At 42.5% G+C, this 126,943-nt stretch overlaps 5 protein-coding genes across 6 annotated transcripts; 2 read left to right on the top strand and 3 right to left on the bottom strand.

The window, feature by feature from the left end:
* Window positions 1–923: 923 nt before the first annotated feature.
* Window positions 924–12,969, bottom strand: atp8b5b (ATPase phospholipid transporting 8B5b). Its single transcript, XM_084035371.1, has 28 exons — window positions 12,837–12,969; window positions 11,858–11,941; window positions 11,682–11,740; window positions 11,490–11,603; window positions 11,117–11,215; window positions 10,945–11,006; window positions 10,775–10,847; window positions 10,536–10,606; window positions 10,302–10,381; window positions 9,542–9,700; window positions 9,033–9,121; window positions 8,755–8,948; window positions 8,424–8,632; window positions 8,299–8,342; window positions 8,037–8,202; window positions 7,616–7,804; window positions 6,546–6,661; window positions 6,281–6,445; window positions 6,051–6,162; window positions 5,853–5,958; window positions 5,610–5,760; window positions 4,917–5,100; window positions 4,611–4,834; window positions 4,243–4,326; window positions 3,908–4,153; window positions 3,680–3,818; window positions 3,326–3,456; window positions 924–2,258 (listed from the first exon to the last, which is right to left on the bottom strand). Exons 2-28 carry the CDS (start codon window positions 11,910–11,912, stop codon window positions 1,992–1,994), a joined length of 3,588 nt encoding a protein of 1,195 aa, XP_083891497.1. The 5' UTR covers window positions 11,913–11,941; window positions 12,837–12,969; the 3' UTR covers window positions 924–1,991.
* Window positions 12,970–14,819: 1,850 nt separating this feature from the next.
* Window positions 14,820–82,527, bottom strand: LOC311029740 (protein unc-13 homolog B-like). Of its 2 annotated transcripts, XM_084035032.1 has the most exons (41): window positions 82,294–82,527; window positions 75,220–75,249; window positions 68,139–68,238; window positions 65,804–65,921; window positions 65,509–65,632; window positions 62,234–62,307; window positions 61,935–61,992; window positions 61,522–61,551; window positions 59,724–59,937; window positions 46,865–47,158; window positions 46,677–46,767; window positions 37,818–37,864; window positions 37,543–37,621; window positions 36,624–36,698; window positions 35,831–36,050; window positions 35,500–35,727; window positions 35,203–35,344; window positions 34,824–34,993; window positions 33,057–33,172; window positions 32,038–32,201; window positions 31,382–31,532; window positions 31,145–31,213; window positions 30,698–30,787; window positions 30,459–30,596; window positions 29,740–29,870; window positions 29,041–29,126; window positions 27,602–27,728; window positions 27,354–27,450; window positions 26,538–26,681; window positions 25,926–26,003; window positions 25,559–25,636; window positions 21,118–21,206; window positions 20,879–21,025; window positions 19,545–19,668; window positions 19,391–19,444; window positions 19,210–19,287; window positions 18,299–18,446; window positions 18,038–18,094; window positions 17,770–17,862; window positions 17,505–17,664; window positions 14,820–17,052 (listed from the first exon to the last, which is right to left on the bottom strand). In XM_084035032.1, the coding sequence occupies exons 1-41, from the start codon at window positions 82,313–82,315 to the stop codon at window positions 16,767–16,769; spliced, it is 4,821 nt and encodes a 1,606-aa protein (XP_083891158.1). In that variant the 5' UTR covers window positions 82,316–82,527; the 3' UTR covers window positions 14,820–16,766. The 2 variants fall into 2 exon arrangements, with proteins under 2 accessions (XP_083891158.1, XP_083891159.1); XM_084035033.1 differs by lacking the exon at window positions 61,522–61,551 and having other exon boundaries at window positions 82,294–82,526.
* LOC311029752 (uncharacterized protein) lies at window positions 38,597–41,298 on the bottom strand (the record flags this gene model as incomplete). Its single annotated transcript, XM_084035073.1, has 2 exons — window positions 38,597–38,726; window positions 39,075–41,298. The coding sequence occupies 2 exons, from the start codon at window positions 41,296–41,298 to the stop codon at window positions 38,686–38,688; spliced, it is 2,265 nt and encodes a 754-aa protein (XP_083891199.1). The 3' UTR covers window positions 38,597–38,685.
* Window positions 82,528–84,198: 1,671 nt separating the features above from the next.
* stoml2 (stomatin (EPB72)-like 2) lies at window positions 84,199–88,311 on the top strand. The gene is made up of 10 exons (XM_084035409.1): window positions 84,199–84,351; window positions 85,160–85,312; window positions 85,413–85,512; window positions 85,612–85,670; window positions 85,772–85,873; window positions 85,966–86,100; window positions 86,590–86,734; window positions 86,848–86,927; window positions 87,006–87,134; window positions 87,264–88,311. Exons 1-10 carry the CDS (start codon window positions 84,307–84,309, stop codon window positions 87,360–87,362), a joined length of 1,047 nt encoding a protein of 348 aa, XP_083891535.1. The 5' UTR covers window positions 84,199–84,306; the 3' UTR covers window positions 87,363–88,311.
* Window positions 88,312–89,489: 1,178 nt separating this feature from the next.
* pigo (phosphatidylinositol glycan anchor biosynthesis, class O) lies at window positions 89,490–99,427 on the top strand. Its single transcript, XM_084035722.1, has 11 exons — window positions 89,490–89,651; window positions 89,925–90,403; window positions 91,874–92,017; window positions 92,098–92,221; window positions 92,304–92,463; window positions 94,637–94,819; window positions 94,913–96,509; window positions 96,603–96,806; window positions 97,109–97,290; window positions 97,403–97,473; window positions 97,841–99,427. Exons 2-11 carry the CDS (start codon window positions 89,926–89,928, stop codon window positions 97,968–97,970), a joined length of 3,273 nt encoding a protein of 1,090 aa, XP_083891848.1. The 5' UTR covers window positions 89,490–89,651; window position 89,925; the 3' UTR covers window positions 97,971–99,427.
* Window positions 99,428–126,943: the final 27,516 nt, after the last annotated feature.

Raw genomic sequence — 126,943 nt, forward strand, 5'->3', positions numbered from 1 at the left:
TATTTCATCTCTTTGGACACTGGCTTTTTTGTCCAAAGCTGATATGAAGGAAAACATTGTATGTGCATATTTCTGCACAGAACCATGAGCTGTGATTTACCTGGGACCCGTTTCTTTCTCTGGTGGAGGTTTTTTGGAATCGTGCCATGTTGGGACAGCCCTCCACCAGTGATGTCATCGCTGGCAGTCCCTGAGGACACTGCAGTTGTGGGTTGGATGCAGTTTGTGTGTGTGTGTGTGCGTGTGTGTGTGTTGTGTGTGTGCACATGTAACAGTAGAGGATGGATGGATGGGAAAGAAAGAGAGCACGAGGCAGAGAGAGAGAGAGTAAGATTGCACACAGCTGCATACATAATGCAAACACATCTGATGCTTCCTGAAAGAGTTCAGGTTCTAAAATATTTACAATAATCAGACATTTCTGACCTTCACACTGATGTCAGCGTGCACACAGCGTGCACGTGTACAGGCTGTGTCCTCTACATGTTTCTATCATTTCATCTCCAGCATCCACATCGTTTTAACCACCTAGTTTTTCCAGAAAGCGATCACTAATAAAATTGTGGGGAAATAAATCAAATGGAGCTGTAACTTCCGGAATCTTTTACAAATTGCCTTCCTTGTGCTCATGATATGTATTTCCGTTTCTTTGCTTCCTGTATGGCAGTATTGTGTCTGTAGTGGTTTCTGTGTGTTGCCATGGAAACCACAAACAATTATGCTCTAATTGATGTCATTATAGGATCTGAGAGGTGGGGTTATTCACCCCGATGAAGGTCTCGTGCTGGTGGCCAATCAAGTTACTTGTTTTCTTCACATGTGATCTCCCGTAGAAACCATGAGGAGGTTTACACAATCCAATAAAAGAAGAGTACAGGCAACATGTGTGGTTGAAAAAAAGGGATCATCATCAATAATGTGTTCATACAGAGACAACACTGTACTTTAAAAACACTCATTGAACAAGTTACACATCTCTTAATATTAAATGAACAAACAGATTATTAACACAAAAATAAAAAAAATCTTCATGTAAATAATTATGTAAACAACAGAGTGGAAAAAGGTTCATCGTAGATTTTGACTGAAATCTTCTCCCAGAGCGAATAATGAAATAAAGACGACAAAACGTTGGAGGCAGTACGCTAATCCAGCTTTTCCAGATCAGACAGTGGCAACAAAATGTATGTATTTTGTAAGTTAACTTAAAAATCACAACGATTCGGTGTGCATGACACAAAGTTAATCTCATCGCAGGTTCTGGTTTTGCATATTTTAGCCCTTTAAGATCACCATAGATGTCACTACAGTATTAAATCATGCTTCAGATACGGAATGTCCACTTTTACTTTAGTGTGAAATCGACTCTACAAATCTCCTCTGGCCGTTTTTAGTAAAAACTCTCTTTCTCCATGTTGACAGTCAGCTGTTGTACTGAAGGCTTAATGTAAAACAACCAACTCTTAAAATCATCCTTCACCATCCTGGAACTGTACTCTGCTGTTTGCAAGAGTAATGGCAATAGAGTCGTAAGGAAATGATTAGAAAAGCATGCAATCTTTGACTAATGACGTTGGAACACCAGAACGTGAGTTAAATCTCTCCATTTTGCAATTTAAAAGTGCTTTTCAGCATCTGAGAGATCACATGTATCACATGACAGTGACAAAACCTAAAGCAATGAAGTGTTCAATAGGATTTGAAGACCTTGGTAATGCAATTCTAATGACATAACCAACATCAATCTAGAAGTAAGGACCTCCATGTAAATCCTCCTGGTCTGTGTTGGGAAACGGTGAGCAGTAAAGTGGAGCGCAGTATGTGAGTGCTGCTAAAACATGTAAAACCACCAGCGTGGTCCTTTAAGGTTTAAGTGCTGCCGAGGTCATCGTTTTCACAGTGATATCAACATTCATCCAACAAGAAAAAACGAACACACTTGAAGTCAGACTCAGTGTAAAAGTTGGACCCGGTTACCCCTTTGCTCCGGTCTAAGGGCTCGGGGAGTCCTCCGGCTCCTCGGTGATGGTGCGGTAGTTTTGGGGCTGATTCTCTGCCAGAGGAGAGTCTGTCTGAGTGAACAGCGCCGGCCGACTCCTCAGGGGGAGTTTCAGCAGGAACCTGCGAGACGTCACCAGGTCGCCGTAGCCCTGGGCGTGGGAGAAGGCGTAGCCGGACCGACGGGTGCTGATACGCCTGGTGGGTATGCGGCGAATTGCAGGTGCTGGCAGCGCCTCCTTCCGCACCTTGTTTCTCACCTGGAGGGAGAGGGACACGTCTTTAATGTCCACTTCTAACCATTTGTATCATATTTAATACCCGGGTTTCTGAGACCTCTATCTTGATTGCCTTGATTCCCTTAAAAACCGGTTGTATACGACCTGATACATGTATCTGCCCTCTAGTGGATTATCGTTCAACTGCAGGTAGTGGAAAGGCTTTTTGTGACCTCTTCAAAATGGCCGCTGTCATTACATCATCCACACACTTTTGGCAGGAACATTTAACAATACAATAATAATAATTTATATTGTTACTAATTTGTTAAATAAATATTTTCTGTATTGAAAGAATGCATAATTACTAATAATAATTCATCCTTTATATTACAGTTAAATCATGTTAAAATGTGTGTATCAAATTTGAAACTGCAGTATATATGGTGCTTTATCATCCAACGGTCGGTTGTTTTAATAATAAACATGTCAGTTCCAAACATTTTAAATTTCTGGGCTATTTTTTGATGTGTCAGGCTTTACAGGGACATCTGCCCATTTGAGACGGTTTCATTAATATTTTAATAATGAGAGCTTTTCACACAACACACATCATCCTGGCTTGTGCATCCCTGCACAACTGCACACTTTAAAAACACATACATTTACATCTTACATATTTCTACATATTGTTGATTATTTATTTTTCATATTCATTAATAAGGTCTTATACTATTGTACTGTGCTTATTGTTATGCACCAATCATCACGTCAAATTCCTTTAAAGTGCAAAAATACAAACCCTTTCCTTAAAACCTTACAATTCCATGGTTACAACACTTCAAACATATTGTAGTTGTTTGATCTACATTAAAATAAGCAAATTTAACCATAACAGACATCTGTGGGTAAAAACTGCAGGTTGATCAATCCATTCTTTAGCTGCCTTCATCAAATCCCTCTAATGTACTTAACATAAGCCCTAATTGTAACATGGAAGTGTGGGAAAGAGTTTAAATGCTGTATAATTGCCATATAAGATTTTATTTCTATAAAAAGTAAAAACGGGGTAGATAAATCCTTTTCCCAGTCTGTGTGTGTGATCTCACCTTGTCGTTGATGGTGGGCCGAAGCTGAATGAGGATGAAGCGGAAAGCCACCACAGGCAGAATACAGAGCAGAGAAGTCAAGAATATGGTGAGCCACACGTTGGGCTGGCTCAGAGAGTTCCTGGCAGTGCCTGGATTTGCAAAAGCATCAGACTAGCAGTCAGAATCACATATTTACTAGCATACAATAATATGAGTAAGTGACATTTATTTAAAGGTTCAATGCACGAAAAGGCTTTTGTAAATGGAGATCCGGAGTGTAGCAGGATGATTTCTAAGTGTTTCATTGTTGTTAGCCGGTTTATAAATGCATTAAAATACAAATTGACCGCCTCTATAAAGGAGCTGACTCACCGATGAAGGGGAAGGAGGAGGTGAAGATGAGGAACATGCCGTTGCTGTACATAGTTAATGTGATGGCAAAGTAGGCGGCCAGGCTGCCCCAAACGAAGAACTGGTTCACTGCCGTCCAGTAATACGTGTCCAGACACAGCTGAGATGCACATAAATCAGAATAACAGTCGCCATCCCTCACAGTGCGTGTCATATATGGCAATTTGCAGCGTTGCCGTTCCCCCTCACCTGTATGTTCATCACAATCAGCAGACAGGTCTGAGCCAGCAAGGCGAAGGACTGGTAGTCGGCGATGTCTTTGCCGTCGTCCCGGACCGTGTCGTGCATGGCGGCCCACGGGATGAAGAAGAGGATGAGGGAGCTGTAGCAGCTGTGCATCATGCAGCGCACGAAGGCTTTCTTGCTGAAGTAGAGGTTGAGCTGACCTGGAGAGTAGAGCTGAGGGTGCTGGAAGCTCCAGCGGTCGTTCACATCCTGCAGAGGAGAGTTATATGAGATTACACAAAAGAACAATGTGGAATTTTGAGTTTGAATTGAACAATCCTTTGGCGGGCGGCGCATACCTGGTCAAAGAGGCTCATGCCGAGGACGGGCAGAGCCGTGTAGACCAGGTTGTACAAGGTGATGAACCACTCGTCGTACACAGTCTATGAGCAAAGACAACATTCAGGATCCTGAAGGCGCTCCATATAAATACCATATGCACATATTGCATTGTTTTATGTGTCATAACCAACATTTAGCACAGATATCGTGATGCATATCGTAGATGATTTCTTGCAATACATGTCGTGCATCGCAGAATCGCAGTAACGTGATATCACCGTTATTGTGGGCAAAATATTGGGATATTATCATATTGCGAGTTACTCTATGATTCCCACCCCTACTATCCATGTAGCCCATTCAGTCATGTGACATCATCCCTCACCTGTGCCGAGAAGCCGCAGAAGAAGGCGTACCAGAAATGCACAAAGGTAAAGGTGAAGTTTTTGTAAAAGAAGTATCGTAGGAACTTGCACATGCGCAGGTAGGACCAGCGGCCGTGCACCAGCAGGAGGCGCTGCAGGTAACGGAACTGGGCGAAGGAGAAGTCGCTGGAGAGGACCGCCTGCATGCCCTCCTGGCCGCTGATGCCGACGCCGATGTGAGCCGCTGGAGGGCAGAAAAGTTAGAGACAGAGGTCACATTCGGCCCGCTTCTTCTGCCAAACGCGTCTCTGGTTGAATGAGCTCACCCTTGATCATGCTGACGTCGTTGGCCCCGTCCCCGATGGCCAGAGTGACGGCCTGCTTGTACTTCTTGACCAGCTGGACCACCTGGGCCTTCTGCAGAGGGGTGACCCTGCAGCAGATCACCGTCTGACACATACACGCTGTCCGGAGCAGCTCCAGCTGCAGGTTCTTCTCCAGGGCGAAGGCCTGAAGACCAAAGGGAAGAAGGGACTGAAGCAGCTCCTCTCAAACCACTGATGGGCCTTATGGCACCATCTAGTGGGCCACTGAGGTACTGTCAAATTCATTCAAACAGCAGACTTTCAATGATCATCACAACCCTAATAACTCTACTGTTAAGCTTGGTTGTGGTAAATAACGTAACAGCTCCAAGGACACTGATGGGTAAGCACAAGCAGCATATTCATTTCAATAACTACAGTATGACATAAAGCATAAGACACCTATTTTTTTCTCAATTTTGGTGATGTTGCAGGGGTTTTCTCAGCTATTTGATAAGGCGGTCGTCGTAAGCCTTTTTTATCAATCAAAAGTGTAATAATTAATAAATTAATAACTTTTTCATTCACTACCCCTCCAGGCGACCTTATAAATAATAATAATTATTAGGACGTGTTGTTTTCTATGTGGAGATGCAAAGGGTTTGAGATTCAGCAGAATTTCCGATAGAAACACTCCTGTAAAAGCCTTCTTACCAGACTGTGTCCATTAATAACGAGGCCATATTCTCCATCCACCTTCTCGTCCTCCACTCGCTCATTCTTCTGAAGCCAGAACAGACCTGCACGGCTCTGGATCACAGACGGCTCCTCTGCTGCTTCTGGACACATTGTCCTTCTTGCACGCCTGCAAACAGGCGAGCATGGGGACGGTTGGGCGATAAAGTTCATACAAAGTGTCGTAAACATAAGAAAGCTAATTGTGTGTGACTGACTCACTGGAGCTCCTCCTTCACTCCTTCGGCCGTGTTGGCCGCCACAATGAAAATCTCCTTCATCTCCTCTCTCAGCATGTTGCAGGAATAGCCGATATTCTCCGCCGTCTCTGTTTGAAAACCAGAGATATTTACAATTATTCATGCAGTTCATTTCACTGATGACAACATCATTCCAGGACACACAACATGTGACACTTACCCTGTTTATCCCCAGTCAACACCCAGATTTTGATGTCGGCTTTGGCCAGTTGCTCGATGGTCTGTGGCACGCCGTCCTGCAGCTTGTCCTCCACAGCTGTCGCTCCCAGCAGCTAGAAAACACAAGTTTGAAGCAATGCTCATGTTCTTTTCTCTGGCAGAATAAAGAAAGAAATTAAATAAAAATAAATAAATCAGGAGTCGATCAAACTACCTCACAGGTGGACTAACCTGCAGGTCTTTCTCGATCTCCTCATAGAGCTGATCAAGTCTCTCCTCTCGGTCGTCCATGGCGATGCTGGCCTCGTGGTGGCGCTGTTTCCAATCAGCCATGTAGCCCTCATCCAAGTCCTTGTAGGCCAGGGCCAGCGTCCGCAGGCCCTCTCCTGCATACTCCTGTTTTAGTTGGACAAGTCAGAGCAGCTCAAATCAAACTTTCTCGGTTCTATATATCAGCACACAGTCACATAAAACCCAAATGTGTGTCGTCACTCACGTTGAGGTGTCTGGTGGTGACCTCCTTCAGCTTGTTACAGGCCGGGTGCAGTCTTTCAAAGATGATGGTGTCTGCTCCTTTGCAGTACAGAGTCAACTTGCCTTCGGGGCTACGCACTAGAAATCATGGTGGGAGTCACTTAGCGATGATGCTTTCATGACGGATTGAATGAATTTAAATAAACATCTTGGAATGAGTAACGTGATTGTGATCATTTCCTGGATTTACAAGGTTGTTAGGAAGCAGTCGACACATGAGTCTCAGTTGTCAGAGCGTCCTTGAATGCATCAACAGGGGTCATTTCAAGTGCTATGTGATTGTAGCTAAGGATGCACCGATCTGATGCCAATACCTGATCCAGTATCAGTGTTTCAGTAATAAGCTATGCCTCTTGCATGTTGCATTACAGACATACTATTTACGTTGAGTTGTTACTATGTATAAAAAGGAAAACAATGTAATATAGAATTAAGTTTAGTCAATAATTTGACCAACTATTACTACTTATTTGTAGATAAGGTGAACATATTTGATTTATTTTCAATATGTTTATGTCTTTATTTTCATAGTTTCATATTTAATACAATAGTATCCAAGGTAACGATACAGCTATGAAAGCTCATTACTGGGGGAACAAGTCAGATTATGTACTTTTACAGTCGATCTAACAGAGAAATTATTATATTGACATTCAAAGTGATTTTCTCTGTTTAATGATCCACCATCAATAATAGCTATAAAATTAATGATAGAAATCTTAGATCCGGGTTGAAGTTTGACTGTTTCCTGTAAATTGTTTAAAAACTGTTGTTTGGCTCCAGAAATCATTGATTAGAATTGTACGTTTTCTTTGATTATATTATCATTATGTACTGAATAGTTTTACCGAAAGCAGTCTTGAATCCAGATTTAATTTTTAGCAGATCGGTGCATCCAAACTTCTAACTAGGATCACCATGTAGGCAACACATGGTGAAATACAATGGATCAAACATTCTCAAATATGATCTCTCATAAAAATCTATAGCCAACACACAAAAACGCAGAAAAACAAATCTTTCTTGTCTCACCTATGACCGACATTCTCTTGCGTACGTTATTGAAGTCGAGGACGGCCAGGAGTTCATAGACGACTTGTCGTCCCATCTCCATGGCCGTGATGGTCTCCGGCGTTCGTGAGCGGAACACAAACCCAAAGTTTCTCGCCGCCGTCACCAGAGCGCCCTCATCGGGAGACTGAGCCTGGTAGTGCAGCTCTCCTGCCAGGACAGGAAGATGACAAGAGATGAAGTGCATGCACTGTGGAGGAGAGTCATACCCCCTCATGGACATGGACTTTAGGCTTTGAGACTCTGGAGGCCTTTTACATGCACATAAACTATAAAACACACTAAAGGAAAGGCAAATAAAGCAGGTCTTCAGAACAATTTCTTTGGTTTTAAACCTTTGCAGCCAAACAGCAGCAGAGCCGTTCCACTCGAGGACGCTCACCCTCTTTCTTTTCCTCCGGCATGACGGTGTGGCACAGAGCCAGCAGGCGGAAGAAGGCCTGAGCCTCCGGGTTTCCCTCTCTCACCGTCTCCACCAGGCTGTGGTCGTGAAAGACGAACTTTGGGTCCGCCAGCCGGTTCCAGGTGAAGTCCACTCTCTCCGTCTTCTGCAGGGTAAGAAGAAGCAGACAGGAGGAAGAGGAAAGAGTTGGCACCAAAAACTCACAAAAATATCCAACTGAATATCAGTCATCTCCTCTCACCTCTGTTATCTCCACCCTCTGTCCAGAAAAGTCAAACAGCTCCCCTGAAGAACAAAGAAACTCCCAATAAATCCCAATGAATCCAATCAACTACAACTCCAACGTCCACAAGCAGAGCAGCTCACCGTACGCTTTCCCGTTGATGGAGCTCTTGTTGAACGTCATGACGTTCTGCGTCAGGGTGCCCGTCTTGTCGCTGAAGATGTATTTGATCTGGCCCAGCTCCTCGTTGAGCGTGGTGGTCCGGGCCTGGGCTGGGGTGTCGTTCTTGGGGTAGTACATCTTCCTGTCCCAGTCTATGTAGAAGCTGTTCCCCAGACGGATGATCTCCACGCTGACGTCCACACACACACACACACACCCCATGTCTAATTTCATATGGATTGACTAGATTGTAAGCGTTTTTCCTTATTGGATGGAGGAACATTTGTGATTTGGGGCTATAAATAAACATACCTGACGTAGAGGGAAATAGGCACCACCGTGTTGAGGATGATGACGTAGGACCAGAAGGAGAGGAAGGAGGAGAGTGCAGCAGTGGCGCCTTGTTCCCGGGGGAGGAAGACAGTGAACACCGAGCCCTCCCTCACCTCCCAGATTCCATTGCCGATGGCCAGAACGGTGCACATAGACGCCAGGAAGCCAAAGATCTGACAGATGCAACACATCACATATAACTTTAAAAAAAATCAGTTCATGAAGGTATGGCATGAGAAAACAGGAATATAACTCACACACAACACCAGGACGTTCATCAGGTGATCGATGCTGGTCCGTTTGAATGTTGTCTTTCCACTGTTCTGCATCAGCTTGGTGTCGGGACCTGCAAAGATTCAAACTCGTTTAGATACATAAACTCATAATCATGCAGGACATAAGGACACTTTTTAACAAAAAATGCTACATGAAAGCAGGTTGGTCATTTAGCAAAGTGATACATGGTACAGCGGCAGAAGAAAGCAGCTTGGCGCTAAAGTAGAAAGAATGAATCTTAACATTACCGCAACCTTCTCTCAGAAAACGTACTGTATTATTATTCACTTCTATATTTCACTGTAATGTTATTTATTGTTTTGTTTTTGTTTAAAATAGAATAGATAATTTTTCCCAAATGGAACGGACCAATTGTGTGTAGCATTAGCGCCCTCTGCTGGACCCCTGCAGAATCGAGTAGCGCACCCCCCGAACTTCAGCTGGTCCTAAAACATTTCTGGGACCTTTGTGTTTCAGAAAAGCTATTTACCTGCGAAGATGACCAGACCGAAGCACCACTCGGTGTTCCTCAGGGTGCATCCTCTGAGCAGCACCTTGTCGTTGTCCAGAGAGTAGCCTTGTCCGTCCAGGGTGAGTGTGCCTTTGAACTTGTCCAGACGGTTGTTGGGAGGCTCACATCGCAATTCACCTGAGGGGAGATGGAGGTCAGCGTCAGCAACACAAGTTCACAGGTCGCATATGAACCAGGCTGTTTGGTTTCACACTTAAAGGTTGAGTCGGTGATTTTATTCAGAATCACTTTTTGTTATATTACCTGAAATCCTAGTAACATACTGACAAATAAAAAAATGTCATCTGCCACCATGGCCGGAGGTAAAAACCCCTTCCAATTAAAACATTTTGCCCTGAGAATATGATTGGAGGGCCTGCCTGTCTGTCAATGCTTACTTCCTGATTGCACTCTGCCGATCTCAAGTACTTGTTTGGCGTTCTGGGGGCGGGGCTTTGAATAGCAGTCTGGACGGGGGTTTTTCGATTCGGTGATGCATTCAAAGTCAAATTCTCTGTGGTTTTTCCAAATGACCTACTCTGCCTTTAATACGTTTTAACACATAACAAATACCAATCTGCAAATTTTGCAATTTGAATGTAAATAAGAAATATAACAAATCCTGAAATCTTGAACAGTGTAAATACTGATTTTTCCCAGAACGGTAGTTGACTTAGTAAAGAAGCCAGATAGCTAGATTGAAACCACGTGTTTGGTGTTGTTTCTAACAGCTTCTCACCCTTGAAGCCGGCCAGCGCCTCGGTGCTGCCCATCTCTCCGGTTACACTCAGGGCCTGTTTCACCTTCAGATTGGTTTCCCTGGGGGAGACCGAAAGGACATGAGAAGGATGCGACTGGAGGGAAATCCAAGACAGTGTGAGACATCGGCCGTCAGCCACACACACACACACACACACACACACACACACACACACACACACACACACACACACACACACACACACACACGTACCCATCTAATTCAGCTGTTTCTACGTAGACCAGGTAGAGAGGCTCACTACTGGAGAGCAACAAGAGGTCTGCCTGAAAATAAAAGCATTGAAATACAGACGAGATAAACTTTACTGTCACTTGTTTGTCTTGTTGTCTATCTGTTGTTATCTCTATATCGCTAAATGCTATATGATGCCCTAATTCACAGTGCTCACACAATTAAAATCTTTATTATTATGACATATTCTCCAGACTCACTGTGACAAACTGGTTATTCTCCAGTTTGACTATGTCTCCGACCTGGATATTCATCCATTTTTCATTTCTCAGTCTGCCAGAAGACACAAAACATACAATGAAATACAAATACTGCACAAAAGCTACATTTGTATTTAATCGTGTATGGTTTAGGATGTTAGGCGACTCACTCTCCGTCGATGAGGACGCTCACTTTGCGGTTATTCACTTGTTGGTCACTTTTGTGTCTGTTCTACTCAGAAGACACAGGACGAAGATGGAAATAAAACTTTCTGGTTATTTTCGGTCTCAGTATTGAGCAGAATCCCGTTTAGTTAGTTAAGTTTGTTACAAACAACTTACTATGTCGTCACTGGCGTCTTTGACCGCCGTTATCGTCAGCACCAGGATCAGAGGGACGGCCGTGGTAAACCAGGAGAGGGAGGAGATTTGTGGGATGACCTGTCAACACACACACACACACACACACACACACACACACACACACACACACACACACACACACACACACACACACACACACACACAATTAAAACGCTGTAATACCTTCCATCTGCATGAAACGATGAAACGACTCAATTCATCTGGAAGTGAAATACTGTAAGGTCAAAGGTCAAACTCCTTCTCTGAATATGTTGGTCCTCTCTGCCTCTATCAGCTATCTGAAAACAGTGAGAGGTGTAAACGTGAGGTGAGGAGGTAAACAAAGACGGACCTGGAGGACCATGAGAAACAGGAAGTAGGCGTTGGCGAGCCTCCGGAACTGCTCGAAGAGGTTGAGCGGCAGGAAGGTGAAAAGGTTGTATTTGGAGGTCTTGATGGCATTGTTCTGAAGCAGAGGACAGAATGACGTTCATGAAGATCGACTGTTTATTCACCTTAAAGACGTTTTAACGTCTATACTCACGGCATAGTGGTAAGACAGGTTGAACGGCCGGTCGTTAGCTCGGAAGAGTCTCTCCTCCTCTGTTGAAATAAAAGATGCCGAGGAAGCGTGAACAGAAAATGAAGACAAGTCACTTTGATTGTCACGTATTCGTGCCGTGAGTCCGTCAAACATGATGTTGTATGATCAGATCTCACCTCTCGTTTCATTTTGCCCAAACAACCGGCCAAAGAATGACGCTATCGACCCCATCTTCAGCTCAGTCTCTCCATATCTCACACCTAAAGAAGGAGCAGGTGAAAACTTATCACAGAGCAACCAACAGTGAAGCAGAGAGATGACTGAGATGGCAAAAGGGGAAACTGTGGCAGAAGTGAGTGGGGAACCAGTTGATTTATGGACGGTCATGTTTGTGCATCAGAAGTCGGTTTGCTCTTACAGGCGAAAATGGTCAAATGTAGCGTTTATGTCTGTAAACGTCTGAAGGTAACATGACTTTGAGGTGAGAAAACAACACGCCCACGCAAGTTACTTTATCTGTGCTGCAGAGCTGTAAAGACATCGAGGCACTCCCTTCTCAACCCTTTGTACCAGAGTGAAATCCATGTCAGATAATCCATAAACCCAGAGATTAAGATAGCGATATGACCGTGAACATTCCACTTCAGGCGAGAATCACAACAGAAAAAATAGTTTTTGCTTCCTTTTTGGGCTTTTCCTGCATCTTGGAAGAGATGGTTTCCAAAATGGAAGTGGAAAAATATAAAATGTCCACAGAGAGAGAGAGAGAGAAAAAAAAAACTGAAATCAATAAAAGCAATGGCAATGAAACACTCATTTCCCTAAATTCCTTTTTTCGAAATGAATCAGAAAAAGTGTATTAAAAAAAGATAATAAATTCAGGTTAATGAGACGTATTCTCTCACCACTACACTGTGCTGCTTCGCAATATCCTGATTTCTAAAACTAAGTCCAGCTCCAAACCAAACGGTTGTTTCACTAAATGGTAGTTATTGTGAGTCTGAGTCGTGATTGAGCCGTCGGGCTTGGACTTTGATTACCATGCTTCTCTCATTTCAAATCCTGAGCCACTCTTCTGATCTTCTTCCGCAAAAGTGCTGTCCGTCCACCATTTCTCCCCCAATGTCTGCAAACGAATGAAAACCAGCCACATACCTCAAATAAAAAAGTGATTTCCTGTGCAGGTCCTGCACACATAGACACAGGAACACGGGGCCCAAACAGACCAGGAGGGGAAACTCCAAATATCAATCCTCTTTTTGCCTCTGCCGCGGATGAAGTCTGTCCAGTTGGCCTGTGCTCTGTTAGGACGTCCGGGGAACCAGCAGAGCAGAGGGTTCGACCGGGGGCCCCCCGCAGGATGACAGACAGGCTGGAGGAGCGACAGGTGAAGTGGTGAGAGAGGCACCTACAGTGGAGGGTTTCAGGTTCACGCAGGAAGAGCTGGGATCCCCCCGCGCCTAACAGCTCAGGGCTTGAGCAAACAGTGCAGCGATCTTTGGACCTGGATGGTGAGACGGGGCGGCGGTGGAGGGGCCGTAAAACAACAGTACAGGTGAACGTCCCCCGGCCAATCAGGGCCGGCGTCACGGTCAGGTAGGCTTCGTAGCACACCCTGTGATGGGTGCGCATGCTCACACTGATCTGTGTCACATTTTCAACACCAGGTCATGATTGACCTCTCTCTCTTAGATACAACAAGACGTCTGCTGCATTCTGGAGGTTAAACATGATTTGATTTCTTCCTAAAACCACAGCGACAAATTATGACTTCCTGGCTGATAACATCCAGGTGCTTTCAGAAATGGAATTTAATACCTGGACGGGAACACAAAGGTACACTGTGTCGTCCAGGGGACCTCAACATGAACCACTTGCTAAATTAGTTATTGTCTGTGTGTGTGTGTGTGTGTGTGTGTGTGCTACAGCACTACAGATGAACGTCTACCAGATGTGCATGCACATTATGTCCCAAAGTTGTAAAAGCAGACCTTGTGATCATTCTAATGAAGACTTAATCGTGTCACATGGATCAATTTACAGATGTTCAAAGAGATAAAAGAACAATTCAAGAGCTTTGGGATGTAAAAAAAAGAACATATTGTATTTTTTAAGGGCAAAGTTATGAGATGAAGTTCCCCTGGAGAAACAGGAGGAAGAGAAGATATATTTTTGATACTTCAGTCTTCAGCTCCTCTTTCTTTTGGCTTTCCACCTTTAAAGTCAGTGTTTGTAATGTATCCTTAGTTCTAATTGGAAACGGCTGCCTGCAACAAAAAGCTAAACACTGCATACACTCCTACTAAAGTCACTCATAAGATCCTTTCATTCAATTTTAAAGGGTCAGTTCACCTACATTACAGAAAAAACCCTGGAGAACTTAGCTTTTTTCCCATCCAGACTCAGAGATTCTGAGATTTCTGCTCTCAGCCAACTACAACGGAAGTGAAACATCACAGAGGAATTCAACTTGGACTTGGTTTCCTGATACCAGAATGATTTTGTGAAGGAGTGAGTCCTAGAGGTGCTCCTCATGTAAAAAGAGTTTCTTATTGAGGTACGGCACAACCTTGTTCGTTGTTGGTTAAAGTGACGTAAGAGTTTAGGAACATGATTAAAACGAGAATTACCGCCTTAACCAATCACGTAGCATTTGAAATCCACGTCTGTCCAAAATGTCACGTCTCCATCATTTTACCCTATGTTGATGTTCTGTCAAATGTTCATTTGTGTGTATTACATCTTATGGTCAAAAACATGTTTTGTACAGGCAGACAACAACGGGTGTGGATGACACATTTACCCTAAAAAAGTTGATTTAAAAAAATGACAAAAGCATATTGAACAAATGCATTGAGCCCTGAATAAACCTCTGTAATTTGTAATTTGATGGATTTATACAGTTGGTGAAGCTGAGACGATTATAAGATGTTATTAAAATAATAATATACATCCATGGCCACCTGCTGACTATTCACTGAATTTGAAAAAAATCTCTCTTGGATTAGAATCACTGTACCTTTAAGTAGAACATAAATATAGATAAAAAATATCGATATTGACGTGAGGGAAAGAAATCCCTCAAATCTGCAGCAAATGTATCACACTGTAGGAAAAAGCAGGTTGACACGTTATAGATACTTCTCAAATACTTTATACAAAATGCATTAATCAGAATGTTTACATGACAACAACATTGCAGAGTACTGACACACATAATACAAAGAAAACACCACACGAGTGCAGTTACAGTGACGGATATACTGTACGTGTGAACTATTGCGGTGATTTAGTTACAGTGCAAGGGTTAACACGTTTAGAAAATACAGAAGAAAAAAAAAAAAGATCCAAAGTGAACACTTGTAACTTGGCACGAGGAAGATATATATTAAAGAATGGCTATGAGACAACGATAATGTTGCGTAACAAAGAGGAATGTGGTCTAGTGGGGTGAGAAACGTGCACAAATGGAGGATCTCACATTATACAGCAATATCCTCCCTTCATTAAAAGTAACAGTTCAACATCCTTCCATCAGTTAGGAACTAATTCACCGGCACACATCTGATTGACATCGTTCCAAACTATCGGAAAAGAGGATTTAAAAAGGAAGCATTTACAAAACATCAGGAAACAGGAAACACAAAAATACGACAGACTGCAAAGAAAACCCAGCCTAGATATCGTTACCACGTTTGCAATATCAAAGATAAAAAATAGAAAACGATAAGGAACATCACTTGGAATTCTGGGTAAAGAATGGCTGATCCTCGCGGCTGAGAGCCGGAGGAAACACCGGGATTCAAACATCGTTTGTCGTAAGGCCACTCATACACAGAGCAGGAAGATACATGTAAACCAAGTTATTCTACTCTCCTTATCATCGAGGTGAAATGTTCAGATATCCAGTTTTTTGGAAGAAAAAGTTGTTACCTGAAAGTTCAACATGACACATATGAGATAGTTTATCACTGTTGTCAGTCGAGGACGCGAGTCGCCATCTTTGTTATTTGAACACTTTATTCTGAGGACGAGTCTCTTCGTCTCGTTGGAACTATACGGTTTGCTTTTCACGGCGCTGCTCCGTTCTGGCAAACACGTCCGTCCCCGGCGGTAAACAACCTGGCTTTGAAAGCACGGACACAAATAAATATGTATATAAAAAACAAAAACAAATAAAATGGCTGCACCGTCACGGTTTCACTAGAGTTATTAATGGAGCTTAAACTTGAAATAAATATGGCCATACGGGGTCCATACTGTCATGAGGTTTGGCTTCAAATCATATCGTTGTTGATTTTACCCCAAAGATAACAGGGAAACAGGGAAGGGAACTTAATATGGCAAGGCACACATTTAACTGATCATTTAAACTAAGGGGTACAGTTTAGGGTTTGAGTATCTTCTCTTGTACCAGATTCACCAGTATTTCATCAGCTTCACTTCCTGTCTGCTCAATACCTGAGCTGTCTCCTAGCTACCGGACGGCGTTTTCACATTGACTTAAACCATCACAGTGGAGCTACAGAACAGGGCGTTCAAACTACGTTTTTATCTTTTTGTTAACTTTGCACATTCACAGTTTGCAGAGTGTAAGGCATCGAACACGTGTCCACGGTTTGAGGGGTTCGGGTGGGGTCTATTGCACGACAACACTGAGGAGGTGTGGGAACTGGGCCCGGGCATCCTCTGCTCCCTCGAGGCTTGTGGCGTTCGCACTGGGCCACTCCAGCTGACGAGGAAAGGGGGTCAAACGAGGTGACGTGACAGAGCGAGTGGAACATCTGGTGTGTGAGAAGGGTGTTAGCGAGTCTGTGTGCTGTACAGTCGTTCGGTAAATGACCCGTGTAGTGTTTGAGGAACACGCAAAGTGAGTGTTTGTCCAAAAATACCCCGAGTGTGTCGGTGAGCTTGGCAAGGCGCCACCAAACAGTCAACAGCAGCTAAGACACGTCGACGGTCTAAGAGTCCACATGGGCATCTATAGAACATAACTCCCTGCTTGTTGGCGAGACGGCACGGGAGATTCTTCTCTTATTGTGAAAGGAGGAGACCTCCCATCCTTCCTGTCCTCATCTCTCCCCCTCATCTGCCCTCCTCGGCCGAGCGAGTCTCTGATTTCAGCCTCACGAACTCCTTGGCCACGTCGTCGTTGGAGCGCTGGGAGAGGATCCGCATGGCGGTGAGGCCCGTGTCGTCCATGTGGATGCGTTGTCCCAGCGGGAGCCAGCAGGCGCAGTTGCCCCTCCCTGTGATGTCTCTTAATTGTATCACGGCCAGGCCGACCACTCTGTCAGCGCGGCCGAAGCAGTAGTCTTTGACGCAGACTTGCAGCTCGTAGCACTCGAAGCCATCCAGGTTACCCAGAGCGCTGTGGGGGGAGGGAGGGAGGGAGGGAGGGAGGGAGGGAGAAAGCACACAGGTTGAAGCTGCGCTAGGCAAAAAATCAATCACCTGGCTCATCCTGTTAATGGTGGGATTTTGTTTGAAAAAAGACTCAAAATAGCTACAGATCAATATTATGTCCACTGTGTTATTGATGAACCCTCTATTTGCTGCAGCTCAAGATTTAAGTATGAAATCCAAACTCTGAACCAGCAGCAAAACATGAGCGAGGCTGGCAAACATTAGCATTGCTGATGTCACATGACATCATCCTGAGTACTGAAGGTCAAATTCTTCTAACAAGGTACACAAGGCTGGACATGTGGACATCCTCCACATGCAGACGGTAAATCCACGTGATGTGAAGATGTAAACAGTGACTGTATGAACATCTGTCAATGTTTTGTTCCTTCGTGAGCAATTCTAATGTATACTTACAAATGGAAGGTCTCGTTGAACTTGGGAGACCAGCAGTTATTCTTGGATTTGGTCTGGAATTTGCGTTTCTTGTCGCTGAGGTGAGGCCCGATCATGGTGACCTCCACGAAGGGTCGGAACATGCCCGACGTCTGCCATTTTAAATCGCTGGCTCCCATAACTACATACGAAAATAAAAAAAACACGTTAAAACGCAGGCATGCTCGGAGGATGATGAAATCGTATGTGAAAAATGCCACATCATGTGATGAAAGCTCAAACAGACCTTTGAGGGTAACTTTCCGCTCCCCATTCCCAGGTTGGGTGTGCAGCTCTGTCTGGACGGACACCTCACCTATCGGCTTGTCCACGCCCGACCCTAGTTCAAACCCACACACACCAATGAGCTTCCATTTGGCCCGAAACAAGCTGAGAATCAACTTTGATGTATAATGAGAGGTTGGGATAGGGCTGAACTCGCCTGCCTTAGTGGCATGGAGTGACAACAAACAAAGATGTACAAAGGGAGGGCGGGTGGGGAAGGAGAAACCTACCCCTGCTGGGCTGTACTTTTTCATTGAGAGTTAACCTAATACCCTTTCCATTGTGCACTGGCACAGAGGCAGCACAGGAGATAAAGAAAAGACAGCAGCAACATGTCAACAGATTCCAGCATCAAAAACACTTTAAATACAGGCACCAAAAAGAGTTTCAGTTTTAATCACACACAGATGCTGCCCTCTTCTGGTTGACCATGGGTAAGGCATTCTCCCTGTGCTCTTTTAGATGCATCATGAGGTCGTTGTGTGAACTACCTTGTGCATGCTGGGTGGTCACAAAGGTCTTGATGAGCGTGTCTGTCGTCTGGGTGTAGAGGGACAGGGCGTGGCGTAGCGACGATAGCTCGGGACTCTTCTCCAGGAACGCCTTCTTCAGTCCGCTGCCTCCTGCGTGGAAGTATTGCTGCGAAGGAAACAAAGGGTTGATCGACATCTAAACATCTGGAAGAACGACTGGAGGTTTACTAGAAAAAATGTTGAGTTTTTTTTTTCAAATGTAAAGATATAGTCGCTCTCCGTCTGTGTGTTTTGTAATTAGATCCTCTTCATGCTTCGTTGACGTAGCCGGCTCGGCCGTGTGTGCTCATACAACAGTTCCAGCTGATAACGCCGCCCCGTCCCGCCATCGTCACAGAAGTGTAGCACCCACCCTCCGGCTCCCCTTCAGGTAAACACTGTTATCCCTGTCAGCACTTCTACCCTTGTTTGCACTGTCAGTGCCGTTAGCTGCGAGCTGCCGGCTCAGCCGTGGCAAGAACCATAGAGAGGCAATAGAAATGCTCCAATCTCATATTTAGCAACTTTAAAAATGGAAACAAGTAAATTCAAGTCAATAAAGTGATTTTTTTTTTTGCTCCGGACAAAAATGTATGCAATCGTGGGAAAAAGGTCAAGATAAATAGCCAGGATTAACCTTTAATAATGAAAACAATCACTGCATTTCCTTAAGGATATGTTTAACAACAACAGAATCCATTTGGCATTTTCTCCAAAAGTCCTTGTTTCATACACTTTATTCCCTGGTTTGTTAAATCTGATGACTTCTGGTCACAAGCTGCTTACACAACCTTTCAGAGAACGTGATTAATGGATGAATAGTTGATGAAGCAAATTCGACCCGTCTAGCCTGCATCTGAATGAAAGAGAAACCGGCGGTATAAACTGACCTTGATCGTGTCCAGTGCCACGTCCATGACAGCACACTGCCTGGGAGACAGGCTTTTGGCCTCCCCCGCCATGTGATCCTGCACACCCAAGTGTTGAGCCACAAACACAGATTAATGAGGGATTTTGGTGTCTCTGGGGAGGAATTGAACATTTGTGATAAACGTGAAGACACTGTCACACCTTGAGTTTGGAGAGTTGGCCCAGTTCTTTAGCAGCGGAGAGAATCTGTGCTCCCTGTAAGGAAAAAAGGGGGAATTGACTTGCTGCTCTTCAGCTGTTGGATTTCTTTTCTGCACTTAAAAGTCAAATAAAACTGGAACGCTGTTAATCTTACAAATGTGTCGTTGCCCTGTGGCAGGACGATGGTCTTCTCCAGGCTGCTCATCACGATCCTCCACAGCTCCTTCAGCACACGCTTCAGTACGGTCTTCTCACACACGGTGGCGAACAGCGTGAGCCTGCAAGTTGTCGAGTGGACGGGGATTAATTCATTTTCTGTCCTGGGAGCAGACGCACCGGGAAATTAATGTGTGTTTAAAGTCGCGCTGAAATGAAAAATGCCCTTTTCACCCTTTTCCATCACATCCCCTTACGTCATGTTGTTCATTTATTTAACATTATGCCAAAAGATTATTCTATTTCAAAATCCAACAAGTTTTTCTTCCTGGAAAACAAAGTCAGATGCATGCATTACCATCAGCTAGTACGAACCCATTTCAACCTAAATGATATCCATCCATCAATCAATCTGCAACTCCGGCTCTACGCAGTAAGAGAAGGTCGTTAGCTAATCGTTTAAATGATCAAATCAACTTCCTCCCAATGTTAAGTCCCGCCTCCTATTCTGTTTCACTCAGATATAAATCATCACACCGACGCTAGATAGTTTATGATGAAAAAACTTGACAGAAAGAAACTCGACTTTTTAGTTTTGTTTTAATGAAGTTATGCTGCTGTTCCTCGTCTCTCAACCTTCTCAAAGCTCTGCTCTCTGCTATGTTCACATTTTTAGAGAAAGTTTTCCTCATTAATGATGTATCATTTCATCCATCCGCAACCTATTGTTTTAATCAGAATGTTTATTTTTAGAACACCACCCTCCTGATCCGCAGATATGTAACTGTAATCTGCTTATATCTATTGCAAAAGTCAAAGGAGTTGTCAGGATGGCATTTCACTGGAGTTGTACCTGGTATGATTTCATGTGACAAATAAACAAACTGATTGATAATAAGCGTGACCTTCGCTATAGCTGTGAGGTCATAAAATGACCAGTGATTTGTCCTCCCAGCTACAATGCACTCATGTCATTACATGGAGTAACAGCCATGTAGTAGTAAAGCATTTACATATTTCTCTAGTGACATCAGTGAGTCAGCCTTTTGGTTTGCCACTAGAATGTAACTAGTTTTCTTCTACTTCTCTCTTTATTATAGTTCCTGTTTCCTGGGGTGTGGTAACCCTGATTGGTGCTAGTAAATTGTTCAAACTTAGAAACACTTAATAATAGAGATTTATCACACAGAAGAAGAAAAACAAAAAAAATTGGAGCTACCGTTGAGAGGAAGGTACCAGCCAAAGTGTCTCTAGAAACGTGAAATGTCAAAATCTTGAAACATTTCACAACGTTGGGAAGAGAGCACCAGTCTCAAATCCTAATCCGCTCACCTTCCATCCAAGAAGTCCATGAGAGGCCGGAGCATGTTGTCAGAGTCGCCGTCCACCTGGTTCTTGCTGTTGTCGTTGAGCGGCCCTTTGATCTGGTACAGCAGGGACGCCATCTGTCGCATACACTCATTGATGCGGTTCTGGAAACTAGAAGGGAAGAACATGGATAAATGTAAGCGTAAATGTAGACAGAGTGTGTGTGTGTGTGTGTGTGAGTGTTTGGAGTCGGGTTAATCTACCTGTTCCCAAACGTACTGCTGAGCTCATCCAGCACGTTGTTGAGCTTCACCTGCAGGTCGTTGAGCAGGTCGCTGGCCTCAGTGTCCATCTGCACACAGACAGGATCCAACCAATGGATGCATTGCATTTCAAAACGTTCCAAATCTAAGTCCAAAAACTTGAAGATGCAGAGAAAATAATGATAAGCATGTTTCCATCTCTCGGAGGACATGGGCACTCAACAGCAATTCGTAAAATACTTGAATTTCATATTTGCTGCTTTTAGGCCAACTTTAAAGCTGCACTTCACCGCAAAAAGCAGCAAGATTTCAAGATGTGAAAAAAATAATCTCAATAACCATCATGTTATTCTGAAAAATACACACAAACACTGCCAGTTCGTCATCCAATGGTATGAGAGATTGACTCTGATCTCCTGTTTGTAGCAGGGACATGTTGATCACAGACACCATGATTGTAGTTCGTTAAGAGTAGGGGACAAATAAATGAAAATCAACACACACACACACCCGCGCAGACCCACCTTTTTACCAGCAGTCTCCAACTTTTAAAGGGAGCACACACACAAAAGAAAAAAAAGTTTAATACTGCAAGAGATCTTACACATCTCACAAGCACAGGGTGAGAGAAGAGGCGGGGAAGTGATTTAGATCCACCTAAGTCAGGTATACTGTGGCATCATCTAAATAAGCACTGCCTGCAGGAGAGCTAAGCCATATGGATGAAGACATGGTGCGGCTCATTAAGTCAATGATCCAACGGCCTTTTGATTCATGGCCTGTCAGGGTCGCACGGCACCATTAGTGAGGGGAGTCAGAGACGTGTTGTGCTGCGGAGCACAAAGGGAAGGCTTCGGGGGAGAGAAGGCAGCTCGAAATGGATCGGCTTCTGTTTGAAATGTGCTGCTTTGCCTGGGAGTATTTTGGTGCACATGGGGGTATTAATATTCATGACTCCGTACGCCTACACTCACCTTCTCGTCTCCAAACGCACTTTGGGTCTATGACAGGGTAACACAGGACAACCTCAGTTAACCATCTTTTCCCATTTGGACATTAACTTTAATTTATATGAGGATGGAACTACAGAGGATCGATGGTCATTATACAAAGTGCTGTGGAGGGCAGCAGATACTGGTGTGCATGGAACCTACCTTCTCCACCGATTCATCCATCTTTGCGTGTTTAAAAAAAAAAACACAATGAGAATTAAAAATGAAAAACTACCGTTTCTTGTAACCATTAACTCCCTAAGCCCACAAATACCGCAGGGTTTTCACATTGGAAAGCACATGCTGTATTTGTAACACCCACCTTCTCCTTGTCGGGCTATTGCAAACAAAAAAAAAGTCACAAAGAAAACACAAATTAATAAAGGGAACACCAAAAAGTTCAGGAACAACCTTTGTTTCAGGGGGAATGAGTGAGCAGTTTTGAGGAAGGGCCGAGGGAAAATACCACAGGAAGAGGGTGAAAACTCCAGGTGGAAACCAGCACAGAGGACGTGTTAGAAAGTAAACAGTGAACTCCATGAAAACCACAGGGACGTCTCGTTTCAGTAGGAGTGAGCATCACGGAGATGCTGCTGTTAGTAGGAAAAACAGGGCACACTTGGACTCCTGGGAATGAAGAGGTTAAAAACCACTTCAGACTGCAACAAACCTCAACCTCATTTTCCTCCCCCTCTTCCCCTACTTCTTCTTTCTCCTCCTCCTCCTCCTCCTCCTCCTCCTCCTCATCATCACTCTCCTCAAACTAGGAGCGGCAGTGAAAAGACAACACAACATCATTTAATGTGACTGCTGCAAATACCAAAACCATATTCATCAGTTTGTTCTTTATAGATGAACATTTCAGTATATGCAGACATGCATCACAGAACATGTTTGCATATACTGTGAACTTGCCTGCCATGCTAGCATTCTAGTGTTGCACTAGAAAAGAGAGGGAAACACATGATTGTGACTTCATTCTCCCCAAAAAAAACAGCTTTTGACTCATTTCATATGATTTGCTTCTTTTAAATTACATACTTTAATGTATTCAATGGTTGGTTACTTAATATATTGATTTCATTGTAAATATTCATAATACTTGGATGGACAGAGACCCAGAAATACAAGCATTCGTATAAGCTATGGATTGTAAATAGAGGAAATAAAGTTTATTTTCTGAGCTACAAAGTAGTTAAAACCTATGGAAGCCCATTTCTGCATGTTAAAGAAAATATTGTGATATTTCTAGGTTTTATTGCGATACATGATATATATCACGATGCATCTCCTCTAAAGCACTTCAGAAATGCACAATTTAACCCTTTGATGCATACAATACCACCAGAATGATGAGCCTAGTAGTTGTTTGTAAAAAAAAAAAAAAAAAATAGAAATACTACAGCGCCATCCAGTGGTAAGAAGTGAGAATCCGATGCAAAAATCCATTCCATTGATACGGCTCCATTATATGGATGCAGCCCTTTACTCCATGATCCCTGACCGGGTTTTACGGGATAGTGAAAACCTCCATGTGGACCTGAACGACCGCCTTGCCTCCTCAACAGTCCCTATGCATCAAACCACGACACACTTTTATAACACTTGTGGGAGGCTGAGCTGTTGTTTGCTAGGCAGCACTTTCAGTCAGGAGTTATAGTAGCAGTGGGTGAACGCACACTTGTTAGCTCGCTACCAAGAAGCCTCAAAACACCAACATGAACGGTGAGGCGAAGATGTTGTTGCACCATTTTAGTCAACCGAAGTCGTCTGAAAAATAAATGTTTGTGCTCTCCCAGAGAAGAGGTCAGACAATGTAACGTTATGTCTAATTTAAAACTGGAAAATTGGTATGCACATTTATGTCCCCCTTAGGATGAATTGTTATTATTTATTGATCATCTGACTGTTAATTCCAGCACCTCCACCAGGATAAAACTCTTATTTATCCAATACTTGGTTTTGACCAAACACCTGCACAACTAACGATATCCCCTTCAACATCAGCAACGTTAAGAGACTAGAACTACTGTAAATGCTAACGAGGAGTTGGCTATGAGACTGTGGATCTTCTAGTCGACTACCAATGGATCTAATCTGCTAGCATCCACAGCACCTACCAGAGCCTTTGCTTCCTCATCCTTGGTTACGAGCTGCTGTCCAAGTCAGAGCAGAGGGAAATAATCAATTCAGTGGTGCACCGTGCACCGTTAACCCCATTAAACAACCAAAAGATTTACTTTAATATGAACAAATCTCCGCTCTGCTCGGACCATGATAGGAACCTACCTCCTCCTCCTCCTCTCCTGACTCCTCTTCTTCCTCCTCCTCCTTTTCATTTTGCTTTAATCGTAAAGTAAAGCACTTGTTGAAACTTTAGCTACAGTGTCAAACAGCTACTCTTCTACGATAATAAAGACGACGGCTACAATGAATAGGATAAAGCACTACATGCAAAAGCATAGAAGGGATTTAAAGCAGAGGGAGGTCACAGCTAACGGAGAAGTTATTCATTGTCCTCACTGTAGTTACACGAAGGACACAAACAGAGAATGTGATTTCATTAAGTATATGCCTCAATTAGTGTCCAGCCTATGAGACAGCACAGGGTCTGATCTCTTGTCAGTATTGATCTATGCTCATGCTTTCATTGACAGCATCACATCAGACACCGTGATGGCGTCTGATGTGATGACCTTTTCAACAACTTCCACTACGGACTTGTAAAAACTCTGCGGGGAGGAATCACACAGAGACGAGTCGCTAGAAACGCACCACCCATCAAAGCATTGTTTTCCTACTGGATCATGCTTTTATCACAGTTTTAGACGCGCATAAAAGTTTAAAAATATTCTCTTTTGCATAGAGAACAGTCAACAAGATTATCAGGAGTGTGTGTGTGTGTGGTTGTGTGGGCGAGCAAAGACAAATAACAATGATTTTAGTCCTGCTCGACAACTTGCAGCCGATCAAATCGAGCAAGAGGCGGGCTTTACTACTTAACCAATGCCTTCCTGTTTTGATGCCGGTAGATGAAAAGTTGATATTAGTGTTTTTTAATTATGATGTACTATGTATTTTTTCAGTATGTCGTGAACACAAACCCATTGCTTTTTCCCGTCCTCCTCATCTAACAGCAGAGCAACAGCAAGAGCTCCACGTCTGCTTGAATGCACATTTGACCTCCCTCGCCCCACAGGCCGATAAGCTGTTTTACCTGACAGCTTTGTTTTTGAAGCAGCTGTGCCTGTTGCAATCTGTGCTACCAGGTATCTACTTCACATGGTCTCAACTACCACTACTGTACATACCAGCGCTTCTTCTGTCGCAAACTGTTTCATGAGAGACACAAATACAACTGTTGTACCAGCAACCACTCCTAAGAAATCTTCTTTTCATGACCACGTCATGTCATAGCTCGTCACCCATCCAAGCCTTTTTTGCCTTACCTGTTTGGCACCCATCGACTCAAACATCTTCTCCAGCTGGATTCTTAACTGCTGCACATTATTCATCAGGACACATGGCTACCAGAGAGACAGAGAATACACAGCAGGATTACACACATGTAGGAGGAAGACTCCAATATCTACTAGTGATTACATTCACTGCCATGTAACAATATTACGTTTCATTCATGGAATTAAAAAAAGAAGTTTGACAATGTAACGATGGAGCCACTGGAGGGTCTGTAGAGTGTTAATAACAATCACCAACATGTGTTTGATTTGAATGAAGTAAACCACAGCAGTGACTTTGAAATGGCTCATTGTAGTATGTAAAGCACAAATGATGATGAAGGTGTTGAAAACTTACAATCTTCTCCTTGTCAATATAGGTAGGAAAACTCTTGGTCAGAATGGCACTGTATTGCAGAAGAACTTTGGCAATAGTCTGTAGATACAGAGGAAGGAGAAGAAGAGATACATTCAATCTGTATGGAACAAACTGTTGTTTGAAACTAAAAATCAAATGACTTATTCATCATGAAAGCTTTCCCAGTGGGGACTATGTTACACTTTCAGGGAGAATGTGGGAAAGATCTCTCTCAGCTACTACATTAGAAACATTGCCAGATGTCCTGTGATGTATTCTCTGCTATCAAGGAAAGCAAATCCCAAAACACAAACGTGCGCTGTTCCTCCATCCTCTCAAATATCACATTCCCTTTAGACAGTGAATGTCCCTCTGGAGTCCAGACAACTTAGAGCTAAAATGATTTGTTTCTAATAAAAGAGAAGAGCCACAGTCAGATGTGGTGTTATGATCGCTGACAGTCAATTCATGATCAATTATTCAACCCACAACGCGTTTCATGTAACTCCTGCAACTATGAGTTTAAGACAAGAATGTTTTTTCCAAGTCAAATCCTCTTCCAGTGTGATGGGCTTGAGAGTGGGTTCTAAGTGCCCAGTGAAGTGTGTTTACCTTGGAGAAGCGGCGGCTGTACTGAGCCATGACGTTGGGGTCGGGACATTCCAGCTTCTTGATGATCTCAAAGCTCTGGTTGAGCTGGGTGAAGATGTCGACCACGGAGCAGGAGAACAGAGCGTGCTCAGACGTCTGCTGGAACTGTAAAAAAACACACAAATATAGAAACGATACTTACACTGCTAGAAATAAAGGTGCTCACTAGAACCACAGAGGGTTCTTTGGCTCGTCTTCAAAGGAGGAACCCTTTTTGGATCCTGGTAGAACCTTTTTCTAAAAGTAACACCTGGAACCCTTTCAGAATGTTCTACCTACAACCAAACATAGAGGGGTGTAGCTAGAAACATCTGTGAAAGGTTCCACCCAGAACCCCTCTGAGAGGTTCCACAGAGAACCCATCTTTACTCTCTGGAGGGGTGTCAACAAGAACCCACACAGGAAGCTCTACTAAGAAGCCCTTTCTATTCCAGGGGTTTTATTTAGTACCCTAAAGCTGTTGTGGTGCAGCAACAACAATCATGGTTCACAATCAGTTTTTGGGTTCTCCCTTTGAACAATTCTTGAAGTACTCTTTTATTCAAAAAGGATAATTTGGATGAAAAGAGTTCTTAATGGAACCCTCCGTCTCACAAAGAACCCTTGAAAAACCCTTTCTTCAGAAGCAAATGGTTCCAGGTAGAACTAGAGTTAAAAATATATTCTCAAACAACTTTGATACTGTGTGAGATTTCAATGATTTTACTATTTTTATGAAAACATAACTTCTTCAGCAAAGGTCACAACATATTGAGGGTCAATTTTTAATGTTCTTACTCCATCTTTTTTGTCTCTCTCGAGGGCTCCATGCATGAACTCCATAGACACATCCTCATTTTCCTCCAACCACTGTAGCACAAATTGTAGGAACCATCTGCAAGGACAAATAAAGACAACATGAGTTATTTTTTTTAAATGTATTTCTATTTTATTATGTAACAAACCAATGCTGGGGCTAGGGATCGAAGAAATTAGAAATGTAACATTTCCCTATTCCTGTGAGGGAATAAGTCAAAAGCACTTACGATGGGTAGTCGGGAACAACGCCCTTAAAACTTGGCAGCTCCTTGACGTATTCATTGTTGAGCCACTTGACCTTGAAGTGCAGGTTCATGTAGTCGGTGCTCTTACACAGTCTGTGCTTCTCGTGCTCTGCATATACAAAAGACGTGGAGATCCTGTTAGCACTCTGAAATGTTTCGCCAGAGTGTGGGAGAGATTAAGTTGCATTATGGGAACTCATCAGGGGGATTTGAACCATAACTGTGGAATAAAAGTCAGGATATGTCAGCCTCAGGATTTTAATTTTGACACAATTTAATGGACATGTAAAGCTAAATTACAAGAGTGCACTTTAATCTTAATCTCACCCACACCATAATTTCATTCAATAAAAAAATAAAGTAACATTTATTTTAAGGGCTGAAAGGTCTGTAGTACTCGAGTCCGGTCTCGTAAACAATTAATAGTAACTGGATGTAACTCCAGTTCTATGAGTTTGAGGAATGAAAGGAGAGGAAGATTGAGTGAGATGGAGCCTGGACAAGAGATGAGACCAGATTATCATAGTTAATAAAAGTGCACCATTATAATGCACCAGCCATACTGTTTATAACACGGACCTGCAAACTGCATGGGAACATAGAGTCATCTGTCACTGTTTATCAATGTTATCAGAGACTTCAGTCTGCGTTTACACATTTTTCTATAATGTCTACCGTTTTCTGCCTGAATCGAAGACCTGATAAAATGTAAGGTTTAGATAGATTAGTTGTGTTCATCCTGACTGCTTCATCATTATGCCTATTATGGTTTTGAAGACTTTATGTGCTCTGGGCTTGTTCCTGACTTGGTCTTTGTCTTGACTCAGAATCTACTAGACCTGGTTTTGGACTCGACTTGGGAACCCTATGCTGTAGTTATGATTATCTGAAATCTAAACAGGCACTTGAGTGTCTCTTTAGTGACCATCGAAAAGCTACTACTGCTCTAAAACATCCAGTTCCATTGAGTAGTGCTTCTGGAGCCAAATCTCTCTGGACTCATTCCATCTCTGAACAAATTTCCCATCCATTTTTAAAATGAATGCAGATTGAAAATGAAGAGTCCACCACTTCTGTACTGGAAGAGATATTTCACAGTGATGGTCTCTTTAGGGGATTGCTCTGAGATAAAAGCTGACTGGGGACCGGTGGTGCTCTACAGAACAGTGTGTTACAGTAGAGACATAAGCAGCTTTCAAACCCTGCAGAGATTATTTCACTCTTTCACTTCTTCCATTCCCTCGGATGGTTTCTACCCCAGAACTTCTCTTCTTGTCATTTACAGTTCCATCAGAGCTTCTCTTCTATAATACTTGTTGTTACTCAATTCAACACAGCAGAATAACACTAAAAGTGTGTCATTGACATGACACAGCAAGTGACCGTGAATGGGACGATGGCTTTCAGACACTGTGACTTACCTTCCATAGCATACTTCATGTCTTGAGCGAACAACGTCCACATGACCTCCGCTGACACCTTCCCCACGCTCAGTTCTTGAGGGAATCTGAGAGAGAGAGACATGGAAATTTAACTCAACTAGCCGGGTTTTCATTCAACCCTCAAGCGACAGTGAGATTTTTTAAGTGTGATTTAGGCGCATTTCCATCAACTGGTGTTTTTCAGTTTGGTCAAAAGATGGCGCTGTAGACTACCACCAGAAACCAAACAAGTTAGTTTAGTCATCTCACCAATCTGCGATAGAAAAATAGAGAGAGGACTATTGGCTATGTTTTATGATTTCCGGAGAAGATGTTCTCATCTCACATGTTACGGGAATATCCAGGAAGACTCCGACAGCAGAAACAGCTGATCTGAAATGTGAGTTAAATATTTGCTGCGCCAGAATGTATTCCATAATCCATTCAGCGTATCAACTCTTTTCCGAAAAAGGTAAAAGCGTTTTTTTTTAAATCTGCTATTTTCATGCATTTTTTTGATCCTTCAAAATATGTGTAAAATATGTGAATACAAACACGGCTTATGATAAAGTGGATCTAAGTATTGAAGAAATCTCCCACTCACATGTAGCAAGAAGCAAAAACAAGAAAACTGCTCAAGATTAATTTCCTTCCATTTAAAAAGGCAGTAAAGATAAAAGTGTGTGTGAGGTTACTGACTGGTTGAGCACAGGTGTGTAGGAGTTCCGGTCCTCCTCGATGATGGAGACGATGAGCATGATGAGTTTGGGCCAGAAGTCTAAGTTCTTGATGCTCGGACCCTGCTCCTCCAAGGGGAGCTCCTCTTTGTTCTGGATGAGAACACAACACGGTTAGCCACCAAAGAGACAGTAACACAACCAGCACAATGTGGAAACATGGATATATTTAATGTATGCGCATGGAAGCGACTGATTTCCGAGCGCTGCTTCGCTCGCTGTATGTGTGTGAGTAAATCAGGCTTTATTTTCCCCTTCTCTCCCATGATAGCGAGCTAGACACATTTTTAAAGTCATATCGTGATATTAACGATTATCCCGCTAAATTGAAATTACCCACGATCGCTAATTGTGAGCGTTTTTTTTGTCCGGAAACGCAATAAAATCCTATCCCGATCCCTAGTGTGTACGTGTGCCCTTGTATCGTGTCGCAAGTATCTGCACGGAGCTGAGAAACTATGACCGGGCATTCAATTTAGCCTATTATTATTATAAAAAAATGAATACTTTAATGGGAAAAAGAGCTAGATATCGTCTTGATTTTGGTAAAAGCATCAGCTACCAGCGATCACTCTGACATAGTCGACCCCTGACATCATCGTCTATCAACACAATCCTAGTTCCCAACTGTCTGATTAAACAAGCAAGCTTTTTCCTCACGATGACCAGCATGTAACTTACTGTGTCAACAGGTTGGTACTGTCTGCTGTACAGCTCGTGGCAGTTATTGAAGATGTAATCGTATGTAGAGTTGAGGCAGGCCTTGACACAGTCCCTCACCACCTGGCTGGCTCGGGGCGGAGACTGTAACTCCTGGACCTGAACACCAGATGGAGATGCAACACGAGCAGTGAGTGAATGCAAATAACCACTAACAACTACAACAACAAAGAAAAGACACATGACACATTGGGAGTTACCTTCATCCTGAAAAAGGTGATGCTGGTTAGAAGGTCAACGGTGGATTTCAAATCCTGCAGGCGATCCTTGCTGCTGGCGGGAAAGTGGTTCTGCAGAGGAAAACATTTTAATAGAATGGATTTAGAGACCTTCACTCCTGTGTAAGACTCTAAATCACATTGCTGTTACAGTTCATACCTGCAAACAGACATTAGGTGATAAAGAAACATAACAAATCCACACGTGCATCACAATGTAATGCATTAAACTTGCAAACACAATAAGCAAAGGTAGAATAATCCATTCTGTTGTGAAATGGGTTCGTTGATGAGGTATTTTGCATATCAGGTTAAAATAAACACAATATTATCAACACTCCTTCAGAAACATTTGAATGTCAGAGCAACAATGCAACTTCTGAGAAGAATATCAGTGTGATATTTATTTAGTACAATCAACAATCTTACCCTGTAGGTTGAGAGGTCAATTCGCAGGGAGTTGTGTAGCTGGTCTAAAAGCTTGACAAAGCGTTCTTTCTGTATGGTGAATACAAGAAAAAATAATAATAATAAGAATGAGAGATTGTACACACAGACACATATGTACATTGAAATGCGGAGGCTGCATGTGTTCATGTATTACTAGTAGAGAAGTAAGAGAGAGACATATTTCTGGCCTGTGTGTGTGTTACAACTAATACAAACCCCAAAATTGGAAGCAGCAAAGCGGTCGGAGGCGGACACATTGGTGGAGGCGGTTGTGTGGGCGTAGAAGGCATTGATATTGGCTAGCAGGGTGCTCATCACCGCGGGAACCCCGGGACACATGTACTTAGATGACAGACAGGCGAAATGCCTGGAAAGCACAAGCACAAAAAAAACCTTGATGAAGACGTGGGCAGCGAGGCCTCGCCTGCCTCTCATTCCATCACACTTTACAAAGACAAGTTAAAGCATTGTGGGAGCACACGGTGAAGATCTGGGCATTTATTAGGTCAGTCTGTGTCCTCTCAGGGGTCTTGTTTTCACCTAATGATCCCTATTAGGAACGGGCATTTCATCTGCCCACCAGACAGCCGGCTGAAGGATGGCCCCATTGGAGTGTGCTTTGTGTGAATGATGGGCCCAGCTAACAGGCATCTGTATGGAGCATGACATTTCATGGAGACAAATCCATCCTCAGCCCATTTATAATTGATTTTCTTTCATACGGAGGCCGACGGAACAGCAGCGGCATTGAGAGGCACTTTGATATGAGAGGAAAAAAGGCGGCAAGGGAGGGAGAGGAACCGGAGGGGGGGGGATCAAGAGGTGACACGTGGACAGGTAGGAAGAGAGCCACTGTGGGATCTTGGACTCACGTCATGGCCTGGTAGATCGACTCGATTCCGTAGCGCATGGCAAACTCGTCCACGATTTCCTGGGCCACGTCGTCATAGTAGATTTTCCAGGCATCGTCTCCACGAGCTTCTGGGATTTTCACAACACCCTGGCCGAGCATGTCGGTGGAGTGGTGGAACAGGTTCTATGGACAGAAACATTAAAGCTGAGCTGAACCGGCGTTTTAAGAGTTTCTCGTTTCTGTATGGTGAAGTAGTTCTCAGCGGGTAGGCAGGCGGGACAAAACGTCAGAAGGGATTTGATTTGATTGTTGATTACCTCTCGACCTTCTCCAGCTCTGTGCAGAGCCAAAGTCAGACTGATTGATGGATGGATGTCATGATATTATTGGTTAGAATATATGGTTACTAGCTGATGTAAGCATGCATCATATTTTATTTTCCGGGAAGAATAAGATGTTGGATTTTGATATGAAAATACTAAGAAATTGTTTCTTTGTCAATTTTCAGCACATATTGTTATTTATGTGAACAATATGACTGTGTTGTAAAGGGTTAAAAAGGCTTTTTCTTTTTTAATACTTTAAATATTTGGATTACTTTTGTACATCTGGAATGAGTATAATAAGTCCATGGAGGTTTATGCTCAGGGATAATTATATATGCACAGTGAAGATATTGAGGGTTTAAAAGCTTTTGGCATGTCCTATTATGGGATTGTGAGCTGTAAAAGCACACACTATATACTGTAAAGCCGTGTTCACTACTGGCGCTAACCCTAAACTGCGTGAACACAGCATACGACCTATTTGGAATTTCAGGGTAGATTATGTAATTGTTACAAGAGTATCTTCCCATCTACATCACTGATAGTAAATGCCAGACCTCTCATCACATCCAATTTGATCATTCACATGTCATTCCAGATGTCCTGTGGTGGTTGTGATTTTAACAGGCCCGACTACTTCAGGCTTCTTTGGCATCCTGTGTGTTTAGGTTATTTGCATAAGCACAACCCGTGGCAGGTGAGAAGGAAATACCTCATGCAAACAGGTGTACTGCACATGATAAGGAGCCACTTTCTCCTCTCCTTTGATCTCCACGTTGATTTGGAGGCGAATGGCACCTGACACGGCCGACTTGTCCGTCCTCTTCTCTGTAATTAAACACAAAGACATGCAGTCATGCAGATACACAGCCACGCCAAGACACACACACACACACACACACACACACACACGCTTTCTCGATTCATAAGTCCAGGAGAGATCTGTGACACGGAGGCACACAGAACCCGGTGTATTAACACTGCACTAATTATAGACTATTAATGTGGCAGTGCTATTGTGGGGGGTTCTGTTTCTACACTTTGATGGCAGTGTGGAGTCGCCAACGCTAAATGAAGTCCTCTCGCTGATGGCGAGGGAGACGATGGCAGTGGGCTGCGTGGATCTGCGCCTGATCACCGAAGACACTTGAGCCTGAGAGCTTGTCTGCAGGCGGAGCTCGTGGCGGCTCACCCCTGCTATTTGCCCTGACAGGCGCATCATTAGGGGTAATTTGTACATGTCGGAGGAGAGGTCGATTTCCGACTGGAGTGCTGCTTCTTGATAATCACACATCAGGAGGAGAAAGGGGGAGAGGATGGAGGGCCGCTCCGGAGCACAAGAAGATAGAGGGTCGAAAAGAGAATACGTTGTTTGAATTGCATAAAGCTTACTCGACTGATAATTTATGTTGCTTTAAATTCTAATACCTAATGACGCCTAACCAAAGGAATATTTTGTTCATGTGATTATCATATGGATACTAAATTGAACACTTCCTGTCTCCCAGTTTACAAGAAACAACAGCAGATTTATTGGCACATTCATATTCAGTACCACGGCGTCCCAGTGGAAGATTTATGAATGCTATTTGCAGCACTTTTAATCAAGTAAAACAAGACAGTGAATGTCATCCCTATTACATACAACATGGTTGGAGAGTTTTTAAAGGATAGCGATCAAAGCAAGATGACATGATGCCTGGGCGGAGTAAATCAGTTACCTAATGGCGGATGTTTATGTTGACGCCTGCTTAAAGCTGATAGATTTTAAAAAGGACACAGACAAATAGAGACAGGAGCAGATTTTATCCAAGAGGCATCCAAGCTACCTGTATTTGTGAAACCAGTGCTTGTACAAAATAGCGCAAAGGACTGATAATCAGCTCCTGTGCATCTTTAATTGACCACATTCAGGTCTCATCCTAATGAAAATAGTACTGAATGATGACACAAGCGCAAAGGGACTTCATGGAATAGGTTTGGCTGGGAAAGCCATTATTTTCCAATATAGGCCTCGGGGCTACTCCTTGGCCATGTAAAAAAAAAAAAAAAAAAGTAGCCGCGGGCAAAGTTGACGTGGCTTATGAGGTTCAAACAAACCAATGTTTCTGGAAAGAGAACTCTGAGCACACAGATGTGGGCAGAATGCCTTTATGGAAGTAGATTGATTCTACATTGAGAGAAAATCAAAAGAATCAAGACAGACATGGTAAATGAGCAACAACTTACAGTCAGGAGTGAAAGTAGGCCGGTACGGTCCGGTACTCCATACCACTAAAAGATTCAGTACGCAGCACTGACACGATCGTTAGTTACCTCCTCCAAGGCGGTTATGTTTTCAACTCAGTTTATCTGTTCGTACATGTATTATGTGCCACTTTCATTCACACTGCGAGGGAGGGGATTCATATAATCACCTTGTTGTAGTAAGTGTGAGCTGTTTTGTGTAATAACAGTATTCTTCTTATTGTACACTGACCCAGGTTGTACCAGACATCCATTTCTCCGCTCAGCGTTCGGACTTCAATTATACTCTGGCCCAGGAAGTCGTCGGATTCTCGCTTCAGACGCTGCTTCACCCTCGACTTGATGTCATCATCCTCGTCCCACACTCTCACTTTAATTCGGTCTGAGGAATTGTGGCACTCACTGGCAAAAGAGGAAAAAAATATACATATATAAACTCAAGAATAGTTTAATACAAGGTACAAATCAATCAAAAATTAAAATGTCAGACTTTGACCAATGAATCCTTCTTAACTCAAGGCTCGTGTCTTTTTTATACAGTATATGGGCACTCACACTTGAAAGAAAACTTTTACATTTGCCCACATATTTTATAATTAAAAAACACTTACAAGTGGAACTTCTCCTCCCAGACCGGATTGAGGTTGCCATAAATGGTCTTGGTTCTCTTCTTGGTCTTGCCCACCTGAACGGTGACATATGGATCACTGGATCCTGTCTTGTCCTTTGCCTGAAGTCCTTGGGCGCAAACAACTATCCCGATGATGGCGAAAAAAAGACAAAAAAAAACAACAAAAAAACAACCGTTAGCATTAACAAGAATCTCATGTAATTCAGCTGAGAATTTAACTTTGAAGTTGTCCTTGAATTCATCAATATTTTTTGTCAATTTTGATCCGTGGAGTCACCTGTGATGGTGATCTTGGCTGACCACTTGGAGGTGCCGTCCAGTACGCTCTGCTTGATGGTCTTCATCTGCTGGGCATGGATGGCTTTGCTGATAATAAACACTTCCCTGATGAGTTCAAAGATTTCAGGTTTGTTCCGTTCCCTGATCTTCATCCTGTCCTTCATGGCCATGATAATATTCTGAGTCCGGTCTTCAGCTCCATGCTTGGAGCTCTTCTCCGCCGCACCTACATATTTCACAGAAATAAACAAGGATTAAAAACCATGCGGAAAACATTATGTACTCGTAGTAGTGCATTGATGTGTAATCGTTTTGGGGGCAGTACTCACGCTGTAGACAGTCAGCGTTCAGCAGCTCTTGGCACTTCTCGTGGCACTTGACCCCGCATTCAGAGCAACGCATGCCCTGGCGGGCTATCCCCCACAGCAGCCCCTCGCACTCATAGCAGTAAGTAGGCGTAGTGGCGGTCCACACCTCGAAGTTATGTGGTGTAGTGCAGGATATGGGGTAGATGAGAGCCTGAAGGGTCTTCTTGTACACATGGTTTTTCTATAGAAAAGAGACAATTATGAAGAATGCTTTCATATCCAAGCCTTTAAATTGGGTTCAAACTAATTCAGGTAGTTAGCATGGTTAGTTTGGGCTGTGTGAAAGCTGTCAATTGAACTCTGTTACAGGTCTCAACCAAACCAAGCCTAATATCATAACTTTTGGGGGAAAAATTAACTGGGCTTGTATCCGACTCCATATACTTTGTTTGTGAATTCCATGATTAAAAGGTGTGTGACAGTGATCCAACAGTTATACGCCTCATGCACGTGTCTGTGTACTCTGACGTTTGCAGTTTGCATCCACCGGTCATCTGGGAGCGTGCAGGTCACATTCAGGTGGTTTAATAATCATGAATATACAAATCAAAATACTAGAATTGGTTCTGATGATGCAGGATGACAGTCGGCAAAACTTTCCAATTAATGAGTTACCTGTGAGTCTGTATAACTCTAACTTTTTCTCCTCTTTGTTTGTTTGTTTGTAAAAAGTCAGTGTGAACAGATGCAAAGATGCAAAGTGCATTTCTTTGATCCACACCAAATGAAGGAAGGTTTACGGTGTTGTACTCACCAGCTCCTCATCTTTGATTGAGGACCGAGCAGCCATGGCAGATGCGATCCCCGCCTTCCTGGCTTGGACGAGAGACTGAACGACATGAGACACAGTGGATTTTAGCTGAGTTAGCATTTATCAAACGCATATACAACCCACAACCAAGCACAGCTCAAATACTATAAAACAGGTCAGTACTGTTTAAAAAAAAAAAAGGAAGGGGGGGGGATGAGTAGGGTTATTATTTTTCACCAATGATGGAATTTTTACCACGTGATCAGAAAACCCATGTGAGTATAATTTGTTTAATTGTTTTAATTTAATTAGTTAGTTAGTTATACCAGTATCAACACTATCAAACAAAACGATTAGCAACATATTGTCATGGAGTGTTAGGAGGTTATTCTACTCTAATGTCTTTGTTATTGGCTCAACGGGTGAAGAACAATACAAACCAAAAAGTGGGGGAATGATATTTTGATGACATATTCTAATGATAATATCAAGTAGAAAGAAAAGCTACCCATGCCCAAGAGGATGCATGCACATGTTTATTTGTATGAATTTGTCCTAAACAAGAGGTATGCAATCTAAGAGATCAACATGCCATAGACATACATGTTCAAGGCAACTACTGGTTCATTTGTCCTACTTGATATTTTGGACTTCAGGAGAAAAGGGAGTGGCAACTGGGTTCTATTAACTTACCATAGCCTGACCAAGTAGAGTGAATGCATTCAAGAGAGTTGTGCAGAATAGTTTTGGGTTTAAGAGAGGAGGGAGAGAGAAATTAGCAGGACGATTTCATATTTGTCTCCAACAGAAGCACTGTGAAGTCTGCGGTGGGTACTCAGAAAGAAAGAACACAGTACAATACAAACAGGATGACATATGACATACAGAATACACAGTGAAGAAATTACAAGTTCATACTGACCACATCGCTGACCAAGGGGATGGGCTTCTTTTTACGCAAGTCTGGCATGCTGTCAATCCCATACAGACCAGATCCGCCACTATGCACAGCAACAGAATAAAAGTGAATACAAACTTTCATGCAGCAAAATACTGTGGCGCACGGCAGGACATTTTCACTGTAATCACAATGGCCAAATGATCAAAGTCACAATCGTTTTAAAATGCTAATTTAGTTCTACTTATTATTATTAATTGAAATGACCAAAACATCGTCTACATATATTTGTGACTTACCCTGGTTTGACCCAGGCTTGTCTAGCATTGGGCTCTTCATCTCGAACCTGAAAGATTGTAAATGTGACAATTTAGGCTGATGCCTTACAAAGGATAACAAATTATATCTGACACAGTATAGCATGAGATAAGTAAAGATGGATTTATGAATAAAGTTACATTTGGTTGCGTTTCACCTCTGATGTTACAGGACCAAAGATATCAAAATATCAAAATAAATGTTGTTACTCTTTAATTATAAAATATGTGTGAAATGCAATGGTGGACCAACATTACACAGATATACAACCACAAAGTAAGTTCTATTTCACATGTCAAAATGCAAGTTCACTCTGTTTGCACACAAACTGCTTTAAGAGACCCTCCAGATGATTAAGAAGCAGCAGATACAATATTTGCAAGGACTTCACAAAACCACCAACATTGTGACTGGCTGCTACAAATATACACAAGTCATTTTACTTTATCCTCAGAGGTAAAATCTTTCATGTGTGTCTGTTTATATGTCTCTCAGATGACAGAGGCTGAAAGTGGAGATCCATTTGGTGTTCACTCTCACAGTTTGATATTGTTTGAAAAACTCCTGGGGAAGCAGCTGCACTAGAACAGGGGATAAATACTCTAAAGCCACAACACGAATAAAAGCAATAATAAACTATTCATTATACAGAATAACTGAAGTGATGGGACAAATGTATTTTTCAGAAAAGAAGTTTTAAATAAATATTACATCTCAACCCGATGATAAACAGAATCATTTGCATATGGTGAAAACAAGCATAACTTTTGACAAAGACAAGTAATGGAGACAAAAAAATAACAAAATAATCAAAGTCAACAAAGAAACAACTATGGCTTTAATATGGAGTTATATTATACAAGTAACCTGATTATCTTCTCTCCCACACTCTGCAAAAAAAAAAAAAAAAAAAACACAGAAGAATTAGAAAGTTTTGTTTCTAACTGATACATGTATAATGCTACATACTTAGAGTTGAGCTTAAATTTTTGTCTTATTGTGCAATAAAAATGCATAAAAAAGTTAAATGTACTCATTAACAAAATATAATGTGTGCTTATATCAGCTAGTGAAAACTAATTCATCAAATAATCTGCAAATTGTAGCGCCACAGAACTATAGAAGGAGGCATCAGTGCTATACATCATTAGCTCATTATATGGTTTAAGTAATGTAGTTTTTGTACAATCATTACCGCGCTAGCCAGCAATTAATGTAAAAAAAATCCTTAAATATACCTGGGATGAACTCATCTTGACTTTGGTATCCCTGAGACCCTTGGGAGCCATGGGAGCCATGGGAGCCATGGGACCCTTGGGACCCTTGGGACCCCTGAGCAGATTTGTATTGTCTATAATGGGTTTGCCTCTTTTCCCTTAGAATGCGCTGGAAATTAGCTATACGCTCTCTGTGACTTGCATCCGTAGGCTTTTTGAGATTTTCTTCATCAAGAGTGTGGTTTTCCCTAATTGGACTTAACCGCACCTCCTCTGTACTGACCACTTGGCCCAGTGGACTCTCGTCCTGCCTTGCTGTACAACAGTCTGGTGTTAACTCAAGTGTGGACAGTTCCCCATCAGTAGGACATTCTTCTCTGTCCTGTGAAATCTCTATGGAGTGATATTCAGTTGGGGTGCAGGTAGAGTTGCTTGCTTCATGGGGCGATGCTTGTAGGGAGCATGACTTGTCCTCATGTGTCTCACCACAATCCACATAGACTGAAGCCTCACTCTCCTCCCTTGGAGTGCCAAACTCGGTATGATTCTCAGTCAGACTAACCTCTCCCTCTGTATAGTCTGTACTGCTCTGCTCCTCCGTGGGTTCGCCGGCTCCTCTTACAAGGGATGGCGATGTTTCAGACCCACCAACAACTTCAACTCCTTCAAGGGTGGATCCTTCCAACTTTTTCAAAGCACCTTTCAAAGCTGACCTGAAAGTGAGTACAGCCTTGCTAAAAGTAGTTATGTCAAGACCAACATTGGGCGTCTCAGCTGCGCTATCAAGATCAATTTCAGAAGACTCTTGTGATTCTCCTGCTTCTTCCCTGGAGATACTGTGATCTGTCCACTCCTTGTTCAAACTGTCAGCAGACCCCATATCGAGAGTGTCACCAGAAGACGGACAGTCATCGCACAGTGAATGTAGCTCCAGGCAGCCATCGTCACAGTCCGTCAAAAGCACAGTGGAGCAACTCAGACTCCTGGAGGGCTCACTAACCACTTCATTTGCACAAGCATCCATGGTGTGGTAACCAGAACTACGCGAGTACGGGCAGTTTGCCGAACAGTCGCACTCCAAGTTTTCTTCCTCAGTTTGCAGCCTGGGGGGCCTCCAGTCCACCGCGCTGGAGGAACTCGAGGGAGAGTTGTAATGGTGTCCAAACAGCAATGAGAGATGCTCAGAGCTATTGTGTGAAGAATTATCCAGTGTGCTGCTTTGTGTCTCCTCTGTGGCGCACCTGTCCCAAACACCAAGACAATTCTCCAACTCTTGTCCACCATCTGCACAAGAGCATATGTCCTCCTCACTCCATCCTCCTTCTTCACTTACACTGTGCTGCATATGAACAGAAGGCCACCTGTCATATTCTGTGTCACCAGAGAGCAAGCTTGCTTCTGGACAATTGGAGCTGTGACATGATGACAAAGAGCTAGTGCTTTGGTAGTCGAGGTAGCTGGGATCAGGTTTTGTCGGGCCAAGTTTGCGCATGTTTGGACTGTGCTTTGAGGTCTCTGGGTCTGTTTGTTGGTCTGATTGGAGAGTGACTCTATCATCATGCCATTGTTTAGGTGATCTGTGAGATGGTATACATCCTGAACCTTTTCCATAATCTCTGCGCTCTAAGAGTGGACTAATTTCTCTCTCTTGAAGAGATGTGATGGCGTTCTGTCTACCCAGGCTTCCTCGTCTGATGCAAGGTTTTTGAGAAACAGGACTGGGCTGAGGTGCAGCTGAAGTACCGGAGTACAGCTCACCAATTTCACTGAGTACTGCATCAACACAACAAGAGACTTCATCCACAGAGCCTCGCACAGATGTTAGATACTGCCTCAAGTCAGATATTTCTTCCTGGATCTTGTTGATTCCTTTCAGCTCTTTAAGGATATGTTCCACTATGTTACTAGAGTCTTGCTCTGCCTCCTCTCCCTCCCATTTCTCTTCCTCATTTCTGATCTTTTCAATAATCCTGGGTAGAGTATCCTCCACGAGCCCAATACTATCCCGACAAATAGAACTGCTGTGGTCAGCTTTAGTGCAGGTAGTCTCCACTGATGACAACAGCTTATGAAGGGAGTTGTCATCTGATCCCTGTAGGCACTTCTGCAGCTTTCTGCACAGGCTGCGCCCCACTTTGGGGCTCTGGGAACTTTTTTCCCGCAGGTCTTGCCTCTTCGGCGAGCATGGCAGTAGTTCTGATTTGTAGGATTCATCCTGTCCACTGAAGTGACCTCTGGGGTACATCCCTGACACTCTTAATCAGCTGTCCCCACACATCGACAAATCCCTTCCTCAATTATTCCTCCTCAGGGTGGGGTAATCGTAAGCCAACATCTTTAACTTCAAATTGACTGAATGCCTGTACAATGAAAAAAAAAAGTTTTATTTTGTTGACAAAACAGTGGAAACGTCAAGCACTGATCTGATTAATCTCACTGGGTTGGAAGTTCTACTATGCCATTTGTCTATCATAAAATAGCTACCAGTGTTTCATTTCAATTACACTCACGAAAGTGGAATGCAAACTCAAATAAATAGTACCATCCCATTTCTTTCGAATTTACCGGAATTGTATTATTATGACCAACAGACCAGAGTTATGAGAGAAAAAAACTTGGTAACGTGGTAACTGAGAACCCATGTTTCAACAGTAGATTAATTATGGCTACTAATTACTACTATTGCAGCTATTTGAAGTCACAGTGTCCACAGTCTAGAAGTAGGATAGACATTTTCTATAACTGACCTCCTCTCAATCAAAGTTGCAACTTGCAGAATGAGCAACATGCAGCTGGTTACATCTCTGTAATTAGGATGCTGAGGAAATGAGCTTGTTAATTAGATGATAGGTCAATTCTTTCCTCTAAAGCCACATCATTCTTTCACACCCATAGCAGCTGCTGGGCTTGATAGGATAGCTCTGAGCCATTGCCTACAGTGTATACACTAAAGGGATTATTGAATACCCCAAAAATTAAACGTAAATCTATCTGATGGCATTACATAATCAAGGAATGTACTAAATGTCAAAATTAATTTCTGCATGAAACACAAGTATTGCAATTACACTATGTCTTTGCTCCTTCCATTCATCATAGTATATATAAGACAAAGATCAGTGATAACATCTTTGTCCACTGAGCATCAACATTTTGATAATCAGATCAGAATTTTAGAAAATCTTATAATTGTACTGTTGCCATAGCCAATTCCTTCTGACCGCTCCTAAAATAGACAGATATTGGTATGAATACTGCTGCTTAAAACTGGTAGTTTCTTGATACTTATACTTGCTGTTCACAAGCAAACTTTAAAGACTGGGTAAAGCAAAAACAAGTATTTTCTTCTCAGTTTGTCATACCATAGACAATGTGTTGTTAAGCACACAGCCAAATTTGACTAATTCAAACAAACTGGCAAGTATATCAAACTAGGTTTAAAAATCATGAAAAAAATAAGCTGCCTCTGCACTGAAACTATTGGGAATCTCTGCTGACGTCTCTGAAAAACGACTCAATCATGGGTGAGGGTTGATTTGCATGTTCATTTCCAGTATATACGACATGTTGGCCATCTCACTGGAACATGCATGGAGCACACATTTTAATGTACACCCTGAAAGGACCGGATGAAGGGTAAAAAATGTGTAGATTATTTGATGGCCCAGCATGCCAGTACTCTACTGCGAGCTATCAAAATGTAAGCTGTGGTGAGTAACTGTTGTAACTCCCATTTGACCAGCAGAACCAGTGATGCTGTGTGCTCTAGTTTTTATGAAGTGTTGGGGAGGGGTTATGATCAGGCTCCAGTGCTTCATCAAGCAGCAATGCCTACCTGAAAAAAATCCTACATGGTTATTAATGGTAATTATTTTCTAACATGTATGTTATGTATTTTATTGTAAGCTTTCTTCTTCTTTTTTTTTTAATTACTGTTTTTATGTTCATTCTGTGTCTTTTTAGTTTAAAGCACTTGGTGCATGTCATTTCCTTGTTGTAAAGCACCTTGGGCTGCATTTCATGTATGAAAGGTGCTATACAAATAAAGTTCATTATTATTATTATTATGATGTGTAGACACAGACATTTATAACACAAAGTGCTTATCTTATCTCGGTAACTAAAAACAAGGCTACAGTTGTCCACAATGTTCTGACATAAAGGCTTTAATTACAGCCTTAAACAAAATATATGCACTATGTCAACTGTCTCACACTATGGATTATGAAAGATGCATGCTTATATCTAGATTTTTCTCCACTGTTACATTAGCAAAGTGACAACAATTATTTTGCACATTTATTCCATAACATAATATGATATACAATAATAGTTTTCATTTTGCTAGGTGGATCCCCTATACCATTAAGATACCTGCTAACTACGTAACCCCTCCTTTGTACTGGAGTTCTGCAATAAGCACTTGAGCTTCGAACTGAGAAATTAAGATGATGAGCATATCTGATGATCAGATTGAAATATCATGGATACATATTGTCATTACCTGTCAAATTCTGAATAAATAAAAACATGTAGCTTCACTTGTGAGGGCCGCTGGCTCTTTTTACAGACAGCCATGACCTACTATGGGTGCTCTTTAACAGTGATGTATTAGTTGGCTGTCTGGGTCAGGCCCATTTTTAAGTACAGTCATAGTAATACTAATCTCTTTTCTCTCTAAATGGTCTGTGGCCTGAATAATAAAAGACATCACATAACTACCGAACAAAGCTGAAATTCTGTTATTTCTGTAAAAGCGCTAATAAACTTTTCTTTGTACATTAGCCAAACAGAAGTTTCATGCAAACATGCAATACTGTGTATTATTTAATCAAAGTCTACACAAACTTGATAACAAGAGCTTAAAAGGACAATAATAATAATAATAATATATATAAATAATTGTAAGCCTTACCTTATCGGAAAAAATGATAATTAAGAACAACCTGTAGATATCATCTTGCAAGATCCATTCAATCTGAATGGGAATGTCGCTCAGCAAATCAGTGATGGTAACTTTGCTGTATTTCATCAAACTGTATCCCCAGGTGTGTATTTCAAAGTGGTGCCTCAATCAAACCAGCAAATCTTCTGATGGAGAAGCGGAAGTGCCGAATCCCTTACTTCTACCACTGGAACGGCAAGTGCGACAAACCACGATCACACAGCAGTTCACTCTCGGTTAAGTAGCCATCGCTACTCCCCTCCCAGCTCCCACCCTCTCGCATGCTTTCTCCACTCTCTCTCTCCTCCTGTCCTCTGGCGATACATTCCAGCACAAAGCTAATCTGAGGCTGTGAGACTGCCAGCTCTCAGTCACATTTACTCTTTTTCTGCGTTTTCACATCTGCCCGCTGCTGATATTCATGATTATTCTCTTTCTATTCATAAAAAAGGATAAACATATCAGTGCCATTGGTTCACTGCACACTGGGATTTCCTTGCATACTTTTAGCTTGTTAATGCACATTTTTTAAAGAGGAAGGAATTTCTATTCAAAGATATCAGCTCCTTCATATCAAATATGTGTATTGAAACAGATAGAGGGAATGGATCTTGCAGCCAGGCTCACTTCCTGCTCAACATTTTTTGGGTAAAATGTAAATATGCCAGACATCTCATTCTGTTCTCTGAATGTGAACATGCATGCGAGGATGTCTTCCACTCTTATTATTCTGGTCACTGTTATGCTGGTGGACAGATTAACAACCAATTCTAATTCATAATAATGTTTTCAGCATTTAGACGTGTGGCCTAAGTGTTTCCCTTGTCCAGTAATAATGGTACATATTTCACCTTGCTAGTTCTTCAATCAGCCACCATTTACAGTATACATTAGTCTCAACCACTCCATGCAAACCAATCATTATAATGGAGCCGATCGAGGTTCTATATGAGCTACTCCTTTACTGCAGTGCCATAAAAAGCTTAATCAAAGGGATGAACTCCAGTCAGGGCTGAGCGACTCTGGTGTTTTCATTGTGACCAGCCTCTAAAGATCCCGATTAACATATGGTAACATGCGCTGGATACAAATTCTCCAGAGTGGTATTGGTTCAACTTGAGGCTGCATGGCATCTGACACCAAATTCCAATTGTTAATTTGTGAAAGTGAATTTTTCCGAAAAACGAGGGGCTCCCAGTGGTACAAAGTATTATCTGTTACTCAATACAGTATAAACAAAAGGGAAATAATTAAGGTAAAAACACCGTTGACAATGGAATTGTCACATCCCCTCATATCTAGCAGTACAACCTTCCCTGTTGTACAAATTAGTGGTAGACCGATATGGGTATGATGCCGATATCATGTTTTTGTTGTTATCATGTTTTACGTTGCATCTCTGTGCATGTGATAAATAAAGAACCTTGTTTGTTTTTTTGCATCTGATAAAATACAACAATTTAATGAATAATAACAAATCAGACACAGAATGGCTATAGAGGGTGGGACAAACTGATGTTACAGACCTAATTCCGATCAGTGGTGGGACACACACAAATTCGGGGTGTGAGCGGAACTGGACCGGTCCTTTTTATAACAAAAATGGCATCCGCTCCACTCGCCCCATACAGACAGCCTACTTCTCTGGAGAACACAACTTGCATCTTATTTTATAACCCAAACAACATAACAGGATTATTCGCTGTTTGGGGTCTATGTTAGTAATGTACCTATTAAAGCAGAAAGAAATAAGAACTGTATAGCCAATATGCACACTTCAATATTTGTTTATCGCAAGTCATAAAAACACTGTAGTCATCCTTCACAGTGGAACATCTGGAGGTCTGCCATTATAAATGCAAACGATATGTCCCTGAAGCAATGAGTGATGGACCAAAGTCAAAACAGTATACGTAAGCAACACAATCATAGCACCATGTAAAGAGATACAATAACCAATGGAGACTGAGAAGGAGAGAAGGCAGACACACAAATGTGTTATTACTTAAAATCTGGGCAGTATCACTGGGCTGGGCCGAATTATTCAACTATTTGGTGATGCATTTGTTGTTTAGGCACCAAGCTACATGTGTTGCAAAGTTATGCCGTCCATCTCCAAGTCTGCTGCAATTAAAATACCATGTTGGCAGAAAATAAGGTGGGTGTACTAAATATACTCACTATTATTTGTGGGATGCCTTTGATGAGGTGCTGAATCCCAAGTAGTTCCACTGTTGCTACCCAGAGGCTATCAAAGGTATTGGTGTACTCCAGAGTTCCCAAGAATGTGTGTAACCATGGATTTTGAATAGTGACTGATAATAAATATTTGGAAAAGCAACTGATACATATCTTAAGTTTGATGGGGTGGTAGAATGAGTGTTTAATTCATATCTTTCGATGTTGCCAACATGTTAGTTTTGCAATGAACTATAATACCTCTTGTCATTCCCAATGACAGACTGTCAACATTATGAACTGTTATATAAAGAGCACAGAATGTTTACATAAAGAAACTATTTTATACATAGTAGAGACATTTGCTGTAGTCATATGAATTAGGCTGTTTTCTTCCACACAAAGTATTGAAAAAAGTATCAAATTCAAGGTATCGGTATCAGAATCAATATTGAAACTTTCAAACCCAGCCTTAGGAACTGCAGAAAAACACTGCTTACCTCCCGGAGCTGAACCCTGACTTTATTGATGGCCTTCAACCAACGAACTCTGGATGGGGAAAACGGTAATGGCGGTCCATCATCATGAAACCTAGGTTACAGTAAAGAATGGGAGAAAGAGATAGACACGATCTGAGTTCCCATGCATCTTCATTATAATAGAGTTAAATTCTGAGCAAAAAACATACCTTCGAAGTTTAGTGGAACCCCGCTCGGCTGGAGTATCCTTTCTCAGGCCCTGTCCTACTTCAGGGGACACCCTATTTATCTGCTGCTCACCGATAGCAGAATGTCCATTGGTGGGAGGATGGCCATTGGTGCGTGGTTGCCCGTTGTTGGAGGGATGAAAGCTGGTACTGTGGTAGGAGTGGAAGGACTCTTCCAATTCTGACCCTCCAGTGCTCTCCTGGCCAGTCTCACTAAGCTGAGAGCTGGTCTGGCTCAGATTTCCTGATGACCCAAAGCGACTACTTTCCACTGGACTATAATGGTGAGAGAAGAGTAAGGAAAATATTCAATTGTCAGAACACTTTTTTTTGAGATCACAACTGGGTAAAAGACTATTTCTGAATTAGATTGTGGTGCATATGGCTTCTTTAGCTGAAATAGGGTATTGTTATATAAAAAACAATCAACACAATTAATCACTTTTAGGCTGTAATTATCTACACACACCCCATTATGCCCTAAAAAGATACCAAACCTTGCAGGGAGACAGTTGTATGTTTAAAAATAATTTAAAAAAAATGTGCATTTTCAAATTCAAATGACATGCATATTCAAATGACATGCATAAGAGTATGCTCCCTTTTGCAGTGTGAGGTATAAAATCCCTACTTCCTGCTAGTTCTTACTAAGACTATATTTCTGCGCACACCTACATCTGCATATTTTATTGAAAGAAGTGTTTCTTTCAACTGTCCACAAGACTGAACATGTGTATGTTGTATGATGGTGAGTACATTTATGGAGATGAGGGGCTGATTCAACCTTTTATAAAGTGTCATTTCATAACCTTTTTCATTTTTAGTGGCAGAATGTGAGTTTCATCTCTTAAAAGATAACTGTAAAGCTATTTTCACCATATAAAAAAACATCAGAATTCCACACTCACAATACATTTACATTATTATAATGTAGCAGGCAATCGTGGTTATATTTGAGTGGATATGTCTCTTCATAAACTATAGGAAAAGGTAATTGTCGCCGAGGATATTAGTAACTGATCTGTGGAGTGCAGAACTATGAGAACCGCAATCCAATGAATATCATTTGAGACAAAGTATTAAGTCTCAAAGGAGTAGCACAACAAATAGTGTCTTTAATGAATGAATGAATTATTACTATAAAATGATCTTGTGAATTGCCCATACATTTATAAATATGTAAATTTTGTTTTGGAATTCTGTTTTTAAATAATAAGTATGGTACACACAAATTACACATCAAAGAATACACACACAATACACACACTGTTCTGGACACACATATATATATATATATATATATATATATATATATATATATATATATATATATTTTTTATATATATATATGCTCAAGCTAAATATGAAATTAAACTAGTGAGGATGGATTGCAGAGCTGAACAGGGAATACATTTTTTTTTTTTTCAAAATATCAATGCATCATAAATGGTGAGTGGGGATGCCATTTATTATGCTTTTACTAGCCTTTTTGAATTCAATAGATCCTTCTTGGACTGGTTGTCCAGCTGCACTCCAGAGGTAGGACCTGCAGAGGGGTATGTTTCTACAAGCCCTTCCTTCTCCTTTGGGGTCAGGGGTGCTGAAGGATCTACTTCAGGATTGGAGATGCAAATCTGGGGGGTTGCTATGTCATCTGTGGAACCTACCGATTCAGTTTTTTGGGCATCTGATGTTGCAACCTTTTGTACAGTATGCGTTTCACCACTTGTTGGCTTGTTGTTAGTTTTGGTTGTAGGTGTTACAACTGGGACAGCTTGTGGCTTGGGTGGCTCAGCCTGCCAAGGAAAACCTATTGTTGTCCCAAATAATGAAGTGGTTGTTGGCCCCTGTTTTCCAGTTTTTTCCTCTTGAAATAACCCTCCAGACAGAGTTTTTAATCCTGAAAATAGACCGCTCACTCCTTCTGTTTGAGGTGTCGATGGAGCACCTGATGACACTGTTGGTGAAAACAGTGAACCAAGAGATTTTCCTGCATCACTCTGTGTCGATATGAATCCAAACAGAGATTTAGCTTGAGGTGGCTCTGAATTGTTGGGCAACTGATTAACTGGAGGCACTATATTTGTATCTGGTTCCTTAGTCTCAGGTGGGATTGATTTGTCGCTTTCTCTAATCTCAGGGTCCCCTTTAATGACCATGGGCTTCTCATTTATAATCTCTCCCTCAACAGCTGGTGTCTCTATTTTAGTGTTTCCTACATGATGGCTGAGATCCGATGTTGAAGCATTTGTGACATCAGAGTTTTCTGGACAAGGTGCCTCAGATGTCATAGCACTACACCTTGTTAGGCTGACGAAGTTTACTTGATCATTATCAGGTAGGGTTGAGTCCTCTTTTTTATTTGTGCTGCTCTCAGTTTCAGAAAGAGACACCTTTGATGGCACACGTGTATTCTTAATCTGTGACTGTGGAGCAGTGCCAGGCATTGGCTTGGGCTCAGATGGCATTTGTTCAGATGGTTTAGGTGGTTGGCCCATACCCCCAAATAAAGATCCACCTAGGCCCCCAAGTATTGAGGCTCCAGTCTGTGATCCTCCAGTCTGAGCAGTGACTCCTCCAAACATTCCTCCAAGTAAAGAACTGCCAGGCTGTGCTGTTGCTGCAGATCCTCCAAACATCCCACCCAGTAATGATCCACCAGTCTGTGGACCTGCAGATTTGGCAGGGGATCCTCCTCCAAACATCCCACCTAATATTGACCCTCCAGTGTTGGGGGCAGTGGTTTGAGGGCCAGACATGGGAGCAGACCCCTTGAATAGACCTCCCAGTAATGATCCCCCAGTCTGGGGAGCTGCTGTCTCAGTACTGGAGCCACCAAAAATACCTCCTAAAAGTGATGCTCCACTCTGACCAGTAGCAGCTTGGGCTGCCGGGGTAACTGTTGGTTTGAAAAGGGATGACATAAAGCCTGTAACTGTATCTGCTGCTGAGTCACCAATAGATTTCTCAGGCTCTGGAGGCTTTTGCTGTCCCTGGACTACAGTACTTGCTGACTGAGTGGCTGCTGTTCCCTCTTCTACTCTAGGTGGTATTGTAACTTGAGTTGAAGTGCCACTCACAAGTTCTGGAGTTGCAAGTTGAGCTTGTGCAGATATTTCAGATTCTTTAGACTGAATATCATTTGCTAAAGTAGGTGGCATTATAGCATCTGGGCAATGAACTTCTTCTATGACATTGTCATCAGTTTTGGGCAAGCTTGCCTCAAGACACTGGACTGTACTGTCAGGTTGCTGTTGTGTTTCTGCCTGCTCTTTACCTTTGGTTCCAGAATCAATTACATACAATTCAGGACCAGCCATAGCAGTTTTATTATCATCACTGGGTTTTGGCACCGAAATCATGTCGGTAAGAGCTGTAGTTGTTTTTTTGTCATCATCAGATTTTGATGTAGTTGTTGTAGTGTTTGTTGTGGGGGAAACAGATCCTCCAAGCATAGAAAGTACACTTTTATCAGGTACCTTATTAGGAGCTGGGGCTTCAGATAAAGTGCCATCCAGAGGGATTGTACCAGTCTGTGCAGTAGCTGTTTGAGAAGATGATCCTCCCAAAATAGCTCCAAATATAGAGCTACTATTTAGGGGTGCTTGTGTTTTGTTATCAGCCCCACCAAAGAACCCACCAAAGGACCCACTTGTCTGAGGTGCAGTTGTTGAAGCTACTGATCCTCCAAAAATCCCACCCAAAATAGACCCTGGAGTCTGAGATCCAGCCGCCTGGGGAGCAGATCCACCAAATAAGCTTCCAAGTAAGGATGCTCCTGACTGTGGGCCTGCTGTTGAAGGAGGAGACACTCCAGTCTTTGTGGGACCAACTTCAGGAGCAGCCTGAGGAGGAGACCCAAATAAACCACCAAGTAATGACCCCCCAGTTGGAGACGCCGTCGATTGGGGTGAAGAGCCTCCAAACACTGCCCCTAATAGAGAACTTCCAGGCTGAGAAGAAGGCTGAGGGGTAGAACCTCCAAATAGAGAGAACAAACCTTTGACTGGTGTGTCCTTGGGGACTGATGATTCAGGTGCAGACCCTGTAGGTGGAGGACCTGTCTGGCTAGGTTCAGGGCTGGGGCTAGAAAATAATGACGGCAAACCTTTTCCTAGACTTTCTGAAATGAATCCTCCATATGAGGATGAAGCTTGTGGTCCTGGTCCACTGATCATAGACAGAAGGCCCGAAGCTGGTGGTTCTTTAGAGGGAGCAGGGTCTTGGGGTGCACCTTCTGTTCTTGTTTTTGTTTGCACTGTGACAAATTCTGAATTTGGCTCCACAGATGGAATATCAGTGCCTTTAATTGTGGCATCTTGTGTAGTATCTACAGTAGGACAAGTGGATGGGCTAACATGCACGTCACTTGATATTTCAGTGGTAGCTGATGCTTGTGGGACATGGCTACTGGAAACAGATGGAATTTGGGAAGAACCTTGTGCTGTTGATGGCATTTTAGCATCAATAACAATAGCAGATGATGAACTAGGAGTTTGTTGTGGAGGTGACACAACATCATTAAAAACAGAAAGTATACTCTTTGTAGGTTCTTTGGGTGCTGTAGTTGCTGGGGGAGTAGACACATGTGCACTTCCACCAGTTCCTGGTGTCTGAGGAGTACTGGGGCCACTAAACATGGAGAACAAAGCTTGTCTTGGACTTTCACTCGAGGTAGACAAGCCACTGAATAGTCCCCCAAGAACAGAGGTAGCTGGCTGCCCTTGTGCTTGTGGCTGTGCTTGTGGCTTAGACTGTGTCTGAGGTCCCTCTTGTAGTTGAGTTTGTGACTGGTCTACTCTTTGTTGATTTGATGATGTTGTTGGCTGAGGTTGTGGAGGACTGGGATCGCTAAACATTGAAAACAGTCCCTTCATTGGGCTTTCAGTTGAACTTGTTGACCCAGGCAGAATTCCCCCAAGAAGAGATCCTGTTTGGGCTTGTTGATTACTGGGCCCACCAAACATCGAAAGGAACCCTGTACTTGGGGTTTCTTTAGGAGGGGCAGTTCCCTGTCGTGGTACCTCAGCAGCAGGCTTGGATTGAGGGGGAGGCTGAGGAGGACTTGATCCTCCAAACATCGATAATAAACTTTTACCAAGTGATTCCTGTTGAGGGGGTTGTGGGGCTGCACTTGGTGGATGTGCTTGAGTCAAGGGCCCTGTTTTAGGTGCAGCCTGCTGAGGCTCTGGTCCACTAAATAATGATAATATACTTTTACCGAGTGATGCTTCTTGTGGAGCTGTAGCTGATGTAGACGATTGAGGTGTGGGCCCAGAAGGGGCAGCTGCTGTTGTTCCTGCCAGCATTTCTCCAATTGAAAATCCAAACAGTCCACCAGATGGTTTAGATCCTTCTTCTTGTTTTGTCTGTCCTGTAGGTGGCATAGTTTCTGATCGGGTTGTAGCAGTGCCTGTGGAGGAACTGGGAGAAAATGTTTGGGATATACTTTTGTTTGGGGGTTGGCTCCGCATAGGCTGTGAGGTACCACTTTGGTCCATTGTTCGTTGTCTCTGTATACCCTTAGGTCTAGGTGCTGATGTCAGCGAAGCCTCTGTAACACTAGGTTTCCTTTGTTGCTTCTGTTGTGGAGCGGGCTCAGTGGTAAACAGGCTGCTAATTGATCCAAAGAGATTTGAGACTCCTGAAGCCTCTGAATTTGTAGATGCAGTGTCTGGTAACGAAGCAGTGCTGCCAGTTTTGCTCTGCTCCTTGGGAGAAGTTTGAGATGATTTTTGGGGGTCTGGCATCGGTTCCTCTATTCCCACAGCAGATTTCAGAAAGTTCATTAACCCTGCCTGTTGTTGTTCAGATGGTTTCTCCACTGGTACATTCACTGGTTTACCAGCTGGAAGTTGTTCAGGTTTAATAAGAGATTCATTTGAACCTAAAGGCACTGTGACATTGGGCTGTGTTTGTGGGGTTGCTTGTTGTACCATGGTGGTCTGACGTGAAAGTCTAGGTTTCTGTGAAGCGGTTTGTGATTGAATTGAGGGTTGAGTCACTTGAGTTGTTTGTACTGTGGGCAAAATTCTTCTCTGTGAGATAGGTGGCCTCTCTATTTGTTGTTTAACAACTAAATCTGGCTGAGTCACAGCAGCAGTTGATTCCTCTTTGATGATCTTTGACTTCAGACTTTGGAAACCTGATGTAATAATGTTCTTTGAATGTGAATCAGTAAGTTTATCACAGGAGGATATGTTAGATTTGTTTAACTCCACCGCTGATGTTTTGCCAACAAAAGATGATATGAGGGAAGAAAACTTTTTGACTTGACGATTAGGTTGTTCTTCTCCTGGAGACACTCTGTCCCTCCATTCCTTCTCTGAGACATCATCCACATGCTTCACTGTAACCCCAGTGGATGAACGCCGCCGTTGGCAAGGCTGGTAACAGTTGTGAAGCAGCTGCTGATTGCCATTTGCAGTTGGAGTAGAGTTCAGTGAAACGGCTACCTTTTGAGCAAGAAATGTCTTCATTTCCTGGTTGTTCCAATAAGGGCTGTTGTGGTCTTTATTTCGACAGGAAAGGTCAATTATATCTTTGCATTGTTCTTCATGGATGTAATTATGTGGGCTTGGATCCATCCTGACTTTGTTTAATCTGTAAGATGTAAAATCTACACTTTGATGCCCTTGTGACAGAAATGAATTTTCAAACATTTGAGAGAACTGCTCTAGGTTTAAATTCATAATTTGATTTCCCTTTCTATAGGCAGCAGACAAATCTAAAGGGGCATTAAGAAGTTGAGAATCACCGTTGTCTTGACCAGGTAGCCAAAGAAGCTCATCCTCATTGTAAAGTGGAATTTTAAAGCCACAAACGCAAACCATTTCACTGTGTAGCCAAGCACTGGGAAAACCATCTAATTTCTGTGCATTTGCCCAAGACTCACCTTCAGGGGTACAGGCATACACATATTCACCTGCTGCATCTGTAAGCAAGGCATAAATATACTCATGATCGGTGTAAACAAAGTAGCCACAGTCACCATCTTCTGCTGGCCACCACATTCCTTGCTCCAAAAGTGCAAGCCATTGCTGATACCACTCAGTGTCTTCGAGGTAGAGGGAGTCTTCCCTCTCAGTTTTGACACTTGGGAAAAAGTTTGAATCCATTGGTCTATTCAAATTAAACTGATTCTTATGGAACATGCCATCAGTATGAACATTTTGAAGTACTGCATTATCCATTCCATATTGCCAGTTTGCTGAAAAAGATAAGCTTGGTACTGTCTCCTCATAATAACCTTCATGATATGAAACCCCATTCAAGCTGTAAGTGCTGCCATCACTAAACGAGTGCCATTTCCCAAACTGTGCATCACTTTGCTTATTAGATAAGTTCAAAGCGCCTTCCTCATGAGATGAATATTCTATATTTCCCAAGTCTTCGTGGCTGTTCCATAATTTCCTCTTGGGATATGGTTTATCATTCATATGTCCCTCAGGCAGATATGCTTGAATTTGCTCTTGACAAACAACACCTTGCCATGGCGTGGAGGAGTTAAATTGCTGATATGTGTTTGAGGAGCTGTATGGAAGAGCGGATGCCTGTAATGACACGTCTTCACAGCTCTTTCCATACACTTGGTCCTCTCCCTGGAATTGATAATTCAGTGACTCATTCTGAAACTGCTGCCAGAGCGCACTTTCACGAATCCACTGGTTTTCATCATAAGAGGGACTTGTTCCATAAGGGGACAACTGACCTTGGTAAAGATTCTGCCCTGTTGCTTCATGCAAAGAGGAAGTACTTCTGGCAAAATACGGCTGCATGTTCATTACTGAGGAAGGTGTATGGCTTTGCCAAAGAGAATGAATATTTCCTGTACTATAAGCCATAGGGTGAACTGACTGAAGTGAGCCAGAATAATATAACTGAGATATATTACCTGCGCTAATTGAGGAGTATGTTGCCTGACTCTGAAGAGATCTTGCAAAAGTCGCAGATGTTCTTAAGTCTAAACTTTCAGTATCAATTGAGGCAGGTGCATTGATTAAAGCGTGTCTGCTTTGTCCTGGATTGGGAGAATCTTGAAAAACTCTTTGGCAGCTGTCTCTTCCCAAGTCTGAGTAAGCACTTTTTAATACACCTGAATGTAGCTCTGAACACGTATTTGAGGGTATCTGTTGTTCGGTAATCTGACTGGGCATTTCTACTTGTTTAGGAGTACAAGGGTCCTCAGTTACATTTTTGCTAAACAGTCCAGATAAAAACCCTTGTTGGGCAGGTCGTGGAATCCTCTTCTCTTTCTCTGCATGTTCTTGTGATAGTTGTTGTGTTAGATTAGAGTGTAAATGTGTTTGCATTGGGGGCTTTATTGTGACTGTAGAATAAATGGCTTTCTGATTCAGTGATTGTCCTGTTGATGTCTGGCAGGTTGTGTCAATGTTTTCAGATGATTTTGTTAACTTGTTAAACAACCCTGAGAGCACTCCAGATTGACTTGCTGTCTCCCCCTTTGTTTCCCCAGTCTGGCTGCTTGGCACTTGTTGTTGTGTCTCATGGATAATCTTGGGCTGCGGCTGTTGAGTTATATTTTCTGAGGAGGATTTGAATAGCCCAGAAAGCAGACCGCTTGCTTGAGTGTTTTTTTGTGTTGAGCTATTTTGTGATTGATTTTGGTTGGAAATTGGTATATTCCTTGCCCTTGTTTGCTCATGGCTGGATTTACTTTGCACAATTCCATGCTGTTGAGCTGATGGCTGCGGCTGTGCCTTTATATTGTCTGCTGAAGCAAATTTAAAAAGACCTGAAAAAATACCACTTTGCTGGGATGGTGGTCGCTGGAGTGGAACCGTTTGTTGTCGAATAAAGCCTGGTTTACTTGTTTCCTGCGGGACAACTTGCTGAGTTGATGTTCTATTCCTGAGATTAGGCCCTTGGTTTGGACCGTGAGTATTCTGTTGGTTGAAACCCTGTTGATTATGTTGCGCATTGCTTTGTTGGTGCTGAACTGTTTGGCTGCTTGAAACATTCTCAGAGGATGCAAATTTAAGCAAGCCAGACAACAGTCCCCTTTGTTGAGACTGAGTTTCATCTGGAGTCTGTTGCTGACAGGAGTCATTTCCAGGAATGTTCGCTTGCTTTTCCGCTTCAGAAGGCAGTACATTTTGTGTTACATTTTCTGTTGATGCAAACTTCAATAGCCCTGAGACAAGGCCCCCAATTCGTGGTAATGCAGAACTGTGTTGTGGGGGAGGCTGATTATGAAACTGTGGGGGATTACTGCTCCTGGGTGGTTGATTGTTGTGGGAAGCCTGCTGTGGCAAATTGCTAGATAGGTCACTGGTAGAGCCAAATTTAAGAAGTCCAGATAGCAGTCCTCCTTGTTTGGGTTGATTAGAGCTCGTATGAGAGGTGTTCTCAGTTGAGGCATGACCTGTCATAAAATGCTGTGATTCAGGTGGACTGGGAGCTTGATGCTGCATTCCATGAGGAGCTGCGGTTGGTTTCTGATTTGATATGTGTTGTCCATGTGAGCCAGATGGCACACTGTTGTTCTGACATTGCTGATTACTAGTAAAAGTCTGGCTTGAACCAGAGGGTGCAGAGGTAGGATTAAATATGCTGGAAAACCATCCTTTCTCAGTGTTTTCCTGGGGCACACTAGAATTCTGTGTAAGGTCGGTGGAGGTTGTCGAAGTTGAAACAGCATATGACTGCACAGGATTCTGTGTGTTCATGGAGGTATGAACATCTTCACTGGAGGCAAATTTTAAAAAACCAGTCAAAATGCCTCCTTCTGATTTGGGACATTCCTGGGTAGAGACGTTTTCAGAGGAGAGGAAAGGCAGTTTAATTTTACTGCTCCATGATGGGTCCTCCATTGGTTTCTGTAGTCGGGGATCCTCTGTGGATCTAAACACTGGATAAACTGCCACAGGTGGAGCTCCATGAGGTGGACTGGGGAAAGCAGGTATGATCAATGAACCCAACGACTTCTTGAATGGGCTAAAAAATCCAGTGTTTCTTGATTGTGTTTGGTCAGTCGGCTTTGTTGGAATAGGCACATTTTCTTGTTTGTAATTAATCGGATTTTGTCTGGCATGTATATTTTCATCCTGTTTCTGTTCCAAATGTTTCTCTTGCGAGGAAATTCTTAATTTTTCTGATTTCCTATCTCCCTCGGCTATCATTGATTGTTTAACTTGACCAGCGCCTTTCTCATCCCATTGTGTATGGCCTTGCAAATATGTTGACTCTGGTGCCTGTTCAGCTGAGGTTCCATCATCCCCTGCTGAAAAAAGCTTTAAGGGATTCAATTTCCCCAAGACTGAATTTCCTGGAGCACTTTGAGGTCTGGTTACAAACTTGGGTATATGTTCAATTGTACTTTTTTGAGTCTGATTCCTTGTGGGAGCTTTTGTTTCTTGATTATGGATTTGTGTCTTGGCATCATGTGGTGGCTGAGAAGGCAAACAATTTAATGATTTTTCATGGCAACTTTCTACTGGAGATACAATAGCCACGGGAGCTGAGCTATTTGATTTAGGAATAAAGGACAGCAGTTTTGTTAGTCCAGATTGGTTGGAGGGTTGTGTAGATGGTGCTTGTGGAGACGGGACAGGCTGTTTGGGGCCTCCTCCAACTCTGTCGGTTAGAGAACTAAACAATGAGCTCATGGCACTTTTCACTCCTGACACGCCCTGATCAGAAGGGGTGCGTGATTGGGTTTCTTCTCTAGGATCCTTGGATGAACTATTTTGGTCTTCGCTAAAAGAATCGGTTCTATAGCTACCCAGAGATGATAATCTGGATTTGCTTGATTTAGGAAGGGAACCATACTTGCTTATTTCCTCCTCTTTTTCGGCAAGGTATTCAGAAACTGTTTCAACTAGACACTGGAGCTCATCCATGGGATCTACATATTCATCACTTGGTTCCTCTACAGGAGAGAGCATTGCCTCTGGAGCCCATCCTCCAAGTTTAGCTTTTCCACACTTCTTTTCTTGGGGACCCTGAGCGTTTTCTATGTGATAGGAAAAGGAATATCTGTCTTTGTAATGTCTTGTGTCATCTTGGTGAAAATCTTCTGCTACAAAGTCAGTGTCATCAACATCTTCCTCTGCTCCTATGGAGTACTGCATATCCTCAGAGTTCTCTAAATCAAAGTCGAACCGTGCCCTCATTCTAGCATCTTGTTCTTTTTTGTATGCCACATAATTCTCCAAAGTGTTGTCCAGCTCATTTTTTGCCCACATCCTTGTCTTGTAAAGAAGCCCATTCTGGTATGGCCTAAGGCATGGTGTCATACGGTCCTCCTCTCTCTGCATCTCAACTACCTGCCGCATAAACAGCTCCCCTCTCTTCTCACGGAGCAGTGCAAGGTCAGAAGGAAAAGCCTCTTCTGTCATTTTGTCTGCCTGTTTACTGAGCAACCCTCCTGTGTCCCTTATCTTTTTCTTTCGCCGCCGATCAATAGTGTCATAGCCATCAGGGTAGGTGGGAGGGAGAAAACCACTGTGTTGAGAATTTAGACGGATAGAGGTGTGTGATGGCTTTCCCATACGAAGGATAACGCTGTCTTCCTGATCATCCAAGAAGTCACTCAGCTTAGGCTTGCCATGCCCTTTGTATTTGTTTTCCCAATCCTCAACCCCCATGCCAGAATCTACAGGTATAATTTTGACCCTTCCTTTCTGGTTTAATGATCTAATTTCGTTTAAATAAAGGATTTTAAAAAGGTGTGGGAAAGGATACAGGGACAGAAAAGGAAGAAGCAAATAAACAAAGAAGAAAAAATAATTCAAACACATGTTAAGCATAATGATAAATGAAGCAGAAGGATAAATTAAATCTAAAACGAGAACATCATGCAAATGTGAAGAGACAATTCAGCTTTGTTATCAATGTTGCAACATTCAGCTACACTGAAAAAAGAGCAAAAACTGCCTGAAAAAAACTTTTCACATGGGCAAAATAATAAATTAAACCGTATGTGTATGTAAGTGTGTGAGTGTTTATGTTTCCTCATGTTTGCATGTGCCTCTTTGGATGTAGATCTTTGTAAATCCCTACAGCAACTGTCAAGCTTATCAGCAGTTCAACACTCAGCCTGCTGCAGTGTCCACGAGAAATGCATGCTACAGTAAATCACCACCATATGGCGTATACTGAACATGTTTTTAATCTCCAGACAAATGTGCGTGTGTATCACTGACCCACTCCCTCCATATGTGACAGAGGGATTTCCTTAGTGACATGGCTAAACCAAGTTTGGAGCCTTTCAAACTATCAGTAACTTCAACCAGCACAACAGACCCTCAAGATAAAAAGAAACACAAACAATGAGCTTTCTCTGGTTGTAATCCCAATTTGTTTCTCTGATGTAGAATTATCCGGATCAACTTCCTATCAGTCCACACAGGCAGATTTGCAGCAGTCTCCCTGCTACACATGTATTCTATGACAATGCACGATGCACAAAAGTAGATTCCATGGACTGAGACTATTCTCCTATTGACCATAATTGACCTGAAAACAGCAGTGTATTCTAACAACAACAATGTTTTATTATTTATATAGGAATAATATCACGGAAATTATTTTCCTGTAGTTTCCTCTTTATTTATATTGAAAATATTTTACATTAATATAATATAAATTATATTTTGTGTAACAGTCAGGGCATGTTAAACAAATGGTATAATATGCCTTGTGATTTGCAACACAGTGGACAAGATATGCTTGAAATCCAACCATGTGATTATTAATCGTGTCACTGGTTGCAATCCTGCATTGGTTGTCTCCTTTTGGCGTGTCAATATTGCCCACGTCTGTGTGACTGTGAGAAAGTGTGAGTTTAATCTTGTGTGATTGAGAGTTATGTGTCTACCTGGTTCCTCTTTGGTCCCTGTAGTCCAGGTCAAAACTGTGGACAGAGTCTGTACAGGAGTCTGGGTGCTGCTGCTGCCGAGGCCCCATGGGATACTGGTGCATGGAGGAGTTGGGCTGAGCCGTCGTGTGGTAACGCGGAGGCAGACTGTTACTGGTCTCACTGCGGTAGTCGCTGTCCCGGTCGTCTACAGCACTGTCCTGGTCATCCAGAGCTGCAACAGTTCGACAGGGGTGCACTGAATAAATTAGTCTTCCCTGAAACATTAGTAACAATGTTTCATGTGACAACAAGCATTTAAATAATCGTTGCTAATCTTTAACCCATGTTAAAGCTGATGATGCATCCTAGTTGAAATGTTGGCGATATAACTAAATTGATAGGAGCTGAAGATGTAAACAAACTGCAGTCAGGTTTTGCCAAGTTAATGGGGAGGTTGAAAAGGCAAAGGTGGCTCACTTTTACAGCCCCTTATACCTGGAAGCTTTCCTGCTTAATGGAAGCCAGTCAAGGTGAGCTGACAAAACGTTTCAGGTTTCTAGCTTCGGTATGGTGATGTATGTCCGGGTGAAACAGGACTGGCAGGCGGGACATAACGTTGGGAGGAATTTGAAACTGATTGGTACTACCTGATGTAAACGCGCATCATACTTAGTTTGAAAATAAGAAAAAACAATATTGGATTTTGATTTTGGGAAGAAATACTTTTTTTTTTTGTGGTGTACAATATGACCAGGGATGTGATCTAAAATGGTTTCAGCTCAACTTTGATCTGTGTTATTCTGCAAGATGCAGTATTCACAGAGAAAACATTAAATTATGTGTAAATTAGTCATTTGTGTTTTTCAACAAGAAAGAAAGGGACACAATGTGTAGAGAATAAATACATGCAGTTGCTACCTTCTTGCACAAACATAAGAATAACTTTATATCATCTTTATATGGCAAAAATAATTGTGATTAGCATTCAGTTACTGTCTTGGGGAGAAGAGTGTATATAAACTGCTAAACAATACTTTTAGAAAAACGGGTAATTTTGATGGTGATTAAATTGTACAACACTTATACTACACTTGTGTTTATGAGAAGAGCACCTACACAAACCAGCGTTTGAAAGTGACCCTGCAAAGACTCACAAACTTCTATCAGGAGCCAGTTTGCGGTGTGCTGGAGGGGACAGCTGAGCTATCTTCTCAAAGCGATAAAGTGGGAGAGTGAAGGACAAACTGATTCTGTTGATAGGACAATGAAATGTCAAGGTGATATATAGTTTGCCGTCCATCAGTTTGAGTGACGCAAACGGAGCTTACACCCTTTAAGATTTGACAAGGGCTCCCGTTGTGAAGCAGACTTTCAGAAATATTCCTACTGGTATCGCTAAGCATAAATATGTATAACCGCCGTATTCTCACTGAATTCAAACAAAGCCTTTCTAAAAAAAACATGCATGGAGCACAATTTCAGGGAAACAGGGAAAACAAACATCACTGTTTTGATGAGTTGTCCTTTTTTTCTAGGATGTGTGTTAAAGCAATAATAAAGGATAACGTATACATGGGTAATGAGAATTATAAGACATCAGCTCACAGCATAAAGAGGAAAACAGCAGAAGCAGGACAGAAAATAAAAGGGCCAAAGGGGATCAAGGAAGTCATTGAGGGAAAGTATTAGAATGACATTATGAAAATAAAATGCTTGGAAACCTTATAGATTACATGTTATCGGGGAATATGGGGACATGCAGAGGGCACTGAGGATTGGCCAGGGGGAGAATTTCATCAAAGTGTGTTTTACATACTCAGTGGGTCAGCCCATCCGAAATAGTTGCCTGGTGAAAGTGCAGACGTTACAAAGTGAGAGGTACAGTCAGAGGAGGTAGGGGTTTGTGAAAACAAAAGAAATGTTCCCTGAAGTGCAACAGTGGGAGGATGAGGGAACTCCATCAGTGGTTCCCAGGAGTGGAAAACATACTGTCACAACAGTGATAATACTTAACATGTGTCTGGGCTCTCGGTTATCTGAGAAATATGAGTGAATTTGAAATGTGTAGTCTTCATTTTCAACTCTGATTAAGAGTATTCGACTGTGACAACATTAGGCAGCACCAAGGGTCGAGGAAGTGAGAGGAAATTATATCAAAGCCTGAGAGCTAGAAGGGTGGAGGTTTGGCTCCATCTAGAGGCCAAGATGAGTATGGGCAGGCACACTCACAGCACTGGGAGGCCGCGAATGGCAGTGGGTGACTCTGAACTTCATCCTGAAGAGGGTACTACAGAGGAGACAGGGAGAAAAATAGCAGGCATCAAGTGTGTTTTTCATGTCCTCATATTGCTATTATTACCAGAGTAAGTCACGAGCAACGCTCAATCAACATAACAGAAATAATAAATGTAGCAGCTCTGCGTCAGAGGCAGCCAATAGGAACAAGCACGTCCTTTAACAAAAGATACGCCGGTGCACTGTCACGCCTTCAGACAAATACAAGTAGGAAAGCATGAAGTGCACTTCACCTCATCATGAATCCCCATGGTATTGATGCGGTCCAGCTTGCCTGTCCAGTACTGTGCCTCATCATCTGGGATGTCTAGGAGAGAAATGTGCATTCAACAAACAAACAAACATGTGAACCTGTGTTCGTCCCGCTCCCTCTGATGTCATGCATCATATTCCAGGATGCCTTCATAATAGATTGATGCCCGTTTACATTTACCTTGAGCCTCTTAGGAATGAGGGAATTAAAATAGCAAGTTTCTGTAACAATGGCCACAAACTGTCAAGGGAGAAGGACTGACAACATTAGATGAGTCTTGAAGGTAGTAAACCAAACAAATGTAAACAGGTATTACAAGTTACAGTGTTTAACAAATAACAAAGAAGAAGAAAAGAAAATCTAAAATGCCAGAATGTCAGATTTGGAGGCCCTTCTGATATTCCTTCAGGGCTCCCATGTGGTAGTTTGTTTCTGATACATTTCAAAACATGGCCTGTCACTGTAACAGTATCGCTACGAACAATAAGATTGTTTTTTTTTTATTATTATTTTTTCTTGCTGTCGGTGTTTTTAATCTCCTCGCGATCATCTCTCGACATAGAATGTACAGAACCAAGTGGTGGAGGAATTGGCTGAGATTGTGTGCAGCCTGTAAACTATATATATATATATATATATATATATATATATATATATATATATATATATATGTTGTACACTTTTTGACTGAAAATGAATGAAAAAAGGAAGTGCGTATTGGCTCACAGCTGACATATCTACGTGCAGCACGGGAGTGTTTTTTTCCTAACGTGTTCCAACTTAACTCAACATTTCCAACCAAATCTGAGTCGATTACTGTTACTTTCTTTGCCTCAGCCTCCATATAAAAGCCAACAGATCCACTCGATGAACAAACGCTCAAAAAACTCTAAAGGCGGGTCCACACCGCACCGACTGCCCGACTCGCGTCGGTAAATGAAGTCGTGCTACTTAATATGGCCGACTCGAATGGCGGATTACACATTTGAATCGGCTGAAATGAACGCCGACGTGGGCCGATTCGAGCGACCACACCAAGGAGACTCATGTCACGGACGCCGCCTCTCTCAAAGACGCCGATTTTCGGTCCGGTGTGGACCCGCCTTAAACCCAATAAACTCAATCCTTGTCCCCACTGTGGTATCATTCAGAGATAGCATCGATTCAGTTTTCAAAAAGACACGGGCCTGTGTCTCATCGTCTAAAGTCAAATGGAATCACACCTCCTCCTTGAAGCCATCTTTTGTTAAATCCATGGACATTGCTTCAATACAACAAGAGCTTTACCAGATTGTATTGCTCTATTGAGATGCACCAAAAAGTGCCTTTTCTGTGAGAGCAGCAACGCTCTGGAAATAAGGAACGGCACATCATATAGCATTTTCAAAATGACACTTCATCTACTCACATACACTCATAAATGATCAGTCCTGTTAATAGTCCTGTCCAGTTTGTAATAATGTAAATATATAAATAATAAGCCTTAAATACTTTTATCAGTGGCTCAATCACCATTTAACAGTCATTTATATAAATTAAAATAGAGATTAAACTGGTTTCTCCAAGACATGTTTAAAGAACGATACAGTCAGACATCAAACACACCCACGCAGTTTCTTATCGCTCTTATTTTCAACATTAACATGTAGAAAATCTGGTGTACATTTTTTTACGTGTGAAAATTAGCTGTTGAAGTGCTTTCACATTTTTTCCAACATTTTTTACAAGAAGTATCAGCCAGTTGCTCTCAGCATTCCCACTTTAAGGGGGATTTGCGCTGCTCTGTAGACAGATGCACATTAAAGGACACACACACACACACACACACACACACACACACACACACACACACACACACACACACACACACACACAAAGGCCAGGGCTTCAAAGACACACCGACCCACCGCTTTAATGAACGGCTCTGGTGGCACAGAGCGTCACGATGGCCTCCTGCAACCTTCAAAGACCTCCTCTTAAAACGGAAAAAAGACAACTCAGTGGACAGACACCCTGCTTTAACTTTGATGCTGTAGGTTGGTTTGTGAGAGCAGGAGGTGCACAGGGAATATTTCACCCTCTGATCTTGCACTGAATTGTCCCCTGGGAAACATTAAATCAAATTAAATTCATTTGCATGGGTTAATTTTGTTTTAGCATGTTAAATGAGGCATTTGAAGGGACCAGCATAGCCTGAACTGAAAGTGTGTCCCTTGTCAAAGTGTGGCCGCCCGCCAAATTCCAGTTTGTCCCACCACAGTTTCATAATGAACATTTTCTTATACAGTTCGGGTGGGTTGGCTCGTTGCATGACATTTTCGAATCGTCCCATGCCTAGTATCTATACGTATGTGAGTTGTTTTGACTTGATAAATGCCACGCTAGAGTATCGATCCTTCACGTTGCAGCGAGCTCCTCAAACGGACCAATCAGAATATGCATGGCTACATCTAAATGAGAATGTTAGTGGAATATTAATTTTACATTAGCCATTTTAACAGCTTAGTAGGAATATTTTCTGTGTTGGAATAAGGGCAAAAAAAGTTTGGTGCATGTAAATGTAGTCAGTGGCATTACCCCCCTCTTGTTAATGGCCACAATGGAGCAACCTGGCAAAGACCAAATTATATTACTGAACCTAAGTTAATAAAGGAAGATCTGCCATTGATGAATCAGTGGCCTCAATTTGAACAGGACAGAAACTCTTAATTCCCAGTGGACCCAGATAGAGGAACTTAAATACTGAGAGGAATATCGAGCTTCTAGCCATGAGTTGTTCAACACGTCTTCTTGTTATGATTTAATTTGATTCAGGAAAAACGTGACCTCATACTGGTGCACGTTGTTGGTATGGCTCTCATGTTTTCTGCTCGAGTTGAGATGATGGCAGGTATGCTTGCGTAAGACTACAGGACACCGGCTAACAACATGTCATCAATTTGCCAGACAACGCCCCGGGCTGGACGGCTTTCCCTGTGTAGCCTCATACAGCTGCTGCTGACATTTCAGCAGGAAACACATGTGGCCTTTGTGCAACACAGTGGATCAGGGTTTGATTTGCCCTCAAGAAACCAGAATCACTAATCTACTCTCTACATCATGCCCCCGCTGACATCAGGGCAGGTACCAGAGGTGACGGTGAAGGGGACATTTCTAACATAAGCACCTGAACTTTTCAAAAGTGAGGCCTCATTCTGGACGTTTAAAACGCAGCTTAAATACAAAACAGTTGAAAGAAGGTACCTGGCAACTCACCAAAAGGCAGCTCGAAGCGAGTGTCCAGCAGGACTCGATGAGGTGTTGGGTTCTTGGTGCCGTATATCTCATCCGCCTTCATCAGGACTTCTGCATCCAGAACGATCCAGTCACCCGAGCCCTCCTGCAATTAAGATGCATATGTTATGATACCTTGTAACAAATGGCAAATGGAGTCAGAGAAGTTTCCCTACTGAGAAGTCAGTAGGGAAATGGAAAAAACACCCTTTTCAGTGTGTAATGAAATCAATCCTACTGCATGTTTTGTGAATGGTGTATAGGTGCAGAATCTAACCTCCTCTGATTGTTGGATACTCTTCAGAGGAATCCAAGCGGTCCCCACCATGGTGTCCCAGATGAGGCCTTTGTTCCACACCTCAACAATGAGGCCGAGGTCCAGCCGGTTGATCTCACTGAAGAAAAAGGCGATATTCAGGTATCAAGTAATGCCAAGCTTCCACTAAAAAAGATAAACGCTGTGGGAAATGTCAGCGGGACAATAACTGTGTAGTTTGAGGCTTTGTTATCAGAATTTTAAAAGGCGAGAAAACTTCCAATATGTCACACACAAGAAGCAGAAATGTCTCCATAATTACTGCCAGGCTCTACCACAGGCTGATAACAAAGGCGGCCTCTTTTTTTGTTCTGTAATAGCTGTCATAATCCATTCAAGCCGTGTTTTGTCATTCAACGCGCCATTCAAAAGGGTTCAAAAACAGCTTGATGACAGCAATGAAATAGCATATCAATTTTGAAAGGAGCCGCGTAACAAGGTCATTTGCATATTCTCATCCGTGGCAGTTCACAACTATCGAAGAGCCCAACAAAAGGAAGATGAGAGAAAAGATAATCAAAGAGAGCAGCCAATTGAGAGAAGTGCAAGGGTGGGGGGTATCCAGGATGTCCAGGTGCAGAGACAGTCGGCTCTCCAAATCATGTGCTTATTCAAAATGCCTCAGAATAAACTACAAACGTGTACATAGCAGGGTGCAGATCTCAGCCAGGTGTGTCTGCAACCACCATTGTGTGACTGTATGAACACAACCTACAATCAACGCCTCTCTAAGCCCTGATGGGCTGTAAGGGGCCCCTGGCCGGTTCAGCTGCAGGAGATAACAAATAGGCTTCTTAGTACAACGATTCATATTTAAGTGTTAAGTCTATAGTCTAAAAGTTCAGATTATTTTCTAATCAAACAAATCCATAACTCTTAGACTCTGCAATAGTGTTTAATACATGTCTATCATCTTGTTATTTCACATAACTAACAAAGTGTTTCCAGGGGACACTGGCATTAGAAGGAAACACCATCCAACATTTGAGCATAAGCTTCCACCAAGACCTATATGTAAAGGATATGTTATCCAAAAGAAATAACAAGTCAGTTTTTGACATTTTACAAATAAAAAAGTTGTAATGACTGATGGTTAAACTGCAAACTGTTAACTGCATGGTGTATCTTTCCAATAGGAGATAAACAGAACAACAATAGAATAGTACTCTGTTCATTTTATTAATGTAAATTACATCTTCTGGCAATTTGAGTAACATCTTTCAAGCAGAAGAATGCTGCATTCACATGGAATCAGATGGCAGACAACTTATGATGATATCAACGCATGATGATATGTTCCTAGGGTGATGGAATAAAATATATTAAGTAACAACTCCTCGTCTAGTAATGCATGTAGCTATGAATGCAGCATTCTCTATATATTCTACTGCTAACTTAAAATGTGAGCTAGGTAATATCATGTTGTAAATTCTGACAATATAAGTGACAATATTTGACTTAATTTCACCGTCACGTCTCGTTGACTAAAATGATATCTGGTTTTCCGTCTACCTAATTTCATGTGAATGCAGCATTAGCAAGTTAGCTCCTTGAGGTTCGCCATTTGGAAATGTGGAATTCCTTTGATAATATTTGAGGTTTAATACGTGTATTCTGTCGTAACAGGTGGTGCTGAGCCTGATCTTGTGGAAACGCCGATGAACGATTAGGTTTCATGTTGAAAAACACCTCGCTGACACATCATTAATGGACAGTAGAAGGATGAAGGTCTGGAAAAACAAACACTGTTGCAATGAGGGAGTTCACAAAAGACAAACAATGACACACATGCAACAACGTGCTGGCTCCCTCGTCACCATAGATACCTTTGACAGGGAAAGTAAAATGAGGAAATTAAACCAATGAATTACAAGGAGGAAATGAACAGCAGCTGTTTTACATGATATTTGCACAGCGTGGAAAAACAAGACACCTTTTACCGTAGCTCGAAGAACTAGAACAATAAATGAGCAAACATGTGGTTCATATTGGGTGGAAGAGCTCCTGGACAATATCCTTTTTTTTTTAGATTTGTTTGGTAATTTAACTTTATTTAAAAAGAGATTTGCTATAACTCGGTGTGGATATACTGTCGGCACAGAAGGATGCATGTACATAGGTAGATAAAGCTTCAATGGGCACTACATCTAAAACTCTCAGAGCAGAGAGATGCCTCATGGGAAAGAATGAAGATACAAAGATCTAGCATTTCTGTTTACAATGAACATTGATCATAGTTGGTAATCAAAGAGATAAATATTGAAAGAGTTGAATTCATCTTGAAGTGTGAACTTACAACATGAAATCCTGTTCCCAGCAGGGCTGCTCCCCCCGCACCGTGATGGTCGTGCTTTTGACATTCTGCACCTTCAGCGTCACGTAGGTGTTGAACTTGTCTGAAACGGAGGGGAAGGGAGATTCTAGTTTAAATCACAGTGAGCTGATAACAATATACAGTTGACATATGGAGGGGCTGCTTTATGACTATTAGAAAATAAATAAGAGTGGATGAGCAGAAGATACAGATTATTAGTACGGTGTTAACATATCTGCAGCAATGCTGGCTTTGTGTGGTAGGAAAAAAACATCAGGAGTTCTAGGGAGAGTGAAAGCAGATAAGTCAACCCCCCACTATGCCAAGCGAGGCCAGGCCAGGCCGGACCAGACCAGGACAGAGGCCAACTGACCCCGTTAATCTCCAAAGAGAGCCAACCCCATGCAGCGGATATAACTACATGAGCCTGTTCGATCTCCAGCACTGTGAATTACAGCTTCTCTTTATACTGCTCTTAATAATTGCCCTCTAAATCTACAGTTTGTAAGGTCTGCTGATGATAACATGGAGACGAAGTCACTCCTGACCTGTAACTGCTGCAGAAAAGGTCTCTGTCAGCCATGATACCATCAAGAGTAAAAGTGAAATTCAATTAGGTCAAAGGCGAAGGCAGCCTTTAGGAATAAAGTAGTAAATGATCGCTGCTTCAAACTGACTCTGTCAGACAACTTCCACACCCAGTGATCTCCATCAGCGTGGCCTTGGCCAGCAGTGCTGGTCAGCAGAGCCACCACAATCATCTGTGCCAGCTGTCAACGCTGGGCGGGGTGAGGGCTGAGGGGGATTAGACGGCCGCTGACCTAACCACCACTTTTCATCCCAGCAGTAGGACGAGAGAGGGCCAACACGTGCAGGCTGATGTGCTCAGTTTCACTCCAGCCCTGCATGACTGGTGGTCCTCCCTGCAACCCCCCCATCCTAGCAGCATAAATCACACCTCCTACCTGGGCTCCAGAGCAGCTGATAATACATACTGGAATCTCTTCACATTTTGTTAAAAAAAAAAAACATTTGTATTGCATCACAGATAAGACACATTTTTATACGAACATAATTTGTAGTGAAAAGCAATAAAAATAATCTGAAATAAGATGATCAGAAATTACAAGATCTCCCTGCATAAATAGACAATTTCTGAAAGATGTATTTTTGCAAACTGTAATTGGCTCTATTTTCACTTGTATACAATGATCGCGGGCTAGCTTTTTGAAGTCAATGGTGACGATATTTACGATAATATACGAAATTCACCACTATGAAGTTATTGTGACTATTGTAACTTATCAATTGTACATCGTTTGTAAAGTTCAATTGTGCAACTGTATATGGATGAAATAAACAAATGAGGATGTCTGTTTTTGGCTGTCAAATCCAGATACTTCATCACAGCACAGCACTACTCACTGATTTGTAACATTCCTCACAATGGCCTCATCGTGCTGCCACCTAAATAAAGTAGCCTCTATTAGAAATTAGCTAGAATTTCAATCAAACTTAAACAGAATCACAAGAACATCAAACAAAAGAAAGCTGCAGCCTCTCAAATTATCCAAAATGACCAGAAAGTTGAATATATGTCTAAAACATTACATAATTTAACAATAATTAATAGACTTAATGATGGCATTTATTAAAAGGTTATATATTGGAAATAAACTGCTAATTAAGGGCCTGTGGTGGCTCGGGGCGGGGGTTGAGTGAGACACTGAGCCCCAAATTACTCCCCAGATGCATGACAACAGCCCACTGGTCTGATTACATTTATATGACAATTTCATTATTATGAATGTTTTTTTTATCGTTTTCAATGACAGTATTGCAGAGATGTTTACGTCCAAAATATCACAGTACATAAAATCACTTGGCCTGCAGCAAATTATTACTTCTATTAGCAATTAAGATGACAATTATTTTCTCTGCCAATCGTTGGCTTTGAAACGTCAAGAGAAAAGTGAAAGATTCCCCTAAATCAGACCAGCAATCCAAAACCCACACATATTAATTTGACTATCACAAAGAAAAGCAGCATATCACAAAATAAAGCTGGAACTAAAGGTTTTTGCTTTGCCATCAAAACAGTTGATGAGAAATTTTCTATAGACTAATAACACACACACACACACACACACACACACACACACACACACACACACACACACACACACACACACACACACACACACACACACACACACACACACACACACACACACACACACACACACACACACACACACTGTTGCTGTTGGTCTGTGGGAAATAAAAGCCAGGCATCAGCTGTTCCTCGACTGATCACCTGACCACACTGAACAAAGACTTTCCTGGTTACCGCAGCAACATATTGAAACATTTACTCTGCACATAGCCTTTAACACAGCAGACAGATAAGTAAAGGCAACTCGACACAATGAGACAATGAACAGTTGACACAGGTGGGTTCTTACGACACTCCACTGACACACAATTTATACACACAACAAAGCCCCCAGTGACCCCTCTGACGTGGCGCCGCCCGAAAGCATTGTCCGATGTCCATTCTACAAGCAGCGTGAGTGAAAGGAGACAGGCCTAATTAGTGTCTCGGGAGGACATTCGGACAAAACACAGGCTTTATTACAAAGGAGCCCGGGGGATGCTCAAGCCATTCCCTAATTAGATAGTCCATGCCTTGTGCCACATTTGGGCCGGCTCCCATGATTAGAAGAGATGAGATAAGGGAAGAGGATGTATGGATTAGATAAGAGCCACTTAGTGGCTGTTGGGCCCTTTACAGCAGGTGCTTCTACAATGTGGCTGATACAATCTGCACTGCTGAGAAGAAAGCAGCAATAACTGCCTGGAAAAACACTAAGTCTATGACTGAACATACTGGATTAGTCAGGCATAACCAAGTCTTTTTGGGGGGAAATAATCCCTCAAATATCCCTTTATACATATGTGACAGAAATTGTGTTCCTTTAAAATAATATTCATACTGGTGCTGACTGATGAGTCGGGCTGTCATCTCCTAGTCTGACACGTGATGAGTAAGAAGGAATAATTTTATTTGGGGCCCTTTTTCTTGTTGTACAGCACTTTGATGGAAAGCGCTTCATAAATCAATGTATTATTATTATTATTATTATTATTATTAAACACGTCCCTGATGCTCCAAATACAAACACACAGCCAAGTCATCCAAAAGCAGATCAGGGAGGCGGCGGTGGAAGGTTACTCCAGGTGCCGACTGCTATGCTTATACTGTAAGTAAGTGCAATTCAAAAAATTGCAAGTATAAAACCAAGAATTGTCAATCCAGGCATTCAACAAGCATAAACATAATGTTAACATGCAGAGAAGCGGTATTTGAATCAGCTCTGTCTGCCATCTCTCCTCCTGCAACCTACAACCTACAATTGGCTAAACCCCCATCTCGGCACTAGAAACATGTTTTAAATCAAACTAAAGTCATTGTATAAGACATTTCATACAATATTGCCAAAAACAAAATTAAATCAACAAGATGTCTGCTTGCAGTGGCTGGGTGGCAGTGATCTACTCTGCAGTGTGTACCGTTAACTGTCAGTCGAACACCGTTCAAAACACTAAAAGTGGTGCACCAATCGGACTTGTTCAGTCCTGATACAGATACCTGGGCTTTGGAATTAATAAGCTGAATGCCTCACTGTGTGGAAGTGACTGGGATAATTCTTTAATGACTAAGGCAACAACAGACTAGACTTAAACATGGCTTTCCTAACTATGTAAAACTACATATAGCGAATAAATACATAGATATAATTGTTATTAAGTCAAATATATACCATATCATTGTAGAGTCACTGATACCCCATGATCAGGCTGATTTATGTTATCGACATCGGTATGACTGAATCTCCCTCTGGGTGCAGACTTGCAACCGAGGGACAGCGATGACCTCAGGTGTGCTATCACTAGTGAGTAAGCAGTCAGTCAATAACGGCATAAAACAGGTAGTGTCACCCCGACCACAAGAGGTCCTTGAGCATGCAGCCATAACTAGCCACCCAAAATATTATGCAGTTTGCTGGAGCAGAATGCGAGATCAGCCATGGACAGACACACACACTCACTCACACACACGCAAACGGTGGCATGAGCCTCCTGGGAGAGATAATAATGACTGATCCTGACTGAGGTCTGTGCTCTTCAGTCTTTCTAAACTTCACTCAGGAATAGGATTTATTTCATCGACATTTTAAATTTGTTTCCTGTGAGATATTAATAATTTGATATCGTACCTTTGCTGTCGTGAAACACTGCTGCTGCCATATCACAACATTTAGCCTAGTTGTATTTAAAATATTAAATTCTAATATGCTTCTAAATTTAAAGACCAGGCTGACATTGTAAATGTAAAGCTAATTTGCACAAGCAAGTCATATCGTCATCATAATGTTGATCAATGTTATCGTGCAGGCCTAATTCACACATACTGATACATCCATGATAATGCGATGGAGACTGATAATATCGGCCCTGCCAATATCCTGGTCAGGGTGCACTGCACACACACAATACACTCACAGGCTGTAGCAAAGCTATCTGAGGCTCACAAACAAACACAGTGACATAGTGAAAGCACACCAGTCAGTGAGGCCACATTGAGAGATGATGTGGGCTACCACCCACTCACCCCTGAGCCCTCAAGTCAAGCGTCTTCATCCATCATTGATCGACGAGGAGTTTTTTTCAATAAATTAGTCAAAGAAACGCAGGCAGTCGGAAGGCTGACATTTCAAATTCAGACCACTCATCTATATTGCATGTAACAGGAGACATAAACCTATTAGAGGACTTTCTGCCATCAGTGGGACCTCCTCATGAGAAGTTTGTCCATCTCCAGTACAGACGAGTTTTACTGGACATAATGTGAACAGCACGGTTCCACACTCTTTATCAATCCCCAGTTTCCTGTGGTAAGCAGTGGAAAGTCAGGCAGCTAGCCAGCGGCCCATCCAAGGGCAACTTCAGTTCTACATTTCACAGTATTCAGAAACAACATATAGTGAAGTAAAGCCTGAAAGTGATCCAGCTGAAGATGTGTTGAAAGCACGTAAACGTAAACTCTCTCAACTCTAAAGGGCTCTCCCAACAAATCACACGTCTCCATATATCATTTTCGGTAATATTCCTTGGACCTGAATAAACAGACACAGGGCCAGTCTTGAACCCAGGCTATTCCGTGTTCTGCAGATTAAATGCAGATCCATGCAGCAGAGTATGCAGCTTCTAACAAGACTGTGTAATCTGTCTCCTCCAGACTTGATGTGGCCGCACCATCAAGACAAACATGCTTTGTGCAATGATGGAACAGAAATCAGGTGATTACTTTTACATTATCATGATATAATCACATTCAGACTTAATTTCAGTATAATCATCAAACCTTTTCACTGTGCCAGACATTGCCTTTATAAATTCTCTACAGAGGTATGTTTAAGCTGCTGTTGCCTTGGTGACATTGGGCTGTTAATACAAATATTTATGGTAAAAGTTTGCAGATAAAATAATCAAATTGATGTTGTGAACTGAGTTACACCCCCAAAAAATGTATTTTGTCAGTATTTAATAACAATTTGTTTGGAATTATTAATTTGGAAAACAGACGTTAGGGAAAATAATGAATAGCATACACAAGTTTTTTTTTTTAACTTAAGCATACACACTGTATCTAAATTAGGGGTGGGAATCGAGAACCGGTTCCTACTCGGAACCGGCTCCAACTAACCAATTCCATTTGAATCCTACGCCTCCAACGTTATCGATGCTTCTTAACTTTTTTAATAAAAAAATGTAAAAATTCAAGGTGCGTCTTTTATTTATTATTAATTTATGGGCTAAAATCCCCTATTATAGTGTATATAAGTATTTATTGAACTACTCAGGAATCGGTAAGAGAATTGATAAGGAATTGGATCGATAGGCAGCATCGACAATGGCATTGATATTGATGAAAACGTATCAATTCCCACCCCTAATCTAAATAAGCTTGTTCTGTCGTGATAAATTCTGCAAACACCTACAATACTTGCGGACTCTAATTTCATCATAAGCTGGCAACACCAGTACATTATGTAAGCTTACAGTGCTCATGTCACTCCATTGTAGGATAATGTAGCAGATGTATTTGCATTGATTTACAGTATGAACAGAACTTTTGTTGTTCTAAATATCCCACCAGACTGTTTGACAAATCCTTCTTTGCCCTGACTGACTGATGTTTACATTTCAACCGAGAGAGATGACGGGCTTAACTGACTTTCCCTGATGTTTGCTCTGGGACAGGTGTCACATGTGGTGTGGCCCAGAGGAGGGAGGGGCGGGCAGAGACAGGCAGAGAAGACAGTGAAGGCCCACATAGGCTGACAATGTTAAACCAAGCTGCTCGTGACACAATGACGGCACCGCTAAACAAATCATTAGGAAGGAGGAGGGATTAAGAAAAATAGCTAAGTAACTATCCTGAAGGAACATGGGGTCAGTCCGGGCCCGAGAGGGAAATAAAATGTCAAAGACAGAGCTGAGGCCGCGGCGACTTTCTGTTCATACCACTCCCGGCTCTCGCAAGAAAGGTCACAGGGCTTAAAGGAAGGTGTGAGGCTGAACACTAGAGGGATTTGCTTAGGTGGAGAGCGTGAGGATTTGGATTTAACAGCCAACGATCTAAGCTCACCTGTGCTCGGCCTGTCGTAGAAGGAGAGTGGATTACATAATGCAAAATCAACCCTAGCTCTGGGCGACTCATGAACCTATGAGAAAACGAGTGCATGTGACATATTGACCCCCCAACCCCAAGGTGAACTGTGCGTATACCTTGGAACTAAAGAAGTGTTTCGCTGGGTAAACTCTACATAGTTGTAGATTATGTTGCTGAGAAAATGTCTTAAAACAAACTTAAAACTCCCACAAGATCATCAGAAAATATTCCCATCAGTTAATATTTAAAATGTGAAACACATGGATGATGACAGACAAATCCAGTAAATGTTCATAAAAGGTTTTTTGAATAGGAAGTACTTACCCGGAGATCCATGGAGCTTGGCTTTTTTCACTGTAACACAAAACAAAAGCAATGATTAGGAAAACAGGGTTTGAGTGGAATCCACTGCAACGTGATGTCATCCTTCCACGTGCACATGACGGTGAGCACAATGGTGAACCAGTGGGGGGAAAACAAGCCCGAAACGTAAAAGTATCCGGGCATGACTCACGAAAAGTGGACAGGATCTCATGTTATTGAAGCCTGACAAATTCATTCATATGCGGACCAACGGCGAGTCTGAATCCCACCAACGCAGAGACCTGCCTCCCGATACCGTCGTCTGCGTAAGCAGGAACACTCGTCACCTGCAGCTTGATCAAAAATGGATGAGCCATTTGTTTTGGTGTGGCAGCTTTGCGTCAATATGTTATTAAAAAACAAAAAGGTCCAGTGTTTTGTATCGCCTTGACCTGATTGTGTGGCTTTATGATCGTCACTCATGATACGAACATGTAAATTGCCTCATTGCCATTTCCCCACTGCATTATTTTAACCTTTAAAAGTCCGTATTAACTTTCACCGAGGAAGTAATATTAACTTATTCTCCTGATACACAATCTTTTCATATACAGACGCAACCTTTCCTGAAATAAAATACTAAAGATTGACATCCACATTTTATCAGAGCTGACAAATATGTTTTATTTGATTGCAACCTTAATATAATCAAGAAGCATAAGCCTAGACAGCTGTATCACAGAACACAACAGCTGGTAAACAAACACACAAAAAACAATGGCAAAAGTGGGTCAGGGCAGATGGGTATTAGGATAACAAAAATGTTTAAAAAGTTCAATGTCTGGCACTAGCATCCATTTTCTAAAACCTGGAAAATATTTAAGGGGGGGGCAGCATGTGGTGCATTTTGATTTATTTTTAGATCATCTTTAGCCTCTTGACGTATACAATAACTTTTATGGGATTGTGAAGCGCTTTGGAGGGGATTAATTGTGATTGCTGCAGCAGGGTTATGTGTTCAGGCATACGAACTACTAAAGCTTTGGAGCTCGCGATGGCAGATGTGCAGGACGGGATGACGGAGGCACAAATGAAGCTTTCATATTTTCATACAACATCCCCCGTCTTCACATTAAACCGACCATACGGGACAGGATCTAGTCGTTTTCCTGAAAACATCACTCTTGTTATGCAATAAACCACAATACACAGGAGTGATTCCCCAACACTTTCAGCCACAAACATCCACAAAAGTCTGTCTTTTCCTCTCCCAGCGTTTTAGGATAACAGTCGGGGGGAAAGTGAACGTTATCACGTTTCCTGTCTTGTGCACACACCGTGAAGCGGAAAGGGAGCAGTGGAGATGTGGAGAGAAACCTGCAGTGTGAGGTTTTTTTTGGCTTTCCACTCAGGCTTTTCAGCCAACTCTTTGTCACTGGGTCAAATGAGCTGGCACAGTGGCCTTATGTCCTAAATTGCATGATGTTATTCAGGGCTGTGCTGCACAGAGCAGAGGGCAATAAACCAGGGGGCCATTATGGTGGAAACTGATGCTTATCGCTTTCTGTCCTGGGCCCACCGTGGCTTTAGACGCCATTCAGCTCACCATTTGGCAGGGTGAATGCTCAACCGCTGTATCATACCTACTGCTTTTCCTTTCCTCCGTTCTTTTCCCATGACGCTAACTTGACTCCCTGACGAAAAACCCCTCACTTCGTGTTTAGGTCTGCCATGACTATGGTATTACAGTAGAAAACAGAGAGTCCCTTGTAGTATGGGCACACTTCCAGGAAAAGCAGAGCCAGATATAACCAAAGGTGTATGCAAACTGTCATGGACACGTATCATATTGTGGTAACACAACAAATAGGAGTGCCCATCTTGCCAGTCATAATCCGGACTCGTTTAGCTTAATAATCACATGATACAAATGTGCTACACAATGTGCAATAAAAAAGGTTTGTATTCAATACTAGGGTTGTCAAATTACTCACATAATAATTGATACTCAAATTTAGTATCTGATTAGATACTAATTTGCAAAAGTATCAATACCAACAGTGCCGTCTTCGCATCCTATTATTTAAAAAATATTTAAAATATTTTTCATATATATATACACACACACAGTATACCCTAGAGTCATGTTTCTTTGCTTTGTTTTCTGCACGTCAGATAACTTGTGAAAGTGTTGTTGTTTGTTGTTTGCATTCTTCTAATCTTTATCTTAAAAATTCTGCCTCATATTTTGCAATATAAAATATCATATAGAGTATCAAGTATTTTCCTGGGTATTGGTATAGAGTCTGAAATTTGAGTATTATTAAAACCCTACTCAATACCACAAAAGACCAAATTTATTTTATGTGTTTCAAATAGTCATCATACATGATTGTGAATGTTCCAAATAAAGGACATTGACGGTGGAAGTTCAGGCAGCAAGCAGGACAAGTAGGAACAGGAAGTGGCACCAGGATCTACTCCTGTCGCAGGCAGCGGCATGCTTTGTGGGGCCAGTGTAGGAGGGAGGGAGAGGGAGGGAGGGAGAGAGAGGGAGGGAGAGAGAGGGAGGGAGAGAGAGGGAGGGAGAGAGAGAGAGAGAGAGAGAGAGAGAGAGAGAGAGAGAGAGAGAGAGAGAGCAACAGATGGCCAGGGGATTACTCCCACAATCTCTAAGCGCTCTCTCTGCCTCGTTCTCCCATAATTCCACGACTCTGCGTCTCGCTACACTCTCATACTCTGTGCTTCTGTCATTTCTAGTCCTCTTCTAGTTCGGCCTCTGTTTCTCATCCTTTATTAAATACATGTTCCCGTTATATCTCCTAAACTACTCAGTCAATAGCAGAGCATAAGTAAGCAGGCTCGGAGTAAACTGTGTCACTGCTTTGAGATCACTTGATTGGTCCTAATCCGCGGCTTGACTGACTTGACTGACTGGAGTCTGTGCCAGGAACCAAGAACTGCTACATCACTGCTCTCAGTTGAAGAGCAAAACTAATTTGACCGTATGTCAACAGAAGAATCAGCAGACAAAAGGTGTAATGATGCATGAAACAAGCTCAACATCCTGTGTGTGGACTCTGTTCAGTCAGCAGTAAAACACCAGGAATAAATTAGGAAGCAAGGAGCTGGTTTACCAGCACCAAGTGAGACCAGATTCAAGACTTTGTTTGGCAAACATTAATGTAATGTAACTAGAAATCTGCTGCTACCATTTCTTCCTTCCCGATACCGATGTCTGAACTTGCGTATTGGCTGATACAAAGAATCTGTATTCATTCAAGTTTCTCGCCAAAAATAACATTTTAAAGATAACATTTGATGTATGATTAAGTTATAATTTTTCTCCCCCAATAATCCGTTAAAGTTGGTTGATAGCTCCGTTATAGCAAAGCAGGATTGTGCTTGCTAACAGCTGACCCTAACTAGTTGTTAAAAAAGTAGCATTATCAGGCATCCTAACACTTGAATGGGTTAAAAGCAGAGGTTCAATTCCACTGTGCGCTGTCCTGTACAATGTGTGACAGAAAAGTTGATTAACATACTACATACTTCTGATACTGGTATAGGGACAACTATAAATGTAACCCGAATGTATGTACAATATAGAAAATCTCATGCTTAAAATCCCCACTTTCTAACAACTTCCAGCACAGTTTGGTCATTTCCTCATATTCCCAAAACAACCTCCAGACCAATTATAGCAGACGGCCATCTTCTGTTAGCTAGCTTAATGCATGCACGACACGTTGCATGATGGACAACAGGGGAAACATTGTCATCTATTCAATCCAAAACCACTTCTCTCAAAAGAATATTGAGTCTTTAAGTCTCAAAGTTGCCATCCAAAAGCTGTATACAACCTTTTATCCTGTAACAATACCAGCTAGTGTCAAATATTCTCTCTTAAGTGGTCACGTGTGCCAATCCTGTCCAGCTCCAGTACTGCAGCATCATGAGGTCCATGTGAGCCATGCGTCCAGTCAGCCCTGCTCTGATCCACAGCAGGAGTCTCCCCCACATGTCTACTTGTAAGGGCTACCATTTATCTGTTGTGTAAAGTCATCGCCATGGAGATGAGGCATCTCAACTCCCAATAAATAAGCAACATTGTCAAGCTGTGCCATCAGGGGATGAGTCACAACGTCGGCTAATCGCACTACCCCTGTCCAAGCAGCCTTTTCTCTGTTATCTATGGGCTGCATAGCTCCTACCAGCCCACGCTTGCCATAACAGTAATCAATGCATGGACAGTGTGCAAGCTTGAGGACCCATGAAGTGCAATATCTCTTTATTATCAGAGCCAAGGGGCTGAACTTTCTGAAGTCACTGGGACCAAGCTAACTTCCCTCTCCGTGACCTTTTCCCTGTGAGGAGCCTCTCTCTTTCCCAGCTTGGTGTATTGATGCCAGAATCTCTTCTAAAGGCTCATTGTTTTCAGGTCGCACAGAAAAATACTTAGATGTTTCTTTTTTTAGGAGTCCCCACACGGACAAACGTTGTTTCATAATGTCAGTCTTAATGTAACTTTAAAAAGGTTCATATAAATACACGTCCTGCAGCCTTTTATAGTTTTATGTTTTAGTTTTTATGAAATATAATATTAGCTGTACTGATGTTGTTATGGTGTTGAAGTTGTTGTGTTACAGAGGAACCTATCAAATGAGCATGTTAACCAGCTAGCCCTGGCCCGTTTTGTCGTGTAATGGCCGAAGCTCTTGGCATGCATCCATCCCAACCAAACGCAAGAAACCGCCTCCCGTGGCAAAGAAAATAATCAATTTTAAAAGAAGTAAAACAAGAGTAAACATTGGAGTTTGTGTTCTTGCTACGCTGGTCTCGCTATAGCTGAGCTCAGCAAGCTATAATGGAAACTGTAGGCCGACGCCACTCGTGAAGATTATAAGTTGCAGTGAAAACACTGCCCAGGCATTAAAGAAATTGAAAATAATGACAGGTTGTTTGCTTTATGGTAAACATGCATTAGTGGTGATATTTGAGGGACATTTGAAGATAATTAGGTGAGAGTCATGATTGATTTTTAAAATAAATCGCATGCATGCCAAGCACAGAAAGCATAACTACTTATAGCCACAATTTGGGGCTTTCAACCACTAAATGACATCAATTAGACATAATAGGATGAGACAGGAGATTTACTGTAAAGCCTCAGTCTGCCAAAAAAAAGACGATTTTCAGTAATGTTCGGGATATCTTTGGGAGTGTGCCATCTATTCCTGACACAATACTGACTAGTGTCCGTCTGGTGGCTATCACCTGCAGGGAGAAATCATACCAGCAAGAATGATAATAAAAAAGCATGAGAACAGTCAGACGACAGGATGTTAAAGGCATTATTATTTCAATGTTCTGCTATGTCTTATGTCATTTCTAAAAAAATTAATGCCATCAATCTGACAGGAAGCCAGCAGGGAAACAGATGTCATCAAATGTTGTTTTGTCCACATAAGACATATTCTGTTTATTGTCACAGAGGATCAGAAAAAACAGAAAATATTCACATTTAAGAAGCTGGAATCAGACAATGTTGACTTTTTGACAACTAATTGGTTATTGGTTAACCATTGCAGCCCTAAATATCACTTCCTCAAAAGAAAATCTCTATTTGATTAGCATCTTGGGAACAGTGACGTTAAAACTCCCAAGATGATTTTTAACACTCTGCAAGATAGTGTAATTAAAAAAAAAAACATTTTAAGATAAATAAAGATAACATTATCCTTACTTACAGAAAAGGAAAAAACTGAAAAAAGATGAAGAAAAAAGTTCTCACTTTATTAAAGCCCTCTTTTTAAACAATGAAAATAAAACTTTATCTGAAAAAGCTGATATTCTATGTAGTTTGACAGTGGCTCCATCATTACAGATGTGCATAAACGCGTTGTTAAGACGCCTGCGGCTGTTTTCAGCATGCGATATGATATTCAGTCTTTTTTTCCCCCTTTTTTTAATTCTCTCATCCAGACAGCACTGGACCAAGCTGCTGGGCATTGATCTTGTTGGCGCAGAACAGGATATTGCATAATGTGCTTTGCTGCAGTAAAGGATGCTGGGGCAGGCAAGGATTGTCCGAAATATTTTTTGGTGTTAACCCACCCTAGTTTGATTTGCTTTAGCCTTGTTTTTATCTAGAAATGTGTCCGCGTAAGGAAGACTTCAACCTCGTATTGCAAGCAGCTTCACACAAAAAGGCAATTGTTGTAATAATCATTTAGATGCGTTAAACAAGCCCTTTCTTTCTAATGGGATAGCAGAATGGTACGTCATTCAGTCATCTACTGAACTCAACTGAGTGGACCTGGTATGGGTACTGGTATCAGTTTGATTAGGATTTAACATTGCTGAGCATGTGATTTAAAGGGACAGTTACACTATTAATGGTGGTTGAAAGAAAATAGTTCCAACACAAAACTGCTCACAATCAAAGTAACCGTGTCTGGACTATTGGAAAGATTGTGTTTTCAAATATATTTTTTAGGCACTTTCAGCACCACAGTGCCATAGTCCCATTATATTGTGCAGAAGTTAGACACCTCTAAGGCTGATAGCTCCAAAACAAGGCAACTCACACTAAAACAAGCACTGCAGGTAAGAGGGGTGACCTGTCCCTTTAAGTGTAGGCTAATGAAGTCAAAATCAAATAGCCCTTCATATTCACTCTCTATATATCAGTTTGTTTGACTCGGGATCTATAACTTCCATCAGTTTGTTGTTGTTATTATATCTCAGTCATTGTCAGGTCAGCGGTGGTTGTGTTACAACAGCTGGTATGGCAGACTATGAAAGGCTCCAGTAAAATAGAGCGAAAACATCGTATTAAGTTAGCTAAACGGCGATGTGTTGTTTTTCATTATTCTTCTGAAGAGTCGAGGTTTGTAAAAACGTAAAATCACGACAGGACAATGTAGGCTACTAGCCACTTGTCTAGTCCCCGAGGGGGGATGCATGTTGTCACCAAACCTGCTCTGTCAGATTTCATTGAGATTATCTGTCTGAACTCAATAAACAGAACGTAAAACACTTTCATGTCGTTTCAAACCGTGTAAATAAATATAAAACAAAAGTGAGACTCACCTCTGACACACAGTAACGACATGGCAGAGCGCTTTCCAGCGACAGTTTCACACAGTTTGTAGAGCCGGCTCTCAGGGGAGATTTACTCCGTCCGCTGTCATGGGAACCGTCCAATTACTTTGTGAAATCGCTGGTAAAAGTCCAAGTCGAGGTTTACAGGTAGTTTTCTGATGCCGGACTCGGGCGGAGAGCGGCAGCCCCCCACCGCGACCACGCCATGGTTAAAACTCTCATCACAGGTTCACAGACTGACGCACAACCTGAGGGCACAGACCGAGGCAGGCGAAAGGCGGGGTCGGGGCACCTGTTACTGGCGTCCGGGCTGTCCAATCAGAACACAGCACCGCGCTGAGGGCGGCACCCTTTAGAAAAAAAAGGAAATCTGACCAATCGCTGAGAGGGACAGGTTAGAGGAATATCCAGGTGACGTCAGCAGATTGTGTGCAGACCAAACACCTGCAACTTTCTGCATTTGTTTTAAGATAGCTATTATTTGTCTTGCTGCACTTTACCTTTGGCTTCATGAATCAATTATATTTATTTATAATATTATTTTCAAGTTTATTTTTAAGTGAATATGATTGGTGATTATTTTTATTTTATTTTATTGCCTTCTATTATTTTATCTGCAACACACACTCGATGACTCATTACTGCCACAATAAGATTTTATTAGTCATTTTATGGTTCTTTTTTATTGTCTCATGCATTCTTCCCACATATTTTGTTTTATTGCCGTATTTTATCTGTAGCTAAGTTAAGCTATGGTTGTTGCATACTATGTTTGTTTTTGCTCTGTCAAGTCAGGTCAGGTTTATCAACCCATTATCACAAAGCAGCCCACTCAATAATTACCAAGTACATTAAAAAAATGACATATAGCCATATAAAAGACGCACACCCTATTGGCCTAACAGTCCACTGTCTCCTTGGTCCTTGCCACACTATTTGACATCCGTCCCAGTGGGGATTTTTCTGTGCACCTATTGAACAAACCAAGGCTAACACTCTATGCGGCTCATTCTAATCTGTCTTCTGAACAATCATGACATAAAGCAGGGGGATCCCATAACAATATGGTATGTTATATGACGTATGTATGTCTAATCTACTACCCTGTACAACTGTTTGCAGTGCTGAGACAAAACCACCAGCACCACCCTGTGTATTTAGTGAGCCATTACATTGGGTCCTGAAGCATTTATTGAAGTGGATTAGAGTGGATATAAAACGTGCATATTTAAAAGTTGTATAGGCGCAGAAGAGACAAATGATTCAAGTATGTTGTTTGTTGTCTTTCCATAGATAATAATGTTTTTTTCTTCTCCTTTTTCGTCCCTTATGATTTATGGTCATCTTTTTTTTTAAGATAACTTGATTGTTTTTCACTTACAATAACTTTCACACACAAAAAGATGTGTGTCTTATCTGTGATGCAATTAATGTACATAAATGTAGGTGGCCTACAGAAGAAGAAAACAAAACGATAGGGAACAGCATTTGTTTATTTTAGAGGAATTATTATGAATTATTTTGTTTTGTTGTCCAGTTCTTTACCCAAAAAGTGTATATAAGGTTTTGGCTTCAGAATAAAGCCAGTGCAGACATATAGCAAAAGGGAAATAATGTATAATAATAATGATTATTATTATAATTATAAATCGTATTATTATTATTATTATTATTATTATTATTATAAATACTATTATTATAAATTGTATTGTTGTTGTTATTATTATTATTATTATTATTATTATTATTATTGTTGTTGTTGTTGTTGGTGTTGTTATTAATGGTAGTCAGCGGCAGTTGTAGTAGTAGTGATAGTTCTCATGCTAGCGGAACGTTAGCCTTTCGGTTCTTGCAGCCTGCGCCGCCGGAGTATTTCTCCCGTTGCACCACTGATGTAACGTCCGTTTCCTGTTCGTCAAGGGTCATATGCCTTAGTGCAGAGTTTGTGTGGAGTCCAGTTCACGGAGCCGAACCTTTCCACGACCACCGAACTTCATTTGAATGATGCTCCGGACGCTGTGTCGGGGCGGCGCGGCCCTTCTGCAGGTACAGAACAGCCTTGTCATCATTTCCGGCTCGTTCGCTTCTGTGTGACGTCTCTAACCGGCCGTTGGTACAGTGGGTGTCATTCAGCGTGTATCTGTGTGATAAAAGTCCACGAAGCGTCGCTCTTCGTCCCGATAAAAGTCCCCTGCGTCCGTACTCATTTACCATGAGAAGCAGATAGCTGACTCGGATCCTGGCCGTTAGTTCTGGGTAGAACATGTGCTATTATGATGTGTTATAAAGCCTTTACACTGTTAAATACACACACGTCAAATATGCGTTATAATACATACGGTACTTTAAAGGAAATAATATATAATCAGCAAATCAGCAAAAACAAAAAAGTGACCACAAGCTAAATATATTCACTATTAAATTACACATTTGGATAATTGGTGATATTTTTATTTCGTTTTGGGTTATTTTAGAGCTGGAGTGATTGCTCATCATTTTCTAAATGAAAATATTGCTAAATACTCCGTGGTCTAAACACATGCACATGTTGGCTTTGGCTCTTGGGAATCGCTTTAGGGGATTTTGCACAGTTCTTTGAACTATATGGACAAAAACAATCAATTGTTTCATCTAACTAGGACACTGTTAGCCAAAGCTATCTTATTATGTACAAGTGACATCATCTTTGTAGCAGGGATTTGGGTTTGTATAGGATGTTTTGAGGATAGATTTAAAATCTTAAATAATGTATAGTTTATAATTCAAATCATTTCCCAGTTTGGGATTTATAAATTCAGTCCAAGCTGAAATTCTACAATGTGATGTCTGATTGTTTGTCTGTGTGTCTCTGCAGCAAACCCAGCGGGCTGGGCCCAGGTTGTGGGTTACACCGGCCCAGCAGCGATGGGCGTCCAGCCTGCCCATGAACACCGTGGTCCTGTTTGTGCCCCAGCAAGAAGCCTGGGTGGTGGAAAGAATGGGTCGCTTCCACCGGATCTTAGAGCCGGTACCAGCCTGCACTCTGAGACCATTCCTGCTTTTAACATAAAAAGTCAAGTATTACTGGGGAGATTTAGAAAAAAAAACGTTTTTCTTTTTCTCTTTAGGGTTTAAACTTCCTCATACCCTTGCTGGACCGTATTCGCTACGTGCAGAGCCTCAAAGAGATCGTCATCGATGTCCCGGAGCAGTCGGCAGTATCTCTGGGTGAGGGAGCAAGAAACTGCATACATTTCTAAGTGTGACATAAGTTAGTAGACACACAGTATATTTAAAACAGGTGCATCTTGTTTTGTTCTTTTACAGATAACGTAACACTACAGATTGATGGAGTGCTGTACTTAAGGATCCTCGACCCTTTCAAGGTCAGCTGTTAAACTGCTTTTAATGCTGGACTGATTGGACGCTTCCTTGTGCTGCGATGGTCCAAGTAACCTCCTTTGTTTCACTCTCGACCTGTTCCCAGGCCAGTTACGGTGTTGAGGATCCGGAGTACGCCGTCACGCAGTTGGCACAGACCACCATGCGGTCAGAACTGGGCAAACTCACACTGGACAAAGTGTTCAGGGTAATGACAAAGCGCTGCTGTGTTTCACATTGTTCTGTAGGCCTGGGCACTTTAAGATATACAGATATTAACTGCATTTCATTCTTTTGAAGGAGCGGGAGTCCCTCAATTCCAACATCGTCCACTCCATCAACCAAGCTTCAGACGACTGGGGAATCCGGTGCCTCCGTTACGAAATCAAAGACATTCACGTTCCGCCTCGTGTCAAAGAGTCCATGCAGATGCAGGTGGGGTTGTAATGCTGGTTAGATTTAGATCCCTGTGGAGATCTGAGAAGGTCACCTCCAGGGACGGGGCGATACAGGATTTTATCACAAATCGCAATGAAGAACACTCAAAATGACTTTATTACGGTGAATTTTCAGTACCAGGATAATCGTGACATGAAAGAGCTGTCTAGCTTGTTATCATGGTAGAAGAGGTAAAAGTAGAGCCCGATTGGAGGAAAGAAAGTATAAATAATATGCTTTTTTCTTGCTTTTTTCAAATTTTATTTAACGTGATTTTTTTTAATTCATATTTATTTGTTTTGCTGCCACCTTTTTTTTTTATTTTTTATAAATTATATGATGGATTGCTCTTATTTTCTTACTTTGGTCAGGATAATCGTAACGTTTTCCTGTCGTCCCATGCCGGGTCAACTCATCCTTTTCCATTCATGCTCACTGACACTGCTTTCCCAATCACACGCACGTTTTTGTTCCACTCCTGCTCAGGTGGAGGCGGAGCGTAAGAAGAGAGCCACGGTGCTGGAGTCTGAAGGGACGAGGGAAGCGGCCATTAATGTCGCCGAGGGCTGTAAACAAGCTCAGATTCTGGCCTCGGAGGGTGAAAAAGCAGAGAGGATCAATAACGCGGCTGGTGGGTGCACTCAGAGCCTCAGCGTTGTCGTTTTATCTCTCTGGTTTTTAATGCTGCTTCTTTGCTTTAAATATATGTTACACATCATTAATGGGTGACGGTGTTCCCTCCAGGTGAGGCCCAAGCCATCTTGGCTAAAGCGGAGGCAAAAGCTCGGGCCATCCACTTGCTGTCGTCTGCTCTGGCCGAGCAGGTGAAGTAGTTCTTTAGTTAGAGTTACCAATGATTACAGTTGTTTCTGAAAGCTAATTTTTGTTTGTGCTTTGTGCAGAATGGAAACGCGGCCGCCTCGCTAAGCGTGGCCGAGCAGTACGTGTCTGCTTTCTCCAAACTCGCCAAAGAGTCCAACACCATCCTTCTGCCCACCAACACCGGGGACATTACCGGGATGGTCACACAGGTATGTGCAGTCACGTTCAGAGAGCGTTTATGAATCGTTCTTGAGTCTATATGGTAATAACCATGAGATTGAGTATCTTTGTTGTTGGGTGATGACAATAACGCCTCTCATCCCGTCTTCCCTCATCAGGCTATGACCATTTACGGCAAACTGGCGAAGGCGAGTCCAAAAGCGGCGGAGGGGAGCAGCGTGGTGCTCGGGAACGCAAATCCTGAATCCTCTCAATAGCAGAGGACTCTGTGAATGAACTCGAAACAGTGAAATGTGACGGAAGGAGAAGAAGCAGTTTGTGTTCCAGTTGTCGGGGCTTCAGGGAGTCCGCCTGGACAGAAGGGGAAAACTCCCAACTTTGTAAACTTCTTGGATGTTTTGCCTTGAAGTGTTGGTTTAAAAAAAAAAAAATCACATCTTTTGTAAAAGGAGATGGAATCTTCAATGCTACTCTTTATGTGGAGCTATGTCGGATCAGGAAATTCACACTTCAGCCAAATATACTCAACATCAGCGACGTTGGCTGGCTGACATAATGAAGAAGTTGATGACCGGGTCCAAAAATAAGCCCCAGAATATGATTTATGTTTTCTTTTATGCATCAGATCTGTTGAGGTATGTTATTACTGCACAAACCCTAATTGAATTGGATGTAAAGGTTCAAACTATCTGTGTTAAATGTTCTTTTTCCTTTTACAACCTGGTCCAGGTAGCTCGTTTCAGGTTGTCTGCGGGTTTGTTAGCATTAACGTGATAATCCCAGTTGGCTCCATGATTTCATACAGCTTGTTTACAGACAGTTTGAGTTGCTACATGTAATGTTTGGCTGGACGCCTCAGAATGGTGCAACATTTCCCAAAGTGTAGTTAATTCACAATTCGGCCCAAATTAGATTAGATATCTCCCCATAAAACCTCACAAGTATTTTATTTAGAGGTATTTTCTAATATTAATCAAGATTTTTTTCTCGATAACAAGTTGGAATACGACCTCAGCCCTCTGAACAAATGTTCCTGTCCTCATCATCTCTAATGTCTTATGGAATATATTTATGAAATGTCCTTTCATAGGCTGCAAAAAATTGCCCCGTGTTTCCCATGAAGTAAAGAGCACTTCAGTAGGTTTATGTCAGGGTGGAATGGGATGTTGTGAAGCACTTGTTTGAAAAAATAAAAATGTGAGAAGACGAGTGGACGTGTAGGACGATTCATAAGAAACGGCTGGAGTTGAACACCTTGACTTCTGTTGGAGAAAAAGTTATTTAACAAATGCTTGTTAAAGTTGACCGGGGCTACAGACATGTTTTGGGTTAGGGTTTGCGTTCAGCGATGTTGAGTTATAATAAAATTAAAAGATGGTAAACAAGGTCTTTGTGTCAAATTATATTATATTATATTTTAAAATGTGCAACAATGATTTTAAATCAGTAGAGTATCATAGGACATGGACCCGGCAGACACTAGGACCATGTGGAAACAGTGCCCGCTCAAGCTCCCAGTCCGCTTCTTTTTTATAAGGCTTATGTCCTTTTATGACAAACTACATTATTATTTTTAATAGATATATTTGTAGGATACAATACTTTGAATTTTTTATGTACTTTATGTACTTTCTCTTTAAAATGTGTCTATGTGAAATATGCACCCATGACAACCTTGTATTTATAGGCTCTAGTCTTATAATAAATACATATTGTGATATTCATGTTGTTTTGAAGTGTAGCGCAGATATCAGGACACTATTGGTGCAACTAACTAGATCCAAACAATATGCCTGGATGAACAATTACAATCACCATATGCAAATTGCTTTTATTCTGCACATTTTCACCTTTGGGATGAGTCAGTATGTTTTTGCCATACAACATATTTTATCACGACCATTATCAAAAAAAATATGAGAAACATGAGATTATTGTTTTGGTTCCTTGAGATAAGTGACACTTCTCCCTCTGTACAGGGTGTTTCAGCCCTCTAGTTTGTCTCAAAGGCGGAGGTGTGTAGTTTTGTTTACATTGCATTTCGTTCCGTTTTACACCAATGCAAGGATTTCCCAAAGTCGATCGGTTATCCAGTATCCCCACTATATCTCCGTCAATCGGATATTTAAGGACCTATTAGACATCTGAGCTGCGGAAATAAATCTATGGCCACGTTTGGAGAGCAGCTGAAAACGTCCTCCTCGGTTTTAGATTGACTATGGCAAATTTTAAGGACGTGCGAGCCAAGTTTTGGGCTTTCTCATTAACATGTTGTGTCTGAAAGTCAAAGTTTAGGGCAAACATATCTAACTATCTCGGTGTTACATATGTAACCGTCCGCCCCCTGCTTCCGCCGGGTTGCATACACGCTGGAGTTCCTAGCTGTCACAGCCATCTAATCTCGCTGCACCGGAGTCCATATGAAGGTGAGGGCGGTGTCGCGCCGTTCTCTGTTTACCTGAGACACCTGCCCCCCCGTGTTGTTGGCACGCGCATTCCCGTCCGCCCTCCGGCCGAGAGAGGACGAAAGACCCGACTGCTACAAGGTCAGTGACAAGAGCGAGACAAGCTAGCCGCGGCTAACCGCGTTAAGTTGCGAGGGTTACCCGTCCCCTGCGCTTTACGTTAGCTCGTTAATGTTACCTGTCACGTCTCAGCACCGCGAGCCGTGTATTTTGGTTTAAGCAGAACTTGAGGCTTTCTGTTAATTTCCACGTGAACTCACCGGCATTAGCATAGCAGGTGTTGCCCACAGACAGCGGTGCCTTTGACTTGTACCTTGTGTGACTAGTGTGCCTAGATATCATTTTTGTGTGCAGGATGAAGAGTCTCCCGGTGCTGTCCCTGCTCCTGTGGGTGTGCGCGGTGTACTTCGTGGGCATCTACTTGTTCGTCGGCGGCTTCCTGCTGGTGAGGCTGGAGGTGAACAGGACCAGCACCTGCGGGGACGTGCTGCAGCCCGGAGAGGAGCCGGCGGACTTCTGCCGCGTCCAGCCGCGTTTCCGCAGGGCCGTCCTCCTCATCATCGACGCCCTCAAGATCGACTTCGCCTGGTTCGACCCCAACAACACGGACCCACGACCCTACGAGAACAAGCTGCCGGTTCTGGAGGAGACGGTCTCATCCATGCCTTCCCATAGCCGCCTGTACCCCTTCCGCGCCGACCCGCCCACGACCACCATGCAGAGGATCAAGGGCTTCACCACTGGCTCCTTGCCCACCTTTGTGGATGTAGGTAACAACTTTGCATCCAGTGCCATCCTGGAGGACAACCTCATCCACCAGTTTGGACAAGTGGGTGAGTAGTTGGACACTTACTTACGTACTTACATGTGAAGAGGACAATGTACATACAAGGTGGCTTATCGCAGAGCAGAACAAACAAGATGTGTGTTACGGTTTCAGTCTTTTGCAGGTAGCTGAGGTGAAGCAGTGACTTTCAAATTAAAGGGCTCCTCCTGTACTGTACCTGTACTATATAGTGTGTTTTGGGTTTTACATTAAAGGGATAGTTCAGAATTTTGGACATAAGACCTATTTTCCAAGTGAGCCGGTGTGTTCGAGATGTCTGGAGACGTTTGTAAGAAATTTCATTCAGTTCTTCTAGTTGCCGAGTTCGCTTATGCTATGGCTAGCGCAAGTCAATGGTTCTTAGCTAGCATGGCATTAAAAACAGTCTTGCCCACTCCACAGTGCACCCGAGGCAAATCCATTGTAACGGCAGACTATCGATGTACATATCTGTGTTGATAGAATGATTGAAATAAAACCAACCTTGCTTTTTTAAGGATTTATGTCTCAGCAGCAGCAGCAGCGTGTCATACTTCCTAGTAGGCTATGGCAGCGGTGGAGTGATATCACCTAGCACTTATAAGTTACCGGTTCTATAATAGTTTGTTTACCTGCTGTCATTGCTACAGACGCAGAGTAGCCTGCAGTGCTAGTTTCTTCAATCTCGCAGAAATGGACACTTTTGGAGAATATACTGAAACTTTAGAAGACTATTCGTCGGTGTTCATGTGTCTATTTACCGGAGGGAATCCCCGCAACGCGTCCGAGGGTTTACGGGTCTACGGACGGAGCAGAGGTCCGGGTTCGTGGTGCGTAATTGTGGCTTCGCATGGCCGTGGGCTACCTGGTGTTTGTATGAGCTCCAAGGGCTTTTCAGTCAGCCTTGGGGGCATAAGTGCCGACAAATCGGCGGTGTTCAGGTGTGTATTTACCGGCTGGATTCCAAGCAGCGCGTCTTAGAGTTTTGAGTCCGACGGAGCAAAGTAAAGTTCCGCTGCTGCTGAGAAACTTGTTCCTCAAAAAATAGATGATTCATGCGATGCAAGGTTAGTTTTGTTTCAAATATTATTCTATCAACACAGATATGTACATCGACAGTATAGTGTTTTAATTGATTTGCCTCGGGTGCACTGTGGAGTGGGCAAGACTGTTTTTAATGCCTGTCTAGCTAAGAACCATTGACTTGCGCTAGCCATAGCATAAGCGAACTCGGCAACGAGAAGAACTGAATGAAATTTCTTGAAAACGTCTCCAGACATCTCGAACACACCGGCTCACTTGTGAAATAGGTCTTATGTCCTAAATTCCGAACTATCCCTTTAACTGCCAGTGTGTGGAAAAATAGAGCCTGATTAAAAAAAGAAAAAAAAAACAGTGAACTAACAGAACAGTGTTTAAAATCAAAGGTAAACGTGTTGGACATATACACGTGTAATAATAATGTAGTAATGTAAACTGATGGCCCGGCTCCTCACAGGCAAACGCGTGGTCTTCATGGGCGACGACACTTGGGAGAATCTTTTTCCGAAGAAGTTCCACCGCTCTCTGCCCTTCCCGTCCTTCAACGTGAAGGACCTGCACACGGTGGACAACGGCATCCTGCGGCACCTCTACACAACGAGTACGTAGTCACTTCTGTACTGTTCTCTTGTCTGTGCTTTCGCCTCTCTCAGCGCTCTCACTTGTTGTTGGTTTTGACAGTGGTGGGGGACGACTGGGACGTCCTGGTGGCTCATTTCCTGGGAGTGGATCACTGCGGCCACAGGTTTGGTCCCGACCACCCGGCCATGGCCGACAAGCTCACCCAGATGGACGGAGTCATCAGGTCAGACCGCGAGCTTGTTCCGCAGCAAATCCTCATGAGTTTTCATTGCAGGACCCTTCATTAACCCCTTCTCTTGCTGCAGGTCTGTGATTGACCGTCTGCACAACGACACCCTGTTGGTGGTGATGGGAGATCACGGGATGACGGACACTGGAGATCACGGCGGCGAAAGTCAGAAGGAGACCGACGCTGCCATCTTCCTCTACAGCCCCTCCCCTCTGTTTCCTGGACCGCCGTCCCAGGTGGGTAGAGTCTCTGTGTTTTAACATAATGATGAAAGGAAGGACATGCAAGAACATTTTATTTTGTGGTAAAGAGGTCGATTAGATGAGCCAACTAATCAAAATGAAGACAGGCTTTTGTGTAGTTTGAGGAAGAAGACAAAATGTTAAAGATCTCTTTTGTCTAATTTGCATTCATTTCACACCGACATATTTAAAATAAACCTACCTTGGACATTTGGACGAAAGCCTTTCCCAAATGCATACACGTGAATCTAAATGTAATGTAACGTTAAGACAAGTTTAAATTATTCTTATGAGCTTCTATCAAATCAATAAATATAAACATGTGTTAAGGATTTTACCAAATAAGCATGACAAAGTTTTCATGAAGCAAATTCAACATAGTTTAAGCTCAGTTACTATGGCAACATATGCTAGGAAACGAACCTGGTCCAGTCTTAACCAGAGTTCCTGACTCACAGGAGAGCCATCATATAGTTTGACATTATTAACCACTGCCAGTCAAATAATTTAAACTCTGCTTTAATAAATAGTACAGTAAATAAATTAAACAATGAAACATGATAAGTTAACATGCTTAGGCTTCATACAATAAGTAAATTAATATAAATACCCCAGATTTATCAAGTTGAAGCTGCCTTTTGGTAGAGACGGCAAACAATCTAAACAGAATCAAAAAAGCAGATAGTCATGAGATCGAGATCAGGTGTCGGCAGCAGGAGGCGGAGACTGAAAACTGCAGTTTCCAGCAGCCTTCAAAGAATTTACAGGAAGTTATAGGGTTAGTTAGATGCGATCGGTAAACTAGCTGGAGTTTGTCAACCAACACAGAAAATTAGCATTTTCCACTAAACGTGTTTGTTGTCAAAACTGAGCAGCTCTTTGTTTATTTGTTAGGCTCATTCAAGTCAGGTTCTGGAGCCCCACTTCTCTTAGCTCACTTTACGGAGCGGCCCCCGGGTCTGCAAAGTCTTAATAAAGACATGATTAGGATGTAATGATTATGGTAATAATTAGTGATGTCCAAATGAAGCTTCGTGAAGCATTTTCTTTATTTTCTGAGCCCAATAGATGGCGCTCTCTGTTCAACAAAGGGTTGAAGGCCGATATATTTCCATTGCTTTCAACCCTTTGTTGAACAGAGAGCGCCATCTATTGGGCTCAGAAAATAAAGAAAATGCTTCACGAAGCTTCATTTGGACATCACTAGTAATAATAGAATAATAATAATAAAGTATGTGCTAATGGGGCCAGTGTCTCAGCTCAGTTAGACTGATTTAGCTGATTTCCTCTTCTGTCTCTGCTAAATGTCACATTCCACTAATTAGGAAACTAGATGGAAATGAAATGTGTGAGAGGTGAGCACTGTTTCAGACGCAGAAGTTTACAGGCTCATTATATTTTATACAATAATTGTCAGGAAGAAACCTTTGGCTCCTGGACCTTTTCAAAGAACATGAAACGCTGTCAAACAGACGAAAACAAGCGATTTGCTCCACAGACGAGCTACTATCAGCTTCTATCCATTTGTGTGGGGTTTTAATGCCTTTTTATTCCAATCAGCAAATGTGCCATTTACATCACGATTATTACCAAATCACAAGTGATTGCAATATTATGAATATGAATATGATGTCTTTTCATGGCTGGCTGTGCAGCTTCCCTCAAATTCTCTAATTTGATGCAGGCAGGTGGTCTTGTCTCCTCGGGGATAAAAGTGGATCTCACACTGGAAAAGTGAACTTCAACGATAATTCCCAACGTTGCAGTGCAATCAGAGATAGTGGGAAATCAGAAAATACAACTACTACAAGGAAAAGGGAGATATTTGGAGAACATTAGCCATCGTGGGCTTCTTTGTCACACCAGACTGAGAGAGGCTGTAGTGGCAAAATTCCTGAATGCAGGGATTTGAAAAAGGGTATTTTTATTGCTTATGAATTCAACTCCATTTGTAAGAGCAGTTGGGTTATTTATTATTTCACTTTAAAATGAAGAACTGCTGAAATAAAAGTAAAAAGTAAAAAAATGCCACGAATCTGACGAGACATTCAAGTCCATTCGATGGTAGGTGAAAGTGACCACCGAGCCTCATAGCTCTCTACCAGTTATCTTCCCTTTAACTCACAGATGGACGGAGCGTTCATCTTTTATTTCCTCATGTCTGCAGAGTGAGCCGGAGGTGGTGCCCCAGACAGACCTGGTGCCCACCCTGGCCCTGCTGCTGGGAGTCCCCATCCCGTACAGCAGCGTGGGGCAGGTCCTCTTGCCCGTGTTCCCTCCTCATGGGCAGAGAGAAGATGCAGTTGGAGGCCTCAGCCAGCTGGAGGCGCTGTGGATCAATGCAAAACAGGTAGTGTGCTCATTTCACATCCCTGTGTTAAACACTTGGTAATTGTCGTGTGATTGGTTTCACCTCATGTGACCATTCTGTGTTTTTTTTAAGGTAAACCGCTTCCTGGAGACTTACTCTGGCATGGCCAAAGACATCTCGCCGGAGAGCCTCTCTCAGCTGAAGGGGGAATTCTCCCGCCTCTCCTCCGAGTACCTCGCCACGGTCAGAGAGGGTCGGTCGCCCTCCCCACAGCTGGCCGCCTCCCTGCAGGCCTACCTCACCTCTGTCAGAGACACCTGCCGAGCGACCTGGGCTCGGTTCAACCCGCTGAAGATGGCGGCAGGTTTAGCCATCCTGGCGTTTGCCTGCCTGACGTGTTTCATCGTGTCCGAGCTGTCCCTCGTGCTGATCAGGGGGAACGGTCCGGGACTGAAGGCGCCCGTTGTCGCGGCACTGATGGCGGGGGTTTGTGTGGCTGCCGGTCAGCTGCGCACGCAGGGCTACGTGGAGGTGGCATGGTGCCTGGCAGCCGCCGCCCTCAGCTCTGAGCTCCTCTTTCTGTGGAGAGCTCGTCGATCCAGCATCATCACCGTGGAAAAGAACAGATCTAAAGCTCCGAGCTGTGCTAGCTGGCTGACCCTGCATCGCCTCCTCGCACCCCCGCTCCTGGTGCCACTCCTCCGCTGTGCCTCCCTGCTCTCAGATAGCTACGTCATCGCTGAAGGCCGGACCGTCACCTTCCTCGTGTTCTCTCTGGCTCTCTATATTCCCATCCATCTCAACTGGGATGGCCTCCTCCTACCCCCGAACCACGACCCGCTGAAGGCTGCAGGGATCCTACCTCCCCCAGCCGTGCCCCCTTCGACTGTGAGGAAAGAAAGCAGCACCCTGCTAGCCTGCTTAGGACTTCTCGTTGTTAGCCTCTACCTCTCCCTCTCCTTCCACGCCTGTCGGGAAGAACAGGGCTCCTGCCAGCCGTCCCCGTTCCTTTCTCCTCTCTCCAGGTTGCAGGACAGCCGGCTAAGGAATCTCCACTACGTCCTCTCCGTCTTCTCCCTGGGCTTGTGGACGTATCTGCTGAGACGCTGCCTCCGCCACTATGGTAACCTCAACTCCACAAGTGGGACAGCGTTCACGGCCCGCTGGATCCTCCTGCTGCTGTCCCTGTGCCTGGCGCTCTACTGGGCTGTTAGTGCCACCCCAGAAGACAGCTTTAGGAATCTAGCCGAGCTGATCAGCCTGGCCCAGCTGGCCCTCCCCAGGGCCGCCTTCTGTCTCCTGGGACTCGGGCTGTTTCTGATCTGGCTCGACCCCCTCACCGTGTTTGTGAAGGCCAGGGCTGCAGCTTCAGCCAGAGCTCCGTCGCTGCCCCCTCCCAGCTACCGAGCGAGCACCGGCATCAGCCCCCAAGCCGAGCTGCATCATCTCATCCCCCAGATCTACCAGCGCATGCGGCGTTCCCTGGACGACGGAGAGCTGAGCGGGGGCAGCGAGGTGGACAGCAGGCCCGCTGTCGAGGCCTACGGACTGGGAACGGTCTATTCTGCCCCTTTGCTGCTGTTGTGTGGCCTGCTGGGAATTGGCCTGCTGCTGCTGCACCCGGAGGCCATGGCTCTGTCGTTCCTCCTGCTGCTGTTTGAAATGGGGGCTCTGTTGCACATCCACGCTTCCTCCACGACCCTCAGTAGCACAGATGGAACAGAGTCTGGTGAGATCACACGTGTGCTTTATTTCTCCCTCATGACATGATCTCATTTTTAAAAAAAATTTCACTCACCGACCTCCTCATTGTTTCCCTCAGGTGGCTTTAATGTGCCCTGGACTCCGATAGTGCTGTGGTCTCTGGCCGCCACCCAGTTCTTCCATGCCACAGGTCACCTTCCCACCTTCCCCTCCATCCAGTGGGGCGCTGCCTTCGTGGGATTCCCTGATGGGCACACAGGCACCATACTGCCCGCCTCGCTGGTCACCCTCAACACTTTCGCTTCACACATCTTGTTTGCAGGTAGTTATAAACAGAGGAGCAGCAATACATCTGGGATTTAGTGAGTTGAACAAAAAAAGCACCTTTTGCAATCTGCAAAGACAAGCTACATTATAAACAAAGATAAGAATATACAATAATATGAAAAAAAGAGATGCATACAATGTTCTAAAAGATATTGTATGCAGTTCTGATAACCGTTCTAATAACACAAGAATAAAACACTCAAAGTAGATATTATGCAGGGGCAATATAAAACACAGAGCAAGCTAGAGATAACACTGAGCCTGATTTGTATCTGTGTCCACGTCTGTCGTCTCCAGTGGCCTGTCCCCTGCTGCTGTTCTGGCCTCTGGTGTGTGAGGTGCGTGGGAGCAGAGGACGAGCTTGCGGGGAAGAGGGAGAGGACGCTGTGATGGAGATGAGACTGAGAGAACACCCCCAGCAGTTCAGCGCTGCTCTTCTGCAACTCACAACACGCTACCTCTTTATTCTCGGAGCACAGGTACGTCCACACTCGTCTGTTTTTGTTCAATTTTTATTGTATCATATTTCTTTTGTTCAGTTGTGTATCTTCATGTCATGATACGAGTCGGTATCCGTGCATGTCTTCACAGGTCTTTGCCTCCGTCTGTGCAGCCGCTATCCTCAGGAGACACCTAATGGTGTGGAAGGTTTTCGCACCCAAGTAAGTACCTGAAAGGATTTCCCAGCTCACACAAACTCAGTAACGGTAAAAACACGAAGCTGCCGACCATTTACACTGAATGCATGAAGGTAGACGACTACTGTAAGACGTAGCAACACATTTTCACGCCAACGCGTCAAATACTGCAGCTTGGCCAGTGCTCCTGAGCTTCAAACTATCATGTGACAAAATGCTGTATATTCTACAGCCAGTATTGATGCACAGCCCGTTGGAGATGACAGAATTTGAATTTCAGAACATTTTATAGTTTGAAATAGAATAGACTTTAAATTGGATATAGAAAGTGAATTCTTTAAGCTTTTGTGTCTCCCACGCACCATTACAGTCCTCCGTTTCCTCCCTCCAGGTTAATGTTCGAGGCCTCAGGGTTCCTGGTGAGCAGCGTGTCTCTGCTGATCGGGGTGACGTTAGTGCTGAGAGTCGATGTGGCCGTGGGCCGCTGGTTTAAAAGACTTATCCCCGATGCATCCAGGTAGCGACGGCGCTGCTGCTTTACCAAGGAAGCCCACCAGAGCTCACTGTGCCACAGAGAAAACAGACATGGCGGTGTCACCCTAAGGTTTTTATATGGATCCTTCACAAAAAAAAAAAACATTGCCATCTGTGTCTAGCATAAGGATCCCCACAAACATGTCGTGTGAGGTTGCCGCTGATTGTAACTCTTTTGAGGGCTACGTTTTGCGTTACTGACCACCTCCTTTCCAGCCAGAGGGACTCGAGGACATCAAATCTTGGACTGATTGAGCTCTTGAGCATCTGGATCACATTGAGGATGTTTTTTTGTTTTTTTTTACAGTGATAAGATTGTAGGCCACCTCATGAGGTTGAAGGCTTTTTAGTTGTAAGTGGTCAGAGAAGGAACAGCAGTTTCTGAATGTCTAAACTTCTAATTCCTAGTTTTCTAACTTATTGTGTGGAAGAAACCTGCCAAGCTCTCCAAGCCAGACGTGCAAGTGGTTCATGGTGCAGCAGTCAAAAAGCTTCACTAAATACATACAGAAAGCTGTTTACACTCGCTACACACCCACCACAGCCTGCGAGCAGCAGCAATTAAACTCCGATTGTGAGCAGGTGAGTGTTCAGTGTCTTACTGCAGAAGCTGAATCTGTGACTCTTCAGCCGATCTGCCACCCAAAGTCTGGAGCTACTTCATGATCAATTTGCAAGCAGATCTGCTCCATTTGGTGAAATCCATCCAAGTGCATTACACCACGTCTGTCATAGTCTCTGCTGGAGGAACTTTTCCGTTATTTTTTGTATGTTTTGTATTTTCAAGACGTTGAAATAACCAGCACGTCTGGTTACTGCCAATTCACAAAGCATTACTGTGAACTGTTTCTTTTTGTTTAATTTTTTAATCAAATGTTCAGGTTCTTAATCAGTTCTGATTCCTAACTAATGCCTGTTTATAATTCAGCTTATTTTAGTAACTGATGGGTTTTTTTTTATCTCAATTTGAGCTTTTGTCTTAATTAGGCCTCATACATCTTTGTCCCTGGAAGAGGTGCCTAGCTTTGACCAATGCCTTTTTTTCTCCACGTTTTATGATGTCATTTTGTCGACAGGGTCATTAAATCCAAGACCTCCAGAAATGCCGTCGGTTAATTTATCACTGCAGGACGTCTGAGTCAGTGTCCGATGTAAGATCTGTTACTGTTGTGCAGCTGAAGTCAGCAGCTGAAGCTCATTAGCTAATGCACGATATCAAAGGGATGTTGACTCGGGTTGAATTAGCTCCGATGCACCAGGACTGCGTTCCTCAGCCTGGTGTATGGGAGCGACTGGTCATTCTGCTCGAGTGCTGGTTTGGCTTCGTGGCGTGATGACGGGGCACTTTCTTTTTTCTGTTCTAAAATTTTTAATATATAAACATCTGATTAATTAAGAGGAATTTTTCCATTTCGGTGAAAAAATGTAATAAAACTTTTTTTACAAGACATCTTGGGCTCATAATACTTTAAATATAAAGATTAAGACACACCTGGATTCCCTGTTGTTTTATGGTGCATTCAATTTTCCACTTTAGCGTTATTTACTGTTAGCAGTTCAAACTATTCATACGGTGCATAGAAGTCATATTTAATGTTTTGTTTATTGATCCGGGGGAATTGATGGAGGAGACGGGTGCAGCTATAAGTTTTTAATGGCCATCAGTCAAGGTGCTTCATTCATTATTCACCGGGGCTTTCCACATTTCCAGTTCCCATAAGCCGGTAAGTCGTCAAACATCTCACTTGTACAAATGGACAAAGGGCAAGGTTATATCCGAGACATTGTGCTTCTGCCTCTGCCTGCGTATAACCTCTTAGTCCCAAACTAATATGTTAAACTTTGAGATGCAGAGCTAAACTCCATACATTTAATTTAAATGAGTTTGTCAGTTTTGCTTCATACAGTATATAATTACATCCTCTGTGGCCCACAGTGAAATTCCAACATCTATTTGACAGTTGAGTAACTTCTATTCCTGACTGAATGAAGACAAGCGTTGCATATCCCAACACGCCAGACTACACTGTATCATAGCAACATTTTAGGATTTTAGTATTTAGTATTTTAATCCTATAAGACTTCACCACTTCCTCCCACTGATCCCCCAGCTGTCTCGACTCCCGACAGTTTTCACAGGAAGTATATGAACTGTACTGTTTTTACTTTTAATATAAAGATGTTTACTGATAGAAAACTTTCATGAATACATTAAAAAAGGTGTAATACACATACACTGGAGGGATTTGTTGAAATGTTGCTATAAAACAACACTCACTTGTTCACATGAATGCCCCCACTGAGTTATGAGCAGAGGTGGGTAGAGTAGCCAAAAATTGTACTCAAGTAAGAGTACTGTTACTTTAGAATAATATGACTCAAGTAAAAGTAAAAAGTATTGTCACCCTGTGTTACTTGAGTAAGAGTAAAAAGTAATGGGTGAAAAAACTACTCAAGTACAGAGTAACTGCCGAGTAACCTCCTTTATTAATCAGGTCAAATAATGTCAAATAATGCACGGAGAATTCCCTTAGACAACTGAAACAGTTTATAATAAACAATAATAAATAAATAACTCCACTTGTTTCGGGAGACACAAATGGCAACGCATAATGTAGCTGTTTTTTTTTTTTGCCTGGAGTGTGAACATTTCTTTTATGTGGGGCCAGGGGTGTTGTGCCTCCTCCTCTTCGGCTTCTTCGGAATTGCATGCCGTCTCCATCGTTTTGTTTCTGCGCTCTTTTCCGCCTGTTTGCCGCGGGGAATGTGTGTGCGGTCATGTGATGGCTTAGGCTCTGCCTGATTGGTGAAACGGAATTAGACGTCGCTAGTGGCTACATTTGATTGGTGAGATGCAGTCATGTGATAGTCACAGAGCCTCTGGGAAGTCCCGACCTTAAATCATTGCTCTGGTCCCCACATAAACAAAACAGACCATGCAGCAGACGGATCGATAAAAAAAAAAAAGTAGCGAGCAGAATCAGCCCAATGTAACGGAGTAAAAGTACCGCTCCTTCTTCACAAATTTACTTAAGTAAAAGTATGCTACTTTGAAACTCATAGAAGTACAATTTTTCCAAAAAGTTACTCAAGTAAATGTAACGGAGTAAATGTAGCGCGTTACTACCCACCTCTGATTATGAGTGAGTTGATACCATTGAATGAGAAGAGGACATAGTCATCGTCATGCCACACTGGTTTGTTTGTCCCTTTGGTTGCCTCGTGTTCTGCATTTTGTCCGACGCCATCTTGTTTTTTGCTTTTAAAATATTGTTTTTCAGTGAAGGAAGTGACCATATTTGGACTGTGGAGAAGCGACGGGTGGATCTGACAAACACACCTAGCAAAGCAGCAACCTCACTGCATCCGGATCCATCTGGATTCTGGTGTGAAGCTCTTAACAATGTTAGCTTCATAATTCAAGTTTTAAAGTCATCTTAATTGCGTAGCATGGTAGCGAGGCCGCTGTTGCGATGTTGTGGTAGCAACCCGTCAATCAGCAGGTAGCCCCGCCCTAAAGCATCCCCTGCTTTATGGTCAATTTGACCCTCAATGGACCATAATTGATTAAATGAACATCATGCTGTATTGAAGAAGAAACTAGAAATAGAACATAGAACATAAACTCATGTTTACAATGTTCACTGAGATAATAAATCAAGTGAGAAGGGAGGATGTTGAAAATCTCAATAGCCAAATATGTAACTTCCAAAGTGTAAAATTATCCAGATTTTATACATCTTCTCAACGTAATTCTATGAGCAAAATTATTTTGGCTTCACATGATGGCTCCAGGAATTGTAATTCTACTGTTGGAGTAAAAAAAAAAAAAAAATGTGTTTTTGTTTTCATACCGGCATGGTGTGACTTATGAATAAGTGGTTCAGGACCAAAAAATAACAACTTGAAAAAAACAACATGTTTGAAGCTTTGTATTGGCCCTCTTATTCTGTTGGATGTGAAACACCATTATGACTGTGAGGCTGTGGAGCCGATTGCCAAGCTTTCATTCAAACCATCAGTGCTCCTCTAATTGCTCATCATTATCAGATGAACATGCCCTTTGGACAACAAATCCCTGCATTTCTGCTTGCAGCAACTATTAAAGTCCGACCAATTTGTATTATGGGGATGGAAAATCATCCGGCTGCCCTCTGATGTTTGTGCTCCGAGTTTGGTGAGAATCTTCCCACAGGGGAGTGGACATAAAAACTTGTTTTGATGATATCCATCATCACTTTTTGAAGTTCCTTTGATGAGAATGAATAGGATGCAGAGTGGACTCGGAGTGGATTTATGGGCGTCACACTTTCAGCAATTAAACCACTAACTACGCCTCAGTTACAGGATCTGTAAGGGAAAAACTTGAGAGAAACTTGGGGTGACAGTCTGATCAAACATAGAAGACATTCAACATTTTACTCAATTAAAATAAGTTTTTTCCAGTAACCTAGTCACTCATAAGAAGTATCTTCCTCTGAAATGTAGAAGGAAATATTAGTGGTACTAAATGGAAGTACTATCTCAAGCTTGTACTTGTACAATTGTGGTTTTCTGAGAAGAGAAGAACACATGATTGATGTTCTTGGCTCAGATGATTGTAATGGTGTGGCTTTCCATTAGCAGTAACTTAAAGCAGCTCTGGCACAGTGGGAGAGAGAGTCAACAGTGAGCTGTGAGCCTGATTTCAATTGAGATAACACAAAAAAAAAGGCTTGTATTGTTTCCTTTGAATCGCTTCTGGAAGTGAAGGACTTTTAAATCCAGCATGGGAGTGGTGGACTCTGAAGACAAGACAATGAATACTTCCATATGGAGAGAGGATACAGAATGTAAATACATTGAATGGCAGACCATAAATTCATACAGACCATAAATTCATGAACATTTCAATTAGAAGCGGTCCAATAATAACAGTTTGCTTGGGTAATGTCTTGTGTTATTTGATTTTAGTGAAAGAGAAGAAATGCTGTATAATCAGGTTAGGTGATTCTGAAAATCACAAATCATGAATGACTGGATTATTCTTCAAATTAACATGTTTGAAGTCACCATGGTGTTTCTATTGTGATTGGTGACATAATTGGCTATTTCAATGTGAATTACGATGATGGCGTTCATGGATGGGTGCTTACAGCACTATTAAAAAGTGCATAATTCACTCATTTGTCACAATATAAACATTTTGCAGTTACGTTATCACACAGACGGAGTATTCTCTTCATTATCTGCAGGATTTACAGGATTTATATCATTGTGTCTCATGTTTTTGCTGCGTTTACAGCAAACCCTCTGGCCAATTCAGTTTAAACAGTATATAAATGGTAATTTATTTTCCCAGCATGCCTGGGACTCCAATACATTGACTCCAATACACAGCTGCAGAGTAATCTTGAGAGTGAATCCGGTGTGAGAGAGAAAACACAAGGTTGCGTGTGCACCACTTTCAAAAATTGCATTGAGGAATGTTCAGTGTCAGTTAAAGTGTTTGTAGATCTCCTACTTCATCCTTTTGCACGGACAATTTTCCCCGAGTAATAATGCAATGGACACCAATCGAATAGACATTTCACTAAGGGATGTCTGTTGTTGGGTATGTGACAAGTTTGAATTTAGTGAAGACAATTAATAGATAATACAACAGTTGACACATAATCTGAAGATGAATCTATGACATGGACCAGCCAGAGGGCTCAACACACTCAGAAAAAAGTAAAAGGTTGAGTTCTTCTAAATAATATGTACGCATGTACAGTGACGACATATATATAGTTTTTTACTTGTGATTGCTTGTGAACTGCATTCTTATGGGGAATATTTACCTGTGAAGCCCTAAATTCCTAAGGCACAGGGATGGCCCTTCCCTAATGCATGTAACATGTTGTTACTGTTTAAACAGGCACTGCAGTGTATATAATAAGTAATAGGTAGAAGTAATAAGTAATGTAGTAGTAATAATGTTAGGGTTAGGGGTTAGGAAAATCTTTATTTTTATTATCAATCTGATGGACCATCGGGCTGAAGGAACACAGACTACCTATTGTCTGCTAATAAGGAACAAGCTTATAATTAAACTATATGTGGACAGGCTACTCTCCTGATAATGTGTTAACAAACATGTTTCATGACATTTAGGGACATCACATAGACTTAAAACGTATCGTAACCACTCCCTGCTTATCCCTGACCCGTTCCCTAACTTAAGGGACTTAACTTAACCTTAAACCAAGTCTTCACCCTGAAATGTAATGACACATAATCGTCCCCATTTGGTCTGAAAAAAACGTCGGTCCCCACAATGTGATTGTGTCGGATCTATGTCCTCACATGACAGGTAAAACACACACACACACACACACACACTAACTCTAGTACATCTGTACTTGTGAGGACCCTCACTGACTAATAATGAATTGCCCTGAATCTAGTGCTAAGCTTAACCTAAAGCCAAGAACTAACCCTACAAACGGTCAAGCCAAGATGTCTTCATTTTCAAAAAGTGGTTCTTACAAAAGTAGAGGAACAAGAGCATACACACACACACACACACACACACACACACACACACACACACACACACACACACACACACACACACACACACACACACACACACCAAGGGACTCTGGCTTTTGTACCTCCACATCAACAACAGCTGTGGCCGGAGGCATTATGTTTACGGTCCATCCGGCTGTCTCACTCGACAATGCAGTATCTCAGGAATGTCGGGAGGGAATTTATCAAAAATGTGGCACAAACGTCTACTTGGACTCAAGGATGAACTGATTACAATTTGATCGTTAAAATGTCACTGTGACCTCACAAAATATGTTTTGGGCCACAATTCAATAATTTGTATGCTAATTATGACACTTTCACACAATTAGCTCATTAACGTGATGAAATGATGATGTTAAGGACAGACAAAACCTGGTGATCAATGCTGAGAGAGAGCTTGAGGGGGTTTTCAGCCGTCTCAAGGAAACCACACACAAACATCTGAAAGACTCCCACAGAGAAACTTTAGCACACAATGTGTTTGCGCACGACTGCACTCCTGTTAGCTTCGGCCTTTTCTTAACTGTAGGTGAGATCTGCCTCAGTGAGCCGAACCAAAGCCAAGGAGAGATTTACTTCAGAATGATATATGTGTATCCACGGAGAGAGAGAGAGAGACAATTTATTGCATGAATGCTCGGAGTTAGCGGAGTTACTTTTTTTTCCTGAGACACAGGTAATTGCACACTTTAAATATGACAACTTTGCAAAAAGTTTTAAAAAGGCAGTTTAGGACATTCTGAGGAATATTTCTTAGGCTTTTGCGTTCATATGGAAAAATACTGTTAAGTCCTGATTCAACCCAATTCTGAGCCAAACCAGCACAGGAAGAAGAACATGAAAAAGAGATCTCCTCCTTCATAGATCGGGAAAAAAACAAATCGAAGAAAAAGACAAATACAGGTTTATAGACGAGAAATTAGTGGCCAATAATGTTTTCCTCAGAAGAAGACGGAGACCAATACACAGCTGATATGAGAGCAAATATTAACACATAGACAAAAACTCAACAAATGAATGTTGGTCTGCATCGGTATTATTTTTATTTATTTTTTTTTTCCAAGGGCGAGCATTAGAAATTAGCAGCAGCTAAAAATGCTCCTATATATTGCATTGGAATCTTTTTTTTTTTTGCAATTCTCCATGTATAATTGTTTGTTTCCCGAGCATATACACTTGAAATCAAATACGTTGGTGTTGTGTTAACAGCTTTTCCGCTGCCCCCGGGCAGCATCTTTTTTTCCAATCAATAAATGCTGTATGTATGGTAAATGGACCTGCAATTAGATAGCGCTTTTCTAGTCTTTTCAACCACTCAAAGCACTTACACGTCACATTCACTCATTCATACGCTGATAATAGAGGCTGCCATGCAAGCAGCCGCCTGCCCGTCAACCTAACATCCACACACCGATGGCACAGCAAGGGGGCAAGGACACGTCGACATGTGGACGTGAGGAGCCGGGAATCAAACAGCCGTCCAACCGTACGCTGGAGCCAGGAGACGATGCTAATGTTTTACATGTGGGCATCCAGCAGAGAGCTAAAGTAGGCCACTGGCTGCTGCTTGAACATCAACAATAAGTGGCTCCACATCAAAGTGGTCATTCAAGCATGACGATGGCTCCCACCGTGACAGTTAAAGTTGACATCAGGAATCTGATATATTTTCACCTCCCTGGCCAGTCGATTCTCTGTTTTTTCCCCCCAAGCATCAACATCCGGTGCTCAGAAGTGAAGCCAACATGGGAGTGCCAAAACTGCAAATGACCACTGGAGGCTGGCTCCAAAAATGAGTCAATCCCCATAGAGTCCCATGTTAAAATGCTCGATGTTACAACAGAATAAAACATGTTTACAGCCTGGTCAAAAAAACAGATTTGGTCTCTATAGCTAACATTAGATATCTACACAGCGTACAATTTCAGATTGCCAGATCTTGCAAGAGTGTGTTGCTGAGACAGAGAAAGGTGTCGAACAAAGTTAATTTTGATTTGTCTCTCTGGAAAATGTCCCTTTTTTGTGTCAGAATGTTTATAAGACATGTGACTTGTGAAAAATGGGTCCAACATTTCCTTTGGTGACTATAGAGCTAAGGGATCTCTTGTAACATTCAAGTTGACTTCTCACATCGGCATAAATAGACCCAGATACAGGAAACTGACTCTAGGTGGTGTCTTTATTCTGAACAGTCTCTGATTTGGCTCTTCAGAAACCCCATGGGTGGCGTCATGGAGACTATGTCCACGTTTACACCATATATGTTCTTTCCACCTATTATTCTCCCACAGGTCTAGTACATCTCTGTAATCACTAATTGTGATCATGTATTGTTCTCTGCAGTGCGGCGCCTCGCTATAAATTGATTTTCCCCAGGAGGGTGATATGTTGGACTGGCAGAAAACAGAAACATCACAAAAACAGACACACAATAGACAAAAGGTATAACACTGTGTGAGTGGTTGTGTTTTGGTGCTTGGAGCAGAAATAGCTTGGAGGCGTTTTGAAGTGTGAAAGAGAGGTAATTACTGTGATAAGATAGCGATCGCATCCAACGTTTTATTTTTCTGTTAATATGAAAAAGGGTTTCAGTGCTGCCTTTAGAGCTGGGGAACCTCAGACTTATGTTGGTGCCCTACTTTTTTGGAAAGGTGACCTGAGCTGGGAAGATCCAACAAAGAACCCCTGACTCATCTCTGAGATCATTGTACTTTACCATTAATGCTTAAGTGGAAGGAAGCCCAGAAAGACCTGATGCTGGCATTACACGGACTTTGTGGATTTTCTGTTGATCCTGAGGACAAAACGTCAAAAGGTCAGCTTGCTGAGGCTTGAACTCAGGTAAAAAACAAACACAGGACTTTCATCCTGAGGGGTATTCCACCAAACTCGCTAATTAAAGCGGCGCTTACCTGGTTAAGCCTGGTTAGAACTAACGCCAACTTCCACTTGCGGCTAAAACCCATTCCATTAACGCATTTCAGCCGCGCCTTGTTGAGGCTAATTCAAGCGAGGTTAACGTTGCCGTGTGTTACGCCGTTCACGGGATATGAAGCCAGACCAGAACCGTGAATGTCGAATCATCGAGAAAATGGCAGAAAAGACCAGAGCAACAAATATTGATGGAACTGTACGAGGAGTACAAACCCATCATAACCAAAAAAGGGAATACTGTAGTGATAAATAAAAATCGCGAGGCTGCTTGGGCAAGAATTGCCGAGCGATTAAATGTGTAAGTACCGTTAAGAATAACATGTTCTAATATAATACTGACAAATATTTCACAAACGTTAGGATAGTGTAGAGGTAATGCGCAGGCTTCCCACACGGCGGGCGATGGTTCAATTCCCGACTATGGAAGTTTGAGAAATTTCTTACTTTAGCTGGAACTCACTCACTGTCCCCCTCTCTCTCTCTCTCATTTTTTAGATAGGCCTAGTAAATGCATCTACATTGACCAACTCATTTATCTCAACAATTAAATGAACTTATTAATGAACTCACCTGAAAGGAATTTATGTGGCTGAAAATTGCATGCAGCAATGCCTTTGTCATTGGGATCTATAACATGCTATTAATAATAACATCTTTATGCCTATCATGTTTTTGCAAGTTATATTTGGGTTCTGGGGAAATTGTATGACATATTTATCATAGTGAAAGTAAAATGTTGGTCTAATTCTCTGATCTAAAGACAATTATACAAGCAAAAAAAAAACAAACACATAAGACATACTTGCCGGGATGTGAACCCGGGTTGCCCACATCTGGGGGCAGGTGCATGACCACTCACCTAACTGGGGAATTAACAAAATGTGAAATACATATGTATTTGGATAATAATATGGCCAGTCAGTGTTCAGGAAATAAACGATTTATTCATATTTTTTTAATTGCAAGCATGTATTCTTAGACGCTTGATGAAAATATAGTCTGTTTGTACTTCATATATGTAATTTTGGTCATTTTTGGTCTTTCACGTGACGAAATCACGAGGACTAGGCTTGGCCGAACCTTCTGCTGGTACAGTTGTTTCCGACAGACGGCCTTCTCTGAAACCCCCGCTAAAGTAAGCCTGATGGTTAGCCTGCCCCGGGGCAGGCTAGTGTGGTCGGATAAATTCCCATGGTTACTTAGCGGAGAGTGCCTCAAGTCACGTTGATGGAACGCAACTCTCGCTAAAGGTAGCGAGGCTTATCGAAATTAGCCCGGCTTTGCGCTTAGCGAGTTTGATGGAATACCCCTCTGGAGACCGCTGTTTGTGTTGTGTGTAATTAAAAGTAAACGCTGACATTTAGTCACTTGAGTCGCTAGTCAGAGGACTCATTTTTTCACTCTTGTCATGTGACTTGGTAGTCAAACCTAAAGAAAAATGAAATGGGTTTGTTGCCTGAGACTAACTTCCTGTGAGGAAGTTTATTTTGAAAAGACAGAATGCATACAGTGTTGTGTTTATTGACACATCCGAAAATGTGGGATCAAAGAGCATCATAGTCTGAAGCTTAAGAGCACAGAACAAGCTGCGATATTTGATGCACTGGTAAAAACAAACAGTATACACCACATTTAACTCTCCTGTGGTCCACCAACTGTGGTGTTACACTTTACCCAAGTTATATTCCAACTCGTCTTGCTTATGAGGAATGAGGGCCTTAGGTATGCTCGATAGGAGTCAGATATATTCAGTATCATTGAGCTTCCCCCCAAACAAACACATGCTGGTCAGACTTTATGCCTCGGGTGATATCAAAGCTTAAAACAGAATCCAGTATTTGACTCGGATGATTGAGGGCCATGACTTCTCACACTTTCGATCAGCAGCATTGAGCAGCTTGCATGCTCCCTTTGGGGCGGATACAAGTTCCTAAATTTGGACCAGTGTTGAGCTGCAGCGGGGATTAGAGGAAAAGAGAAAGCTGGTTGTGGTTTTTTTAAAGATAAATGATCGGTTAGTGCGTGTTAATCTGCGCTGATCTCTCAATCGTCATTAAAATATATAAATGAACGCATTTAATATGAATGTTTAAAAGACAGTCATTGTCAGGGTTCGGCTGTTTCTGTTCACATATCAACACCCTATTTCAGTCTCCACACCTCCCTGGACGATCACGCGTCTCTGGAAGAAAAAGTTTATTTTGCTAACACAACAAGGTGAATTCAGCAACAGGGCACACTGTCAGACTGGAAAAGCCCAAAAGGGAATAAAGAGGCAGACAAAAATCAAGAGGCCGGACAATGGTAAAGGACAATAAAAGGCAAGGCAGGGGAACAGGAGAGGAAGGCTGCAACACAACAGGGAAATATAGCCTACTGGGGAGCTGATCACGGAAGTGGGAGCAGGTGTGCAGGTGTGAGTGGGGATCAAGTGATGATGACATCCAGGAATAGATACACTGAAGACTAGTGAAGGACATGGAGGGAATGGCAGCCTCGAACAGAGACACAGTTTGTGTGATTAGTAACACCTGTGCTTTGTGACACGACCCTGGTGGATGACGTGACCGGTTTGGGGAAAACGTTGGTTCTTTCATCAACATCTGAGTTGAAATATCAGACGGAGGGCTCACAGTCCGTGTTAGGACTTATTCTGAATGTAGCATTTTCGATAAAGACATGTCAAGCAAACACAAGACTTTCATGCTGGTGTTTGAGACCGATATTCATGTTGTTGAGTTATCTGAAATGTTGTGTTTTCCGTACTTATGTTGTTACATCTGACTTCGTTTCTGTAATTACTTTAAGCCCTACCAACATGTTTTTCCTAAATGTAAGTGTTTTGTCTGACTATGCGCTGGGCCGATCTCACAGAAATACAGGAAATGGCCGCGATGATGGTTTCAGAGTGTGGTGTTGCCGTGGTCACATTTTGTCAACACGTCCTCATTCCCAGGATGTCAAATACTGACGCTTTGTCAGACCAATTGGCCTCGCTTTTTAACACACTTGGTCGCAGTGAACACTTGGTGAATTCAAGCTAAAACACTCGGGTGGTTGTAGGCAATGAAACCACTTAGTTCAGTTAAGAAAAACATTGTGGTCGGTGTTAAAAGAATTTGCCCGTAAACGAATAAATTCACCCAAGGAGGAGATCAGAGACAGAAGTAAAGTCGACGTCTGACTTTAATCTTGATCAAGAGGAGCAGTTACAATGCAACAACGTGTGAGGATGCTACAGAGAAAATGCTAAAATCAGTGTTATGACTTGAGCCTTTTAAAGGTCCAGGAGATAACGCGTCATTGACAACATGTAGAACAAAGCATCATGTGCGCAAGGTAGGGTGACCAGATGTCCCGCTTTGTGCGGGACTGCACAGCATTTTCATCACATTTTACGCGTCCCGCATATTGAGATGATGTCCCGCAATTTGATTGGCAGCTGTAGTTTTTTATTTACATCTGGCTTTTATCCAATGGCTGCATAGAAAACAGAGAAGGCTGTGATTACCGTCATTACGGGGCTGTTTGTTTGATGCTGATGCTGTCAATCAAACTGGGCACACGTTCGTTTTCTGCAAACTTTGCCAGAGTTATTTTTCTGTTTCACATGGCGGGGAATACGATGTCAAGCGACACAGTATATGCGACACTCACAAGAAACGTGTGGCTCAGAAAGAGAAAACCCGATCTATGGATGTATTCCTGCTGAAACCCTAAGGTAACAGCAGCGGAAATAACCAACGTTTACCACACCGTGCAGCACTCTCAGTCATACAGATCAGAAGAATGGTAATAAGCTAGCACCGGTCATTTTTCCAGACTCAGAGATTGCAAAATAAATGTCCTGTGGTCGCACAAAAGCGGCGTCCATAGTTACAGATGTGCTTGCACCTGCCTCTGTAGAGACTTGTTTGAGAGAATTAAAAACACCAATAGTTCAGCTCCAAAGTGACAAAAACACACACATGCCATTTTTTAACAGTTAGATATACATTATATCAAAATGTTAGACTCCCTCTCAGCATTGGTAATGTGTCCCACATTGTCCCACACAAACATAATCTTTGTCCCACATTTGGTTTGTTGGGATCTGGTCACCCTAGTGCAAGGCCCCTGATAACAATTAGCTACTTTACATGATGGCTTTAGGGCCCCTTAGGTCATCAGTGGGAAATACTAAAGTCACAAACAGTTCAGCACATGCTTTAAGACATGAGGCCTCCTAAGACATGGGACCTCCTAGGTCGCTGTGGATGTCAAAGTCGTAAACCTACCGAGACCCCTAAGGCCACAACCCAAACAAAGAACACTAAAATAATGAGGTTATACAAAAAACAGTCAGGCTTAAAATAAGTATCTAAAAGGTACACATTGTAGCAAACATCACTAGCATAACTAGCACACCAGTCTCCTGGGTGACAGTCCATCTCCAATCCCTCCCAGCATGTGTGTTTTCTTTCAGACTTCATACTGTGTCATTAGTCTGCGTCTCATACAGACGCTGAAGGAGGCAGTGTCAGACACCCATGGGTGGGACAAAGTGTTGCTATTTGATGCTCTGGGAATAAGACCAGGCTAGTTGAGTGAGATGATCTTCGGGTGAGTGAGACAGGGACAGTATCACTAAGAGAAAGAAACACTCAAGCAGGGGCAACCAAATGAATGGATTTGTAATATTTCCTGAGAATGAAAAGTCAAATAAGAAGGATACCCAACGTGCAGTGTGTTCTGTCACCCAATACAGGAAACACAGTCCCCCATCCCTTCTCCACTTTGGTTCTAAAATTGAGGTCACAAGGTTGGCAAGTATGCGTGCCACCACTGCTTAATGCGATGTGAAGAGGTCATGGTCATTTCGTTGAGGCCACAGCCCATCAGGCTGAATGTCCCACACCAACTGAGTGACTCCCCACTCTTGGAATGTTTATGCATGAGATGGAGGTGAGCAGCAGTCTCCAAGCACCATTGCCCTGACTGTTTGATGTGGGGGTGACATAAGTCTTTTCTACACCCATCTCCCTATAGTATCTGAGAATATGGCGAATGCTTGTAGCAGGAAAGCATGGAGGGATTGCAGGATGCATGCTCGGATACGTCAGCTGTTGAGATTGTCATTGACAGAAGACAGTTAGATGCAAACAGATAAGAAAAAGCCACTGATGCATCCAATAATGCCAGTAGAACATTTTAAATACTGTAGCAGCAAACAATTATTTAGCTATAGGGGATGTCTGCCTAAATTCATCAAAGAAATTGGAGCCGACTGTTGCTGCATCACTTTTATTTAATTACCATAATAACATTGGAGGTCGTGTTCAGATGGTGTATAACTAATTTAATATTACAGATGTACTTTGCATGTGCATCAAGGGACAAAATGGTGTGCTTCACCCACACACTCTTTCCAAAGCGTAGGAAAGCACATTGTTGTGACAACTTTGTGTCATTGTCTGTAACCTGGCATTAAAGCATGATTAGCAAGCTGGCTGGAAGTGTGCTCGTTGGCTACCTGTGGTTCATAACTGGTAATTAGTGTTATAAGAATTTTGTATAACCTCATGTCTTATGCGGCGTTCACACCGGACACGATAAACGCAAATACAATCGCTTGAGACGCTTGTATCGCGCCGCTTGATCATTTTGGACTATTTGTGTCATTCGCGTCATTCGCTTCATTCGCGCATGACGCTAATTTTTGAACCGGTGCCGCTCTAGCGGGGGAAACAAGGGCAGCACCGGCGGGGGGCCAGCGGGTCACGTCAGCGGACCCTCCTCCTCCGCCTCGGGGTACCCGATGCCAGAGTCCGTGAGCCTCCTCCGGGAACCACGTCCCTCGCACCTCTCCCAACGTGGGGCCCAATATCTGTTTCTCCTTTCCAAAGACCCGACCTGAAAACCTTGCAAGGGGGAGTCCGGGACTCCTACAGAAAGACCTCGGCTGCGGGCCCCTAAGGGTCCGTTTGATGCACTCAGAGGCCAGGCTCCGCTGGAGAGGAGAGCAGTGATGGGGCCAGGACAAAGGAGGAACTGAGACATCAAAAAGGAACTAAGGTTGGAAGAGTAGTTTACCCATTTAGTAAAACGCTGAGGTCTGGGACCTCAAAGTACTGAGTCAAGGACCAGTAAAAGCAAGATTCTCAAATTTCTGAGAAAGGTTTTACTAAACCAGGTGAAAGAGTTTTTTCTAGCAAAACACAGAGAACTGCGTTGACGACAGTCGACCAGTTACAAAAAAAAAAAAAGAGGAGGGATTCTCCCATCAGAGAACGGTTTCGAAGTACTGCGTCCGGGAGCAGTAACGAGAGACGTCTTTGGAACGACGAGAACTACTTTGATTCCCCAGGCCCAGCCGCCTGGAGTTAACAAAAAACTTGAGGGAAAAGTGCAAGAAAGAGCTCAGGCAAGACAATTAAGATTAAACAGAATATATAAAAAAAAATAAAAAAAGATATATATAAAAAAAATAAAATTAATAAAAAAAATAAAAACAATACATAAAATAGAATAAAATAAACTCAACAGAAATAAAAAATAAGAAAAAAAACCCCAATAAGATGGGTAACAACTGTTCGCTTTGCTGCCAGAACACTAAAGCTGAGGAAGAACAGTATACAGGAGATGCAAAATACATGCAGACAAAAGATAATGAAAACATAAAACATCTTAAACTATGGAAAACCAAAATATGGGTTTCGTGGAAAACTAAATGTAGAAGAAACTAAAAGATTGGTAGAGGAGATAGAAAAGGAGACAAAGGGCATTGAGAAGAAGGAAGAAAAAGACGGGTTAAAACAGGCACGAGGCTGGTTAACAGAGGCGGAGAAAAGATACAGGGGAGTGCAGAAGCAGAAAGAGGAAGACAGAAGAAAACGGAGAGCAGAGCAGGAAGATAAGGACAGGAGACTAGAGCAGGAGAGGAAAGAACAAGAAACACAAACAGACAAATTCTAATCTTTGTTCTGGTCTTTATTCTCGCCGAGAACAACGGAGGGATGATGACGAAGTCCCTCTAGGTCCGACGCCTGTTCCTCCCTCCTACCCGGATCGGCCTTGTCTGCGGCCACCTCCACTCCACCCCAGGCCAGCACATTTTCTGGCCTCCTCCGAACCGCCAGGAGCCTTCGCTCCACAGACACCAGGGTACCCATGGGACGCAGAACATTTGGGTAAAACCTGTAGCGGTAAGACATTCAATCCTCTTACTTCATCACAGTCAAAAGAAACAGAAAATGGTATGCCTGAAGCAGACATCTGCCCCCTGATTGAAATGTCAAATCCTTGTGTGGGAGAAGGTCAGCCTGCTGTAGTCAGAGTGTACAGTCCTTGGACGGACGCGGATGTAAAAGAAGCCACAGCTGAAGTTCCTCATCCTCGAACCAACAGCACAGAGTTTGAAACACAGTTCAGGAATGTGTGTGCCAGCTACTGGCTAAATACGCTGGAAGTGGAAAGAGCACTCAGACGCGTATTAAAAGGCGATTGGTGTCTGATTAAAGGAAATTGGAATCCCATTAACGGAGCCAATATTACCAATCCACACACGTATGACACAGAAGGCTGGAGAGCAGCTGTGGATCCGCTCCTGGCGAGAGTAGTCGAACAATACCGTGGCAGTCAGGATTACTTTAAAATAACTAATTGTAAACAAGCAGAAGACGAAGCAATTTTGATAGTCTTCGACAGACTCAAAACAGTCTTTGATACTAACAGTGGCATAGCTTTGGATGACAGTCCGTATGCTATGCAGCTAAAGAATGCATTTATGACAGGTATGAGTCCAGACCTGTCTCACTTCATCAAAAAACTTATGATTGGACATGCTACAGCAGGCCTATGTAACATAAAAGAACATGCAGTGCATGCGGAGGGCATACACAGAAACAAGAAAAAGGAGAATATAAGTAACTCCATTTTTTTGGATGATGATGATGATGATGATTGGAGGAGTGATTGCAATGCGTTTTTCCAAGAGGGTGCACCGAGAGGGCGGGGCGGATGGCTGAGAGGAGGGGGTGCAGAGGGGAGCAGATCAAAAGACAGGAATGATGTTTTCTATAATTGTGGTAAACCTGGACATTGGGTAAGAGACTGCAGGTTCGGAGGGAGACGAGGAGGAGAGGCAGGAGGCAGAGGATCCAGACGGAACCGGGACTCATCCCCCGCATGACTATCTCAACGAACAGGGCAGTAGCAGTCTGCAAGTGTGCAGCCCCCACTTCAGGAACTGATTCAGTCACACGAGGAAACCGCAAAGCAGACGAAGAAGCAAAACAGACAGTCAACCACAAATAAGAATGTTGATTGGATTAACTATTTGTATTAGAGATTCATCAACTACACCAGAGACGGCATCAAGGGGTTATCTGCCCAATTAGATGAGACTAGTCTCATGGCATGGCAAAACCGGATGGCGCTGGACATGCTGCTGGCCGAGAAGGGAGGCGTGTGTAAGATGTTTGGAGATTGTGTTGCACTTTCATTCCCAATAACACCGCCCCTGACGGCAGTGGGACTAGGGCGCTGGCAGGTTTGACATCATTATCAAAGGAGTTTGCAGAAAACTCAGGTATTGACGATCACCCTTACTTTTTATGGATGGAGAGCATGTTTGGGAGGTGGTCGGGGCTGATACAATCAGTTTTGATAACCATAATTATAATGACCACAGTTATGACTACGCTGTGTTGTTGTGTTCCATTCTTAACAGACTTAGTTCAGAGGCTGATTGATGCTGCCATGAACAAGATGTTACTGTACACCAGAGTGCCGAATGATGAGAATAATTATGATACAACATCAGATCTGTCAGATTCCGAAGATGACGATGAAATAACCCCTGTGAAGTGTGCTTCCCGATTCCTAGGTGACCAGAAAGTCCCAGGCGATCTGGAAGCTGAGGACATGTGCGGGGACTTGGAGGATTTCTATGGTGACACCAAAGTTTGAAGAAAACACAATTCCACAGCACGATGACGTATTTACAGAAAATCCCAAAAGGAAGATGTGAAATACTGATAAGCATTAGGAGTGCAGCTTAAGAGAATGATGTTGTCTCCACTATGTATATATCAATTATGTGATGGAAGGAAGTCTTTAATGTTTTATTGTTTTCCACGAGCTTAGGGTGAGATTTCCTAGGCAGGGTCAGGTTCAACTAACGGGATTGATGGGTTGACCAGCCTGTGTTGGACAATTTTGTTTTATTTCTATTTCTCCTTCCTATTAAAACTTTAAATTACTGAAGGTTAATATTACTAGACGTGCTATGTATAACTTTGTTTAAACCACTGCCCCCTCCCAATTGGACTGGAGTACCATAGGGCGGTCGCCTAAAGGCAGAGGGGCCGTGAGAGAATTTCCCTGCCCGAATGTAAAGATGGATACTGAAGTTGCTAAGAAACTGCCTGACAGGGTTTTCGCTCTCACACTCCACAAAATTTAACTAATGATTATGCTTGAGATAAGCATAAACAGGAGGGAATGTTATAAGAATTTTGTATAACCTCATGTCTTAAAGTTTCTTTGTTCAGGTTACAGCTGAGGGTCTTGTTAACTTTCAGAGTCCTTGCTATATTTGTAAGTTTTAAGACTTTGGCACCCTCGTTGACCTAGGGGGCCCCCATGTCTTCAAGCATGTGTTGAACTTGTTTATGACGTTGGTATTTCCACTCACCTAAAAACCCTAAAGCCATAGCTTAAAGTGACTAATTGTTATCAGGGACCTGGTACACATGATGTCTTGTTCTACACGAAGATTAACTGTCAGTGACGCTATCTCCTGAACCCTTAAAAAGACTCAAGTCACAACACTGATTTGAGTACTTTCTCTGTAGCATCCTGATACGTTGTTGCATTGTAACAACAACGTATCTTGTACAAGATTAAAGTCCGACGTTGACTTTATTTGACTGTCTCTGATCTCCTCCTTGGTTCAATTGTCCGTTCACGAACAAATTCTTTTAACATTTTGCGTGAACGGGAGCCCGTCATAAAGTATCCTAACCTTACAATATTTACCCACCCATCAAATAACTAAACTGTTGTTGTAGCTCATCTTAATTATACAAATCATATTTCTCATGCCAATGAATAAAGTCCAGAACCAGTTTTAATGGTATATTTAAAGTTTTACACATTTTTATTTGTACATAAAGTTTTTTGTGAATACAAATTTCTGGTGCCGTCCATTATTCTGGGAGAATAACACTAAAATAATTTCCTTTGACTGAAAAAGAATCCCTTTAAACCAATTTTCAAAGCTTTACATGCTGCTGTAGGATGGAAAACATCTAATAAATGCCCAAGAACCCCTCTAAAGAAAAAAAGAAAAAAAAATGTAAAAAACAAAATTGAAGGCAATCTCATTTACGTCTGTAAGCTACAGATTTGTTTCGAACGGGCTTTTCCACTGAGTCCGTGGAAGACTGAAAAGCAATGAAATGAATCTCACCTAGCCAGTACAAATATCCCAAGTGCTGCTTTCTGGCAAAAACAACCTCATTCAGGTGTATGTTGTTGAAGCTCGATTTGACTGTCTATCACGCCGGCAGGCAGAAAACTCCCAAGCTTTTCAAAGTGAAGAGACGAAAAACCCTGGAAGATCTTGTTTTTGATACCAACAAAAGCACCTGTAAAAGACAGAGTGCCATACTGCGCACGCACACACACACACACACACACACACACACACACACACACACACACACACACACACACACACACACACACAAATTGCAAATGGAGGCAATTACACATAAAGTCTTGGGTTATTTGCCTTGTTGCTTCCCCCCAGCTGCCAGGTAATATGACAAATTAGTGTCAGCAGTTCCTTCCTCTTCTCCGGGGAAATATGTCTCTTCTCCATGGCTCCTGAGATCCTCAGCTTCCCCTGGCACAACACACACACACACACACACACACACACACACACACACACACACACACACACACACACACACACACGCACACACACACACGTTTACCAGCACACATCAGAAGCTTCTCCAACCACCTGGAGCGCATAAGGCGGCGATATCACATCTGAACCTCCAGTTTTGACGGACCTCTTTTCCCCCCAGACCAAATAAAAATAACATCTTTGATTTTGATATGACAAACCGACGCTCAGGCCGTGGTTGGAGACAAAAAAAAAGTATAATAAGCATAGATGTACTAAAATCGGTGGCAGTGGTAAGGTTGTTCCAACTGGTCATGACGGGAGGCTTGTCCTGATCTGCCTACAGCTGCACAATTATGCTTTGGCTTGCTGAAATGGTTTCACACTGAATAAAAACCGAGGTTTCTGATAATTAAATCCCTGAAGAGAGTGTCAAATAATAGGCACCCAATTCTTGCCCACATGAACAATTCGGCTGTAATGGGAATGTGAACCTGGCACTCATTATTTTCAGACATACTGTATAGCTTCCTGGTACCATTGTGTATGTGTGTGTGTGTGTGCAAGTGGTGTGTGCTGTGCTCTCCAGATTTTGATTGGAGAGTCTACAGCAGATCGTAGTCGGTTCAAGACGATGTAAGATGATTTTTGTGTTCGCGATTTCCAGAGCATGTTATCTGGGGTAATGGGCCATATTCATGCACGTTGGATCCGGTGTTTCCCAGCCGAATTTAAGTTTTTGTAAACATATCTGGAGAGCGGGACATCCTCACTTACATCATTAAATGTGTCTCCTTGGCTAATCATTGCATGCTTGCATATTTGAACCCCAGAGCAGTGAGCCTGGACCTTTCAGCAGCACCGGCAGCTGTGAGACATATGCTGCTGTGGCACGCGGCAGATGCCATGGATGCACCCACCGAATGCTGTTAAATGTTAAAGCAGCTTCCATTGGTCATTGCTTTGTTATATTTGTAGCACAGCTTTGTTATCAGGGAGAAAATATATATTTATGTCCTAAACAGCTCTGGATTATGATTTTTTTTTGTTTTTTTTTGCGGTTTAGGGATATTATAATGGTCTGTAACAGCTCTACATTAATTTAACCTTTTTTTTACCCTCATTTTCACATTAATTTGAGTTTGCAGCAAATGCATCATTCATTTGGAACCTCTTAGCACCGGACACATTCACACTCCTGTGGTTTCCAGATCACAAACTGCATTACATTTGTACAACTGCTTACGTGGGCTGGGATTCACTTTCATCTTAATTAAAAAAAGCCTTTGCTATCTGATCAAACATGCAGTGGCTGTCACTAGATTTATGTTCACCGTTGAGGGGAAAAGAACTGTGGAATGGTACATTTGTGGGAGTAGTAATGCTCCTCCTGACGACAGCGGGGGTGTTGCTGCTTTGAACAGATTATTTGCCCAAATTATCCTGTTGTGTGAGGGGTTTACACACTTTCATTTTAATTTCATCAACTGGGCCTGCAAATCCTTCAGACGCTGAAAGAGAGCATGAGGCGCATGATGTTTTCTACCCAGTAATGATGGTAACCTTCATACAAGCCCCTGTGGAAGGTCAGAAAATCTATCTAAAATGATTGCTGCATTGTGTGAATAGATATAACTGTTACGCCACACCTTTGGGCAGCACTCACGCAATTCACAGGAGACACCTTTAAAACCACCAGATCCTTGGGATTTAGTAATAAAAGAACACATAAACAAGAGAATGAAAAATCCCAGGCTGCGAGGCAGGAGGACCAGCAGTCCCCACACCAGAAGCCTCTCCTTCTGCTGCTGAGCTTTTTAGTCGTTTTCAGAACAGATGCAACTTGTTGACTAATGTAGCACAGAACAAGAGACGGAGGAGGAACAACAGCCCAAGCAACACACAGCCTTAACAATCAGGCACCATGGCTAACCTGGCTAAGAAGTTGTTGTATGAGACATGTCACACACACACAAACACAAAATGAAACTAAGCTGTCGGGCAGCTGAGTTGTGGGGAGGTTTTGCCATTAGAAAAACCTTCGGAAACAATAAGAGTGAGCCACAGAGCAGCAGCCGAGAGGCATGCAGCAGTGTGAGTACTGGTACTTCCATAAACCGTTGGCCAAACACACCACAAACTGCCATCCTCTCAATCTGCTGGTAGCAGATGAAGTCAGCTGTAGTGAACGAGGAGTCAATAGCTGTATAAAACAGACAAATAAAAGTAGTATGAGTCACCGCAACCACAAGGGGTCCTTGAGCATGCAGCCATGACTGGCCACCCAAAATATTACGTGGTTTGCTGGAACCAAATGTGAGTTTGGTTGTGGACAGACACAGAGGTGCACGCTCACTCACGGACACGTGACCGATCGCGTTTTTCTTCCGTGGTTCCAATCCACCCCAACCTGTGTACAAATAACTATAATATGATGTTAGCTTGTAGCGGTGGCTAGCACCAGTTTGAAACCAAAAACATTTTTTGCAAATGATTAATTAATTCTGATGCCGTCTTCACAGCCATGACTTCCTCCTTTTGAGATCCCAAGTCCCTGAAATCGCCACTCTGAAATGTTTTAGCACAGCTTCAGTGTGTGGTCCTTAAACATCAGTTAAACCTGTTTCCATGTCTTTGTTCTCCAACATCTTCACAATCATCATCATCAGTTAAGATTTGAAAATCCCCCAGTGTGGACCAGGCTTAATAAAGAAAAAAGATCAAGTAAATCTAAAAAAGACAGATGTATCCACTTTTTGGGTGCAATGAGACGGCTGCCTTTGATGTCATCTTTCATCTTCCTATTCTGAGTAGGGCATTTGAGAAAGAAATTATATGATAGAATATGACGCATTAGTCTGTGAGAGGAGACATAAGTCATCAATATAGTGAAATAGTGTCTATCTCATCTATCCCAACACAACACGGAGGTGAAAAGAGAAGAGCACACAACAAGCCATTCATCGGGGGAATGAAGGGCTCGGCTATTGAGTGGAGGAGAACACATTAGTCTAATGGATGAAGCCAACTCGTCAACCATACACAGCCTCCGAACACCATCTATAACCTCCGTGCACTAATGTATCATCCCTCCAAGGCATGATGGACACTTGCTATCCTCCCTAAGAGACTATATGGGATGCTTTTTATGGATATATGCATTTTGGAAGTGAATACTTTCCTGAAGGAGTTTGCGTCTGAGGTTTAGAAAGGCTTAAAGGACAGAAGCATTAGTGGAAAACCCGTAACTCTTAAATGTGTCAGTGTTTACATCCTTACATCCATAGAAGCTTCTCAACCTCTTCTGCAGCATCTTGTCTTTTCCCCTGTTTGTGCCTCTATATTACCATGACATTGGAGTCATAGAGCTAAATGGGATTTTCTGAACAATAAAAATAGGGTAATTTGGGAAAACCATGTTCTGAAGGTATTTCCAGTATCTTCAAATACTACCTTAATTTAAATCATTTAAATGATACCTTATATATTATACCAGATAATAATGTAATTCTGTGCATCTACATTGAATGATGGTAAAACGTAAACATTGAGGGCCCTAGTTTCGTAGACCAGGCGCAGTCAGCTCTCAGCGCACCTGCGCCACGCCGACGGGGTGTATCCGCCTGGACTTTGCAAGTTTCGTGCACCGCGCAGGCTCGCGCAGGCACACCTCCCGTCACTCCCACCCGCGCAAGTGGGAAAGAGGGAGGAGAAGAAGGCGTGAGTGGGAGACGAGGAGGAGACGAGGAGGAGACGAGGCGTGGACTGGGATTAAAGTGTAAGTTTGGCGGAAATTGAAAATAAAGCTATTTTCTGAATGAAAATACATCAACTAAGCCGTGGAGGAAGTAATTTTCGCTCATCACGCAGTTCAGAGCTAGCACGGGTGGGAGCTAGAGTCCAAAATCGCAAACAGTGGGTTAGCATGGGGCCAACAGCCACACGCTTTCAAAATCGCATTTTTAAACCACTAACATTGCTCAAAACAGCCGTTCGGTAACAACATTACCGAACACAGCTCTCGTGTTCCCGTGTGAGATCTCGCGTGACATGTATGTGCTTCAGATAAGGCTGCTGTCTTGAACTGATTGGAAGTGTATACAAACTATCCCAACGTTTTTACCCACCGTTATTAACTTATATTTGGCCAAACTGCCACTAATTTAAAAGTATACTCGTTTTATTCTGGGCGAAATCTTCAGTTTCACTTTCACATTGCGTTCGGTAATCGACACTTACGGACTATCCTTCGCGAGGAGCTGGCAGGGGTAGAATTGGTGAGTGTTCTTAACTGTCTTCTGTTATAAACTTCGGGTTCATGAACTGAGTTGTTGGTGCTTCGTTTTATGTGTAGACACCCAGAGCAAGCTGCTGACGAGGTTTGGCGCTGTTTTGAGCAATGTTAGTGGTTTAAAAATGCGATTTTGAAAGCGTGTGGCTGTTGGCCCCATGCTAACCCACTGTTTGCGATTTTGGACTCTAGCTCCCACCCGTGCTAGCTCTGAACTGCGTGATGAGCGAAAATTACTTCCTCCACGGCTTAGTTGATGTATTTTCATTCAGAAAATAGCTTTATTTTCAATTTCCGCCAAACTTACACTTTAATACAGCCGATTCAGATCTTCACCAATCAAATGAGCTCCTCTCCTCTCCTTTAATGCGTTAGGGGAGGTTCAGTGCAAGTTCCGTCACTTGACAACCCGATGACAGAAGCAGCGCCGCGCTCCCACCACGCTCATCACGCGCTGTGCGTGCGTATCATAATAATAACAATGCCCATATTATAAAAAACAGGAGAGAGAGAGGGAGATGTTTTGGTCCGAGAGGCTGAGTTTCCGTTACGCGTGCCATCCGCCTTTGATCTGACGTCAGATGTGACGGGACAATCTATATAGATATACATTCACGTGTTGATTCAATTAGTTGCATTAAATAGTGTTTGTTGTGATTATTTATTGCATTTAAATGTGCCTGGAACTGTGGAAACCTGCCTGTGAGGTCTCGGTGACGTGTGCGCACTGCGCAGTCAGCCAAACTTCCACTCAGCCAGCTGTGATTCGCCTTGAATGAATGGACTTTATTTACGCCTTGCGCCGAGAGTAGACCAGGTCGGAGCTGGCGGGCTTTCAGCGCAGTCTCGGCGAGGCTTTTTGCCACGAAACTTCCGCTACGCCAAGCTGAATCTGTGACGCCTCCCCCTGCTGCGCCGCCACACCCATCTTGGCGCAGGCGATCCACCAAACTGCCAAACTGACCGTGCGCAAGGCTGCGCGGGTCGAAACTTGCATTACGCCGGCTCCGCCACCCTGCGCCGCCCTGCGCTGCGCCACAAAACTATAGGGCCCAGAGTGTTATCTCATATAACCATTGTTTATCTCATTGCTTCCTGGTTACAAAGTCCAATCAGAGCCAGTTAAAGAACTTGTTATTACCGGTTAGCTCCACCCGGGCCACTTACATAAACTGTAAGCAGCTGGACATAAACAAGTGCACCCAGATCCTACTTCTAGCTTCGGACGCAGATGTGATTTGATATAATGGGTTTAATAGAGTAATACAGTAATTTTAGATCAAATAAACAACTCAGTGATTTTAACAAGGTTGAATTACCTAAAAGCAGAGACCTAACAGTCTCGTAGAGTGTTTCAACATGAATGGCAGTGAACGGTGGTTAAAACAGACAGGCTGAGCTCTACTAAAGTAAACACTGCAGACACTGATGCTCACAAGCTGTGTTGAAGACAGGAGGGATCTCTGCTAATGGAGAGAAGTCAGAATTAGACTGGTATGGTCCTATGATATTTGACTCTAATAAGTCATGGTGCACAGTGATTCGGGTACCCAATTCTATAGTGTGCGTCATTGTATATCAGACTGAGTGACTTGTGGACGATCCGGCTGAATGTAATGGATTATATCATGTTTTTTTTTATCATGTTTAAGGCCCCATACTCATAAGCCACATATTAAAGATGCCATTGGTCAGTTTCGGATATAGTGGTATCTGTGTCCTGTCTTATATTTGATATTATATTGATATACAAAACAACCACACAATGATTGGGATTGTTCTTTACAGAAGGAGCAATACATCATTATAAATTGTGTTTGGAAAATCGATTGTTTAGCTGGTAAGACATGAAAGGCACAAATGTATCTGTATATTCAGTTATAGGAATGTCTGGATAGGGATCAACGAATAAGGAAAACAGATGAGTTTCTATTAATATTGAATTATGTATTTCTGTTCTATTTGAGTTATTATTAATCTTTTGTTATACTTTTGGGTTGCCATTGGAATCCAGCTGTTTGAGGCTCTGAAACGTTGGTCGATTGCTCCCTTACAGAGGCAGCAGCTATCATTCAAGCATGCAGATGGTGTGTAATCCTTTTTTTATGTTTAGAGTTGTTTAGAGTCAACAACGGGAGGCACACCAGGAGGACAGCGAAGCCTCCAAGCAGTAAAGACAAGGACGGAGACGGCATTGCGGGACATCACGTTGTCTGAGAGCAGGAGTGTGACAGCAGAGGTCTTGTGGGAGTCGGGCAGAATTATTGATATGGTGGGTTTTAGTGACATACCCGGAGGGAAGATAGATTCACCTTGATTCAAGGTGGGCTGCCAGTCGGCTGTGCAACAGATACTCTACCGAAGCTCCGTCTCTCAAAAGCTGTTGATTTAAACATGAAAGCGAATGTGTGGGCTTCATGGACGGCAAACAACATTTGCAGCTAGACTTTGAAGTGAGTGCTGGTTGAGTTCGTTTCATGGCAGCCTCTTACTTCCTGTAACATCCCCTGATTATGGTGAACCCTGTTTGGGCAGTGGATGCAGAGAGGCTCCTCACTGGCATACTGAATCGATGATAACGCTCGTCAGCTTTCTGCTGAAGACAGCGAGGGAGCCTTATATGTCCCACGGTTTGATGTGAGTCATTAGCAAAGCCACAATTAGAATCACACAGGGCGTTCGTTGCCCAGTGTGATTAAGGGCTGCCGTGTCTTTTGTCAACCGTGCTCCTCACCCAGCCCACGCGTTGTTAGCAGTCAGGCTTTTTTCACTTTCAGAGCGATGCGCTCCTTTAAGACTCACTGAATACCTTACACTTAGGGGTTAAAAGCGATGAGGACAGTGGTCTTATTGTTGTCTTCTTAAGAAGAAAATGGGTACTTACACAGTCAATTATTTCCCCTACCTCCTTTAAGCTCTTTTGAAACATTGTGACATTAATAATAATAATAGTAATAATAATACATTTATAGTTCTATATAGTGCTTATCCAGGAGCTCAAAGACGCTTTACAAAAAACCACAACAAAAAAATGAAGACGTTTTAAACAAGTTTAGACGCAATTAAAAGCAAGAGTGAAAAGGTGAGTTTTGAGGGCTGTTTTGAAGGATTGAATACTGTTGTCATTGGGAATATGGCTGGGTAGGGCATTCCAGAGGGAGGGGGCAGCTGCATTGAAAAAAAACAAAAAAAAACACAAAGCAAATTCAAGTGGTACTCAGTCAACCTGCAAGTTGACCTCTGAGAGCCTACAGGCACAGTGCATTTGTGCTGTGTGGAAGGAAGACAGGGTTGTTGTTGCAACAGCTGAAAGAGCAGCAAGAGGAATCATGTAACTAAATTGGAGTTCGTAATGATTAAAACTGTTTCACTTTTGCGGTCTGAATCCCCTGTTGCAAACTGTGAGAACAATGTCACCTGTTTAATTTCATCAGGAAGTGAAGTGGGACGGTGGCATTTTTAACCACCAGAGTATTTAGTGAATAAAATTGTATCTTGTAGGCAAATAATCTTGTAGTCAGATTCATTTAAAAGTAACTCGCTCTATATCACAGTGGCCATATTAACTTCATATTAACTTATATTGCTTCTTCTATGAAATAATAAACAAGGTGACCAGCCATCCCACCACATGGCGTCTGAATTATGTGTTTATTTGTAAGTCATTGAATGTCATTTAACGCCATGTATGCTTGGACATACTTCGCTCATAGGAAGTGACAGTTTAAAAAGTGAGAAAGAAGGGAGTGGATTGGTCCAACAAATGCAGGACTTTCAACCAGGAGACCAGTGTTTTTTTTTCACAGAATGTTGTTTTTATTACTGATGTTATACTGTTTACTTTTGAAAAAGTTAGCCCAACCAAGACCTATCTAAGTGGCTATGTTGCCTATTTCTCACTGCAGTCTTTATGCAGTTTCAAGGTGTAGCGCAAAATGCCTAAAGCTCTAGACAAGTAACATACAAAATGTGGATGGGAGGGGAGGGCTTGCAACCAGGAGACTGTGTCCCAAAGTTGTTGTTGTTTTTTAAGTTACGTTAGTGACGTTTGCGATGTGTTTTCCTGTTTTTTTCCGTACATAATTATTTTGAGCCCAGCCATGATGTTTTTCTGCGACCAAATCGTTTTGTTGCCTAAACCTAATCACGGCCGTTTCATGGTAATGATGTGGTATTAGATGACAAGCAAAAAGTCTAAAACTCATTATATTTACATGTGGAAATGTCATAAATGTTCTGATATTTATATGCCTTCCCATGATATCCACACGCCCACA

Source organism: Eutrigla gurnardus (genome assembly GCF_963514095.1).
Source record: "Eutrigla gurnardus genome assembly, chromosome: 19".
NCBI lineage: Eukaryota > Metazoa > Chordata > Actinopteri > Perciformes > Triglidae > Eutrigla > Eutrigla gurnardus.

Coding starts and splice junctions, on each gene's coding strand:
- atp8b5b (XM_084035371.1), bottom strand. CDS start 11,912: ATGGGGTCGATAGCGTCATTCTTTGGCCGGTTGTTTGGGCAAAATGAA. Junction 11,216..11,489: donor TGTTTCTCATGGTCCTCCAG/GTCCGTCTTTGT, acceptor GTGTGTTGACAG/GTCATCCCACAAATCTCCTC. Junction 3,819..3,907: donor TGATTGTGATGAACATACAG/GTGAGGGGGAAC, acceptor TGTGCATCTCAG/CTGTGTCTGGACACGTATTA.
- LOC311029740 (XM_084035032.1), bottom strand. CDS start 82,315: ATGTCGTTACTGTGTGTCAGAG. Junction 68,239..75,219: donor CAAGCTCCATGGATCTCCGG/GTAAGTACTTCC, acceptor CCTCCGTTTCAG/ACAAGTTCAACACCTACGTG. Junction 61,993..62,233: donor CCATGGGGATTCATGATGAG/GTGAAGTGCACT, acceptor TCTCCTCTGTAG/TACCCTCTTCAGGATGAAGT.
- stoml2 (XM_084035409.1), top strand. CDS start 84,307: ATGATGCTCCGGACGCTGTGTCGGGGCGGCGCGGCCCTTCTGCAG. Junction 84,352..85,159: donor GCGGCGCGGCCCTTCTGCAG/GTACAGAACAGC, acceptor GTGTCTCTGCAG/CAAACCCAGCGGGCTGGGCC. Junction 85,874..85,965: donor CACTGGACAAAGTGTTCAGG/GTAATGACAAAG, acceptor ATTCTTTTGAAG/GAGCGGGAGTCCCTCAATTC.
- pigo (XM_084035722.1), top strand. CDS start 89,926: ATGAAGAGTCTCCCGGTGCTGTCCCTGCTCCTGTGGGTGTGCGCGGTG. Junction 96,807..97,108: donor TTCACACATCTTGTTTGCAG/GTAGTTATAAAC, acceptor TGTCGTCTCCAG/TGGCCTGTCCCCTGCTGCTG. Junction 97,291..97,402: donor TCTTTATTCTCGGAGCACAG/GTACGTCCACAC, acceptor ATGTCTTCACAG/GTCTTTGCCTCCGTCTGTGC.